The 118,768-nt window shown below is 39.0% G+C and overlaps 3 protein-coding genes, 3 non-coding genes and 1 pseudogene across 9 annotated transcripts; 3 read left to right on the top strand and 4 right to left on the bottom strand.

Moving 5' to 3' along the window:
• Nucleotides 1-16: 16 nt before the first annotated feature.
• Nucleotides 17-8,491, bottom strand: CCDC32 (coiled-coil domain containing 32). Of its 4 annotated transcripts, none has more exons than XM_029239748.1 (4): nt 8,433-8,491; nt 6,348-6,603; nt 3,479-3,635; nt 17-189 (listed from the first exon to the last, which is right to left on the bottom strand). In XM_029239748.1, the coding sequence occupies exons 2-4, from the start codon at nt 6,589-6,591 to the stop codon at nt 51-53; spliced, it is 540 nt and encodes a 179-aa protein (XP_029095581.1). In that variant the 5' UTR covers nt 6,592-6,603; nt 8,433-8,491; the 3' UTR covers nt 17-50. The 4 variants fall into 4 exon arrangements, with proteins under 4 accessions (XP_029095581.1, XP_029095582.1, XP_029095583.1 ...); XM_029239749.1 differs by having other exon boundaries at nt 8,269-8,487; XM_029239750.1 differs by having other exon boundaries at nt 6,348-6,598; nt 8,433-8,482.
• Nucleotides 8,492-12,091: 3,600 nt separating this feature from the next.
• RPUSD2 (RNA pseudouridine synthase domain containing 2) lies at nt 12,092-15,992 on the top strand. Its single transcript, XM_029238508.1, has 3 exons — nt 12,092-12,724; nt 13,993-14,289; nt 14,981-15,992. Exons 1-3 carry the CDS (start codon nt 12,098-12,100, stop codon nt 15,713-15,715), a joined length of 1,659 nt encoding a protein of 552 aa, XP_029094341.1. The 5' UTR covers nt 12,092-12,097; the 3' UTR covers nt 15,716-15,992.
• A 9,755-nt stretch (nt 15,993-25,747) lies between these two features.
• On the bottom strand, nt 25,748-25,867 carry LOC114905419. The gene has a single exon (XR_003796245.1). It is a non-coding gene; the product is annotated as a small nucleolar RNA SNORA26 (small nucleolar RNA).
• Nucleotides 25,868-28,100: 2,233 nt separating this feature from the next.
• Nucleotides 28,101-28,182, bottom strand: TRNAS-GCU. Its single transcript has one exon. It is a non-coding gene; the product is annotated as a tRNA-Ser (tRNA).
• A 367-nt stretch (nt 28,183-28,549) lies between these two features.
• On the top strand, nt 28,550-91,690 carry KNL1 (kinetochore scaffold 1). Its single transcript, XM_029239818.1, has 27 exons — nt 28,550-28,652; nt 29,278-29,282; nt 33,711-33,758; nt 34,834-34,873; nt 36,826-36,891; nt 41,036-41,097; nt 48,462-48,514; nt 49,409-49,442; nt 51,665-51,702; nt 57,758-57,810; nt 58,631-63,724; nt 66,772-66,913; nt 67,306-67,373; nt 67,761-67,859; nt 74,744-74,859; nt 76,779-76,869; nt 77,454-77,570; nt 78,641-78,728; nt 82,359-82,436; nt 82,598-82,637; nt 83,941-84,042; nt 84,496-84,596; nt 87,342-87,410; nt 88,081-88,190; nt 88,392-88,510; nt 89,218-89,340; nt 90,048-91,690. Exons 3-27 carry the CDS (start codon nt 33,724-33,726, stop codon nt 90,145-90,147), a joined length of 7,038 nt encoding a protein of 2,345 aa, XP_029095651.1. The 5' UTR covers nt 28,550-28,652; nt 29,278-29,282; nt 33,711-33,723; the 3' UTR covers nt 90,148-91,690.
• On the bottom strand, nt 52,041-52,113 carry TRNAG-ACC. Its single transcript has one exon. It is a non-coding gene; the product is annotated as a tRNA-Gly (tRNA).
• Nucleotides 91,691-91,805: 115 nt separating the features above from the next.
• Nucleotides 91,806-94,282, top strand: LOC114903866 (annotated as a pseudogene).
• Nucleotides 94,283-118,768: the final 24,486 nt, after the last annotated feature.

The following is a 118,768-nucleotide window of genomic DNA, read 5'->3' as shown; positions in this document are numbered from 1 at the left end:
TGTGTGTGTGTGTGTGTGTGTGTGTGTGTGTGTGTGTGTGTGTGTGTAATTTATTGTTCCACTGCTGCTGGCTCGTCCCCGGGCGCTGGCTTCTCGACCTGCGACTCTGGAGGAATCAGATACTGGACCTCCTCCGTACTGATGGCTACTTTATCTGGCTGGAGCCACCTCTTGAAATGTTCCAAGGTGCTAGGAAAGAGCAGGAGAAAAGGGTGGCTGCATCAGACCTCACTGATTAATTACTTAATGATTATCTCAGTTACTCAAAGACTGCCTTCCCGCCCACCACCAATTTCTTCCTATAATTGTTTTTCACTGCTAATGTGGGGAGCACAGATACTCCTCTGACAGCTGTGCATCCTGGCAGCTCCGTGGCATAATTTACCCCCTAGTGGGCACTTGGGCGACAAGCAGCACCAGGCCGCCTTCAAATGCAGAGTCTCTGAAGGCTTGATGAGAACAGCTAAAGAGCTTATGCCTCAGTCCCATCTTTTTTTCCTCAAAACTGGAGAGAAGAGAAATTGTCAAGGGGAGGAAACATTCAAATAAATACCAAATTATTAGTGAGGCAGAAACCTGAGCATCTTGAAATCTCTTATACCTGAGGTAGTCTGAGGCTTAATTATACTTACAGCACTTAGTTGTACTAAACACGACTTTTCGTGTGTTTTTGTTTGTTTAGTTCTTTCTACAGCAAGAGGCCAAGATGGAAACATCTGAGTAGCAATGTCCCCCACAAAGGAATGGCCACTATGCCAGGGGGCTCTTTTTTGTTTGGATCTGTGGGGAGGGGGAAGTGTCCCCCTCCCACTTTCCTTGAGTACCCAGGATATCTCCACCCTAAAGCTATTAGACATTCACGGTAAATTGCAAATGACTAGGAATAATATAAACCTCATTCTGTGCTCTTCAATAGCAAAAAATCGTAAGCCAAGAAATAAGGCCATAACCAGCAGATTTCAGACACCTAAAATGAGGGAATCATGTTGTGGACAGTAGGATTTCCCAGCCCATTGCTCCCTTGCCAAAAGCATGCCATAAGGAGGGTCACACATCTGGCCTTCACATACGTGAAGAACCACATAATTCCACTACAAAATGGACTGTGTTTAAAACATGAAGTTTGAAACCAAATGCACATCTACTGTTTCCTGGTGCTTGTTCTGAACACTGATAGAAAGAAGCATTCCCACAGATGTAGGCTCAGGGCAACAGGTGCCCACAGCTCAACAGGTGCCCATAGCTCAGGGGACTAAGGTGCTATGTGGGCATTTAATCTTCATCTACCATACTTTTCATAAAATTGTTTCAATTATTTCTATAAGGAAGGGAAACCCACATTATTTTAGGTATTAATAAATACACAGAAACATAAACTTGAGTCTTGGTGCTGATCTAATTTCTGAGAAGAAGAATTACTATTTGAGAATTATGCAGGAGAAAGTTGTCTTTTCTTCTCAGAACTGGAGAGGAAGGAAATATTGAAGAGGAGAGAATATAATACCAAATTATTAGTGGCTCAGAAATCTGTGCATCTTCATCTTTTGTGTTTGGGGCAGTTTAAGGCTCAATTGGGAAAAGAAAAGAGTAAAATGTATATTATTTTCTGAACCCTCAGAGGGAAGTTGACCTGACCTTAGATGCCATACTGATTTCTGAAGGATCTGGGGGCACGCTGATGCAATATTTGAGATAATGTAAGTGAAAATACTTTGCAAATTAAAAAATAAAATGTAACCATGAAGTTCTATTCACATACTGTCCATGATTTCAGCAGCAGTATCTTCATCTGATACCATGGGACTCTCAAAATCAGTGTTAATGCTATGATGTAAACTTAGGTTAAGTCATATTCCCCTAAGACCTTGTGTTAAAATTCAGGTTTTTATTTCCCTCACTGATTTTCATTTTGAATAATTTCTTACTGAATTTTAAAATTCTGTTAGGAAGAATAATATTAAGAATAGCTAACACACAGTACTGACCCTGTGCCAGGCACTGTTCTAAGTGCTTTATACATAGTAACTCATTTAATGCTCATAACAACCCTATAAGGTAAGAGGTACTACTCCTGCTTTACAGAGCAGGAAGCTGAGGCACACACAGGTTACTCACCCAGAAACATACAACCAGTAAGTGGCAGAGCTCTTATCCGCGGTGTCAAGCACCATCCTGCTCTTTGTGGCAGAATGCCCTCTCCTCCTTTCTGCATCCAGCCCATCTGCAGATACTGTTCTCCTTTGGTACAAAACCAGACCCCAGAGGGAGCTCAATGGTCTTCCAACTCCTAACGCACGTTGTCACTTCCACTCATCTGGCTCTTTTCTTATGCTGCCTCGTTTTGTTAGGTATGTCTACATATAAATTTGTCAGCTCTCCCCACCTAGTTCTGAGGACCAAAAAAAGGCTCTAAAACGTCCTTACATCTCCCCTCCATGCCTACGACATCAAGCACAGTGCCTTCATAGTAGATTAAGAAATTCATTCATCTGGTCTACACAAATTTGAGTGTCTACTCAAATTTGACAGAAATATGACAGAAACTCTGTAAGGCAGTGGAGATTGATAGGTAAGAAGACTTGGTTCCAGTTGTTGATTGATTACTACTTTCTCAAGCACAGTGTGTACTTAAAAATGAAGACAATAGTTTATTCTCAACTCTGCTCAACCTGTGATCAAGATGTAGGTGGGGGGGCTTCCCTGGTGGCACAGTGGTTAAGAATCCGCCTGCCAACGCAGGGTACACGGGTTCAAGCCCTGGTCTGGGAAGATCCCACATGCCGCGGAGCAACTAAGCTCATGAGCCACAACTACTGAGCCTGCGCTCTAGAGCATGCGAGCCACAACTACTGAGCCCATGTGCCACAACTACTGAAGCCTGCGCACCTAGAGCCTGTGCTCTGCAACAAGAGAAGCCACCGCAATGAGAGTCCGCGCACGGCAACAAAGAGTAGCCCCTGCTCGCCACAACTAGATAAAGCCTGCACGCAGCAACGAAGACCCAACGCAGCCAAAAAAAAAAAAAAGATGTAGGTGGGGAATTTGCTTTTTGGCAAAAATACTCATTCCCCGGGCTTCCCTGGTGGCACAGTGGTTGAGAGTCCGCCTGCCGATTCAGGGGACACGGGTTCGTGCCCCGGTCTGGGAGGATCCCACGTGCCGTGGAGTGGCTGGGCCCATGAGCCATGGCCACTGAGCCTGCGCATCCGGAGCCTGTGCTCCGCAACGGGAGAGGCCACAACAGAGAGAGGCCCGCATACCGCAAAAAAAAAAAAAAAAAAAAACTCATTCCCAAAAATCTGCCACTGGACTAAGCAAATAAAGCAACCTTACAAAGGATGATTTTAGCTCAGAAAAGCTGATGTTGATATCAACTTATATCTGGACTCAGATGTCGCTCTCCCTGACTTCTTTAGAGGAGGAGAAATGCTTTCAGTGAAATAGACCGTCACCTGGAGCTGGACTGAGAATAAATTACCTCTCATCAGAATCAAGTCCATCCACAAAGAATTCTGATGCTAACTTCTCCTGGAGGAACCGATCCCAGCATTCCTTCTTTGCTTGGGCCAGGGTTCGAAGCATGTCCTTGGAAGTCACTTCCTGATGTAAACCTTTGATTCTTCTCAGTTTCTTCTCTAAAGAGAGAGGAAGTTGAACTTAACAAGGAAAGTGAGTATGAAACAAAACTAATCTAAAATTCAAAATGCCAGACTTCCCTCGAGGTCCAGTGGTTGAGACTCTGCGCTTCCACTGCAGGGGGCACGGGTTCAATCCCTGGTTGGGGAACCAGGATTCCACATGCCACACAGTGCGGCCAGACAAAACAAAACAAAGCAAAAATGCAAAATGTCAACTTAAAAATTCTCTCACTGATGAGTACAAGCACACTCCCTGAAAAAGAGCTCATTTTTTTAAGGAGGACAAACGTACATTTTTCTTTTTCCATCCCAATGCCTTCTCTCTGCATTGTACCAAATAACTGTTTAATTGTTTAACCCCAGAAAAGGGGTTTATAGGTTCTCATAAATAAATTGATGGCATGGTTTGTCTGAAATCATAGAAGCCCAGCAGGTATCTCTCTAAGAAATGCTTGTTTTCCCTGGCTTGACATGTGTATACTATTTTCTTTTTTCAACTCCTGAAAATAGACTCTCGGAGGAGTAAATGGCTTTTTTTGTTACAGTGTCATAAAGTGGTTTCCAAACCTCATGAGAAAGAATTAGATAACATGAAGAGAGATTCGTTGGTTCATTAGACACAAAAATTGACTTGATGAGAACTCAATAATAAGAGACCTTTAAGATCTCTATGTGTGATTAAGTTCTTGATTAAAGAAAAGGAATCTCCCAATGTTTTTTTTGAAGGTTGTTCTGCTTGTGGCCTGGATGTTGGAGCCTAACAAAAACAAACATCTTGTAATCCCTGTGAGAGTGATCCATTATGGCTTCCTGGTGATACATGTTTAGTTACTCTTCTTTGCATTTTAAGAATAACTGATGAACAGATAGCCCCTTTAAAAGAATACAAGTAAGGGTATCACCATTTGCCTTCTGCCTTAATTTAGTCTTGCCTCCAACTATAATAAATAGGTAAATGATGACTTTTTGGAGGGGAGGGGTGGACATCAAGCCCACCAATAGAAACTTTATGATTTGCAATCTTGTTTTCATTTCTAAACAAGCCGCATCAGCTGGAACCCACTGATCAAAACAAACACCTTTTGTTGCTACAAGCTACCACCAAAAGCTCACCCATGTAAAAAAAAAAAAAATCTACAGTTGATAAATGTTAAATATTTGAGGAGTTTTTTTCTCCTGGAGGATGGGTAAAGGATTATGTATATCTCAGGTTGAACTGGCTAAAAGTTTTGAATTGTTGCTCTTAGTGGATTCTCTGATATAAGTTTATTTGGCAATAAAAACAATCTTTATGTTGTCAGGCCTTGATTGTCAAGGTGGGAGGTAGTCTTTTGGGCTGGAAAAGGTCTTCCCCTTTCTGAGGGTGCTGAGTCCCTGATCAGATGTGATCAGGCAGAAACAGGTGCCTTGCATCCTCCAAACCCGCTTGCCATTATCTTCCAGACTCTGCCAAAGGCAACAGGAATCCCTCTTATTTTCTTCAGGGGAGGACATTTTAATCATCTTAACTAACTTAACTAAAATCTTAACTGATTTTAGAAAAGATCCGTGGAGTTTTAACTTTCTGAACCAGTCTTCACCAGTCAAAAACATCACTGAATCCATGAAAGTTTCTTATATGCCCTGGGCACAGAGCACCAACAAGCCAAAGGATCTGGTTCTTCAGCTTCCTAAGACTGTGGCTTCTTCTCCTATCATCATTAAACAGATATTCTGACTACAACAGAATTGGTAACCTCCTCGGCCACTGGTGCAAGTATTACTATACTATCTCTGGTGGCTTCCCAACAAATTTCATATTACACCCTCATCTTTCTCATTAGCCATCATTCCACCTGTGTTTTTCTCATATTTTTTTCCTCCAGTACATCATTAACCAAATTCCTTCTATTTTTCCAAGAAATTTCTTAGCAATCATGTAAACTCTATTCTGACTCTTCTTTCTGTCCTTCCTCAAATGCTTCTTCTTCCTGAATTGCCTTTCCTTCCTCAAATAATTATCCTCAGGTTTGGTTTTGTGACATATTGATGCATCTCATGGATGTCTAATAATAAAGGTTAACACAATTCTGAAGATTGGCAATCACTGCCCAAGACTGATATTTGTCTTTCCCCTAGCACGGGACAATCTGAATCTCTTTCCTGTGTTAGGAGTCTCTCTAAATACTTAAGGAAGGCCACAGGACAGGGCAGTGAAGATGTGTTCAGGAAATATTTAAAAACTAAAATGGCTAACAAGAGGCAGAATGAATTTTATGTCAGTATACTCCCATCCCAACCATCAATCTATTAAATCTATTTCTCAAACTGTAGCATCATAAATCCACATGTAGCTCTGGGACCATGGCCTTCTTCTTTCAGGATGCATAAGGTATGACACTTTGGGGTTATCTGAATACATGGGCCACCAAGAGTGAACAAGAGTGTCCTACAGAATGCCAATAAATAAAGCAGAAGTGAGATGAAACAGTCAGAGGCAGGAGATGACAAAGACTGTTAAGGGATGTACAAGGAAAAGAGGGCTCCTTCCCAACAACCAACCTGAAACACCCCCTAGAATTACATCTGACAGATAAATGTGGTAAGGACAAAAAAACAAAAAAACAGAGAATAGAAAACCAGGTTTGATGTAACAGAACTTCAACATGCTTCCTGAAAACCACCAGCTTCTGATTAAAAAATAAAAAAAAAAAAAGCCATCTAACTTACCTAGAGATGCTAAATACACTTCTGAATCCTGCAGGGGAGCCCAAGGCTTTACAGCTGGCTGCACAGCAAAGTCTGGGGCCTCCCTCTGGCCTGTGCCTGCAGAGTAAGAATCCATAAAGGAGTCTGAGAAAGCATTGCTGGCACTATCCTCTTGGTCAGGATGTGGCAGACAGGAACAGATTTCAGCCCAAAGATCCGGGCCAGATCTTGTAGTTGTAGAGTCAACGTTCTCAAACATTTTCATTTGGAATCTGAGCTGAAAAAACAGAAGCACAAGTGAATAAGGACTGACTTAGGAAGGAAGGTAATAGCCTTTTATCAAGTTTCTCTTAACAAAATTTAAAATGTCTTCTATTACATTCCTATGTTATAGAGAAAAAGATGACAAAAGGGTAATTAGGTTCCTCTTCTGGCTCTGCACTCAGGTTGCTTTCATAATGAAGTTTGTCTTTTAAAATGGAATTTCTTTTTTTATTAATTAATTAATTAATTAGTTTTTGGCTGTGTTGGGTCTTCGTTGCTGCACGTGGGCTTTCTCTAGTTGCGGCAAGTGGGGGCTATGCTTCGTTGCAGTGTGCGGGCTTCTCATTGCAGTGGCTTCTCTTGTTGTGGAGCACGGGCTCTGGGCGTGTGGGCTTCAGTGGTTGTGACACGTGGGCTCAGTAGTTGTGGCTGGTGGGCTCTAGAGCACAGGCTCAGTAGTTGTGGCGCACAGGCTTAGTTGCTCCGCAGCATGTGGGATCTTCCTGGACCTGGGCTCGAACCTGTGTCCCCTGCATTGGCAGGCAGATTCTTAACCTCTGCGCCACCAGGGAAGTCCCTTAGAATGGAATTTCTATAAGCCAGACACAAAAGGACAAATATTGAATGATTCCACTTATATGAGGTCTATGCAGTCAAACTCATAGAGACAGAAAATAGAATGGTGGTTGGAGGCGGAGATGGTAATGGGAGTTACTGTTTAATGGGTACAGAGTTTCAGTTTGGGAAGTTCTAGAAATAGATGGTCGTAATGGTTGTACAATAATGTGAATGCCACTTAACAGTACATCTATAAATGGTTAAAATGGTAAAATTTATGTTATGGATGTTTTAACACATATACGCACACACACACAGAGGAATTTCTAGGACATTTCCAGTGAGGACAACCATTCTGCACTTTTCTCCAAAGATCTCCAAAATGCAACCACTCTGTCCTCAGCCAATTAAATTCTGTTTTCAATAGGATGCAGACTAAAGGCCCTGCACAGTTCCATATACAGTACACCAGGATAATAAAAATGCTGCTTGGTGAAAACTGTCGGAGAGTACTGTCATATGCAAGACTCATGTGCTCATTACATGGTGACGCTGGGCTATACGGCTCATGTTCTTATTTTAATAGAAAAATGGAAAGATAGACATTGTCATCATTTTACAGATGAAAAAACTGAGGATAATATGGGTAACTTGTCAAAAGCACATTACTGATACAGAGTGAATCCCTGATTGGAAACCAGACCTGTGACGCTCCAAAAGCCATGTTTTTACCCATTATCACTCTGCCTGTTTGGGACTCTATACTGAAAGTAGCCTGAGCAGAGCTAAGTGGTAAGGACTACCCACAAAGCCTGGGGGCTTTCGTAACTATCTAGTCTAATAGGATGAATTGACACCTTCTTACAGGAGGGACCTTTGAGATTAGGTAGGCTGCCTGGGAAAAGGTCTGAATAATTCCAGGAGAGAGCGCCCAGCCAGCGCAATGGCCCGGAAGTAAAAGGGCCAGATATGTGACGGAGTCCCTGTATGAACTGATGCCAAGGGTCACAATGAGGCTCCACCCCTATCCCGAAGTCGTTTGAACCCACCCACACCAAAACTTTGCTAGCATCAGAGCCCTGGTCCCCTGGTCCCCCGGTCCCCCGCAGGAAGTCCATACCAGCGCGGAAAACCCTGGTGTCCAGATCTCGGGCCTCAGTCGCTCAGGCCTCAAGGACTGGCTAGGAGGGACGACTCAGGCCCCGAGGCACCTCTGTGGTATCTCGGAATGCGGACGGAGCCGGGGATACAAAACGCTGGGCACCCCCGCGCCTCTCCACCTACCGCAACCTCCTGCCCCGCAGCCCGCAAACGCTCAGCTCAGTTCAGTCGCTGGCAGCCTGGGAGAAATAGGGAGGCGGAGTTTCCAGGTGACGGATCCCTGGAGTCCTCCAACCACCTCCCAAACTGGCGATGTTCTGTGCGTCAATTGGTCGAGTGGAGCTCAGCAGGGTAAGGAAGCGAGAAGCAGAGTGCTAGGAAACGATGGGCGGGACTGTTGTTGCCTGGAAACGGTGGAGAACACGCCCTGGGCCCCAGTCTTCCCAAGGGCCAGGTAGATTTGGCTCACACCAGTGCGTTACAGCCGCGCGGACGGCGCCTTCCACGTGGTTCCTGCTCAGATAGGGAAGCCCAGTTTCCAAGGCCTTGACTTTTCTTGGTTACCTGAGCAAGTTAATCTCCTCGGCAGTTCTCTGGGCTGCTGTTTGTCCCCTCAAATTTCAGCACTTCGATACGCAAATTAGAGGACTTTTGCTCCTCGAATGGGGTTGGAAGCGATTACTTTCCTTACTCTCACAGGAGATCCAGGTCCCGCTCACCAAGTTATGTAGCTTTCCCACATTCATTTAGTCAATAGACATCAAGCTCATGCTGTGTTCGAGGCATTGTGTTAAGCGGGAATTCAAGACAGGTAAGACTTGGTATGGGTCCCAGCCTTAAAGCTTAGGAGGAAGCGCCATGGAGACAGACAAGTTTACAAATAACATCAAAGAGTTATAGAGGATATGATGGAAGTGTGGCCAGAGTACATAAAGGAGAGAGTGGTCATGGGAAATGTGTGTCAGAAACTCTTTTTTTTTTTTTTTTAAAGGAGATGACCTTTGATATCCTTCAGGGGTTATCCGTTCGCTGAGATGCAACCCTCCCAACCTGATCCCCAATTTCCAGGGCAGGTTACTGTCTCCCAAAAGACACATGTGAAGAAAGACATCAGCCAACCATCTGTAGAAGTAGCTTGGCTGAGGGTATAATCTCTAGATGTGTCCAAAGCCAATCAATGTGGCTATGGTGGTAATAACTACCACCATGTGAAAGGGAACTACAATGTACTCTGTTACATTTATAACCATTCTTAGAATATGCAAACAGAAGGAAGTGGAAAGCAAGAAGGTTAGAAAACAAAGGAGCAAATAATAGGCAAGATTTTGGCAGTGCTTATTCACAGAGAATATATGAGGATGGGCGGATCAACAGAGTCCTCCAACTGCCACCCGACCTGGTGACACGAATCTGGTAGCATCTGATTCATAGAAAGGATCACTGTCATAGATTTATGGGTGCTTCATTGAGCTGCTACATGGCCTTTCAACTCACTTATGAAGTTTTCTCTAATTTTCTGCTCACCAAAAAAACCTCTTGATTTCATATTTGGCCTCTTACATATCTTGATACCAGGATGAGGGTGCCTTTAACAGTAGGCACAAACAGTGGCTGGTATAAAATTGAATACACCTTTTAACTTAAAATTACAGTTGTAAATTAAAAAATGGTCACCCTTAGCGATTCATCTGTGTCCTTTGAGTTTAATTAGTGTGTGCACTGAATAAATCCAAACCAGATCCTGGACTTGCAAAGCTGAAACCATAAGCCCTGGTGATCTCCCCCTCCCCAAGGACTGTTCACACTGGGAAGCCACATGAGGGCAGTCAGCATCCCTCTATCTTAGTCTCTGCTTTAACCACAATGTGATTAGCACAAATATGTTTTATATTTGTTTCCTCAACCAGCCTAGGCCTTCACTGAGGTCAGGAACCATGTCTTTCTTACCTCTGTATCTCTAGAGCCAAGTGATGCTTGGCAAATGTTCAAAACTTGTTTGGTGTCTGAATGTTTAAATTAGAACCCTCATGGTCAAAGACCACACTGAATTGGAGCTAGACCTTGTGATTCACTCTTCAGTCCCTTCTCCAAGTTGCAACCAGGGTAATCTTTTTGAAATGGAGATTAGATCATGTCACACACACACACACACACACACACACACACACACACACACACACACCCCAGAAACTCTTTCCCATTGCTCTCAAATTAAAGACTTAAACCCTTATCACAGTAAGTTAGGTGGAGTTCTTAGTTCAAACTATAGAGCTCATTCTAGCCAGTTTAAGCAGTAAAAGGAATTAATTAAAGCTGCTCTGTACAATAAAATTTCTGTGATGATAGAAATGTTCTGTATTTGAGCTGTCCAATAAGGTATCCACTAGCTTCATGTGATTATTGAGCACTTGAGATGCAGTTTCTGTAACTGAAGAACTGAATTAAATTTTTTTTCATTTTAATTAATTTAAATAGCCACAGGTGGCTAATGGCTATTCTATTGTACACCACAGTATTAAAGGATATTAAATAGTTCACAGAATCTCAAGATGGACCAAAGAGTCAGACTTGGGGTCTATACCCACTGAGTAAACCTCAGTGTCCAAACCTCACTGAGGGACTTCTCAGGGAGCACCCCAATGCCATTGAACATAGACACTGCAGCTGGGCACTGGACACAAGAACTTCCCCCACTCTTAGTCCCCCAAATCAGATACCTCCAATGCTATCTTGTCAGACATGTATTCCACACTGTGCCTGCTTCCTCTGCTATATGCCTCTGAACCAAAGGTTCTGCCTGATCAAAGGAGCCCAGGTGATGGATGCCCAAGTTGCAAGGGAGGCTGGGAAGGCCAGTTTCTGAATTCCACCTCTTGGAGGCAGTACTTAATGTGGGAAATTCCCCACACAAGAGTGTTGAGAAGATGCTGGATGTCCAAAGGGTACGACAAAAATCTACTTTGTGTGGTCTATAAGAGTCCTTTTCAAACTTTAATATGCAGACAGATGATCTGAGGATCTTGTTAAAATGCAGATTCTCACTCAGCTGATCTGGAGGGAAGGAGGAAAAAGATTCTGCGGTTCCAGCAGATGTTGCCCATGTTGCTAATCCACAGACCACATTTTGAGTATTTTAAAAAAAAAACAACGTTTCTGAAATATAATTCACATTCCATACAATTCACCCTTTTGTCATGTGGCTGGTTCTCAGAGGCCTTGGCTTCTCTTGATTTGGATGTTTCTGAGCCTGTTCTCCGGCTCTCTTGTGAATCCTATGAGGCACTAATATCCTTTCAATAATTCCGTCTCTTATGAAGTTAACAGAAGTTGGTTTCAGTACTTTGCATTTAAGAACTCTGACAAATACATCTTCTGATCCACTTGGAGTTTTAATCTCAGGACACGAGCATATGGGAGGCAAAAGGGAGATCTCTAGTCCTTCTCATGCTGTTAGGGAGAAGGACAAGTGTAAAAACATTGCTTCTGAGATGTGTGTGCTTAATTACATATATAACAGCTTTATTGAGTTATATAAGTCACAAAATATAATACCCTTTAAAGTATACAACACAGTGCTTCTTGGATATTCAGAGTTTAGCAATCCTCATTTTGTTTTGTTTTGTTTTAAAATAACTTTCAAGAGTCTTTCCAGACTCAAGGGACGTCGAGCATATCTACATGGAATCTACACTTAATGAATCATTCTCACAGCCTCTCAACTCAACTCATTCTGCTTACTCCTTCACTCCTATTCTTAACGCAGTCCCGCCTCGGCACTAGGCCTCACTGATTGGTTGGTGCCGACTGACGTCATCAGAGCGCGACATGGCCGCCGCGGCTGGGTGGTCATGTGGCTGGGCGGCCGCGTGTGGCTCCAGGTTTTTGGGCAAGTGTGCTTCAACCTCCGGCGCCTCACCTTTGCCAGGACTTGGGGTGGCCGTAGGGGCCCCATGGCGGAAACACTTTCGACCAGGGCCGAGGCAGCTAGCGGACTGGGAGCTCCGGCTCAGCAAAATGGAGAAGCGGGTGGCGACGCGAGGGGTGAGCAGCCCCCAGGGCGCCCGGAGCCAGCGGGCCCAGGAGTGGAGCCGGCCCCGGGGGACGCGACGCAGGCCGCAGGGAGCGGGGAGCAGGCCGCGACTGCAGCTCCGGGCCCCGGCAAGCGGAAGAAGCGGCGGGGAGCAACCGGGGAGCGCGTCGTGCCGCCCCCGAAGAAGCGGCGGACAGGCGTTAGCTTCGGCGATGAACACTTTGCCGAGACCAGCTACTACTTTGAGGGCGGCCTGCGCAAGGTGCGGCCCTATTACTTTGACTTCCGAACTTACTGCAAAGGCCGCTGGGTGGGCCACAGCTTGCTGCACGTCTTCAGCACCGAGTTCCGAGCCCAGCCTCTTGCCTACTACGAAGCCGCGGTCAGGGCAGGGCGCCTGCACCTCAACGAGGAACCAGTACAGGACCTCAGCGTTGTGCTCAAGGTGGAGTCCTCATGGGGCCTGCCCAAAAGGGGGCAGGGTTTTATTTCATAGTTACTAGGGCATAGGTACTGGAGTAAAATCGGGGTAATTCTGAAGCGTTCTGATTTTCACTTGGAACACTCTTTTAGCGCCCCATCTCCGCAGGTAGACAGCCTGTATGCTTAAGAACTCAGCCCACTTATCCCCTCCATCAAGGCGTCTTCGGTGTTTCCAAGGGACAGAAGTTGTAATTCTCATAGCTCCTTTTACGCACTGTCTTGTGGCACTGGTGCTTATGACTTTCTACCTTGCGTTGTAGATCTCTATACAAATAACAATAACCGAGACTATCATTTATATCTCCTGACTGTGTGCTGGGCACAGAGTTAAGCATTAGGTACTTTAACATTTAATTCTAATGACAAACTTGTGGAGTAGATACTGCCACCTGATTTTACCTGTGAGGAAGCTGAGAAAACTAAGGTAAACCTCACAGAGGTAAGGTAACAGTGCCACTTCCAACGCCTGTGTTCTTATAACTTCTGCTTAAATTATTTATCACAGAGCCTGATAAGATAGAATTGTGAAATGACAGAGATTGAGACTAGAATTGTCTAGCCCAGTGCTTTGACTCTTTAAAATTCCATCACAGCTGAGGTACCAGACACCCTTGTTATTAACACTGCCTCACCATAGTTGTGAGGGGATGCAAGGCATTTGGAGAGTGAGTGGTTTGAATCCCCTCTCCCATCCCAATTTTGAGAAGCAGAGGTCTGGACTGACCCTCACATTTTACAGATGAAGAAACTGAGGCCTGGAGAAGTTAAGTGACTTTCCTAAGAGCATACAGTAGGCCTGTAGCAAATCCAGCTGTAGAGCCCAAATCTCTGGACTTAGAGCTTGGTGTTTGTTCAAGGTCACAATAAGTGATGATTTATGGAGGTTTTTTTCCTTTATTTTAGAAAAATTTACTTTTCGAATATAACTTTGTGGTAGAGAAAATACGAATAAGCAGAATAACAACAACAAAAATCCATACTCTTACCACCCAGGGATATCACCGTTAACATTTTGTGTATATCCTATGAGTTTTTCAATGTCTGCTATCTACCTGTATGTCTGTGTTTTTGCAAAGTGAGACTACACTATGCACACTGCTTTTTCTGTTTAAGGATGTACTGTGACCATTCTTCCATGTCAGTAAGGAAGAGGGGAGGAAGCTGTGTGTGCTGCTGACTGATTATAGGTGGCTGGACCCTGGGCTGACTGGTTGCCTATGTCATTGGCAGGACAATGACTTCTTACGGAACACAGTGCACAGGCATGAGCCACCAGTTACAGCAGAACCCGTCCGCCTGCTAGCAGAGAACGAAGATGTGGTGGTTGTAGACAAGCCTTCTTCCATTCCTGTCCACCCCTGTGGCCGCTTCCGACACAACACGGTCATCTTCATCCTGGGCAAGGAGCATCAACTCAAGGAGCTACACCCATTGCATCGGCTTGACCGTCTTACCTCTGGGGTCCTTATGTTTGCCAAGACAGCAGCCGTCTCGGAGAGAATTCATGAACAGGTTCGGGACCGGCAGGTGAGCTAAGCTTTTGCCTCCTGCAGGCCACCTTCTGACCTCATGAATGCTCTGTGTTGAAAGGGTGTCACTGAGTTCTAGATCTGAAGTGAGCCTTCATGTTTATCTGGTCATGCCGCCTATCTTCAGGAAGGTCAACACCTAAAGTGCCAGAGACAGGTTATTATCTCTCATGTTTCAAAAGATCTTTAGAGATGGCATATACTGCCTCTCAGTAATATGCTGTTTTGAAGATTTAAAGTGCTGACAGGCTGAGCAAGGTTTTTAAGACTGTGGTGAGAATCTACTTGGTGGGAAGAATTCTGGATGGCGTTGGAAGATGCTTGGGTAGAAGAGTTAAATGGTGGTGTTTGTGGTCTTGAGACTTGTAATTCTGGATCTCATTGTAATGTATTTATTGTTTACTGTATACCAAGCTCCAGTACCAAGTACGTTAGAGCCCAGCTGACTGAATCCGTATAACAGCCCTGTTGGGGTAAATGCTTTTCTAATCAGACATTTTCCAGACAAGTTAATGGGATTTAAAGAGGCTAAGTAAGTAATGTGCCTAGGATTGTGCAACTGGCAAATGGTGGAGCTGGGGTTTGAATCCTCTTCTGTCTGACACAGGTCCATTGTCATCACTGCAGAGGGTTTGGGCTTCAGGCATTTAGGCTTTGTGCTGACTTTCTCCCTCTCCCCTCCTGTGTAGCTGGAGAAGGAGTACGTGTGCCGGGTGGAGGGGGAGTTCCCTGCCGAGGAAGTAACCTGCAAGGAACCCATCTTGGTGGTGTCCTACAAGGTAGGGGTATGCCGTGTAGATCCTCGGGGCAAGCCCTGTGAGACAGTGTTCCAGAGACTGAGCTACAATGGCCACTCCAGTGTGGTACGGTGCCGGCCACTCACAGGCCGCACCCACCAGATCCGAGTCCACCTCCAGTTCCTGGGTCACCCCATCCTCAATGACCCCATCTACAACTCAATCGCCTGGGGCCCCTCCCGAGGCCGAGGTGGCCACATTCCAAAGACAGATGAGGAACTACTGCGGGACCTTGTGGCAGAGCACCAGGCCAAACAGAGTCTGGATGTGCTAGATCTCTGTGAGGGTGACCTGTCTCCAGGACTCCCAGACTCTACAGCCCCTTCCTCAGAGCTGGGCAAAGACTGCCTAGGAGAGTTGGCTGCATCTGCCCAGAAGATGGATGGAGCAGTTGAGGCAGGCCCTCAGGATCTGGACACAGTGCCCTTGGCATCAGGGAAGGCAACGGAAATCGATGTCGTGGATCAAGAGACAGACCCACTCTGTGCAGAGTGCCGGCTAGTGCGACAGGACCCCTTGCCCCAGGACCTTGTGATGTTCCTGCATGCCCTGTGCTATAAAGGGCCAGGCTTCGAGTACTTTTCACCAATGCCTGCCTGGGCACAGGATGACTGGCAAGAGGACTGAGGGCTGTGGCCAGTGGAGGGATTACTTCTCGGACTGGAACGGGGATGGGCCATGAAGTAGGAGTTGACCACATGGGGTGGTACTCAGACTTTCTCAGGGGTGAGGTTGGGCTCTTAAAGGACCTGCTCATACTTGCTACCTCCTTCCTTCTCCCTCCAGCTAGAGTTTGGGGACTTTTTGGTTTGTAAAATAGATCTCTTTTTCTAATACCTTGTGTGTCTGGTTTTCTTACTAGTCTTTTTGGTTTTTTAATTGAGGTAAAGTTCACATAACACAATTACCATTCTAAGATATACAGTTTAGTGGTGTTTCATACATTCACAGTGATGTGCAGCCATAACCTCTTAATTAGTTCCAAAACATTTTCATCACCCAAAAGGAAACCCATACTCTTTAAATAGGTAATCCCCATTTCCTCTTCCTCCTAGCCCCTGATTCCATTAGTCAACCTTCTGTCTCTATGGATTTGCCTATTCTGGACAATTTTTACAAATGGAATCACATAATATGTGACCTTTTGTGTCTGTCATCTTTTGTTTAGCATAGTGTTTTCAGGGTTCATCCCATTTTGTTTTTTTGGCCACGCCATGTGACGTGTGGGATCCTAGTTCCCTGACCAGGGATCAAACCCGCGTCCCCGGCATTTGAAGCACGGAGTCAACCATTGGACCGCCAGGGAAGTTCCCTGAGTTCATCCAATTTATAGCACGCATCAGTACTTCATTCCTGTCTATGGCTGAATAATGTTCCATTGCATGGTTATAAACCACATTTTGTATATCCATTCATCAGTTGACGGACATTGGGTTGTTTCCACCTTTTGGCAGTTGTGAATAGTGCTGCTATGAACATTTGTATACAAGTTTTTGTTTGAATACATGTTTTCTGTTCTTTCAAGTACATACCAAGGAGTGGAATTGCTGGGTCATATGGTAATTCTGTGTTTAATTTTGGGGGAAACCACCAAACTTTCCCACAGCAGCTGAACCATTTTACATTTCCACGGGCAATGCACAAGGGTTCCAGTTTCTCTCCATTCTCACCAACACTTGTTATTTTCCATTGTTTTGATTGTAGTCATTATAGTGGGATTGAAGTATTATCTCATTGTGGTGTTTTTTTTTGTTTGTTTGTTTGTTTTTTTTTTTGCGCTACGCGGGCCTCTCACTGTTGTGGCCTCTCCTGTTGCGGAGCACAGGCTCTGGACGCGCAGGCTCAGCGGCCGTGGGTCACGAGCCCAGCCGCTCCGCAGCATGTGAGATCTTCCCAGACCGGGACACGAACCCGTGTCCCTTGCATTGGCAGGCGGACTCTCAACCACTGCACAACCAGGGAAGCCCTCTCATTGTGGTTTTGATTTGCATTTCCCTTGTAACTAATAATGTTAAACATCTTTTCATGTGCTTGTTGGACATTTGTGTATCTTCTTTGCAGAAATGTCTATTCAAATCTTTTGCCCATTTTTAATTCAGATTGGCTTGTTGTTTTTGAGTTATAAGAGTTTTTATGTATTCTGGATACAAGACCCTTAAAAGATACATGATTTGCAAATATTTTCTCCCATTCTGTAGGTTGTCTTTTTGCTTTATTGGCAGTGTCCTGTGATTCACAAAACTTTTATTTGTTTATTATTTATTATGGTAAGAACACTTAACATGAGATCTACACCTTAACAAATTTCAATGTGTACAATACGATATTGTTAACTGTAGGCATGGTGTGGTACAGCATCTGTGGAATTTAAGTATCTTGCGTAACTGAAACTTTATACTTGTTGAATAGCAGTTCCCCATGTCCCCCTGCCCCCAATCTCTGGCATCATCATTCTACTCTCTACTTCTATGTGTTTAACTATTTTAGATATCAGGAAAGAAAAACTCATTTTCCTTTACTCACAGAATACTCTACTTCAAGTATGTGGTGGTTTCCCCACATCAAGCAATTCTCTTACACAAGCTGGGTGTCCTACACTGTAACTCATCTCTGACACCATCTACCTGGAGATAGGGTCAGATGCCACAAGTTAAGGACTTGGTCCCCCAAGACTTGCCCCAACTTCAAATGCCAATGGCAAGTCCAGATTGTTACCTGTGCTTCTGACCAGCTGTGAATCAAAGGTTCCCACAACCGCCTCTTCAGGTTCAACCATTTATTAGAATGGCTCACAGAACTCAGGAAAGCAGTTTCCTTACTCAATTACTGGTTTATTACAAGGGATTTTAAAGGACAGGAAAAACAAGCAAGATGAAGAGATACACAGGGCGACGTCTGGAAGGGTTCTGAGCACAGGAGCTTCTGACACTAGAGCTCAGGTGTGCCACTCTCCAGCATGTGGATGCCTTCTTGCTCACCAACTCGGAAGCTCTCTGAACCTTGTCATTAGAGATTTTTAGGGAGGTTTCATTACCAAGGCATGACTGATTATATCATTGGCCGTTGGTTATTAAGTCAAACTCTAGCCTTTCTTTTCCAGAGGTTGGAGTTTGGTGTTGGTGCTGGAAGTTCCAGGGTTGGTTCCTCTGGCAACCAGCTCCCATCCTTAAGGGTTTTCCAAAAGTCACTGCATTAACATAAACCTTTTTTTGGCCGTGTGACAGGGCATGCAGGATCTTAGTTCCCCGACTGGGGATCCAACCCGTGTCTCCTGCAGTGGGAGTGAGGAAGGGGCATATTTTGGGGTGACATTTTGGTTTCCCTCAGCTGGATCATATGGTATTTCTGCTTTTAATTTTTTGAGGGCCCTCCATAGCGGTTGCACCATTCTACAATTCTATCAATGCACAAGGGTTCCAATTCTTTACATCCTCTCCAACACTTGTTACTTTGGTTTTTTGATAGTAGCCATTTTCATCACCCAAAAGGAAACCCATACTCTAAATAGGCCATACAAATGGCCAACAAGCATATGAAAAGATGCTCAACATCAGGACAATGCAAATCAAAACTATCAAAGATATTACCTCACACTCATTAGGATGGCACATACTGAACAGTAGTGTGGGTGGAGAAACACATTGAGTTTATATGCTTTTAGTGGTTCATACTGGTTGTTAACCACCTACTATATGCCAGACATTATTTAGTGCTGGGATACAGAAATGAATGACTAGGCTCTGCCCTGATAGAGCACATATGTTTAAGTGTGCAAAATACAAAGGGAACAGTGGACATATGGCATAATTCAGTCTGGAAGTGCCAGCACAGATTTCCCAGAGGAAGAGGCGTTTAACAATGAGTTAGAATTTGCCCAGTAGAGACATGAGAAGGATTCCAGGTAGAGGGGAAATGTAAGAGAAGGCAGGCCTATTCCAGAGCTAGAGAAGATGGAGGCGGCACCCAAGGAGAAATGTTTTGGGGACTTTTGGCCCTCTGGTCTCAGTGTATGATTCACTGTCACTGACTATGGAAGTCTTTGCATGGCTTGTATTTCAACAGGGCGCTCTGAACTACAAAGCATAGAAACAGCCAGGGTAAGACAAGATTCACATCGATCTGAGTAACTGCCCAGCTTTGTGAAAACTCTCTCTCTTTAACCTCTTATGAGCCAACCAATTCCTCTCATCACTGAGACCCTCCTTAACTCAGGAGCTCTGGTTTCTTAGGACTGGCAAAAATCAGATGCCTGGTAAAACTCATTCATTCAGCAGACATTTGAGTACCAACTGTGTATTAATTTTATACCAGACTCTGTTTATATAATGGTGAATAAGATAGATATGGTCCCTGCTGTTATGGAGTACACAGTCTGCAGTGTACAACATGATGTGGGGAAGACCAGTAAACAGTTAACATACAGGGAGGTCAATGTTCTGTGTGATGGGAGGAGAAAGGGGGCAGAGGCTATCTCCATACCTAGTCTGTTGTCTTCCAGGGTTCTGAATGGGAACATTAACCTTTGCCCATTTTCTTTCCCTCTCTAGTCCTGTTTGTCTTATTTGCATTCTTTTAGTCAGCTTCAGCGGTTCTTGAAGTAAGGATACATGGATGGGCTTGATAGGGTCCCTGGATCTCTTGAAATTGTATGCAAAATTTTCTGTATGCATATATTTTTCTGAGGAGTCTATGTATTTCAACAAATCCTTCAAATCTGCATTGTCTAATACTAGCCATGTGTGGTGATTTAAATTAATTAAGACTAAATAAAATTTAATATGCAATTATTCACTTGCACTAGCCACATTTCCAATGTCCAATTCACTTGGTCTATTGCACAGCACATGTGGAGAGCACTTCTATCATCACACGAAGTTCTGTTGAGCAGCATTACTTCAGTCTCTATTGAAAACAAAAATCCCTGACTACCATGACTCCACTAGTCTGCAGACACTTAAGAAACAGGGGTTTTGTGTGTGTGTGTACGTGCACATGCATGTGTACTTCCACCTTCCACATGCTAGTCAAGTAATTGGTCTCTGTGTCAGTCAGTTACTGTGCTAGGTGCTAGAACAGTTGTACAGAATCTGTGAAAAAGTTATTGCCCTTAAGGAGCTCAGGTTGAATCCAGTTGATCTTTCCTCTAGTTAACAGTTGGCTGGACTTGAATGTATTTTTTTCCCCTTGTAAAATGTTACCCTTTTTGTTTATTTATTTTTAATTTATTTGTTTTTGGCTGCATTGGGTCTTCATTGTTGCGCATGGGCTTTCTCTAGCTGTGGCGAGCAGGGACTACTCTCATTGCGGTGCGCGGGCTTCTCATGGCAGTGGCTTCTCTTGTTGCAGAGCACAGGCTCTAGGCACGCGGGCTTCAGTAGTTGTAGCACATGGTCTCAGTAGTTGTGGCTTGTGGGCTCTAGGGCCCAGGGCCAGCAGTTGTGGTGCATGGGCTTAGTTGCTCCGTGGCATGTGGGATCTTCCCGGACCAGGGCTCGAACCCATGTCCCCTGCATTGGCAGGTGGATTCTTAACCAGTGCACCATCAGCGAAGCCCATGGTACCCTTTTTAAAAATTTAATTTTTATTATAGCCCCCCTCTCCTTACCCCTACTCTGGAGGTAACTACTATTAATAATTAAATGGTCTTTTTATGGACTGTTTTCTCTTCATAGATACATAAATCTATCTGTATTTTAAAATAAAAATGGGATCATGCCTTACAAATTTTTCTGCAAGTTGCTTTTCTCTAGGACTTTTAAAAAGTAATAGCTGCCTTGTGTTCCATTGTGTGACTACACCGTACTTTAATCCATCCCCTATTGTTGAAATTTTAGGTATTTGCAGTTTTTCATTATTACAATCTATAGTGAACATCCTTATATCCTTTCACACTTGTACACAGTGCTTCTGTAGAACAAATTTTTAGTATAATTGCGGAGTCGATAGCTTTAAATACTGATTGATAGGTAATACCATACTACCCTCCAAAAAGATTAAACCAATTTACATTCCCATCTGTAAGTAGTGTGAGAGGTAGAGGCAAAGGCAGCTGAATGTAGTGACTGAAACGGCTGGTTAGGCAACTGCATTTTCAAGTTTGGCTTTAGTTCCAGCTGTGTGTTGTAATCATGGGTTTCCCAGAAGGTCTGTATCTCTCAATGGATGACCTAGGTTTGCTTGGGTTAGTCTTGCTCCCAAAGGCTTAGTTTAGAGAAAATGGACTCATTTCAAAGCCTCTTTAGGCTTTGGATCACTGGTCCTCAGGGCTGAGGATTTTCTAGAGCACAGAATTACTGAAAACATATTATTGAATTATTGAAAATGGAAGCAGAGTAGCTTAATGAATGTGACCAGGTTTGGGATGGATAAGTTTATTGGAGTCAGAGGTATCAACACCGAGGCACTCATTCTGCTTAGAACACTGCTTTGCACATGGCAAACAATATTGTCTATGATTATGACTATTGCTTTCCTCCCCTCCAAACCCTCTGTGTACCCTCCTTTTCCTTTCATTTGAAGCTTGTCCATGTTTTCAAAACTGTAACATTTTTATCAGCCATTAACCACATCAAAACAGTTAAGAATTGCCTACTAAAGTTGACCAGTGATTCCACTTGTAACTATACACCTAGAGGAAACACTTGTATATGTACCCCAGAAGGCATGTATAAAAACATCCACAGCAGCATTCTTTTTTATTTTTAAATACATTTTATTTATTTATTTGTTTTTCGCTGCCTTGGGTCTTCGTTGCTGCGTGCGGGCTTTCCTAGTTGCGGCGAGCGGGGGCTACTCTTTGTTGTGGTGCGCGGGCTTCTCAGTGCGGTGGCTTCTCTTGTGGTGGAGCACGGGCTCTAGGCACGCAGGCTCAGTAGTTGTGGCGCACGGGCTTAGTTGCTCAGCGGCACGTGGGATCTTCCCGGGCCAAGGCTTGAGCCCGTGTGACCTGCATTGGCAGGTGGATTCTTAACCACTGCGCCACCAGGGAAGCCCCAGGTCAGCAGATATTTTGTTGCTCTTCTTACCTGTATTTTTGTTGAAATTCTTTCCCCTTTCTTTCCTCCCCTTCCCTTCCTTCCTTCTTTCCTTCTTCATCTTTTTCGCTTCCTCCCTCCCTCCCTTCCTTCCTTTGCCAGAAATTCTTTCTGTTAGCAAAGCAAAGAATGACTTGGTTGTGATATACTATATGCAGTTTCACAGTCAGATATGATATTCTATGAATGGGACTTTAAAGGTCAGAAGTACCCTCCGCCCTTCACTATCACTTACTTTAGAAATAATATCCTTTGCAGCTCACTGCTGAGCAGCCTAGCACGTGAACAGGAGCACAAGCTCTGGGGCCAGGCTGCCTGTTCAAATCCTGGCCCTTCCACTTATCATAGCTTTGAGCAGATTACCAATTTCTCTGTGGTTCACTTTCCTCAGGTTTAAAATGAGGGTTTTATATATATAAATGAGGGTTTTATATATATATATATATATATATATATATATATATAGCAGCATTCTTATAATAGCAAAAAACTGGAGACAACTGAAGTATCTGTCCATAAGACAATGGATAGATAATTATATATTCAGATAATTGTATAATAAGCAGCAGTAAAAATGAATGAATTATATGGATAAAACAGTGTTGAGTGAAAGAAGTCACAGATGAATGATTCCATTTATATAAAATTCAAAAACAGACAAGACAAATATATATTCCTAAAATGTTATATATATGTATGTATGTATATGTATATATGTATATTTGGTAAAGAAAAGTAAAAGGATGAATAACACAAAATTCAGTGAAGTAGTTTTCTCTTTGGTGGGAGGATGCGAGCAGGGAGGGGCACACAGGAAGCTTCAAAGGTCCTAGTAATATTCCATTTCTTTAGCTGGGTTGTATATAAATTGTACTGGTTTTATGCTTTTAAACTATACATACACAATATATTACATGTATGTATTATATCATTGTATGTATAATACCTTTCAAGGTAAAAAAAAATTTTTTAATCGTTAAAAGATCTCTCTCTTTCTTTTTTTAATCTTTGGTTATCTCTGAAATAGTGATTCTCCTGGTCACCCACTGCACAACTCCCAAGGTCTATTTGACCTCCATGCAGCTGGTGGGTACCACTCCCAAGTGCCTCGGCCATGGGTCGCTTTCACCAGCGATGGAAAAAGAGCACCATATGTCTGGAATTTTGGAGACAGTAATGATAAGCAATATATAATAATTTGCAAAAGTGACTGACCACTTTAATATGCCTTAGCAGATTCAAATAATGCTTCTTTATCATAACAGAGCTGAGAGATCTAAAAGCAGTTTAGAGTTTTGGTATTCTAGATTTGGCATACTTTCAGACACAAAGAGAGCCCTGTGCATTGCATTTCCTAACACTTTATTAATGTGACATCTAGACACAAAATTCTTGAAAATACTTCATTAATTCAAGTAAACAATAAATGATACAATTTTTCTGGTTCTTTTTTCTTGTAAACTTTCCAACATTTGAACTGGAGTAAGAATAGCTTTATATTTCATCCTAAATGCTAAATTGTCCAGAATCAGAATTGAGGCAAAATTATAAGGATTAAGAATTTTACAAGCAAAGGAATGTTAAAGATTGCCAGAAAATCACCAGAAGCTAGAAAAGAGATGTGGAACAGATTCACTCTCACAGCCCTCAGATGGAACCAACCCTATTGACACCTTGATCTCAGACTTCCAGTCCTCAGAGCTATGAGATAATTTCTGTTGTTTAAGCCAAAAGAAAAATAAAATTAAGTCCTACATCATGGGCTAAAATAAAGGTTGCCTCTGTTACTTGCTGGGTTATACCAAAAAATGATTACTGATAGTCACTGAAAGGAGAGTTGATTTTAAGTGATCCTTGTAGTGAGTACATAGAAACTACTGTCAAGGAGCTATTTCAGTTTTCTGAAAGCAAAATTTTATTTTAGGTGTCAAGTTTCTATATTATTCAAGTATTTAAAAATCAGAATTTAAAATCTATATCTGTATTAGCTATCAACAGAAAGTTGATCATTGAGATGACTTGGAATTGTTACTGGTCTGTTGTTATCACTCAGTACGCTGTCATAGTTCAGAACAAATATAGCCTTCATTTGTCCGTCGTAACTTTCTAAGCATTAACTGAAGGCATCTGATCTAGAATTGATAAATGTAAATTAAAAGATTCAGGTAAAAATACTTAAGAAAGTCAGAATCTTTGAGAAAGCCACAGGGGAAAAAAGTGCTTAGAGTCAATGACCTTTTATTTAGCCCAAAGAGAAATATGAAAAACTTACTACTCCATAGTACCAAAATCAGAAAAGAAATTATTGCTTCTAACTCCATGGAATCATCAGTCATGTCCTCAGGTCCTTCATCCATTAATTTCACCTACTGAAGTTGGGTTTGACCCAGTTTTACTTCATTCTGGAGATTTCAAATGAATATTTGAAATTTGAAATCTGGGGCATTGCTCATCCTCACTGTGATGAGGAGAGGTGTATGTAAGTGGTTCTTGCTTGCTATCTATCCATAGCTATCTTTGCAGAAGATACAAAGCATGGGATATAAGCAAGTGTTATTCCCCCTTTCCCCTGGTCTATTGGCATTTATTCACTTTGTCTTCCTGAAGAAGTTTACTATAAACTAGATTTCAATTTTTGCTCTATCGATCTTCAATATCGATCTACTAAACAAAACTAAATATTGTTTAGTTTTCAGCTTAGTAGGCATTCCCAGAAGTTGTTATGGCAACATGGATGTTTTCATATGATAGCATGCAGCTGAGGGAATAATTTGAGGAAAAAATAAGTTTTGAGTTGATGTTGCAGACTCAGAGAAGAATGCCTGGATTCATTCTTGAACTTCTCCAGGTCTTGTCACAACTGTCTTCCCAGAGATGATTCCCAGTGGGACCATACTTCCTAATGGTAAGGAACAGAATGAATTCACTTCTGATATTGCCTGCCTCTCAAAACCAATCTTTGTTAAGTCTTGCAGCCCTGGGTCTGAGTTTCTCTTGTAAGAGTTAAGAAACAAACTGGAGGCACACCAAAAAAAAAAAAAAAAATCCTGGATTTCACTTCTTCCTTCAGAGATTTGTCCATGAGGGCTGCTGACACATAAGGATCTGCCCAGGCAGCAGACCATCACCAAGTAAACACTGGACAGTTCTTCCCAGAGCACCTCATTCTCCAGAGAGAATGGGTCTTCTTGAAGCTGGACTCAGAGAATGAAGATCCATTCCCTGGCACCGAAGTAACAGGAGAGCTGGAATATCTTGGTAATGCATCTGGCTGTGCAATGGTTCTTTTTCTCCTGGTCTTCCAGAGGTGAGAGGTCCTGCAATAGTTCAGGATAGGACTTGTGAAGAACCCTGGTGTTGATGGAGAATGATTTCCTTGAGCTGTGGTTTGTTGACAAATTTGGGGGAGTAATGGGGATATTTCAAAACGTATGAGCCATTCAGGCAGAACTATCTTGTCCAAGTCTTCAGTTGCAGCTTCTCCAGTAGATGGCGCCTCTAACACTTTACTGCCTTCCTTCATTACATTGATAAATTTTTCTCCATTACTACTAATCCAAGTCCCCACACCCCTGGCCTCAGGCTTTTAAATAAACTGGCATGTTGTTAATCCTTTTTTTTTCCCAGCTGTGACTCCAGACAGGATTCAAGAGGAGTTTTACAATCTTTTCTCTGGGTTTTAAAGAGACTTACTTTACCCTTCTGTGTTAGCCTGAATCCTTTTGATTCTCTCAGAAACAGGTAAAATAAGCACAGTTCTTATACATGAAGAGATCAAAGAAATGCAAAAACTGGGACTGTCATAACAAGACTTACTGTAAGCATGAGCTTTGTCCAGAGAGAGCAAGGCCTAGTTGAGAGGAAGGTTAAGATCAATGTCTTGAGGGCACTTCAGAAAAATCTCTCAGGGGCTCTTAACCTTTTTTGTGACATAGATCTTTGGTAGTCTGGTAAAGCCTATGGGTCCCTTCTCAGAATATTGTTTTTAAATGAATAAAATTAAGTTTGTTGTAATAGACAGTCAACCAGTTAAGTTGGAATACAGCTATCAAAATAGTTCAGAAATCTGTGATATAATACCAAGTGAAGCAGAAACAGAAAGACAAATACCATATGATATCACTTACATGTGGAATCTAATGTAACATATATGTGGAATCTATGACACGAATGAACTTATCTACGAAACAGAAGCAGACTCACAGACATAGAGAGAATAGAGTTGTGGTTGCTAAGGGGGAAGAGGGGTGGGGAGGGATGGATTGGAAGGTTGGGATTAGCAGATGCAAACTATTATATATAGAATGGATAAACAACAAGGTCCTATTGTATAGCACAGGGAACTATATTCAATATCCTCTGATAAACCATGATGGAAAAGAATTTGAAAAAGAATGTATATATACATATAACTGAATCACTTTACAGCAGAAATTAACACAACATTGTAAATCAACTATACTTTAATAAAATAAATTTTAAAATTAAAAAAATCTGTGATCTAATAGTATAATGCATGTACTTTCTTATGAATGCATAAATTTACAAGATCTAATGGCAGGTCCAACAACTACCATTATCTTGAAGTAGTAGTAATGAGCATAAAGCAGTAACAGTAATGTGATATAACATTATCTGTTATTTCTACTGGTGACAAAAATCACGGGTAAGGTTAATATTACTGTAGTTTGCTGCTTATCTTTATTGAAGGAAGTGCTTTCAATTAGAGATGAATGAAAATAAAGCTGCAGTTTTTTCCCCAACGAAGTAACCAATTGAATTCCATCCATGGACCCCTTGGGAGTGTGTAGAATCCCGGTAGAAACACCTCCTAGCAGCAGAGTGGTGAATGGATTACAGAGCAAGGCTGAAGGCAGGTACTGGGGTGACCCTCAGTCCTCAGCCCAGGCAGGTATCAACATTCCCAAGGGATTTGGATTGACAAGGAGGAGCCACTGGAGCCTGAATTCCACCCTGAGGGCTAAGAACTTTGCTGAAGACACCTGCCCGGTGCCAGGTTCTGGGATACCGTACACTGCAGAGAGAATGTGTAAACCATCACCGCAAGGGATTGATGAGCACTTTTTACTAATTTCCAGCACCACATAGGATGATGTTAAGAGCCACCAGAGTTCGACAGACTTGGGTTACAATGCCTTTTCTGCAATTACAGAAGCTGTATAACCTTGGGCAAGTTTATCTTTCAGTGTCCTCATTTATAAAATGGAGTAATAAAAATGTTTATCGTGATCACAGGGTTATGGTTAATTAAAGTGCTGTAATTCATTGTGTTGCCTGTAGATAAATACTGGATAAATGAAGGTTGTTAAATGTGAGTTGAATGAATCTGCCCGATGACCTTTCAAGAGGGGAATCTATTTCTACTCCCTGTTTTTCCCTCTTTGCTTAAATCCAAGAGAGGAATTAAGACCTTCTCCTTTGGGAAGGTAGACGTTCAGTCTCTGGCTTCTAGATACTACCAAGTTTCCACGTGTTGTCAACATCTTTTTAATGTCGAATACTTTTCTTGAACACCTGCAGCCTGCTGGGGGCTGGAAGAGAATCCTCAACACTGTCTCGCGGTAGCTTTTGAAGTGAAAACCCTGGGGTAAGAATCCACAGTAACTGAAGTTCCTCAATCAGGAGCTGGGTTAATTAATATTGACCAGACCACAACTGGAACATATGGGAACAGTAATAATCGTGGAATTCTATGCACTGTTGTTTACTTCATTAAAAAGACATTAAATCCATTTTATAATTAAACTCCGAATCCCAGGAAATGTCTCTTTCCCAACTTTTTCTTTATCTGCGAGGTCACAATGCTCCCGAACCCTTCTTTCAAAGATTCAAACAGGAGGTTAATTGTGCTAGAGTAAATTGACTAGTAAATCATTCCTGGAACAAATATTCAACTGTTTCCATTCCGCAAGCAAATTTACGTTTATCTGTTCAAAACAGAAGCAAAAACAGTTCCTCGACGAGGATGGGATTCGAACCCACGCGTGCAGAGCACAATGGATTAGCAGTCCATCGCCTTAACCACTCGGCCACCTCGTCCCCGAAACCTCCTCCTTCCTGCTAGCTATAGGGAGCAAAACTAGGGGGATGTGACGCAATGTGATAGAAGCCGCCATTTTGTACGGAAGCAAAGCTCCTATCCTTTTGATAGCAAGAAATCAAAAGAAGATGGCCGCTCCCATACTGTGGGGGATCTACAATGGGAATGGACAAAGGAAAATTCGGTAGAAAATGAGATAACCTTGAAAGAAATAAAATCGGCATACAGGTTGCAAAGGAAGTTTGATTAAAGGAGTCTTAGGAAGGCTCTGGAGCCTAAGGGGCGGGGCCCACGCGTTGAGCGGTTTTGCGCATGCGCTCCAACTAGGCGGTTAGATTTGAATGCTTCACTGAGGCCGTCTGGGTGTTGTGAGGTGACGTCGAGGGGTGGCGGTGAGGTTCCTCCCTGAGAAGCGTGCGGACGCCAAACAAGTCTGAGGAGAATTTCTCAAGCAGTTGGGCCGCGGCGGGTAACTTTCGGCCTGGGCTTCGCGCGGAGGGATTTAGGTTTTGTCTGAGCGGTCTGAAGGCCCCGCGGTGGGAGGTGGGGGACACTCCTACAGCCAAACTGCCTCGGAGCTCGCTGGGCTTAGGTACAGACGCTTCTCCGCGGGCGCGGCGCTCTTTTTTTCCTCACCTCGGCCTGCACATGTGCCGCCTCCCTCCTCCCTAGCAGTCTCCGTCCACACCTGGGCCCCACGGCGAGGGGGACCCGGCTCGCTGGCCCGCGGCGTCCCGGCCCGCGGCGCCCCGCCCCGCCATCTTCTGTCAAGGTTCCGGTACTCTTCCTCGCACCCCAGTTTCTTTTCCTTGGGGAACTCGCGGCTGTTCGCACTTCTCACTCAATCTTTTCTTAGCTATAAATGAAATGACAGCAATAAGTGATTTTAAACTCTCGGCTTATGGTTTATTTACAATGTCTGATCGAGTGTTAGCAGCACTGAGCAGATTTTGGGTTTCCGGCGGATGTAATAACATAAATAAAGCCAATATTAGTACACCACAAATAAGTTTTTAAAAAGTCTTCCTCTGTCCATTATTAGGCCAGAGTTAAGGAGTCTTTTCTTGCTGTTTATCTCAATACTGGAGTTTAAGAAAAAGTTCTTAAAAAAATACATTGCCGATTGGAATTTTGAAGATAGGTTTATAGAGAGATGACAGAGAAGACCAAAGCAGAACTTACTCTAGGTATTAAGATTGAAGTTTTCGGTTTAGTTGAATAAGTCGAATTCCTCAGATTTGTATTGGGTTCTTTGTTGTCTTGTGCCAGGGCTGGGAGCGGATGATTGAGCCCCTCATCTAGAGTTTACAGTCCAGAACGGGAAAGAATTAATATACACAGACAACTACAAAACAGGACAATGTAAAGGATCATAGGACATTCTAAAGGAATATGGGAGCACAGAAAAGGTTATCTGATGCTTTTTGGCAATGGAGACTAAAGGAGGCTTCTTGGAGAAAGTGGTATTTGAGGTGGAACTTGAAGGGAAGAATGATTTATAGAGATGAGGAGTTAATGTAAGATTTTGCTAATTAAAGTTTGGGTTCAAAGCAGTATAATTCTTTTTGACTATGTGAATGGCTAGGAATGTTTACAAGATTGACAAATAGATGTAAACTGAGTAAAAGTATTTGGAGTGGTAGTATTAATGATGTGTTTGATGCTAAGTAAGAGATGGTAGAAGACACTCTAGATATTGTTAGTAGGACAGTGCTGGCCAATAAAACTTTCATTGTTAATGGTAATGTTTTATTTCTGCACTAACACGGTACTCATTAGTCCCATGTGATGAACACCTGCAATGTGTCTATTGTAACAAGAACTATATTGTAAATTTTATTTCATTTTAATTAATTTAAATTTTAATTAATTTAAATTTAAATGATATAGACTCTAGACCTGTTCTGTATTGGACAGCACAGATCTAGAATCTATATCATTGGACACTATGAAATATATTAATTCTAGATAGTGGTGAAGTAAATGAAGGAGTGGACAAATAGCTAGATAGTAGATTTTCAGGTTTTGCAGGCTCCATGGTCTACATGATCTCTGTCACATTTCTTCTTTCTATGCTATTTTTTTGTTCTCTGTAACTGATTTAAAATGTAAAAAACTACTGTTAAAGGCCCATTTGGCCCAGCAGCTGTAGTTTGTGGACCTCTGGATTATTTAGACTAGTAGTTCCCAAATTTTCTTGGCTCATTGTGCCCCTAGGACAAAAGAAATACCTAACAGTTCTATCAATATTTATTAAGTGCTTAGGTCCAAACAATTTTAGAAGTTGTTGTTAAGTGATTCTACCTGCTTAGTAGCCATCTGAAAAAAATAATATACATAAATTGAAGTAAAAGATAATATTTTAATTTTATTCATAAATACAATTATTTACTAATTGGATATGTGTGCCTGTTGAATATTGCACACCTTTTAGATTTTGGAATCAGATTGGATACTGCCACCCTCATTTCCAGTACCACATTGATCAAAAGTACTTGCTTTATATCACAGGAACTGCCAAAAATCCAGCTTTGCGATAATATGTTATCAAAACTAATGTAATGTAAATGGGTACTATTTTGAGCTAGCAGTGATGTATAGATGTTGAGAATTGTTGTTTCTCTCAAAAGTTCAAAATATCCCAGAACACCTTTGTGAGTAAGCTGTAGCACCCCTACCTGTGTGCCAAGTGCACAGTTCTGGAACCAATCAGTAATCAATTAATGTGACAGTGATCAAAAGTTCAACCATAATAGCATTTTACACGTGAAGCTTAATGTGAGAACCTGGAGTCTCCTGTTTCTGTTGGAGGTGGAACTTACAGATATGTACTGAATAGAATATTTTTAAAAGAGGACATCAATAAGCTTTGAATCTTATTACTTAATCAAGTGCCAGCTGGTCTGCAGGCTAAACAAGAATGATGCACGATGACTGTTTCAAACAATGAAGATGTTTAGGTGATCCTGATTTGATAGTATTTACTTTTTTTTTTTTTGCGGTACGCGGGCCTCTCACTGTTGTGGCCTCTCCCATTGCGGAGCACAGGCTCCGGATGCGCAGGCTCAGCGGCCATGGCTTACGGGCCTAGCCGCTCTGCGGCATGTGGGATCTTCCCGGACCGGGGCACGAACCTGCATCCCCTGCATCGGCAGGCGGACTCTCAACCACTGCGCCACCAGGGAAGCCCGTATTTACTATTTTTAATCTGTGAATTTTTAATATATCACTGAATTTGAAAATATTTCCAAAAGAAGAAAAAAATGCAAGACATAGATCATGAAGCCCCCAAAATAATATTTTTAATTTAAAAATTTAAGCTATTACATACTATCCTCTTTCCCAAAAGCAACCACCTTCACTACTTTAAGTTAGTTATTTTGTATCGAAAGAAAGCTCTATTGGGACTTCCCTGGTGGCACAGTGGTTAAGAATCCACCTGCCAATGCAGTGGACATGGGTTCGAGCCCTAGTCTGGGAAGATCACATATGCTGCGGAGCAACTAAGCCCATGTGCCACAACTAATGAGCCTGCGCTCTAGAGCCCTCGAGCCACAACTACTGAGCCCGAGCACCACAACTACTAAAGCCCCTGCACCCTAGAGCCTGCATGCTGCAACTACTGAAGCCCGCACACCTAGAGCCCGTGCTCCGCAACAAGAGAAGCCACCGCAATGAGAAGTCCACACACTGCAACAAAGAGTAGCTCCCGTTCGCCACAACTAGAGAAAGCCCATGAGCAGCAGTGAAGACCCAAAGCAACCAAAAAAAAAAAAACCTCTCTTATCTGCAACCACCTCCACCTGCATCCGGAGCCTGTGCTCCGCAACGGGAGAGGCCACAGCAGTGAGAGGCCTGTGTACCGCAAAAAAATAAATAAATAAAATTAAATTAAATAAAAAATAAAAATATTATTTTAAGTAGATACAGGTGTTATCTGTGAACAGGAGGTAAGTGAAACCAGAAGAATGGATAAACAGACTGAGAAAGTGATGGAGGACAAAAGGAGAGGGTCAGAGATCAAATCCTAGAAGATACCCATCACCTTATATCTATATTAACAGCTAATTAAATAAATCAATACTGAAAAATAAGCAGACTTTCACTTCAGGTTCAAGTTCATTATGAAGTATTCTTTAATTTGACTTGTTATATATGATGAAAGCATGTAAAATAAGATATCTTTTAAGTACCTGTTTTTTTGTTGTTTTGGTTTTTTACTTATTGCTAAAAGTGTAAGAACATTGATTCTGACAGTTTGTGTATGTGGTATTTTATTTTTTTCTAGGTAAGTATTTTAGTCTTTTTATCTATCTATCCATCTATTTATTTATTTTTGGCTGCCCTGGGTCTTTGTTGCGGTGCGCTGGCTTCACGTTGTAGTAGATTCTCTTGTTGCGGAGCACGGGCTCTAGGCGCGTGGGCTCCAGTAGTTGTGGCACGTGGGCTCAGTAGTTGTGGCTCGCGGGCTCTAGAGTGCAGGCTCAGTAGTTGTGGCGCACGCTTAGTTGCTCTGTGGCATGTGGGATCTTCCCGGACCAGGACTCACACCCATGTCTCCTGCCTTGGCAGGCGGATTCTTAACCACTGTGCCACCAGGGAAGTCCATATGTATGTGGTATTAATTTAGTATTTAGTAGAAATGCTCATATTGTTGAGTCAGAATCTCTAGCTATTCTGTTTTTTGAAATCTGCAATGGAATTTTTTCTTACCCAGGGATAAAGTTCTAAGGTTAAAATGCATAAAGTGAAAATATAGGTATGGATAGGTAGGAGATAAGACCAGTTAAAGAAACTTCAGGTTATGCTTCTTATTGCACACTCTTTCCAAGACAGATACTCATTGAGTGAAATTGTAAACATAATCAACTACGCTGTTTAAAATGTTTTTTCCCCCAATTATTTATTTATTTATTTTGGCTGCCCCAGCTCTTTGTTGCAGCATGCAGACTTAGTTGCAGAAGGATAAGGGATCTAGTTCCCCAACCAGAGATCGAACCTGGGCCCCCTGCCTTGGGAGTGCAGAGTCTTACCCACTGGACCACCAGGGAAGCCCCTAAAATGTTATTTTTATGCCTTAAATTTTTTTTGCTCGAGTACTTAAAGTTAAATTTTCATAAGATAAATATGCATTTATGCAAATCCACTTTATGCAAATATCAGTATTTTGATAGCTGATTGACCATATTTTGAGATTGAATTATTATATAATCCATAAACTCATATAAACTAGGACAGACTTTTATTTGAACCGTTAAAGTCCATATCATTCCAATCAGAGTTAGTCACTGATTTCCTCTTGAATATGAGAATTTTCTAGGATTGGTCATTATTAGAGAATAGTTTAAAATCCTCAAAATTTCTCATGTTTCATAGCCCCATAGTGAAGTTTTTACTTTTTTTGGCTCTCCCACAGAAAGTAATCCTGAAATTACAACTCTGCTCTGCTCTTAATCTCTTCACAGATTACAACTTCTCTTCCTTTTTTCTCACCTTTTCTCATATTGTGTATTTGTTACAGAAACAGTTTTTCTTCGAAAATGGATGGGATGTCTTCAGAGGCTAATGAAGAAAAGTAAGTTTGGGAAATGCAGCTAAAAATGTTCAGCTCTTTATCAGGGAAAGATACTTTTCCAATTAGTAAGACATGTTTATAACTTCTGAAATGTTTTCCCAGTCTGTTCCAGGGAAAAGAAGTAAATGTTACAAGGTCACAGCACTCCCTGCCATATCTTTATATAAACTCATCTAGAGTCAAAACTGAGAGGGACTTTAGAGACCACTTCCTATCTCTTCAATTTAAGGATGAGAAAATTGAGGCCCGAAGAAATGAAATGATTTGTCTAAAGTTGGCATCACAAACTAGTGGCAGTTTACAGCCTACAGGCATATATATATATGACAAAGAAAAAATTGTCGAAACAATAAACAATGTTTTTTAATTTTTGAATTAATTGCCAAAATTTCAAGATTTCATACAATAATTAGATTTTCAGCTTTTCCTGAAAAATCAAGTGGTGCAACACTGGGCTCATATTCTTGCTTGGCAACAACCAACCTGAGCAGAGTACATAATAGCTGTGATGATCAAACCAGGCAGGAAGGAAACCAGACTAAGTTGTCTGTTTGGCTACCACAGCCAGTTGAATATTCAAAACCTGCTCTAAAAATCACACTGTAGTAAAACCAGAACTAGAGTCTCTTGATTCATGGTCCATCTATCTCTTTTTTTTTTTTTTTGGCTGCACTGCAGCTTGCAGGATCTTAGTTCCCTGACCAGGGATTGAACCACGGCTATAGCAGTGAAAGCACTGAGTCCTAACCACTGGACCGCCAGAGAATTCCCTTTCTTTTTTTTTTTTTTCTTTTGGTCCATTTATCTTATAATTATGCTTATATAAATCAATATGGTAAATTATGTTTTACTGATTGTTTTTCAAGAGATATTCTTATGGTATACCATATGTATTTTAAAACACTGACTTTCTAAATACTGAATTTAAGTCTTATAATATAAATTTTATTAAGTGAAAGTGACGCCAAGTGTTAAGTGATGACCAATTTAAAAGCACGTAAGGGATGTTGTAATGATGGGTGTTAGAAATTCAGTTTTTTACCGCTATGTATGTAAATTTTTTTTCCTCTTTCAGTGACAATGTAGAGAGACCTGTTAGAAGACGACATTCCTCAGTAAGAAACACTTATTTGAGCTAATAATTGTTACCTTTTATTGAATAATGTCTACATACCACAGTAATTTTGAATGACATCACCATCCCAACCCCCCTGGCTTCTATTGCTCTCTGGATAAAGACTCAAATATTTAACCTGGGCTTCCCTGGTGGCACAGTGGTTGAGAGTCCACCTGCCGATGCAGGGGCACAGGTTCGTGCCTTGGTCTGGGAAGATCCCACATGCTGTGGAGCGGCTGGGCCCGTGAGCCATGGCCGCTGAGCCTGCGCATCCGGAGCCTGTGCTCTGCAACAGGAGAGGCCACAACAGTGAGAGGCCCGCATACCACAAAAAAAAAAAAAAAAATTTAACCTGATTACACAATTCTGTAAATATACTAAAATTCCTATTTTATGGGTTTCTTGGTAATTTAATACATTCTGTGCTGTGTAAATTATACTTTAATAAAGCTGTTTAAAAAATATATTTAAATGTATACAAAGCTGTAGCAAGACACACAATAATCCAACTCAAACCGATTTAAGCACAAAATTGATTGGGTTATGAAATTGAAAAAATCCAGAGATAGGGATGATGTTAGGCACAATTTAACCAATCAGGTGTTCCAACAGTAGCACCAGAGGTTGTAGGGTACTTTCACTGTAAGCATCTTTGCCACAAACACTTTTGCCACATAACTAATTGGCAGCAGTGCAGTTTAGCTGTAAAGGTTAAATAACTAATTGATAGTTTGATTTCATTTCTTCATTGATGCAGTACTCTCATTTTTATATTACATAAATCTGAGATACGCCAAGGTCTCCAAGGCAGAGTTGAACCCATTTCTCCCACAGAATTTTGGAACATCTCTCAGCAGACATATGGCATTATGCCAAGAACAAACAACAGTGTGGAAGGGTTTTATAATGCAATACAAAGCTCAGTTACAAATATGTATCCTAGTATTTGGAAACTGATAATTTGTCTTAATGAATAAAGAAATTTTAAAGAAAATGAAAAAGCGTGATGCCAAATGAAGGGAACGAATCAATAAACTAAAAAATGTATAAAATACTATGAGCAAAAGACAGAAGGCAAGTGCTTAGGTACAACCCACAAAATAAAATCAGTTATTTGCTCAGTATTGCCACACATTTTAAATGTATTCAAGTATTTCATATCTTGCAATAAAGTCTTTAACTTTCTTATTCATTTTTCATGTTTCATTATGTCCTCTTTAATGTCCCTCTTTTATCTTTTATAGCAAAATTGCCTTACGGCCAGTTAGTTATGCAGCAAAAATGTTTGCAGCAAAGATGTCTGTGACAAATATGCTTATGGTGAAAGTACTGGACATGATCACCAGTACTAGGATTTCATTTTTTTTACTCTGATCCCTTTCTCTGGGTAATCTCCATTATCAGAACGGGCTCTCCCTCTGTGATTACTACAGTACATCTAGCTCTCCCAACTTCCAGGTTCAAGTCCTACATGAAAAATAGTGTCTATTTCCTCAGGATAAAACACAAAGGAAACAGAATACTCAGGATTGAATCATGTTGGCTTGATTGTCTTGACCGTATCTTGATATGGGTCAAGTCCTCATTACCAAACCGGTCACTATTGACAAAAGAATATCATGTGCAGATTGTTCTCAGCCAGGGCTACCTGTTGAACCTAGAGTCGGAGTAGAGCTTTACTGAGACCACATGGGATGAGAGTAGGCAAAATAATTGGGGAATGTGGGCAAGGAGAAGGGAATAGATGCCGAATATTTAAAGCAGCCACAAAGTATACCACTGAGCAATATGAGTTTGAGGAGTTTTAGAGGTTTTTACAGGAATTTTAGCATCTCTACCTTTCTGCTCATGGTATAACTTGAAGTGATTATTAATAGACATTGCAGATTTTCTTGAATAATTCTGTTCTAGATTTTGAAATGCAGATTTTCTTGAATAATTCTGTTCTAGATTTTGAAACCCCCAAGGAGTCCTCTTCAGGACCTCAGAGGTGGGAATGGGAATGAAACTGTTCAGGTAAGTCTCTGGTACAAATGCTTTATAGATGACTATTTTCAGTGATTTTTTTTTTTTTTTTCTTTTGCGGCACGTGGGCCTCTCACTGTTGTGGCCTCTCCCGTTGCGGAGCACAGGCTCCGGATGCGCAGGCTCAGCGGCCATGGCTCACAGGCCCAGCCGCTCCGCGGCATGTGGGATATTCCCAGACCGGGGCACGAACCCATGTCCCCTGCATTGGTAGGCAGACTCTCAACCACTGCACCACCACGGAAGCCCTCAGTGATATATATATATATATTTTTTTTGTCAGTGATATTTTTAATAGTTAGAAACTTTATTAGCTATATGAAGGGAGAATGTCATAAATGATTCTCAACTGAATATGTACAAGTAAGCATCCCATGGCCTTAAGGTTAAAATTCAAACACTTGAGCAAGCTGGCACTCTTGATTTTTAACCCCTATTTGCTTTTCCAGACTTCTTTCTTGCCACTCTTATACATGTATCTCACCATTCAGAACTGTTTACCATTCCCCAAACAGACATGAACTGTCAAGCCTGCAGGTATTTACATGTGATGTTACCTCTGTCTAGATGGCTAGTCCCTCATTCTTCATTTATCTGCCAATATTTTATTAAAAATTTTTTTTTCAAACACTGAAAAGTAGAAAGAATTTTAGGGTGAATGTTCATATAGTCATTACCTAGATTCTATAATTAATATTTTATCATACTTGGTTTATCATATATTTTTAGTCCTCTATTTTTAAGATTTATTAATTAATTTTGGCTGCGTTGGGTCTTCGTTGCTGCACATGGGCTTTCTCTAGGTGCGGCGAGCGGGGGCTACTCCTCGTTGCGGTGTGCAGACTTCTCATTGCGGTGGCTTCTTTTGTTGTGGAGCATGGGCTCTAGGCACATGGGCTTCAGTAGTTGTGGCTCACAGGCTTAGTTGTTCCGTGGCATGTGGAATCTTTCTGGACCAGGGCTCGAACCTGTGTCCTCTGCATTGGCAGGCGGATTCTTAACCACTGCGCCACCAGGGAAGCCCTGTAGTCCTGTTTCTCTGGTAATTCCTATTTGTTTTCAAGACTCAGTTTTGGTATCATTTCTCTCAGAAAATCATCCCTTAACACCTTCTATTGTAATTGTTTACTAATGTCCATTCTAAATTGAGAACTCTCTGAGGTCAGGACTTCGTTATGTGTTTTTTAATATATTATGCCTGGTATATAGTTCATTTTTAGTACATTTTGTTGATGGATGAAATGCATATAGTTTTGGAGACCATATAATTCTGAGTGCTTACACTACTTCTGCCTCTCTTATCTTTCTATTTCTCAAATACATCAAGCCTTTCCCTGCCTCAGGGCCTTTGCACATGCTCTGCCTAGAATGTTTTCCCTCTGCCCAACTCTTCATCTGACTACTAACTAATCCTTCAGGTCTCAACTTAAATGTACTTCCTCAAAGAAATCTTCCATGATTATCAGGCTAAATTATTTTTTTATATACAGTTTTTATTCACACCACTCATTACACTTTGAATTTTATATTTTTGTGGATTTTTTGTTTTAATCTGTTTCACCATTAATCTGCATTAGAGTAAGGACTGTATTGTTTCCTTTACCAGCCTTTTTCCATCACTCAGCACGGGATTTGGTATGTGTGGGTTTTTTTAATTTAATGAATGTTTGAATGAGTAAATTACAGATTCATAGACTCATAGAGCTTTAAAAACAACAGGACCTCAATACTAATCTTGAATCTAGTTCCTTCATTATATAGATGAGAAATATGAGGTCCAGAGATGTTAAATGTTTTGTCTAGGCCCACACAGTTAGTGGCAAACTTCAAACTGGAGCTCTAATCTCCTAATTTCTAACTCAGTGCTCTTTCCAATATACCACACAAATTTCAGGGGTTTTTAGTAAGAAATATAGTAGTATTTACTATGTCCATAATATTGTCATTATTAAGCTCAAAGCTGCCTGTAGTGTCTGCCAAAGATCTTAACAGAGAGGATGATTCTTTGTTTTAACAAAACTTGTCCTCAGTTATCCAGAATTAGCACAGTTAAAATTCTCTATGTATTTCATTTGTTTTTGTCTTTTGCTTTTTGTGTTCGGTATCTACGTGAGTAAAAATGTTTGCCGTTGTTAAGGAAGATGAGGGAAAATAAAAGTAGTATATTATAATGAAAAGATGCTCAGCATCACTAATCATTAGGGAAATGCAAATCAAAACCACAGTAAGATATCAACTCATACCCATTAGGATGACTACTATTAAAAACAGAAAACAAACAGAAAATAGAAAGTGTTGGCTAGGATGTGGAGTAATTGGAACCCTTGTGCACTGTTGGTGGGAATGTAAATGGTGCAGCTGCTGTAAAAAACAGTGGTTCCTCCAAAAATTAAAATAGAATTACCATATGATCCAGCAATTCCACTTCTGGGTGTATACCCAAAAGAATTGAAAGCAGGGTCTTGAAGATATATATACCACTGTTCATAGCAGTGATATTCACAGTAGCCAAAAGGTGGAAGCAACCCAGAGTCCTTTGATAGATGAATGGATAAACAAAATGTGGCGTCTATGGAATATTATTCAGCCTTAAATAAAGAAGGAAGATGCAAGAGGGAGGAGATATGGGGATATATGTGTATGTATAGCTGATTCACTTTGTTGTAAAGCAGAAACTAACACATCATTGTAAAGCAATTATACTCCAATAAAGATGTTAAAAAAAAAAGGAAATTCTGATATATACTGCAACATGGATGAACCTTGAGGACATTATGTTAAGTGAAATAAACCAGTCACAAAAAGACAAATACTTTATAAATTACACTTATGAAGTACCTACAATAGTCATATTCATAGAGACAGAACGTAAAATTGTGGTTGTGGGGAGGTTGGTGGGGAAAAGGAGGAATTGTTTAATGGATATACAATTTCAGTTTTGCAACATGAAAAGATTTCTGGAGATTGGTTGCACGACCATATAGAGGTACTTAACACTACTGAAGTGTACACTTAAAAACAGTTAAGGACTTCCCTGGTGGCGCAGTGGTTGGGAATCCGCCTGCCAATGCAGGGGACGCCAGTTCGAGCGCTGGTCCAGGAAGATCTCACATGCCGCAGAGCAGCTAAGTCCGTGAGCCACAACTACTGAAGCCCGCACGTCTAGAGCCCATGTTCCACAACAAGAGAAGCCACCGCAATGAGAAGCCCGTGCACCGCAATGAGATAAATAAATTAATTTAAAAATCAGTTAAGATGCTTCAGTATGTTATGCTAAGTAAAATAGTCACAGAAGGAAAAATACTACATGATTCCACTTATATGAGGTGTCTAAAATAGTCAAACTCATGGAAGCAGAGAAGAGAACAGTGGTTGCCAGGGACAGAGAGGAGGGGGAAATGGGGAGTTGCTAATCAACGGTATAAAGTTTCAGTTATGCAAAATGAATGAATTCTAGAGATCCACTGTACAACACTATTGCTATAGTTAACAGTATTGTATCGTACACTTAAAAATCTGTTAAAAGGGTAGATTAATTGTTCTTACCACAACAAAATTTAAAAAAATTTTTTTTAATTTTATTTTTTTGTACAGCAGGTTCTTATTAGTTATCCATTTTATACATATTAATATATATATGTCAATCCTAATCTCCCAATTCATCACACCACCCCCCCAAAATCAAAATTCTTAAAAGTGGCTAAGATGGTAAATTTTATGTGAATTGTATTTTACCGCAATTAAAAAAAATTTTTTAATCTTGAAAATAGTATAGTAAGGTTACCATAATAGGCAACATATCACTTGTTTTGTTCCCAGTCTTTCTTCTACTTAATTGCAAAATAACCATTCATTTAAAGGAGAGAGAAAAGGTAAGGGATAGTAATCACCTTCCTTAAAAATGTTGTTTTTGTCACTGTGCTTATTTTCACATTGAAAATCATATTCATGTTAAGCGCTTCTATACTGGAATTTTTTGGAGAATCAGATTAGTTATGAAAATTAATGATATCACATTAATTCAGAATAAGAACTGGTCTCTGTCTATCATAATCTTGGAGACCTAATTCACAGTGGTTTCATTAAAAATCATACCATATAAAAAAAAATCATACCATATATTCTCTGCCCTTAGGAATCCAATGCTTTGAGAAATAAGAAAAACTCTCGTCGAGTCAGCTTTGCAGATACTATAAAGTAAGTTGAAAAGAAAAATAATTAAAATGTTACAGGTAATACTTTTTGTGTGTCACACCAAATGTGTTGGTACTAACTGATTTGGATAATTTGTGTTTCAATTAGAGAAGCTTTAGAAAATTGTTATTTAAAAGGCTGTTATGCTTAAAAGAGAAACATTGAAAGCATCCCCTTCACAGTCCAGAACAAAACAACTATGTCTTACGGCTGCTATTTAACATTGTATTGGAGGTGCTAACCAACAAAAAAAAACTAGAGAAACAAAATGGAGTTACAAAAATTGGAAAGATGGGGATAAATCTGTCACCTTTGCAGATTAAATAATTGAATATTAGGAAAATCCAAGAATATCAATTGAAATACCTCTGTAAACAGGAAGTAGCAGGATACAAAATTAATATTTAGAAATTAATATATTTCCTATATAAAAATAATAACCAGATAGAATGTAAATGTCCTTTTTCCATTATATTATATTTAGTTGCTGTAAATTTAATAATAAAAGAATATAAACTGTACAGGGATTTCCCTGGTGGTCCAGTGGTTAGGACTCCGCACTTCCACTGCAGGGGACACAAGTTCGATCCCTGGTCGGGGAACTAAGATCCCAGATGCCCTGTGGCATGGCCAAAAAAAGGGGAAAAAAAAGAATTGTGCAAATGAAGACAAGTTTCTGAATAAAAAGATTTAACATCATAAAGATATCACTTCTCCCTAAGTTATTAATTTAATGTAATTCTTATATGTAATGTTTTTATGATTATTTTCTTGATGCTGAGCAGTATATTTGTATTTCCTCATTGATTGAAGAGTTGTTTAATTGAGAATTTTAACATTCATATCTAGGTGGTAAAGACATCTTGTGGTCATTAATTTTCAGTTATATTGTAGTGAGAGAATGCTAATTGGTATTATTTTGATTTTTATTGAAATTTTCTGTGTGGTCTTGTATATGATCAGTTTCTGTGAATGATCCATCCACTTGAACAGAAGATACATTTTGTATTTTAGGGTGTAGAATTTGATATATATCAAATATATCCATTTTATGCATGTTATTTGGGTCTTCTGTAATTTTATATAATTTTAGTCACTTTAATCTGCATGAATTATGAGAGAGGTAAATTAGTCTGTAACTGACAGTGCATCCTACTCTTTCCAGTAGTTCTTCTTTATGAATGTTTATTCTATGTTTATTGGTGCATAGTCATCACTGTTATATCTTCATTTGGGATTGCACTTTCTAGCATTATGAAATATTCATCCTTGCTTTATTGCTTTTTGACCCAAATTCTACCTAGACTGATGTTAAATTTTCTGCCTTTGTTATATTTTTGTTTTCATTTTTGTGGTATATCTTTGTGTAATGTTTGACCATGTATGAGCAATGGTAAAGTTAGTCTATTTCCTCTCTCCCAACCCAATTTTACTTAATAATATACTTTTGTACTATTAAATATGCTTAAACTTCAAATAAAACTTCATTGTATTATATGATATCCTTTGGCATTTATAATGGATGAAGTTATTGGCCTACTTCTTCCTCTCATTTTCTCCCCCCATTCCCTACCCATCTTTTTTTAAAATTTTATTTATTTATTTATTACTTATTTTGGCCACGCTGGGTCTTCGTTGCAGCGTGTGGGCTTCTCTTGTTGTGGTATGCGGGCTCTAGAGTGCATGGGCTCAGTAGTTGCGACGTGTGGCTCTCGTTGGGGCATGCGGGCTTAGTTGCAGTATGTGGGATCTTAGTTCCCTGACCAGGAATCGAACGTGGTCCCCCTGCATTGGGAGCACGAAGTCTTAACCACTGGACTACCAGGGAAGTTCTTCCCTCACCCCACCTTTTTTTTAAGTTGTATTATATCTCTTTCTCCCTTTCTCTCACTCTCTTATCTCTCTATCTCTCTCTCTGGGTATTTGACATTAGGTCATCTGTCACATTTGTGTCTTAGTTGTATTCTATATATTTAAATGTTCACATCAGTTCTATTACTATAGTTGCCCTAATTATCTCTTGGTTGGCCAAAGCTTTTTCTCTTATGTTTTCCCAAGAAAGGCTCATTGAAGCCATACTCCCCGAGTTCTTGGGCGCTCAGACTGTTAGTCATAGCCTTTATACTTGAAGATTTAGCTGGATATAAAATCTTAAGTTCACATTTTCTTTTTTTCACTTTGAATATGTTTTGTTTTGTTTTTGTTTTTGTTTTTTATCAAACACCAAAGTCACTGAGGGTTTTTTTTTGTTTTTGTTTGTTATACAGCAGTTCTTATTAGTTATCTATTTTATACGTATTAGTGTATGTATGTCAATCCCAGTCTCGCAGTTCATCCCACCACCACCCCACATTTTCTTTAAGGAACTTGTTAATGTGATTCTGTTATCTTCTGGCATTGAATGTTTCTATAAACAAGTCAGAGGAGAGCATGATTTTTCCCCCTCATAAACAACTAGATCTTTTTGACAGGCTACCTAACAGATTTTTTTTTCCTTTATCTTTGAAGTTTATTGACTTTACTTGGATACATCTTTATTTTGACTGTTTTGGGTCTTGAATCTTGAATTAACCTTTAAATATCTTTTTCTATTTCATTATTTAAATTTCGTTAGGGACTCCATAATTTAGAAACACAAATTATGTTTAGATTCTTTGCTTTTCTTCTGTATTATTTTCTCTCTTAAGTCCTTTTATTTTCTTTTACTTTGTTCAGTTAAAATTTTTTTCTATGTCCTTTACCATATTTTCCAAGATACTTACTTACCCTTATGTCTCTTCCAGTTTTGCCTTCATTCTGTGATGATTATATTTTTTCTTCTGCTTCTTTCATGAGTTTCATCTATTTGTGTGTCATTTCCTGTTTTCTTACCATCTTTTCCTTGAGTTCTTGTATTTCTGCTTTCATTTCTGTCTTTGATAGAGATGATTGATTTGTTATGTTTTTTAAGTCCATAAAAAACTGTATGCATACAATTTTCATTTTCTCTGGGACAACATTTTTCTGAGTGTTTTTCTTAAGTTATGTTATACTTTGCTTTCTTTTAATCTTATGGTGTCCTTATAGATTGTATACTTTTTACTCATCATTGAATGGGTTGGGTTTTCCTGAACCACCTATTTTCAAGACATTTCTGTGGAGGGAGAGGGGGTGTAATGGTGTTCCAGGGTACCTGTCTTTTTGTAAACAGGCTCTCCTTTTAGTTATCATAAAGATAGCTTGTCTACTTCGTATCACCTTCTTCAAATTTTATTTTCTGTATAATTCAGATTTCTTTAACTTGGCCTATTGTGAGGTGAGCTCCTAGATCAATTTAACCTTGAATTTAAACATTTTAGGATGAGGCTTGATTGTTTCTTGTCCAGAAATCTTCCTAGGAAAGTCCTGGGCTTTGAGCTGCATTGTTTCCCATTCCTCATTTGTTCCTCTCTCTCCTCCGAATTCTTTATCTTAACAAACCTTTAGGATCAGACAGATTAAAGAAATTCAATTCTGTATTTGCCATATAAAACATAATTTTGCATTAGGATAAGTTTATAGTTGCCCAGGATTTCAGTTGTGGGGCTATTGGGAACATGTTTTCTTCTTTTCCTTAGAGGAGTAGTAAGTAAATGTTGGTAAGGGGTGAAGAAGGGGGTTCCCACTTAGCTGCAGACTATGTGACATCTTTCTGTTACTGAGTAGTTCCAAACAGTAGGTACCTTCTGAAATATAAATTCATTGTTGTCAATTGATAGTAATTTTAATTGTTTTATACTTCTTTTCTATCCATCTTTTATCCACAAATGAATAAACATCTTCCTGGATAAACATGAGTTGTCAATATTTCATATGTATTGAATTCTGGGAGTGGGGGGTGGGAAAGACATAGTAAGATTTGGTATTATCAGGGAAGACTAGCTATTGCCTGCCAGTAGACTTCCCTAGGTGGTATATTCCTTGGTGACGTTGTTACTGTCTTCCTAGATCTTGCCCTTGGCTTTGCAGACTCCGTATTGTTTTTTTCTGTACCAAAAATGGGCCTATCTCTTAGAGATGGACTTCTACTAAACAGATTCACTAGAGATTTGTGTATAAATAAGAATGCTACTACTAAATATATCATGAGAACCAAATCAAATGAATCAGAACCCTTATTTGAGTAGATCAATACATTCCTTATAGGCATTCTACCTAAGAAAGTAAATTATAATGTAAATATGGCTTGCTGATCATGGAATCTGAACTGTTAGTTATTTGAATGGTTCAGAATGTTTAATGGCACCAGGCTAATGAATCCATGTCCACAGTAGGTACATACACACCGTTGCAAGCCTTGAATGATTCTGTCTGTATACTCCCAGTATACTCCTTGAATAGGTGTGACCAAGGTTTGATTTAACAACTCATTTTCTTCCCTTTGTTTCAGACTGACTTTTCCTTCACGTGCTGTTTTTTTGTTTTTTTGATTTTTTTGGCTGCGCCACTTGGCTTGTGGATCTTAGCTCCCTGACCAGGGATTGAACCCAGGCTACTTGGTGAAAGCACTGAGTCCTAACCACTGGACTGTTAGGGAATTTCCTTACATGTTTTCTTTAGGAATATTAATGTTAATGTAAAAATAACTATTTTAAATTTTCTGTTAAGCATTTGATTGTTCCTTGTGCTGTGTTAGATATTTTTGTGTAAATTACCTTTTATCTTTTGAGTTACTTCCTTGGGATTATAGTCCCCAAAGTAGAATTGCCGGACTTAAAAGAAGCAATGGTTACATAGTCATTATTACATTTTTGTTATTGGTTTTAGTACCTCTAGTAATGTACCTTCTTTTTCCTAAGGCACTGTAAAGATTAGATTTTAGCATTTAATTTTAGCTGATTTTATTGTTATCTTAGTTATTTTAATTTGTACTTTATTTTTCATTACTATTTTTTCTATATTTTGTTCATTTATGCTTTTTTTTCTTCCCATTTTGAAACATTTCATTTTTTATTTCCTTGTCTACCCAGATGATATTGAAGAAAATATTTTAAAGTTTTTGTTTGGTTAAACCCTTTAAATTTTGTGTTATTAAAGCATGTGTCTTTCTTGGTTCATAAATCATTTTTGCAACAGATTGTACCTTTGAAAGCTTTCCTTGTGTCACAGATACTATATAGGTTGAAAAAAAAAATGAGAGAGCAAGGAACAACCATAATTAAGATAAATATCCAGAAAGATAAATATGGAGGAAAGAATTATTTTGCCCTTTCAGTTAGGTGTCTCCATATGTTTGCTAAATATGTTTTATTAATTATATACATTTACAACTTACTCTTTGTCTACCTAATATGTGGTGTTCTAAAATTTGGATCTTAAGGCATCTAAATATATTTCTGCATTTTCTTCTTTGTATTTCTTTCATTTTTTTCCTCTGACTTCTTTTTTTTACATGTAATTTGGTTTATTCATTGTTAGTTTTCATTGATAACTTTCCTCCTACTGTATGATAGCAACCTTGTTTAGTTCTAATACTTTATTGCTATGAAACTTAGTTAATGTGTTGGATGACTTCATAATTATCTTTTCTGTTGTTTGTCCACAGATAATTTTTAGCTGTGAAAATTTTTAATTTGTAACTTACAGGTTGTAGATTGAGTTTAAAATTTTAAAAAATTTAGTCAATAGCCATTTTTTAATAGGGTAGCTCAGCCAATTTACATTTGTTAAAATCAGTACACCTATTCTCCCTGTATTGTTGGTTAAATTTAACTTTATTGTTGCAGATTTTTGTTTTGCATTTAAACAAGAATGGATATTGGATTTTATAAATGTTTTTGACCATCTATTAAAATAACTAGAGTTTTTCCCAGTTTAATCTTTAATATGATAAAACAAATTTTGGGGTGTTGAGTTATCTTAGCATTCCTGGGATAAATCCAGTTCAGTCATAAAATATTCTTTTATTGGGTGGGCCAAAAGGTTCATTCCGTTTTTTCTGTAAGGTGGCTCTAGTAGCACTTAGTGTCTTTAACTTCATTCGAAACAATTTTGTTAGATTGTATGTGACAGCTGTTATATCAGCATGCATTTTAAAAAAGACTTATCAAAATTGGTGAATTTTTGTATAGCCATTTTAATATTGAAGTTGGAAGAAAAAAAGCAACATTTTCGTCATATTATGCTTTATTTCAAGAAGGTAGAAAAGCAAGTGAAACGCAAAAAAAGATTTGTGCAATGTATGGAGACGGTGCTGTGATCGATCGAACGTGTCAAAAGTGGTTTGCGAAGTTTCATGCTAGAGATTTCTCACTGGATGATGCTCCATGGTCAGGTAGACCAGTTGAAGTTGATAGCAATCAAATCGAAACAATAATTGAGAGCAGTCAGCGTTATACCATGAGGGAGATAGCCGACATACTCAAAATATCCAAATCAAGTGTTGAGAATCATTTGCACCAGCTTGGTTATGTGAATAGCTTTGATGTTTGGGTTCCACATAAGTTAAGCAAAAAAACCTTTCTTGACCATATTTCTGCATGCGATTCTCTACTGAAACATAATGAAAATGTTCCATTTTTAAAACAAATTGTGATCGGCAATGAAAAGTGGATACTGTACAATAATGTGGAACGGAAGAGATCTTGGGCAAGTGAAATGAACCACCACCAACCACACCAAAGATGTTGATGTTCTGTATATGGTGGGATTGGAAAGGAGTCCTCTATTATGAGCTTCTTCCAGAAAACCAAATGATTCATTCCAACAAGTACTGCTCCCAATTAGACCAACTGAAAGCAGCACTCGACGAAAAGAGTCCAGAATTAGTGAACAGAAAACGCATAATCTTCCATCAGGGTAACACAAGACTGCATGTTTCTTTCATGACTGGGCAAAAACTGTCAAAACTTGTATGGGAAGTTCTGATTCATCCGCCGTATTCACCAGACATTGCACCTTTGGATTTCCATTCATTTTGGTCTTTACAACATTCTCTTAATGGAAAAAATTTCAATCCCCTGGAAGACTGTAAAAGGCACCTGGAACAGTACTTTGCTCAAAAAGATCCATCTTTTGGGAAGATGGAATTATGAAGTTGCCTGAAAAATGGCAGAAGGTAGTGGAACAAAAAAGGGTAAATACGTTGTTCAATAAAGTCCTTGGTGAAAATGAAAAATGTATCTTTTATTTTTACTTAAAAAACCGAAGGCACTTTTTGGCCTACCCAATAAAACATTGCCAGGGAATTCCATGGCAGTCCAGTGGTTAGGACTCTGTGCTTCCACTGGAGGGGGCACAGGTTCTATCCTTGGTCAGGGAACTAAGATCCTACAAGCCACACTATTTAAAAAAAAAAAAAAAAAAAAAAAAACTTGCAGATTTTCAGTAATCTTTATTTTGTTTTCTAGAGTATTCCAGACAGACCCTCATATGAAAATAGTGAAAAAGTCAGAAATTTCAGGTAAATTTGTTACTGCAATCCCTGCTAAATCTGTTGTCTATATAATTATGCTGTGGTTATCTAACCAGATAATTGGTATAACTTAGTATCCATCTTATTGCTCAAAAAGTGTAACTTGTAGAGTCATGTACCAAAATGTTCATTGCAGCTCTATTTACAATAGCCTGGAGATGGAAACAACCTAAGTGTCCATCATCGGATGAATGGATAAAGAAGATGTGGCACATATACACAATGGAATATTACTCAGCCATAAAAAGAAATGAAATTGAGCTATTTGTAATGAGGTGGATAGACCTAGAGTCTGTCATACAGAGTGAAGTAAGTCAGAAGGAGAAAGACAAATACCGTATGCTAACACACATATATGGAATTTAAGGGAAAAAATGTCATGAAGAACCTAGGGGTTAGACAGGAATAAAGACACAGACCTACTAGAGAATGGGCTTGAGGATATGGGAAGGGGGAAGGGTAAGCTGTGACAAAGCGAGAGAGAGGCATGGACATATATACACTACCAAATGTAAGGTAGATAGCTAGTGGGAAGCAGCCGCATAGCCAGGGAGATCAGGGAGATCAGCTTGGTGCTTTGTGACCGCCTGGAGGGGTGGGATAGGGAGGGTGGGAAGGAGGGAGATGCAAGAGGGAAGAGATATGGGAACATATGTATATGTATAACTGATTCACTTTGTTATAAAGCAGAAACTAACACACCATTGTAAAGCAATTATACTCCAATAAAGATGTAAAAAAAAAAAAAAAGTGTAACTTGAGCCATGGGGGGCAGAATGAAAGGTACATCGTTAGTATTTTTTTTATTGTTAATGTCCTTATGCAATTTTTCTAATGCTTAATCAGTGTATTGAAAAACTTTAATCTTTTCTCTATTTATAGAAACAGAAGCAGGAGGAAATGTCCTATTTATGCAGTAAGTAAAAAAATGTGATGTAAATTATACTTTAAAACTTGTTTATTCCTATTAAATGAAGTGTTTTTAAAGTTAAAATTCTTTTTGTTTTTTATTTCCATTCCCTTTTGTGGAATACTTAGGATTAATTCAGAAAACAAATTCTTTGCATAATTTAATATACTGCTATAGTTGATAAGTATGTGCATTGTACACCTTATCCTATTAAGAGGGATGAAACGTTCTACTTTCATATATAAATCCTCAAATACATGAGCTAGTACAAAACAATAAATACCAAGTCCTCAGATTTTTTTCATTAAACTAGTTTTTCTTATTATAACATTAATACAAAAATTAAATAGCAGTAGGCTTGAACAAATGAAAACATGCTTATCTTAATCATAAGAGAAATACAAACTTAGACTATATTGAGACATAATTTTTCATCTAATCAGTTAAGAATATAGGTAAAAAGTCTCATTGCTAGTGGGTATATATTGCAGAAGGCAATTGGCAATATCATTCAAAATTTTAAATGCACATGCTCTTTGGCTCAGAGATTTCATCTCTGAATTTATCTTACCAATACACTTGTAAATGTGTGAAATGATGATATAAAGTTATTCACTGTAACATTTATTTTAATAGTAAAAGATGTAAAAGATCCTAAATGTCCATCAGTAAGGGACTGGTTAAATAAATTACAGTTTTTCCATGTAATTGACTAGTGTTGAGCTGGAAAAAAAAAAAAGATTCTCGTTATATATTGACACAGAAAAATCTCTAGGCCATATTACTTAGGCTCCTCACAGATAACCACTGTTGATAATTTTGGATGTCCTTGCAGAAATTTTATATGTATATCCAAGTGCATGGTTTATCTTTAGCTTTTTTTTTTTTTAGACAAGACAAAAATGGGATCACTCAATGTCTTTGGCACTTTCCATGTTGTTACATGTAGATCTACCTCAGTCTATTATAATCTGTTGTATGTCTGCACCAACATTTAGTCAGCTCCCCATTGATGGACATTTGGGTTAACTTTTTTTTGGCCACGCCCTGGGATCTTAGTTCCCCAGCCAGGGATTGAACCCGGGTCCCCTGCAGTGGAAGCGCGGAGTCCTAACCGCTGGACTGCCAGGGAATTCCCTGGGTTGTTTCCTTTGACTTACCTTTTTTTTTTTAAAGCTAAATTTCTAGAAAATGAGTTGCTTTACAGGTCATTCGTTTTTTCGTTGTTTTTTTTTAAATTTATTTTAATTTTGGCTGCGTTGGGTCTCCGTTGCTACGCTCAGGCTTTCTCTATTTGCGGGGAGCCGGGGCTACTCTTCATTGCAGTGCAGGCTTCTCACTGCAGTGGCTTCTCTTGTGGCAGAGCACTGGCTCTAGGCGTGTGGGCTTCAGTAGTTGTGGCACGTGGGCTCAGTAGTTGTGGCTCCGGGGCTCTAGAGCGCAGGCTCAGCAGTTGTGGCTCACAGGCTTAGCTGCTGTGAGGAATATGGGATCTTCCTGGACCAGGGCTTAAACCCGTGTCCCCTGTGTTGGGCAGGAGGATTCTTAATCACTGCACCACCAGGGAAGCCCCTACAGGTCATTCTTTAAAAAAAAAAATAGGGAATTCCCTGGCGGTCCAGCTGTTAGGACTCCATGCTTCCACTGCAGGGGACCCGGGTTCAATCCCTGGTCAGGGAATTAAGATCCCGCAAGCCTCGTGGCACGGCCAAAAAAAAAAAATTATTTTTAATAAAAAATTAGAAAAAGCAAGCAGCATGTATTAAACATATTTTATAGTGTTCTTGAAATTTAGATATCTGAAAAAATTTAATGGTAAGGTCCTTTAATTGCCTTGTAATTTTTTCTGCCAGTATTAGATGTCTTTTTTTTTTTTTTTTAAATTTATTTTTTGCGGTACGCGGTCCTCTCACTGTTGTGGCCTCTCCCGCTGCGGAGCACAGGCTCTGGACGCGCAGGCCCAGCGGCCATGGCTCACGGGCCCAGCCGCTCCGCGGCATGTGGGATCTTCCCGGACCGGGGCACGAACCCGTGTCCCCTGCATCAGCAGGCGGGCGCTCAACCACTGCGCCACCAGGGAAGCCCAGATGAGTCTTTTTTTAAAGATGTCTTTGGAGTTTTCTGCCAGTCACCCTGCGAAAACCTATTGCCTACCCTACTCTTTCAACTGTTGTGATTCTTGGTAATTGTCCAGAGTATAGATTTTTAAATTACTTTATAATTTTTAGGAATAAGAATCCAGAAGATAACTACTGTGAGATAACTGGTGAGCATGATCAGAGTACTTTTCTTATCATACGTTTTTCTCTTTATCTAGATTCCTTGAAAAGTAGTATGTAAGAGAACCATGAACAAAAAATGTAGAGAAAGTGTTCTTCTTTACACAAAATCTTTAATTTAAAATTTCACAAACTTACTAATATTTCTTTCAAACCTGCTGTTCCTGTTGTTCTCTGCCTTGAACTCCCACTCACTGTCATTCACTCAAGTCAGGAATTGAGTCATGTTTTACCTTTTCCTCCTTTCCCCATATCCATTTGGCCCTATTCTCTTTGATTTTTTTTTTTTTCTTTTTTTCTGGCTGTGCAGCTTGCGGTATCCTAGTTCCCAGACCAGGGATCGAACCTGGACCTCCTGCAGTGGTAGCGAGGAGTCCTAACCACTGGACCACCAGGGAATTCCTCAGGCCCTATTCTCTTTCAATTCTGTCTCCAAAATATCTGTCCCATCTGTTAGTTATTCTCTGTTCCTTCTGCCTGTATTTGAATTCAAGCCCTCGCTGTTCTTTCTTGAGCTATTGTATTTAGTTTCTTATCCTTCTAGTCCATTCTACATATTTCTAAATCTTATCATATTACCTCCCAGCTTACAATTGTTCAGTGACACTATTTTGCGTACCGGATAAAACCCACACTCTTTAGCATAAACTTGGAAAACCTTTTATAATTTTTTTCTCCAAGTTTATCTCCAGCCCTTTATAGGCATCCTGTGCTCTAGCCCATGAATAACTACTTGCAGTTTCCCATGTGGACTTTTTTCCTGCCTGTATCCATTTGTAAATGCTATTTCCTCTGCCTAAAGTGATCTTCCTAATACAGTTTGTCTAACAGTCTTCTCATCTTTCACTTAACTTAGCTTTTCACTTAGCTTAACTTTAGTGCTTTCAAAGTAGCCAGTCCACAAACTGTTATAGTCCTTGACAGAAAAGGAACTTGCAATAGAATGTAAACCAACTATGGCAGTAAGCTACTGTTTAGTTAGCGGCATTTTTTTCTTAGCAAAGCTCTACTGATGAAAGGAATTTTACATCAGCTGCAAGCTCCTTATCTCAAAATGAATTAATTAATTGATAATAAGCAGTTCACCATCTGGCAACATACGTTAAGTAATACTGGCTTAAATCAAGCCTTCACTGACAAAACCAAGGAGTTAGTCACTCTGTTTTGTGCTCTTACAACACCCCTTTTATTTCTTAGTCTATTGTAGGGTTTTTTTAATATAAATTTATTTATTTTTATTTTTGGCTGCGTTGGGCCTTTGTTGCTGCACATAGGCTTTCTCTAGTTGCTGCAAGTGGGGGTTACTCTTCGTTGTGGTGCACAGGCTTCTCATTGCGGTGGCTTCTCTTGTTGTGGAGCACGGGCTCTAGGGCGTGTGGGCTCAGTAGTTGTGACTTGCGGGCTCTAGAGTGCAGGCTCAGTAGTTGTGGCGCATGGGCTTAGTTGCTCCACGGCCTGTGGGATCTTCCCAGACCAGGGCTCAAACCCCTGTCCCTTGCATTGGCAGGCAGATTCGTAACCACTGTGCCACCAGGGAAGTCCCTATTGTAGAATTTATCATGCTGTATTTTAGGTATTTACTTTTGGCTCTCTTATTAAACTAGGAACTCTTTTGAGTCCAGAAATTTTGTCTTGTTCTTTGTGCTTTAGTATATGGTTGAGTTCTGGGGCACATAATAGGTTCTGAAACAATATTTGTTAAGTAAATGACAAGAATGGAAGCTGGATATGTAAATAAAGCTTTAATATAAAGCCCATAATTACTTCATCATATTCAGTCGAGGTTGCCATAAACTCTTTGAAATATTCTAAATATTTACCTTTAAACTTAAGAATTTTTAAATGTATTTCCTGTTTCATTATAGCATCTTCAGTCCCTTCCTATTTCCAACATCCAGTTTGTTACCTAAACCTTTATATTTCAGTTCTAGAATGTCTTTTTTTCTTTTTTCAACTTCCACTCTTTTTATTTATTTTTTTACACAGCAGTTCTTATTAGTCATCCATTTTATACATATTAGTGTATATATATCAATCCCATTCTCCCAATTTATCATACCACCACCCCCACCACCACTTTCCCCCCTTGGTGTCCATACGTTTGTTCTCTACATCCGTGTCTCTATTTCTTCCCTGCAAACCGGTTCATCTGTACCATTTTTATAGGTTCCACATGGATGCGTTAATACACGATACTTGTTTTTCTCTTTCTGACTTACTTCACTCTGTATGACAGTCTCTAGATCCATCCACGTCTCTACAAATGACCCAATTTCGTTCCTTTTTATGGCTAAGTAATATTCCATTGTATATGTGTACCACATCTTGAGGTGGGCTTGTATTGCTATAAACTTCCCTCTTAGAACAGGTTTTGCTGCATCCCATAGGTTTTGGATCATCATGTTTTCATTGTCATTTGTCTCTAGGTATTTTTTGATTTCCTCTTTGATTTCTTCAGTGATCTCTTGGTTATTTAGTAACATATTGTTTAGTCTCCATGTGCTTATGTTTTTTACATTTTTTTCCCTGTAATCGATTTCTAATCTCATAGCATTGTGGTCGGAAAAGATGCTTGATATGATTTCAATTTTCTTAAATTTACTGAGGCTTGATTTGTGACCCAAGATGTGATCTATCCTGGAGAATGTTCCGTGTGCACTTGAGAAGAAAGTGTAATCTGCTGTTTTTGGATGGAATGTCCTAAAGATATCAATTAAATCTATCTGGTCTATTGTGGCATTTAAAGCTTGTGTTTCCTTATTAATTTTCATTTTGGATGATCTGTCCATTGGTGTAAGTGAGGTGTTAAAGTCCCCCACTATTATTGTGTTACTGTCGATTTCCTCTTTTATAGCTGTTAGCAGTTGCCTTATGTATTGAGGTGCTCCTATGTTGGGTGCATATATATTTATAATTGTTATATCTTCTTCTTGGATTGATCCCTTGATCATTATGTAGTGTCCTTCCTTGTCTCTTGTAACATTCTTTATTTTAAAGTCTATTTTATCTGATATGCGTATTTCTACTCCAGCTTTCTTTTGATTTCCATTTGCATGGAATATCTTTTTCCATCCCCTCACTTGCAGTCTGTATGTGTCCCTAGGTCTGAAGTGGGTCACTTGTAGACAGCATATATATGGGTGTTGTTTTTGTATCCATTCAGCAAGCCTGTGTCTTTCGGTTGTAGCATTTAATCCATTCACGTTTAAGGTAATTATCAATGTTTATGTTCCTGTTACCATTTTCTTAATTGTTATGGGTTTGTTTTTGTAGGTCCTTTTCTTCTCTTGTGTTTCCCACTTAGAGAAGTTCCTTTAGCATTTGCTGTAATGCTGGTTTGGTGGTGCTGAATTCTCTTAGCTTTTGCTTGTCTGTAAAACTTTTGATTTCTCTATCGAATCTGAATGAGATCCTTGCCGGGTAGAGTAATCTTGATTGTAGGTTCTTCCCTTTCTTCACTTTAAATATATCATGCCACTCCCTTCTGGCTTGTAGAGTTTCTTCTGAGAAATCAGCTGTTAACCTTATGGGAGTTCCCTTGTATGTTATTTGTTGTTTTTCCCTTGCTGCTTTCAATAATTTTTCTTTGCCTTTAATTTTTGCCAATTTGATTACTGTGTGTCTCAGCTTGTTTCTCCTTGGGTTTATCCTGTATGGGACTCGCTGCGCTTCCTGGACTTGGGTGGCTATTTCCTTTCCCACGTTAGGGAAGTTTTCGACTATAATCTCTTCAAATATTTTCTTGCATCCTTCCTCTCTCTCTTCTCCTTCTGGGACCCCTATAATGTGAATGTTGTTACATTTACTGTTGTCCCAGAGGTCTCTTAGGCTGTCTTCATTTCTTTTCATTCTTTTTTCTTTATTCTGTTCTGCAGCAGTGAATTCCACCATTCTGTCTTCCAGGACACTTCTCTGTTTTTCTGCCTCAGTTATTCTGCTATTGATTCCTTCTAGTGTAGTTTTCATTTCAGTTATTGTATTGTTCATCTCTGTTTGTTTGTTCTTTAATTCTTCTAAATCTTTGTTAAACATTTCTTGCATCTTCTCAATCTTTGCCTCCATTCTTTTCCCGAGGTCCTGGATCATCTTCACTATCATTATTCTGAATTCTTTTTCTGGAAGGTTGCCTATCTCCACTTCATTTAGTTGTTTTTCTGGGGTTTTATCTTGTTCCTTCATCTAGTACATAGCCCTCTGCCTTTTCATCTTGTCTATCTTTCTGTGAATGTGGTTTTGTCCCACAGGCTGCAGGATTGTAGTTCTCCTTGCTTCTGCTGTCTGCCCTCTGGTGGATGAGGCTATCTAAGAGGCTTGTGGAAGTTTCCTGATGGGAGGGACTGGTGGTGGGTAGAGCTGGGTGTTGCTCTGGTGGGCAGAGCCCAGTAAAACTTTAATCCGCTTGTCTGCTGATGGGTGGGGCTGGGTTCCCTCCCTGTTGGTTGTTTGGCCTGAAGCGACCCAACACTGGAGCCTACCCGGCTCTTTGGTGGGGCTAATGGTGCACTCTGGGAGGCATCACGCCAAGGAGTACTTCCCAGAACTTCTGCTGCAAGTGTCCTTGTCCTCATGGTGAGCCACAGCCACCCCCTGCCTCTGCAGGAGACCCTCCAACACTAGCAGGTAGGTCTGGTTCAGTCTCCTATGGGGTCACTGCTCCTTCCCCTGGGTCCCGATGCTATACTACTTTGTGTGTGCCCTCCAAGAGTGGAGTCTCTGTTTCCCCCAGTCCTGTCGAAGTCCTGCAATCAAATCCCGCTAACCTTCAAAGTCTGATTCTCTAGGAATTCCTCCTCCCATTTGCCAGAGCCCCGGGTTGGGAAACCTGACATTGGGCTCAGAACCTTCACTCCAGTGGGTGAACTTCTGTGGTATAAGTGTTCTCCAGTTTGTGAGTCACCCACCCAGAAGTTATGGGATTTGATTGTATTGTGATTGCAGCCCTCCTACCGTCTCATTGTGGCTTCTCCTTTGTCTTTGGATGTGGGGTATCTTTTTTGGTGAGTTCCACTGTCTTCCTGTCAATGATTGTCCAGCAGCTAGTTGTGATTCTGGTGCTCTCGCAAGAGGGAGTGAGCGCACGTTCTTCTACTCCGCCATCTTGAACCAATCTCTAGTTCTAGAATGTCTTGAGTCTAATCCCTTATTTCCATTCTTATTGTCTCTTGCCCTAAGACAAACTCTCAACATGTTGTATCTGAACTTTTAGAGTAGCTTCCTCATTGGTTTATCTTCTCTTGAATCTTCTTTCTTCTCCTTCTCTTGAATTATTTTTATAAAATGCACGTCTCATCCTGGAAACATTTAGACTCCTTAACATAGAATAAAAGATGCCTCAGAATCTTACCCTAATATCTTGGTCTTTTTTTGTTTTTTTTTAATTGGAGTATAGTTGTTTTACAATATTGTCTTAGTTTCTGCTGTACAGCAAGGTGAATCAGCCACACGTATGTATATATCCCCTCTTCCTTGGATTTCCTTCCCATTTAGGTCACCACAGAGCATTGAGTAGAGTTCCCTGTGCTATACAGTCTATTCTCATTAGTTATCTGTTTTATACGTAGTAGTGTTTGTATGTCAATCCCCATCTCCCAATCCATCCCACCCTTCCTTCCCCCCTTGGTATCCATACATTTGTTTTCTGTGTCTGTCTGCTTTGCAAATAAGTTCATCTATGCTATTAACATTTTGGTCTTATCAGTTGGTACTCTTTACTATGTAACTTCTACTATCCAGGAAATAAAAATGGAGAAGTGAAGGAGGAAAAAAAGTAGTCCACACTTTCCACTTTTAGAATCCCACCTTCTAAAAATCTCTACCACATTCGAAAAGTATTTTAATCACACAGAGAATACAGTAATCACTGAACTCTCCGTCTCTAAAATGGGAAAATTTTAAAGTCTCAGTGAAATTTAGGAAGGACTTAGTAACTGAAAAAACTTTAGTAAATACTTGTAGCTGATGAAATTCCTAAGAAAAGGGAAGTCAGGCTCTTGGTGATATATATTTTTGTCATTGACTGTAGTTTTTCTTTTTACTTAATAGGGATGAATACATTGCTTTGTGCTCCCATTCAGACCCAGATGCCCCAGAAAGAGGTATGAGTTCATGCAAGTGCCTTCATATTTTAATCTTATTTGATAGTTACAACTTTTAAAACACAAAAAATTTCATGTTAGTGACATGATTTAGGGATTACTTACCAAAATGGGCCAACATAGACTGGAAAAACTACGTACCTTTCCAGTTAACTAAGTATAGTTAAATCACTGCCAGTTTAAATAATAGGGAAATATGTTAATTATATAAGGACTTCTCAACTTTAATGGGCATGTGAATCATCTCAGGATTTTATTAAAATATAGATTCTTATCCAGCAGATCTGCGGTAGGTCCTGAAATTCTATACTTCTAACAGTCTCCTAGGTGATACTAATGCACTGGTCCACAGACCATACTTTGAGCAATAAAGAGTTAGACCATGTCCTCACAAGTAAAACCACTGCATTCAAGGACAGCTCAACCACCCAAGAGTATAGAGTGTACTATAAATTAGCCATCGTGCACTTATTCCTTCCAAGTCTTAGAATGAGAATGACCTATCTAATATAACAATTAGAATTTACATTATAGTTACATTTGCTATTGTCAGTCTTTTCATTTTTTACTCAGTCTAGTGGGTGAATAATTAACTTTTAATTTGTTCAGAAACACTAAAAGTATTCACAGACTTCAGAAAAAAATTTAAATAACAAATTCTGTGCTGCACACCACACCATTGATTCAAACAAACCAATGTAACATGAAACCATCATCTAGGATTGTTTATATAATACTCCTTCTATATAGTACATGTTATAAAATACCTTTTTAGAAGTTTGCATTTGATTTGATCTCTTATATTTTCCTTTCTTTGTAGATTTCAATTACAGAATACAACCATGAAAGGAAACATGCAAATGACCAGACAGTCATCTTTTCAGATGAAAACCAGATGGACCTGACAGCAAGTCATACTGTGATGATTACCAAAGGCCTTTTAGATTGTACCAAAAGTGAAAAATCCACCAAGATAGATACCACATCATTTCTGGCTAACTTAAAGCTCCACATTGAGGATTCAAGAATGAAGAAAGAATTAAATTTTTCTGGGGATCAAAGCACTTTTTCAGAAAAGAAAATAAATTTCAATGACTTCGTAAAAAGATTGAAAACAGGAAAATCGAATGCTTCTCCTTTTATAGGACCTGATAAAGAAAATTCTGAGATGCCTATTCATTACAAAGAATCAAATAGGGCCTCTTCTATGCATCAAATGCATGTATCTCTTAGTGTAGATGCAAATAGCAGTAATATGACTAGGCTCTTTAGAGAACAAGACGATGGGATGAATTTTACCCAATGTCATACAGCCAATATTCAGACTTTGGTTCCCACATCCAGTGAGCCCAGCTTAAGGGAATTTAAAGGTGATGATATTACAATTTATGGCAATGACTTTATGGACCTGACAATTAACCACACTATACAGAAGTTACCTTCAGCAGATAATCCGTCTGAAATAGAAAATCAAACTCAGAATGTAATGATGGATGTTTCAACAGGTCATGGAGCTAAAGCACTAGGACAGAAGACAGTCTTTAAGAATAAACCAAATGATGCTTTTCAAGACCCTTCCTTAAACCCTGAAGGTGACATACATATTACCAGCAGTCATATTACAGGGACAGAAATTCAGACAGTCACACAGACTTCCAACCAGGACGTCAGAACATTGGCCATGATCCCAGAATCTAAACGTTCCAGTCCAGCTATTCAAGATTATAAGACATTTTTCTATTCTAGTTGTAATGATGCCATGGAACTGACCAAGTGTTTCTCAAGTATGAGAGAGGAGAAGAATTTGCTAAAGCATGACAGGAGTTATTCTAAAATGTATCCCAATCCAGATGCCATCTCTCTTCTCAGAGAGAATACGATTTATTCGGGAGAAGAAAGCATGGACATTACCAAGAGTCACACAGTTGCAATAGATAATCAATTTTTTAAACAAGTTCAGACAAATGTACAAATAGCAGCTGCACCAGTATCTGAAAAAGAAATGATGATCCAAAATCACATAATCATGTCAGAGGATGGGGAAATGAATATAAATTATAGCTCAGTTCCTCATGTATCTAAGGAAAGATTACAGCAGAGCCTGGAAAATCCTTTATTTACTTCATTGACTGACAAAAGGACTGAAATCTTCACAGATGAAAATATGGATTTGACTAAAAGTCACATAGCTAATGTAGGAAGTCAGTTTCCTCTTGCATCTTACAGTCTGGCATCTGAGAATACCAGTAAATCTCACTCTCACGGCATAAGCCCTTCAGATGAATGGGAAGAAATGACTAAAGGTCATATTGAACCATCCCGACAACCAAACATAATATCTAAAAACATCCCAACTGACACATGGGACAAAGGAAAAGATCAAGTTTTGAATATTTCACCCTATCTTGATAAAGATTCTCCTCAGCCACCTGATATTAACCAGAACATAGCAACAAGCCATAATATAGTATACTCTGGTGGAGATCTTGATAAACAAGTAACACTGAGAAATAATAGAAATACAATTTCTTGTGAGCAATCTTTGTTTCCTACTACAAAGCCATTGTTTTCATCAGAAGGACAGTCTGCCATGAGAAATCATAATACTGCTGTTAATAGTCAAACAGTGAAACCTGTACCAGACCAGAATTCTAAACTGCCTGAGCCACTGAGGAAAAGTTTAGGCAGTCCCACGCCTGACTGTTTTCATGAGAAGATAATTATTTGTTCAGAGAAGGAGCAAAATATGGACCTAACCAAGAGTCATACTGTTGTCATTGGATTTGGTCCTTCTGAAGTACTAGAACTAGGTAAGACTAATTTAGAAAACACTAACAACCAGCTAACAACAGTAAACAGACAGAAAGCTGTAAAAGTTGAAAAATGTAATGAAAGTCCGATAGAAAAAACTGGAGTATTTATTTCTAATGATATCATGGGTGTGTTGAAGGACAAAACTGGAATTCTGAATGAAAAGCAAGATGTCAAAATTTGTGAAAGGAAAAGTCTTGGCAGACTAAAAATTGATAAGACTGTTGTATTTTCAGAGGGAGATGAGAATGATATGGATATCACCAAGAGTTACACAGTGGAAATAAATCATAGACCTTTACTAGATGAACATGATTCCCATTTGGTGCCTTTGGCAGGAACTTCTAAAACTGTTTTGTATACATGTGGGCAGGATGACATGGAGGTCACCAGAAGTCACACAACTGCTATAGAATGTAAAACTATCTCACCAGATAAAATAACTACTAGGCCTGTGGACAAAACTGTAATGTTTATAGATAATCATGATGAACTAGAGATGACAAAGTCCCATACTGTTTTCATTGACTACCAAGCAAAGGAGAAAACTATGCTTCCAGACAGCTCTAACTTTGAACTATCCAAAAGAAAAAGCCTAGAAAAATCAAAAGTGACACCTAATCCTGCTAAGGAGGGTGTTTTCTTTCCGGACAATGGTGAAAGTGATCATTCAGTAGCAAAAGTCAGCCAGCTAACATTACCGGGGGAATGGTCTAATAGTGATCCTTTAGAGAAAGCTGAAGCATTTTTAGCTGCTGATAACATGGAAGTGTCTAAATCAACCATTTGGAAAAATGACAAAAATGTACAAAAGCCTGGATTTCTGAATGAATCTCTATCAGGCAAAAGTCAGAGAAGGAAGAGCCTTAGACTCAAAAATGACAAGACCATTGCATTTTCAAAGAATGACAGAAATGGTGTGGATGTCGTCCAGAGTTGTACAGTGGAAATAAATAACAAAGGTGTCCTGGAAGATAGAGAGGACTCCCATTGGGTGCCTTTGGAAGGAACTTCTAATACTGTTTTATATACATGTGGCCAGGATGATATGGAGATTACCAGAAGTCATACAACTGCCTTAGAATATAAACCTCTCTCACCAGATAAAAGAACCACTGGGCCTATGGACAAAACTGTTATGTTTGTAGATAATCACAGTGATCTGGAAGTTACTAAGTCCCACACTGTTTTCATTGATTGTCAAGCCATGGAGAAAATACTTCAAGAGTACCCTAAATTTGGAATAGCAAAAGGAAAAACCTTGGGTGTTTCTTTTCCTAAGGATGGTAGCTCTGTTCAAGAAATCACTAAAGAACAAGCACTGGCTGTAGAAAACAAAACTGTTCTTCACACTGAGCAAAAGCATCATGTGATACCCTTTGTTCCTACTAATACATTGTCTGGGGGTCAAGGTGAGACAGAAGTCAAATTCCATAGCACTGCTGTGGATGAAGAGGTCATGAAAGTTGTAGTCCAGGCCCATGTATTGGAAAAAGCCAAAATTGAAAGCTGTCACTTAAATAGTACAGATAGAAGAAATGTGGGTTTTACAGGCAGTTCTGCAGCTGCTGTTTGTGGATCCGGTGATAATTATTCCTGTTTACCTAATGTTTCCTTTTTTGATAATTTGGAGGAGAATGGCATGCCTTTATGTGATAAAAATGATGTAAAAGCCAGTCATTGCCCAGTGCAAAATGAGCTTCCTTATGCAAACAATTTAGCTAGTGAATATTATTTGAAATCTGAGGGACTGCCTCTTTCTGCTCCTTGTTCTTTGTTAGAGAAGGAAAAAGTTGTTCAAACCAGTACCCAAGGACAGTTAGACTGTGTCCTAACAGTACTCAAAGATCAAGATCTGATTAAGGAGCCCCCAAATCTATTAGCTAATGAAACTTCAGTATATGGTGAAGATTTGGGGGAGATGACTAAACTTAACTCAAAGCGAGTATCTTGTAAGCTTCCAAAGGATCAAATGGAGGCCTTTGTTGATAATGCAGAGCATAGTTTAAAGAAGACCTTTGTTGATGATGTTTGTGTTGCTCCTCAGCATCATCTGTCAGCCCAGCAACATCCATTACCTCAACAAGGACAGAGTATTGTCAGTAAAGATGAAACAATATTGTCTAAAGTGGGAAATAAGAATTTAAATATTGTTAGAGGAAATGCCTCTGAACCCATATGTGAAAACGATTCCACAATGCTCAATAATGAGAAACAGTTTACTATGGCCTGTAAAAAAGAACTAAAGAAAAATATTCAAACAGCTAAATGTAATACAGCTATAGATTTCCACAGTAACTCAGACTTGACTAAGCAAGTTATTCAAACTCATATCAATCCTAGAGAAGCATCAGATCCTGTAATTGCATCTAATGCTGCAACTTTTAGTAGTATCAAACCACATCTGAATAATTTGAATGAAAAAACTGAAGAATTTTTAGATTTCCAACCAGTTCATATACCACCTTCTCCAGAACAATTACTTGAATTAGTAAATAAGGCACACAGTAATATGAGTATAGTGCAAGCTACAGAAATACATAATGTTAACATAGTGTCCAGCAGTGTTAAAGATGATAAGGATGAAGAAAATAAAATTTCTCATAATGGAGCTGAAACCATCTCTGTACCATTAATGACGACTATAAAAGATAAAGTGAGGAGATGTTCTTTGGGAATATTTTTGCCCAGATTGCCAAACAGGAGAAATTGTAGTGTCACTGGTATTGATGACCTGAAGCTGATTCCAGGAGACACAACTGATTTAAATAACTTAGAAACTCAGCCAGTCTCCAGTAAACATTCAGACACTGGATTTGTTGCAGCTAAACTGAACTTAAGTCCATCTCAATATATAAATGAGGAAAATCTTCCTATATATCCGGGTGAGATTAATTCCTCAGACTCTATTAGCATAGATACTGAGGAAAAGGCTTTGACTGAGACATACCAAAAAGAGATTTCACCATCTGAAAATAAACTGGAAGAAACCTGCAATAGCCAAAAAAGAACCTGGGTACAAGAAGAAGAAGATGATATTCAGGATGAGAAAAAAATCAGAAAAAGTGAAATTAGGTTTAGTGATACCGCACAAGATCAGGAGGTGAGCTCTGTCTTGAATTAAGAAATGTTCTTGATTTTTTATGAGTATTCTTGAATTTTAATTTTAGTCTCGGGTAACCAGGACTTGATTATTCCCAATTATATTTATTTATATATATATGCCTGGAGAAATATTCCTATGTAGAATCTTAAGAAATTAATTGACTAGCAGTTAGACTTAAACACAATTTGAAGTGACAAATGGTCACAAAAAATGAAATGGAAAATAGTACAAAAATATCAAAATTGTGTAATTCTAAATATTCTGTCACTTCTAGTGATTTGTCATTTTGGCTTTGCATATTAGAATCTCTAGCCAGGGTATATGTGGTTTGACAAGTCATCTTCAGTGTGAAAATATTTGGAGGGTAAAAAGCTTTTTTATTATGCAAACTGCTTAAAGAAAAGCTGGACTGAATTTTCTTGGCTAGTGAGGATATATAGAAGCTGAAAGTCCATTTCTTTCGAGGATGGGAGAATGCCTAGATCAAGCCCAGTATCTCAAAGTGAAGTAAGTGAGATTTTGTGTTTATTTAAAAGTCATAGAAGGTTCTTTATTTTGCAACATCTAGGCTTTTTGGAAGTCCTGAGGTGACAATGTATGATAAAAAGTAGAGCTAGTGAATTAACCCATTTGTAAATATCTTTGTTATAATTGATAAAAAAGCAACATCTTGGACATGGAATTGTTAAACCCTCAGCTGAGAAATGTACATCAGGACTTGTTCATTAGGTTGGCAGCAGAGGGGCAGAAGGAAGTATAAAGGTAGGGCTAAATGTGGATGTGTTCATATTTAAATTTTGATGATAACCATTGATGTATGTGTGTATCTCTTGGCTATACTATAGGAATACATTAAGTAATTCAGTGGAAACATACCTCCTTGCTAATACTTTAATAGTTTAGATCAGGTAATGAATCTTCTTAGAAGCATTATACTTTACGTACTCTGTTGCATTATGTCTCATTTTTAACTGAACATTAAGGGAATGTAGTATTTTAATCATAACTCTGCCAATATCTTTATCTAGAGGCCTGTTGCCATTTTTGTCTTTTATGAAATTTTTGTTGCCAAGAAAGGCAGGATTACATTTTTTCCTTCCAGATTGAGTTGGTTTTAGTGTATTCTTGGTTATCAAAATACTCATAGCTTTGGGACTTTGAAATGTTAAATATTCATGATGTGTGAAAAAACATGATACATAACTGTATGATCTTAATTACATAAAAATGGATGCTAAGTTTTGTAGGTACACAAACGAGACCTAGGACGACACATCAAACAGTAAACTGCTTGTGATTGTGGATGACTTTGTTTTTTCTTCCTGTGTTTTTTGGTTTCCTATTTTGCACGTGTTAACTTTTAAGAAATAAGTGTTATTTTAAAAACCTTTAAAAAAAAGGCATAGATTTTAAAAGTTGAGGGAACACTGATTTGGATAACTTGTCAGTGAAACTGAGTTTTACAGGTGGAGAAATAAACATTAGAAAGTATAATAGGTTCATAGGGGGCTTCCCTGGTGGTGCAGTGGTTAAGAATCCACCTGCCAATGCAGGAGACATGGGTTCAATCCCTGGTCCAGGAAGATCCCACATGCCACGGAGCAGCTAAGCCCGTGTGCCACAACTACTGAGCCTGCACTCTAGAGCCTGTGTGCCACAACTACTGAAGCCCGCGTGCTTAGAGCCCATGCTCTGCAACAAGAGAAGCCACGACAATGAGAAGCCCACGCACCACAACGAAGAGTAGCCCCAGCTCGCTGCAACTAGAGAAAGCCCGTGCACAGCAAAGAAGACCCAACACAGCCAAAAATAAAAAAACAAATAAATTTATGAAAAAAAAGAAAGAATCATAGGTTCATAGAAACAAAGTTTAAACTCTGTTAAGAAATACGTAAGTAAGCTTAGAAGATGATTTCATTGGTTCTTTAAGGTGAGGTCCTGAGGAAATTGTTCATCTATGAAGCTTTGAGAAAGTTGTAACAGTAATATAAAATGTATAACTGAATAGATTCTATGAAAATTAGTATTATTTTGTTTAATAAATATTTATTGGGGATCTGCTATGTCCTAGGTACTGTTTAAGTCCTGGGAATGCTTCAGTGGGATTTACAGACAAAAATCTGTTCTCATAGAGGTCACATCCTAGCACTTAGACAAGGAATATATTGCCCTTAAAAACATAAGTAGGGCTTCCCTGGTGGCGCAGTGGTTGAGAATCCGCCTGCCAATGCAGGGGACGCGGGTTCAATCCCTGGTCCAGGAAGATCCCACATGCCGCGGAGCAGCTAAGCCCGTGTGCCACAACTAGTGAGCCTGCATGCTGCAACTACTGAAGCCCACATGCCTAGAGCCCGTGCTCCGCAACAAGAGAAGCCACTGCAGTGAGAAGCCTGCGCACCGCAACAAAGAGTAGCCCCCGCTCACCGCAACTAGAGAAAGCCCACGCGCAGCAATGAAGACCCAACTCAGCCAAAAATCAATAAGTAAAATAAATAAATTTATTTTTTTAAAAAATATAAGCAAGTAGGTAGATGAAAATGGCATTTAAGGCTGTAAAGTCGAATGGTTAAAATGGTAAAAGCAGGACCATATGGCTTATTTGACTTCAATCAAAGGAGTCTTGGTCACCTGGGGAAGGAAGTACTAAAGGCTGGAAATAAATGCCTTCTCTGTACTCCAGACAGAGCCATTGTGTACAGCCGGTATTCTCTTCTGGTTTTCTGCAGTGTGGTAGCCCTGACCGTGGTGACTAGTAGTTGAAAAATTGGATAGGTCAACGTTTGGTAGCTCATATGATATGGCTGTAACCTAAATACCTCTGGGAAACATTTGCTTATATAGTGTAATGCACAAAGTTATTTCTATATATTTTTAAATAAAATTACTTTGAACTCTAAAAGCCTTATTCTAATTCTTTATTAAGGTATTTTATATGATTATAGATAAATTTTATAGAAGTATTTCTCAACATTGATCATTTAGTCATTATAAGTATACACTATCATAACATTATTCTTATGATGTTTCTTTACTGGTCATTTCAGATTTTTGATCACCGTGCTGAAGGAGCTATAGATAAAAATGCTAACAACAGTGTGTTGATAAAAAGCCTGAGCAGGACCCCATCTAGTTGCAGCAGTTCTCTGGATTCAGTCAAGGCTGATGGGACCTCTCTGGACTTCAGCAGTAAGACCTTCATGAAGGCTAAATAATAGAAGTCATCTGCTTACTTGACTAATAATAAATGTATTTCAGTTCAGGAGATATTTGAAAGTTATATAAGCTTTTTGGTAGTTGATAAGTAAAGTCATACTTAGTTTATTTTTAATTGTTATTTTAATAAATTGAGAAGTGTATATTATGAAAGTGATTTTCTTAAGAGGCTTATAATTAGTAGAGAAACATATATGGAGCCTTAAAACTGTAATACACTTTGCCCTACAAATGACTGTCTTCCCAGAAAAATCCTAGCGGATAGCTTCAAGAGCTTGAACCACACATAAACCTGAACAATAACTAAAATTAAGTTTACAATTTAATTTTGACTTATTCATCACTTGAATTTGCTTTACTTGTAGCACACCCCAGTAGTCAAATAGAATCACAGTTCCTCAGAGATACCGTTTGTGAAGAGAGCTTGAAGGAGGTATGTTAAAGTAGTTCTCATTTCTAATGCAACTAATTTCCTTATTTTGTTTTCTTTTTAATTTTTTTAAATTATGAAATGTTTCAAATATACAGGAGACTAGTTTTCTTTTTTTTTGTTAAGGATCCAACATGGCAATTAATTATGTGGAGTAGAATCACAATTGGAAGACCTACGTTTTGTTGGTTTTTTTCCCAATTTTACTGTTACTGAATAAACTTAAGAAATAATATTAGATAAAATCTGCTTATGTATAGCTTACAAATATCTGGATAGTGTTTCCACAAATATATGCAAAGCACTTTAAGCCATTTAGAAACAAAGGTGGTGGTTATAGTCAAAATGACTCACCTTGAATGGTCATGCAAACTTTTTTTTTTTCCTCAGAAACTCAAAGATGGGAGAATAACAATAAAGGAGTTCTTTATACTTATTCAGGTCCACATTCTGATACAAAAACCTCGACAGAGCAATCTCCCAACCAAAGTAAGTTCAGTTTCTTGGTAAAATAGTTATCTCAGTTAAAATATATTGTACTTGTTTACTAAACCGCATCAAAGCAAGCATTTATTAAAAAACAAAAAAAGAATCTAAGGAAGCAAATTTTCCTATAGAAGGTTTTCCTGTAGAAGGTACATTTGGGGTTAGCATAAAAATTGATTTTTTAAAAAATAATCATGAATTTTGAAAATGTGAAATTTTTTTTTTCATTTCTTGCCATCTATTTTGTTTTTTATACTTTTTCCTGAACATACGGTTTTTAAAAAACCAAAGTACAGCAGAAGTTTGTTTTTTCAGGTTTTTTTTTTGTTTTTTTTTGTTTTTTTGTCTGCATTGGGTCTTCACTGCTACGCACAGGCCTTTTCTAGTTGCGGCAAGTGGGGGTTACTCTTCGTTGCAGTGTGCGGGCTTCTCATTGTGGTGGCTTCTCTTGTTGCAGAGCACAGGCTCTAGGTGCGCAGGCTTCAGTAGTTGTGGCGCACAGGCTTAGTTGCTCTCCGGTATGTGGGATCTTCCCAGACCAGGGATCGAACCCGTGTCCCCTGCATTGGCAGGCGGATTCTTAACCACTGCACCACCGGGGAAGTCCCCAGCAGAAGTTTTTTTGTTTGTTTGTTTGTTTTGCGGTACGCAGGCCTCTCATAGAATACTTAAATAATACAGTCAACAAACTGAGTTTAAAAGATTAATAGACAAACATATCACTTACATACAAAATTACATAATATTTTTTTCACTTAAGTCTGTCGAACATTTACAAAAGTTAATTATGCCCTTGGCCACAAAGAAAATGGAAAAAAAAATGGAGATTTCGTGGACATCATCTGATCTTAATCCAATAAAATTAGAACTAATAAAAGGACAAATATCTTAGCTTCTTGGAAATTAAGAAACACATTTCTAGTTAACTCATATCAAAGAAGAAATCAAAACTATTTAGAAAGCAAAGTAAGGAGAACATTTAATGCCAAATATACGTGATATACAGCAGAAATTATACTTACCAGGGAATTAAAAGCCTGAGATATCATTGTTATAGAAAAGACTCTAAAAATAAAGGATTTTTTAACACTCACTTTAAGAAATTGGAAAATGAACAATAAAATAACATCCATAAAAAGGCAGGAAGACAGATTTAATGCAGGTAAATAGTAAAGTTATTGAAATAGAAAAAAAAATAAGTAGAAAATATAACAGATCTAAAAACTGGTACTTTGAAAAGACAATAAAATAAGAAAACTCTTAAAGAGCCTAATTAAGAAAAAGGAGAAAGCTAAAATATATATGGTTGAGAAAGAAGACATGTCCACAGATTAAAGGAGAGATTAAAAGAATTTTTTTTTAATCCACCAACTGTGATGACAAATTTTAAGACCTAGATGGTTTTTCAGAAAAACATAAATTACCAAAATTAACCCAGGAACTGGAAAACTCTAATTAACTACCACTGAAATTTTTTTTTAACAATTTACCATTAAAATTGTCACTAGGACCAGATGAGTTCTAACTTTTAAAGAATAGATCCACACATACATGAATATTTGGTTAATGACAAAGATGCCCCTGCAGAACAGTGGCCTTTTCTATAAATGGTGTTGCATCAGTTGGATATCCATAGGAAAAAAATGAACCTTGATTCAAACTTCACCCTATACATAAAAATCAGTTGTATACAACACCAAAAGTACAAGTGACAAAATTAAAATTTGGAGCTCATCAAAATTTAAAACTTGTGTGCTACAAATAATACCATCAAGAAAGGGAGGGCTTCCCTGGTGGCTCAGTGGTTGAGAGTCCGCCTGCCGATGCAGGGGACACGGGTTCGTGCCCCAGTCCAGGAAGATCCCACATGCCGCAGAGTGGCTGGGCCCGTGAGCCATGGCCGCTGAGCCTGCGCGTCCAGAGCCTGTGCTCCGCAACGGGAGAGGCCACAAAAGTGAGAGGCCCGCGTACCGCAAAAAAAAAAAAAAAAAAAAAAAAACAAAGGGAAAAGACAACCCACAGAATGGGAGAAAACATTTGCAAATCATACATCTCATAAGAGACTTGTGTCCAGAGTATATAAAGAACTCTTGAAACTCAAAAAGACAACCAAATTAAAAAATCGTCTGGGACTTCCCTGGCAGTCCAGTGGTCAGGACTTCACACTTCCAATGCAGGGGGCATATCCGATCCCTGGCTGGGGAACTAAGATCCCACATGCCCCGTGGTGTGGCCAAAAAAAAAAAAAAGCCAAGAAGCTATGGAAATGGCCAATAAACAAAATTGTGATTAAAGAAATACAAATTAAAATGAGTTACTACTTCACACCCACTAGGGTGGCTGTAGTCAAAAAGACAAAATAATAAGTATTGGCAAGGATGTGGAGAAATTGGAATTTTCATACATTGCTGATAGGCATGTAAAATGATGTAGCCACTTTGGAAAACAGTTGGGTATTTCCCCAGAAAGTTAAACATAGAGCTATTACATGATCCAGTAATTCCACTTCTAGGTATTTACCCAAGAGAATTGAATACATACATCTAAACAAAAACTTGTACATGAGCATTATTCATAATAGCCAAAAAGTGAACTGATTATGAGTTACTTAAAGCTGGGATGGGGTGGAGGAGAATGGGGAATGACAGCTAATGGGTACAGGGTTTCTTTTAGGGGAATGAAAATGCTGTAAAATTAGCTGGGGCTTGAGGTTGTACAACCCTGTGAATATATTTTTAAAATAATTTAATTGTATACTTAAGTGGGTGAATTATATGGTGTGCAAATTAAATCTCAATAAAGTTGTTTAGAAAGAAATCAATTATAGGAGGATTGTATATCTAACGTGAAAAGTAAATCAAAGATGGAAACTGGGAAGATACTCATGCATCTTTTGGGTTGCCAACCTCATTATTCTTATCACCATAGTGCCCCTTCCTAGTAGAATCTCCTTGCCTCAGCTGAAGATGGGGAGTAGAAAGGTGCCTAGGTATGCAGCCAGAGTCTTAGGAAAAGCAGAAAGAGTACCAGGGGACCAGAGAAAGCAGAGGGGAAGGGTAGGAACAGAGAGGATGCTGGCAGGGTGGAAGAGGGAGAGGATATGTAGGAAGCTAATCTTTGAGGGTATGAATGCTCCCCTTTCCTCTCAGGCCTTACAGAGGTCAGGAGGGGCAGTGTTAGGGAAATAAATCTGGGAACAAACCCATCAAGATAGTAAGAGAAATCAACTATACTTCAATAAAATAAATTTTTAAAAAAAGATGGTAAGAGAGTTCAAGCTATATCGGGAAAGAAATTTAAAAATCCCAAAGTAGAGGAAGGCCAAAGAAATGGAGTATGTATGGGCTGTGGAAAATGAGGTTCACAGCTATGGGCATCTGTTCCAGGACTTAGATGACTATGAGTCTCCTTTAGGGTAGAACTGGGGAGAGCATTTTTGAGGCAGGTGGGGAGATGTGTGGCAGCCCTCATAGACAGGTGTACAGCATCCATATGTGTGTGTGCAGTTGTAGGAGCTCAGCCGGCAGCACCGGCAAAAGGTACTATGTAGAAATATCAAATCACTATATTGTGTAACAAGAACTAATAACAGTGTTGTAGGTCAGTTATATTTCAAAAACAAACAAACAAACTTATTAAAAATGAGATCAAATTTGTGTTTACTAGAGGCAGGCAGTGAGAGGTGGGGAAATAGGATCAAGGCAGCCAAAAGGTACAAACGTCCAATTATAAGATAAATAAGTGCTAGGGATGTAAGGTACAGCATGATAAATATAATTAACACTGCTGTATGTTATCTATGAAAGTTGTTAAGAGAGCAAATCCTGAGTTCTCATTACAAGGAAAATTTTTTTCTATTTCTTTAATTTTGTATCTGTATGAGACGATGGATGTTTTTGTTTGTTTGTTTGAGATGATGGATGTTTATTAAACTTGTGATAATCATTTCATGATATATGTAAGTCAGATCATTAGCTGTAAAGCTTAAACTTATTCAGTGCTATATGTCAATTATATCTCAATAAAACTGAAAGAAAAAAAAAGGTGCTATGGTAGTGCCCCAAGACCTCCTGCATGCCCAAGGAGTGGCTCAGGCCACTTCTGGCCGCCTGGCCGGCCTGGCCGGCGGGGAGCACCCCCTCCGGCGCGCACCGTGGTGGGAGGGGCCTGAGGAGTTGGGGCCTGCAGCGGGGCCCGGCGGGGGCGGAGCCGGCGGCCACCGCCGCGGGCCAGTAAAGGAGAAGGCAGAGCGGGAGGCAAAAACACTATAACACCCTTTCAGTGCGGTTGAGGAACTACTGCAAGTACCCCCGCCAGGCCTGAAATACCCAAGAGCTGATTGTGCATAAATTGGGCACTTAATCAAAATAAGTCAAGTGAGGAGGGTGACCTGTGCATATAGTCCTGGACTCAAGGTACAGCAAATTACCCATGTATTGCATACAGCATGGGCAGTTGCATCCAGTATGTACCCATAGTGCATGAGCCTAATATCCATTGGCACTTGGCATTCCTGGTGAATCTCTGAGAATGTGGTCCCATGTTTCACTTTGTGGTTATGAAGCTTCAAGAGGAAACCTACTCTTTTTTAAAAAAAAACTTTACTATTATAGGAATTTTCAAACATATACAAAAATAGATAATAGTTTAATGAACTCCCCATGTATCCATCACCAAACTTCAAAAATTACCAACTCTTTATTCTCTACATTTTCCTACCTCCCCACCCCTGTTATTTTGAAGCAAATCCCAGGCATCATCAATTTATCTGTATTTCAGTATGTATCCCTAAAAAGATGGGAACTCTTATTTTTAAAATATCCAAATACCATAATCATATCTTAAAATGATTAATTATTAAGTCAGTATTTATATTTCCCTGATTGTCTGCATTATTTTCCAGTTTGTTAAGTTGCAACCCAGGTGAGGTCCAAACATTATAAACACTTGATATCTCTCTCTCAATTATCTTTTAAAGTATAAGGTCCCCTTCCATAACCCTCCCTTCCCCCGCTTCTCTTTCTCTCTCTTCCTCTCTCCCCCTCTCTCCCCTAACCCCCTCTTTTTATGAGGAAGCCAGATTTTTCCATACTCTGCTAAGTATGGATTTTGCCCATTGTGTATACCCAAACTTTCATTTTAACATGTTCCTCTGTCCTTTGTATTTTCTGTAAATTGGCAGAGGCCTTTTCAGATGAAGGGTTTTTTTTCAAGTTTACTTTATAGTTGTACTTTCATCAGGAGATAGTATCTGGTGATGATGTGATGATCAACCATTATTTAATGATCAACCATTATTACTAGATTATCTAGATCTAGTAATTCATTAGGAGTTGTAAAGTAGTGATATCCTAATTTTCTTCTTTTTTTTCATTTATTGTCTAAATACTTCTATAAAAAGAAATATTCCTTTATCAAGTATTTGGCTCCTATATGAAAGGCAGTCAGCCATTTTCCCAAGGAGGCCTGATTTCTTTGAGAAGAAGTATAGAGCTTTGATTTTTCTTTATAAATTTAGCCTTAAAAATATTTTTTAAGAAAGAGAGTCAACATCAGTTATAATTGCTTTTAGCACATTTTTACACTTTCTGAGCACATCTGTTAGAAAGCTTGTTACAGATAGAGAAATGAGATTAAAATCTCATTCGTTATTTCCTTTTAATTTGTCAACTGAAAGGGGAGAATGAGAGGAAACTAACATTTGTTAGATTACTTCAGCAGGCCTGAGCTTTGGTACCTTTTTTTTTTTTTAAATATTTATTTATTTTTAGTTTTGGATGTGTTGGGTCTTCGTTGCTGCATGCGGGCTTTCTCTAGTTGCGGCAAGCAGGGGCTACTCTTCGTTGCGGTGCGCGGGCTTCTCATTGCGGTGGCTTGTTGCGGAGCACGGGCTCTAGGCGCACAGGCTTCAGTAGTTGTGGCATGTGAGCTCGGTAGTTGTGGCTCGAGGGCTCTAGAGCACAGGCACAGTAGTTGTGGCACATGGGCTTAGTTGCTCCATGGCATGTGGGATCTTCCCGGACCAGGGTTCGAACCCACGTCCCCTGCATTGGAAGGTGGATTCTTAACCACTGGACCACCAGGGAAGTCCCGCTTTGGTACCTTTTTAAAAGACTTTTACTTTAATCAGAGGTTGGTCAATATTGTGCCCATTTTATAGATGAGGAAACCAAAGCTTAGAGTGGTAAAATGACTTATTCCGTGCCACACTGCCTATAAATAATGTACAGTTGTGGCGTTTTGTTTGGTTTGGTTTTTATATGTAATGAGCCAACTTGGTTTTTCCAATACTGCATTAAGGACATCAGAAAGTCATTGGATTAGAGCTGTAAGACATTTAAAAAATGTCCAAAAGACACTTAAGACATTTTAAAAATAACTAAATTTTTACTGCTTTATTTTATGTATATCAGAAAAGTTTGAGTTCAACCTGGGATACAAATAAGGAACAGGGTTAGAGAATAAAAATAGAAAAGCATAATCTTGGAAACTGGCATCTTTTTTCTTTCTTTTAAGGGAGAAGTTTTTGGTAAGTTCGAATTTTCAGGTATTGATAGTTTTTAAAACAATGCATAGCCATTTTCCTTTCTCCTCAATTTTATTGAGGTATAATTGACAAATAATGCATAGTATTTTCAAATCACTTTCAATCCTATGAGTGGAACATCCACAGTTCCTCTAAACATCTGTGAGAAATTGACTTTGAGATTAGAGACTTTATTTCAGATTCCAAGTAGTAGCTTACTAGGTATATGAATTTAACAGAGTTTTCAAATTTTTCTTTGTAGAACTTTTTCAAATAGGCACTCTGAGACTTGAAACAGTTCTTGAACATGGTTTGGTTCTCAAAATACCAGTTTTGAGAGACTGATTTTTTTTTTTTCCAGTTTACTATAAACACATCACCTACTCCAGAAGACCTGATGTTAAGTCAATATGTTTACCGACCCAAGATACAGATTTATAAAGAAGATTGTGAAGCTCTTCGCCAGAAGATTGAAGAGTATGAAAGTTTTCATTTTTTTGTGTGTTTTGTTGGATGGGTAAATAATCTGTGTGGCAAGGTTTTGATTAGAATAACACCGGCATAGGAAAAGTTGATAGCATTAATTGGCAGTGTGATATAGTATATGGGAAAGAGTTTCAGCTTTGTAGTCAGACAGATGGAAGTTCAATCCTGGCTACAACTGTAGCTGTGTAACCTTAGGTAAGTCATTTAACCTTCATTTCCACATCCATCAATTGAGGATAATAATACCTACTTAGTAGGTAGAAATGAGCAGTAGAAATAGTGAATATAGAAAGGTTACATGCCATTCTTAGCAAAGAGTACGTCCTTAATAAGCAATCATTATTAGATTATGATATCATAAATTGCAAAAGAACATCTTTAAAAGAAGATAATACCCTTTAGAGATTTATATATAGTGCCTAAAATCAAGATTGACTTTGGGTTTATAATTTTATCACATTTGCCCTTGATTTGCATTTATAAAAGAACAAGGTTTTACTCAGACTATTGTCAGTGGTTTGGTATAAGTAGATGCTGCAGACTAATTTACAAATTAGGTATATCTAGATTTTCGCAGGTAAATCAAGACTTGCGACTCAAGACAATGTTTATATCATACTTATCTAGAACTGTCAAACTAAATTTGAACCAATCTAACAAATAGAAAAGAAATGAAATAATCTTTTAAGAATCGTGTAGTTTTAAAACTTTTGGTGGTGAGCACACTGTAGTGTACATAGATGTCAAAATATAATTTACACATAAAATTTATATAATGTTATAAACCAGTTACCTCAATAAATAAAAATAATTAAAGGGAATTATGTAGTTTTAAAACTAGAAGTTTAAGATGCTGTTAAATTATAGTACTGCAGATTTGCCTGATTTCTGGCTTGTTCATTCAAGAAATATGTATCGAGCACCTACTATGTGCCAGGCACTGTACTAAGTCCTGGGGTTCATCACTGAACAAGACAAGTTTCTTATCTTAATGTTGTTTAAAAGAGTTGGGTGTCTCAGGATTTGTCTGAGAATGTTTTGTTTTGAATGAAATAGGTAGATCTTGTATACAATGAAAAGTCTGTTTAGATGTGCTCTACTGTTTGATTTTGCACCTATGTGCCTGTATATATTATCTTCTAACTCTGATAAAAATGTATTTCCTCTACTTATTAACAAGAAACTAATATATAACTTTGCTACTTTTATTAATGGTATTCTATAAAGGTGAGATAAGACCAAAGTGAATTGGAAACCTTTACTTAAAATAATAGCTACGGGGCTTCCCTGGTGTCGCAGTGGTTAAGAATCTGCCTGCCAATGCAAAGGACACGGGTTCGAGCCCAGGCCCGGGAAGATCCCACATGCCGCGGAGCAACTAAGCCCGTGTGGCACAACTGTGGAAGCCCACGTGCCACAACTACTGAAGCCTGTGCGCCTAGAGCCCGTGCTCTGCAACAAGAGAAGCCATGACAATAAGAAGCCTGCACACCGCAATGAAGAGTAGCCCCCGCTCACCACAACTAGAGAAAGCCCGCGCACAGCAACGAAGACCCAACACAGCCAAAAATAAATAAATTTATTACAAAAAAAAAATAATAGCTACAACTTCACAACAATAATGCATTCACAAGCTTAAGGATTCTCTATAAGCAATGTATTTTCATTTTGGAACAAGTTGATGCATTGAGATGAGAATTCTATTTATTGGGGAGGGAAGTGTTTTTGAATCATAACATTCTTGAACTGTTCTCCAAGTGTTGAAATAATCAGGCTGGCCGCTGTTCCTGAGTGAATTCCCCTCTTTATGTAGAAAAGAACTAGGAAAAATTAAGTATGCCTGTAGATCTGAGCTGATTCATTCTAGCTGACTTCTGAACTCCGTGCTAATTAACTTTTCTATATTTTAGGTTAAAGCTTTCTGCACTGAACCAAGATAAACTGTTCACTGATGTAAATAGGAACCTATGGGAAAAAGTGAGACACTACTCTGATGAGGAGGTACTTTTTTCTCATTTTCTGAATGGGAATCAGTATAGACATTTTGAAAAATGTTTATTGTGAAATTAGTAACTGTTACTTGATAATTAGTGATGAGTTCTTTAAAATTTACTTCTCAGATATAATATGTAAACAAGATTTTATTATACATGAATGATTATTAATATATAATCTTTTCAAACCTTAAGTGATCAATTTAATATATGAAATATATTTGAAATTTATTGAGTTCCCTCCTTGTTTGCTTTTCACTTAGATTAAGATGGGGAAGAGATTTACTTTAATTGATTAAATAATAAGCAACTCATTTTATATTTGCCCTAATTAAAGAATTTTATTAACTAAGAGCCAGTCATTTTCTAATTTGTAATATAAGTGAATTAAAAGTAGGAATCAAAATTGAAATCTTTGGTTCTGGACTTAAACTATTAAATGGTATTAAATCTGCAAATGAGAAGCCTTAGGAATCAGAGTCTAGGATGGGCAAAGCATAGCAGGTACCAGCTGAACCAGCCTTCCCAGACCATTTGCCTTCTCTAATTCATTTGTTTGAGTGCAGTGTAATCTTTGACTTTCCCTTACAGCTGAAGGCCTTTGGAATTTACCTGAACAAAATAAAATCGCGTTTTACCAAGATGACTAAAGTCTTCACTCACCAAGGAAAAGTGTCCCTGTACAGCAAGCTGGTACAGTCGGCTCAGGTAATTTGAGACAGTTAAGAGCTTAGAAAGATCTATTAAAATTACTTTATAGTTGGGGCTTCCCTGGTGGCGCAGTGGTTGAGAGTCCGCCTGCCGATGCAGGGGATGCGGGTTCGTGCCCCGGTCCAGGAAGATCCCACATGCTGCAGAGCGGCTGGGCCCGTGAGCCATGGCCGCTGAGCCTGCGCGTCCAGAGCCTGTGCTCTGCAACAGGAGAGGCCACAACAGTGAGAGGCCCGCGTACCGTAAAAAAAAAAAAAAAAAAAAATTACTTTATAGTGGTTCTGGAATATGAAGCATGTTCCTTAGGAGACATGTGAATGAGAACTGGGCAAAAACTTAAAATTGTTCATAAGAGGTGGGGTTCAATTTATTGAAAGTAGTAAATCCTGGCATCTTGAGTAATTCTAGAATATATTTACTAATATGTGCCTATGTGTCGTCTCAAATTTGTTATTCATTATACATACTGAAATAAAACAATACAGGATTCTGATCTTCCATTGCTAAGGACTGTGCTGTAGTATGATCTTCCTCATAGTCCATACTCAGCTGTGTTTGTGTGTGCATGTGTTTAAAGTAGCATTTCCCAAAATGATCATCCTTTAAGTCTTGCATAAAAAAACTTTCCATTGAAAATGTCTGGGAAATGTTACATGCAGTGTCCCCCTTTTGGAGAAGTATAATAACTAGCATATTAAAGTCTAAGGTCAGAAATATACATATATATATATATTTTTTAGTCTAAAAAGAAAAAAGTGCTATAATTCTATTTGACCAGTGTTTCCCAAATTTATTTGACCATAGAACATTTTTCATGAACTCTTTTTAAGTAATATATATTAACATCTTATATTACATGGAAATGCTAAAATAAAGTATAAAATATGAACTTATATTAATCTGTTATGTATGCTTTAAAAAATTCTTTTAAGACCAGACTTGAAGTTTTGATCTTTGTTTTAAGATTTGCCTGTTCATGAATTAGACACAGCAGTTTGAACCACTTATAATGTTATAATGTTTTGTTTGGAGTTTTAACTTGACAGTCTATGATATTGTGTGTTTAGAACGAGAGGGAGAAGCTTCAGAAAAGGATAGATGAGATGGACAACATACTTCAGAAGATTGATAACTGTCTCACTGAGGTGGAAATAGGTAAAGTATCTTGAATACTTTTCCAAAAGAAAATTTAATTGTATCTAAATGCTTCCCTACAGTACACATTGCTGGTAGCACTATGCTGAAGCCTTGTATTAGCAGCTTGAGCCATTAAATTAGAGCAAATTAAAGCTCCTTTACTGTCATTCATAATGCAATCAACAAGAAATGCCCAAGATAATAAGTCTCTTTGGGAAGCTCTTCATAACCTAGACCGTGATATTGTGTTGTTGTTGTTGTTTTAATAAATGAACTTACCTCTGTTTGAAAATTATCTATCCTTTCAGTTGGATCTCTCATGATCCCGACTTGTTAGTATTATCTTGAAACTACTTTCTCGAAGATCACAAAATTTCCCACCATCATCAAATTTGGTAGCTCTCAGTCCTTAGCCATCTAGATGTCTTTCATCATTTGACACTGCTGATTATTCTTTTCTTCCTGAAACTTTCTTCTCCCTGAACTCTATGATACTGCACTACCCTGACCCTATTCTTTTATCCTAGCTGTTCCTTTTAGCTCCTCTGTTGTCCCTTCTCTAACCCCTTGTGTAAGCATTTAGATTTTATCATCTACTCATTTCTATATTCTTTCCCCTAATGCTTTCATCTGCCTTAACAATTATGTTATATGAATAATTCCCAAATTCAGTGAAATTCATCAAGCATTTGTTGAGCACCTGCTACATGCCAGATACTGTGCTTAGCATCAGAAAAAAGATATACACAGATTTTTGCCTTTAAGTGGCTTGTAATCATTTTGGGTGAGGGCATCTTTAGCCTCTTTCTCTTGAGTTCCAGACTTAATGTTTCCAGCTTCTTGCTGAACCTCTCAGCAAAAGTGTCCTTAAGCACCTTAAACATTATGTGAAAAAATGGAATTTGTTGTCTTCCTTTTCCAAAATAAAATCTGAAAACTTCTTATCTCTATAAACAAGTTTTCTTTCTCATCTCTTAACGGCATCACCATTCATATAAATTGTAAAAGGCTCGAAATTTTATTGTCTTGTAGTCTCTCTTATCAAGTCCTGTCATATCTGCTTCTTCAGTACCCCCTGTGTTCTTTCCCATTCACATTAAGGCTGTCAGTAATTCTGACGTGCTATTTCCAGTCTTCTAACTAATCTTTCTACACTCTTAATTTTATTCTATTACACTCTTAATTTCATTCTGTCTCTTTCCTGTCCAACCTGCACATTGCTGCCAGATTAATGATTATGAAAAACAGTTTTCATTATGTTACTTATCTGAAAACTTTTCTGCCTTTCCATTTATTACAAAATAAAATCCAGACTCCTGAGCTTGACATTTAACAATCTCTACAATCATTTTCAGATATTCCTTTCTTATATGATTTTACTATTATTCCCTTACACATCCTAAATTCCAACCAAATTTTGTCATTTCTGTGCAGTGCTGCCACTTTGTCTTTGCCTAATGTATTCTCCCTCTATTTTTACCAAAGGACATGTTCTCTATCTTCCTTGAGCTACCATGGCTACTTTGTTAGTACCTCTTATATTACCTATCATATCTACTTGTAATTATGGTTACTTTTTATAGTTTATTTTCCTAAGTAAATTGGAAGCTCCATAGGGGCAAAGATCAGCTTTTATTTTTCTTCATATCCTTCAAAGTTCTTAGCACTATGCTTTGCACAAAATAAGTGCCTAGTACATGTTTTCTACATTGAATTGATAAGTATATGAATTTCATAATCTTAAACTGTACCACCCCTTTGTTTATTATCTTGCTTTTTTACTTCATGAAAAAAAATAGAAGCCATTAGGGTCAGAACTTCTAAACTTTCTGCTACCAAACAAACCAAACTTTTATATATCTATATCAATTCTTTCATCCTTCCTTTTCCCTAAGATCAGTGTTTCCACCCAAACTTTGAATTGCAGCGCCTCTTGTCTTCTCAGGAATCTTATAGCACTGATTTTCCCTTATCTATTGTATATTCAACCTCTCTGCCTCTTCCACTGGATATGTTCACCTCTCTCTTATCTTTAAAAATACCAACAACCACACTCTTTCTAGGTACCACTGGATGGCTCCCTATTTCTTTCTTCATTATTCCTTGAGCAAATTACTGAGTACCTGTTATGTGCCTTGTATAATGCTCGGTGCTAAGAGTACTATGGTGATTAAAAACAAAACTTTATGCCCTCGTGGAGCATTTTTTTTTCATTTATCAATACTTCAATTACTTTCTTTTTTTTAAATATTTATTTATTTATTTGGCTGTGTCGGGTCTTAGTTGCAGCACACAGGATCTTTGTTGCAGCATGCAGGGTCTTTCGTTGCAGCGTGTGAGCTTCTCTCTAGTTGTGGCGTGCAAGCTTAGTTGCCCCGCGGCATGTGGGATCTTAGTTCCCTGACCAGGGATCAAACCCATGTCCTCTGCGTTGGAAGGCAGATTCTTAACCACTGGACCACTGGGGAGGTCCCCCATTACCTTCTTTTAATTCAAACATTTATACACAAAGAAAGGTTTCCATGCTTTAATTTTTTAACATAATATACAGAACCACAATACTATTTCAATTGCAAATCATGGGAGATCACATTCAAATATGCTTGGATTTGACAAGTTGCTATTACAATACTGAGAAAAGATTATAAGAATTAAATAGTTTTATGGTAACTGCTATGGAAGAGTGGTTCCATGGTGCTATAAGTTCCTGAAACAGAAATCTGACCTAGTCAGGTCAGGAGAGGCTTCCCTCTGAGGAAGTGGCATTTAAGTCAAGATCTGAAGAATAAGTAGGAGTTAAAGTGAGAAGGGAGGGGAGAGCCGACTATTCAATATGAATAGCACAGGTAGAAGCCCTTCTATGGGAAAGGAATATACCAAGTACAAGGGTCTGAAATAAGGCCAATGTGGCTAGAATAGAAAGAGCAAAAGGGAACAGTCTGAGCTGAAAGTGGAGATGTCACTTTTAGGGGCCAGGCCAAGGAGGGCCTCTTAAGGAGTTTTGAGTTTTTCTAAGAACAGTGAATAGCCATTTGAAGGATATTAAGCACTGGCTGCAGTGTAGATACTGGATTTGAATAGATCAAGAGTAATTATAAGAAGTTAAGTGTAGTTATTGGACTGATATGGTTAAGAAAGGACAATAGCTTATATTAAGGGAACCTGGTGGTGGCAAAAGATAAAAGTGGATTCAGAAAATATTTTTGAGGTAAAAGTCTAAACTTGGGTTTGGATGTGGGGAGAGAGAAGGCTTTTAAGGATGCATTGAAGGTTTCAGAAACAAATTTAAAAATGTAAATTTGTGTATGTGCATCTGTATATGTGTATCTGTTCCTGCTTAGTCCATGGGGTTTCCTAACAATAACTTTAATATATGCAAATTATATATAAACAGTTTCCATCTCAGAGTGTCCCCTAAGAAGCTGCTATTGGAGATCATTGCCATATGGCTCAAAGTTCACTTGTCTGCCACTAGAAGCAAGTCTTCGTATGAAATTATTATTATAGCTCAGTGCTTTTTTGGCAAGGAAAGGTGGGGAAAGATGAATGTGAAATATTCTTAACACTTCATTTGGGGACCATCTATTCTTTTCATTTCTGGTTGTTTATTTTTGACTGAGTTATTCTAATGCATGTTGTCTACTTTAGAAACTAAGTATTTGGAGGATGAACAGAAAGACAGTCCTGTGGAAGAGTGGGATTCTGAAATGAAGTCTGCAGAGAAAGGTAACTGAATTAATTAAGGAGATAAATGGGGGGAAAAATCCCCTGTTCTGAGTTTATTTATTTAGGTAAGATTAGTGAGATAGACTTTTCAATAAAACAGATGATTTTTGTACCAATATTTTAATGTGTACATTCTGATAGATTTATTTTTCTTTTCAAAGAACTGGAACAGCTGAAAACTGAAGAAGAAAAGCTTCAAAGGTTAGTCTTCTGTTTGAGTGTTAGAAAATATGGTAAACTTCACATGGCTAAGTGACTTCCTACCTCCAGAAACTGACAAGATTGAGGGCATGAGTATTGACTAAGGCTGAGTCAGAGCTTCTACTGTACTTTGAACGTGACCTTGGAGGCCATCTTAGTCAATAGTATTTTCTAAGCATTTATTGTTTACAGAGCATTAATCCAAGGCAGTAGTTCTCAAGCTTGTAAAATATCAGGATCCTGGGCTTCCCTGGTGGCGCAGTGGTTGAGAGTCCGCCTGCCGATGCAGGGGACACGGGTTCGTGACCCAGTCCAGGAGGATCCCACATTGCCACGGAGAGGCTGGGCCCGTGAGCCGTGGCCGCTGAGCCTGCGCGTCCGGAGCCTGTGCTCCGCAAGGGGAGAAGCCACAACAGTGAGAGGCCCGCGTACTGCAAAAAAAACAAAACAAAAAAAATATCAGGATCCTATTAAAGAAAATCTAGCATTAAACTGCTTTTATATGACATTTAAGTATAAATATTTTTTTTTTTTTTGCCGTATGCAGGCCTCTTCTCACTGTTGTGGCCTCTCCCGTTGCGGAGCACAGGCTCCGGACGCGCAGGCTCAGCAGCCACGGCCCACGGGCCCAGCCGCTCCATGGTATGTGGGATCCTCCCAGACCAGGGCATGAACCCGTGTCCCCTGCATCGGCAGGCGGACTCTCAACCACTGCGCCACCAGGGAAGCCCGTGTGTTTCTTATACTCTGGATCTTATTTAACTATAAGACTGAAAGAAATCAAATACAAATAATGGCAAAACCAAAAAAATTCCAGTTGAAAATGTAAATTTGACAGGTGATAATATCAATATTTGGCTAAAAATAAATTGATGCTAGCAAAATGACTAACAAATTATAAGTTCTATTTAGCTCTAATAAACTAAACAAAACCAAATGCAGGCACTGAAATTATGTCATGTCTCAGTTTTATGTTGGGCATTCTTACGGTCTACATTATGCTTACATTTTTAACATCAAAATGAAAATTAAATTTTAATAATAATCCTAGAGAACATGTGAACCCCTAAGAATATCTTCATGGATCCCAATTTGAGCGCCATTGATTTAGGCCTTTCCTAAGTAGACCCAAACTTCTAGTTTAATGCTTATTAAAAAAAAAAAAACTAAGAATGCAAAATGGATGTCATACACCTCACTGGGGAGCCATTTAGCACATGACTTTTTGTCATAAACTTTTAATGAAGTCTGAATTCTCTAACAGTGGCCTTATTTTTCTCTAAATACCTGGTTTGATTTGCAGAAATCTGTTAGAGCTGGAGGTACAGAAAAAGCAGACCCTTGCTCAAATAGACTTTGTGCAAAAACAAACAAATAGAACTGAAGAGCTACTGAATCATTTGAGGTAAGGAAAAGTAGGTGACATTAACTTGTGTTTTATCCTGTACCTTCATGGTTGTCTAAATCCACTAGTGCAGTTGACATGTGTTTGTAATGTGTATCACTGTTTTTAACCTATAATACAATGCATTCTCAAAAAAAAGTTAATATACTCAACACTAAGCTGAAAGTATACAAGGTGGGAAAGCTATGGAATTATAATTTTAAAATATTTAATATTTTATATTGCCTAGACTTGGTTTTTCTCTGATATACAACTCAAGATTGAGTCCATTCTTATTTCTTTCAAAAGCATGAGTTTGTATATTCACAATATTGGAATTAAAATAATGATTGTCTCCCAAGACAGTAGAAAACTCCAGCAGCTGCTGATGGTACTATTCAGGTGGTATAAGAAGTTAACTCTCTTCTTTTATCTCAAAAAGTGGTTTTTTTGTCTTGTTTATTCTCTCTTCAGCTTGTCTGAATGGGATGTCATTGAGTGGAGTGATGATCAAGCTATATTCACCTTTCTTTATGACACAGTAGAACTCACCATCACCTTTGGAGAGCCAGTAGGTGAGTAGCAAGAATAAGATAATTCCCCTGCACATAAATGTACGGCTAAACTTAAAAAAGATTCATATCTCTATTTTAATACAATAATAACTATTGACATAATAAAAGCACTGCTGAAAATCTTAATTAAAAGAGGCAATCTCTTTAATTAGTGATAATAGAATTTTATTTTATTAAATAAAAAACAAAATAAAAATTCAGCTAGTGAAAGTTGCCCTTTGTCGAATTACATTAGATAGAAATTTTGCCTATCCAAAATAATGGATCAACATGCTATTCATATCTGTTTACTCTGAGTTCCTTTTTTCCATCTGTCTTTTGTGATAGAGAATTTACTCTAATGGCTGATGATTCTTGACTGGTTGTTTTTTTGTATATAAGTTAACCTAAAAAGCTAATTGGAAATTCTGTGTGTATTGGTAGGTTTATCAAAGTAGGTAGACATCACTATATGGTAACTTGACAGAGTCCTAGCTATTTTGTTAAAATCTCCTGTCAGTATCTTTAGGTCTTTTCTCTTGAAACAGATAGCTTCAGCATGGCCAACCCTGGATGATCATGGCCAAATTGAAACTTAGGATCTTTATAATCTCCCAGCCTCCAAACCCAATTCTCCTTAAAAGTTCCTGGGAATTCCCTGGCAGTCCAGTGGTTAGGACTTGGAGCTTTCACTACTATGGCCCCGGGTTTAATCCCAGGTTGAGGAACTAAGATCCCGCAAGCCACATGGTGCGGCCCCCCCAAAAAAAGTTCTTTTTCTAATGAATACCATCAACTTCTGTTCAGGTTCAAAATTAAAACTTAGGAATCACTCTATACCTCTTTCTTTATTTTTATTTATTTATTTTTGGCTGCGTTGGGTCTTCGTTGCTGCACGCGGGCTCTCCAGTTGCGGCGAGTGGGGGCTGCTCTTCGTTGTGGTGCACGGGCTTCTTATTGCATGCGGTGGCTTCTCTTGTTGCAGAGCATGGGCTCTAGGCGCGTGGGCTTCAGTAGTTGTGGCACGCAGGCTCAGTAGCTGTGGCTTGCGGGCTCTAGAGTGCAGGCTCAGTAGTTGTGGCGCATGGGCTTAGTTGCTCCGCAGCGTGTGGGATCTTCCCGGACCAGGGCTCGAACCCTTGTCCCCTGCATTGGCAGGCGGATTCTTAACCACTGCACCACCAGGGAAGTCCCTATACCTCTTTCTTCCTCACCAGGCATATCTAAATCATGAATAAGACTTACTGATTTTAATTTAATATTCATCTACTTTTTTGTGTCTCTTCTATCAATAGTCATCTCTAATCTAAATGATTACAATAACACTATAGCTGGTCATTCTGGATCTTTTCCTTCTCCTCTCCAGTTCTTTCTCCTTCCTGTAGCAATAGTGATTGTTTAAAAGTTTATCATGCACCTCCTACTCTTAGACTAATGATCAAAATACTAGTATAGCCTGTAAGGCCCTGCATGAATTGAATTTTTCCTCCTTTTCCTGCCTCATTTTACACTGTTCTCTGCACGTCGGCCACAATGGATTTCTTTCATTTCCTTAAAAGATCATGGTCTTTCACGCTCAGTCATATTCCATCCTACCTCAGGACATTCATACTGAAGTTTCTTATGCCTAGAAGCTCTTTCCCCTGTCTTAGTCCTTCTGGGCTGCCATTTAAAAAATACCATAAACTGAGTAGCTTATAAACAACTACTGGAGGCTGGAAGTTCAGTTCTGGAGGCTGGAAGTCCAAGATAAGGATGCCAGCAGAGTCAGGCAAGGGCCCTTTTCCGGGTTGCAGACTTTTCATTGTATCCTCACATGACTGAAGGCCTAGTTAGCTCTCCAGGGTCTCTGTTGTAAGAGCACTAATCCCATTCCTGAGGGCTCCACCCTCATGATCTAAGCAACTCCCAAAGGTCCCATCTCCTAATACTATCACACTGGGCATTAGGATTTCAGCCTATGAATTTCAGACCATAGCACCTCCTCTTCACTAAATAAATGTCTACTAATAGTCTTTAAGAGCTCAGCTAAATTACCACTTTCTCAGGAAAGTTTTCCCTGACTCTCCTTTACTCATTCCCTCCACTACTTGCCCTCCTGGTATGTGTTCTCATTGCTTCCTGCAGTTTTCTTAATTGAGCTTATTATAGTTTGTAGTTCTTAGTATGTTTATTAGTACAATTATCTGTGTGTCCCCCTGAGTTGTAAGCTTCTTTAGAGCATAGATTGATCATGTCTGTTTGTCTCACTGTCATATCCATGGTGCCTAATACATAGAAAATAATCAACAAAGTGAAAAGAATCAGAATTTGAGATACAGGAGATAACTCTGGTGTCTGGAAGAGCAATCAGCTCTCCTGGCTACCTAAAATTCATTACTATAATGCTTAAAGCATACATGATTTTCACTGTATTAGTACAAAGATAGTAGGTCTGGGGAGGTCATAGTCATTTTCTTTATATGGTTCCTGAAAATAATATTATCTTCACACAGAAGTTAGGGATCAAAGGAGGAGGCCCTGATAAATTACAAAAATGTTCCACACCTTAAATGTCATTTAATGGCCTGCCCAGTTAATATAGTTCAGCATTCTCAGGGGAAACTTTGCATACACAGAGAATAATATGATTCAAGGATAAACCTTCAGCTGCCTATGAAAAAAACCTTGCTACCCAGAAAGAGGAGGATTCTAAAGTACTGAGTTATATGTGGCTTTGAATCAGATAATAAAAAGAAATACTATCCTTCTGTTGGTTTTTCCTAGTTGGTCTCCGTTTCCTGGACAAGGCTTGTAGGAAGATTGTTGACCTGAATTTTCAATCTCTGTTAGATGGTAAGTTCAAAACATTTAAACCAACAAGACTTTGTTGGAAATTTACAAGTGTATATTACTCCTTGAGAACTCTTTTACATACTAAATTAAATATAAACAACAACAATAATAATAATTTGTTCTTAGAAATGTGTATTAGACCTAAAACTGCTTGGGTATTGTTCCAAATATTGGGTGGGTTTTAAAAGAAATTTTTTTAAAAAGTTATTACTAGATCTTGAACAATGGTTAATAATAGCTATTTCCATAATTTACAAATTACCATTATGAGTACTTACTCTGTATCAGGCATGTGTACTACCTACATCAACACTACTCCCCATTTTACAGTTAGGGAACTATAGCTCAAAAGAAGTAAGTATTGTGTTTAGGATCACTCAGCTAGTAAGGAAAGCCAGAATTTAAACTCAGGGTTATGTTACATTTAAGCCTATACTTTTAACTAAGTTCTATTCTATATGTGATAAAGGCTTGAGTTTATATAAGAATGTCTTATGTTCACTATATATGTTGATTTATGTGTTTGAAAATAAAATGGAGAAGATACTTAGACACCTAGTAGTTTGAAGGTATTTTTAGTTAATATTTCTAGCTTGTATTTATATATATATATAAAATATATGAATAATAAGTAATACTCTGCTTTTGATTTTTTTTTCCCCTTCCTCAGAGGATAAAGCTCCTCCTTCCTCCCTTTTAGTTCATAACCTTATTTTCCAGTACATTGAGCAACAGCAATCCTGGAAGAAGAAATGTACAACACAGCATCAGGTACCCAAGGTAAATTCCCATTGAAATATTTAAAGGAAAATTATGTTAACTGTCCCAAACAGCAGAACTGAAATTTTATATATGTAATAGTGTATCCTGAAATGATAAATATATTAAATTGTTTAACTTTGGGGGGTTCTTTATAAAAGAGCCACTAAACACTGAAATGTTTTCATACTCATTTTTTTTTTTTTTTCCTATTTTTCCCAGATGCTTCAAGAAATCTCACTGGTAGTGAGCCATTGCAAACTTCTTGGAGAGGAGATTGAGTTTTTAAAGCGATGGGGACCAAATTATAACCTAATGAACATAGCTGTGAATAATACTGAGTAAGTGTGTGTTAGTTCCCTAGGGCTGCCATAACAAAGTACGACAAACTGGGTGGCTTAAACAACAGAAATTTATTGTCTCACAGCTCTGGAGGCTGAAAGTCTAAGATTGAGGTGTCAGCAGGGTCAGTTCCTTCTGATGGCTGTGAAAGAGAATCTTTTCCATGCCTCCCTCCTGACTTCTGGTGATTTGCTGGCAGTCTTTTGGCATTCCTTAGTTGTAAATATATAATCCCAATAGCTCCTTTCATTTTCACATGACATTCTTCCTGTGTGCATGTCTGTGTCCAAATGTTCCCTCTTGATTAGGACACCAGTCATTTTGGATTAGGGGCCCCCACCCTACTCCAGGAGGACCTCATCTTAATTCATTAAATCTGCAATGACTCTGTTTACAAATCAGTTCATATTCTGATGTACTGGGGATTAGGGCTTCAACACATGAATTTTTAGGGGACACAACTCAATCTATAACAGTAAGTAATTAGTTGAAAACTTATTAAGATAATTTATTTTATTGAGTTTCATGACTAATGAAAATACAACCATAATCATATTTTGTTGCAGTTGTTTTACTCTCTGTTTGTTTGATAAGGACAAGAAATGATGTATACCAAAGTTTCTCATGCCAGTATAAAAGCAAAATGTATTTGTGTTTCATTCTATTTTTGTTTTGTATTTTTAATTGAGGATCTTGTCTTTTACAGATTGAGGCTTTTATTCTGCAGCTCAGCAGCATTTGCAAAGTTTGAGATAACTTTGTCTCTCTCAGCCCATTACCCATCTGTCCCATTACCTTTCTCTATTCAAAATCACCTTGGAAACATTGGGTGAGTAAAAGGCCAGCAGGAAAGGGCCCCCAACTACTTTTTTACCTTTGTTATATCTTTTGAAAGATCTCTCAAAGTGGTCAGAAAATGGATAGACCATAGTGAAAGCCAAATGTCAGCTCTATCTGACTTCATTTTGAAGAATTTGTACTTTTAAAGTCAGTGACCTTCATTGCTATCTCCAGTGGATGCTGGAGACAGCTGGTCTATTTTTTTATACTTGCTCCACTTTTTGAACACCCCTACCTAAACAGGAATCAAGAAGGATAAAAATCCTGCATAAGCTTAGTCCAGATCATATTTGAACAACTTTTATGGTGCAGTCATAGTGCTTTTCTCAATTAGTCTGTGGAAACAGACCTAAAAATATTTCATTTCTACTGTATATTTTGTGACTTTTTGGACACACTGCTTACAGATTGTAAAGTGACAGAGTTTAGAATATGCCCACCTCAAATCCATCAGCAAACACCAACAGATATTTATAGCTAGAGAAAGCAGCTAAGTCAAGATACCTCACAATTATATACAGAATTGGTTCTTAGGCCTTATTTTTGGAATCTCAGTTTAAACTGGACAGTCTAGTTATTTCCAGAAATACCTATTTGTGCTTCGTAGCAGACTCAGAAACTGTACTCAAAAATATGAATTCCACTGAAATTAAGACAAGTTTCCAGAAAAATTAAGTAACCTTTTGTTCTTTACAGCCAAGATAAAATTGCTGCCATTCTGTCTAAAGCGCCACTGGAAGACAACTACCTAAAGAATGTAGTCAAGCAAATTTACCAAGATCTGCTTCAGGACTGACTGCCATTTCTACCAGTAGACCCATGGGCTACAGTTGTAACAAATCAAGCACAGTACACTAAATAACAATATTATGTCAGAGTCTCCATTGCTGTTTAATCATCTTTAGGTCATAGAAGCCTAAAATTTCTTCTGATGATGTTATAGTTAATTTGTATGGTTTTTAAATTTCTACAGTCAGGAGTAATGAAAGGCCTCAAATAGCCTGCTGTCAACTTACTCACCTTTCTACCAAAGGTTTAAGTAGTAGAACACTTAGGGAAAATTCTCCTAACTAAAGTTGTGCTCTCCGCTTCAGTACAAGCCCTAAGGAGTAACTTTTAAGTATAAGAGGTGTCACCACCGACAAAAACATTAGCCATTTTCCATATATAGGGCTGTGATTTTTAGTTGCTGGCTTCTGCCTACCAGGTATTTCTGGGGTAGTCATGTCTATCTACCAACCACTCATCTTCCTTTTGCTCCATTCCAGAGATGTTATTAAGAGAAAGCAATAGCACTCAGCTATTGGAATGGTTGCCATCTTTTCTCGAAGACCTTGCCTTCTTTTAAATAGTGTCTATTAGTATTTTCCTAATATAATTTTGTAGGGAAAGTTAATTCATCTTTGGTCCAATACATATATGTAAATATATTAATATTGTTCTTGTGTTTGTGAGGTAGTAAGGAGATGTATATAGAAATACAGAAAGATGTATAGACACCCTTCTGCCTGGGCAGTTTCTATCTTTCTGAAGGATGCTTTACAGCAAGATTCTCAGTCTCCTTTTATTTAATAACCAGCTTCAAACAATATCACACCCAAAATACAGGTTTGTCAAGTTTTGGCAATAGTAATGAACTTAATATAAGTATTGGTTTCTGAAGCCATACGTTTCTCATACACAAAAATAAGCACGTCATTGATATTGAATGATCAGTATTATCTGTAAGATAGACAAATATGAAAAAACTTCACCCAATCTTTAGTCAAATCCTAATCATGATAATTTTTGTTTCTCTTATATTGAAGCCTAAACTAAAATATATTTGCATTTTTAAACTAGTTCGTCTTAATATTTTGCATTATACTTTAGGATGGGGTTTAAAGACCTATGGGTCCCACGGATGTTATCTGCCCTTTTGATTGACTTTTACTTCGGAGCTACTTTGTCAAAAGAGCAACTGGTCTTTTAAGCTTCAAAAGTCAACATAAAACTCATTTGCCATAAAAATCAAGATGTAGATGTTCCCTATTTCTGTGAACTCCTTGAAAAACTTTTAAAGTCACCAATATGGTCTATTTCTCATGAAACTTAAATTAGTTTTCTTACTGGAGTTATTTCTTTTCTGTAAAGCTAAAAAATAGAAGTTTTGTTTTATGCATTTTGGTAACCTGGAATGACCAGTTCCCAGAATGATTTGGCTTGTAATGATGGTCTCTGCTTTCTTGGGCTTGGAATACATAATTGTAATATTTACCTAGTTATTTGCTTTTGTATTTGTTCAAAGTATTGCTTATTTTTATAAAATTCTTTGGAAGTTTTTCCTCTACTGATTGGAAGCAGATTAGTTTTTGTGCTATTAAAATAAGCTTATTATATGAAATATTTTAAAAGCAGTGTCTCTTTATGAAGTTTTTTTTTTTTTAACCATGTATCCAATACATCTTTGAAGATATGCCAAAGAAAGCTCCATTTAGGAACACCCACCTATTTGAAAACTCAGATAAGATTAAAGTATGTCAGGACCTTAATCAAAGAACCAGGTACAAACCATAGTTATCCTTATGTCTCTAAAGGACAGTAAAAGAAAGCTATTTTGAAGTTCCTTAGGAAACTATCACTTCTTATGAGTTAACGGAGTGGTTCTCAAAGTATAGTCCCTAGACCAGTAGCAGCAGCCTCACCCCAAAGCTGCTGAATTAGAAACGCTGAGGGAGGGGACCAGCAATCTGGGTTGTTGGGAGTTTTTTACTTTCCTTTTTTCAAAACAACTTTATTGAAATATAATTTACATATGATTCATCATTTTTTAAATTTATTATTTTTTTTGGCTACGTTGAGTCTTCGTTGCTGTGTGCGGGCTTTCTCTAGTGGCAGCGAGCAGGAGTTACTCTTCGTTGCACTGTGCAGGCTTCTCATTGCTGCGACTTCTCTTGTTGCGGAGCACAGGCTCTAGGCACGCTGGCTTCAGTAGTTGTGGCACGCAGGTTCTAGAGCGCAGGCTCAGTAGTTGTGGTGCACAGGCTTAGTTGGTCTACAACATGTGGGATCTTCCCGGACCAGGGCTCGAACCCATGTTCCCTGTATTGGCAGGCGGACTCTTAACCACTGCACCACTGGTGAAGTCCCTGACTCATCATTTAAAGTGCCCAAATGAATGGTTTTTAATATATTCACAGATACGTGCAACCATCACAATTTTAGAACATTTTCATCACCTCAAAAAAAACCCCCACTTCTCAACAAATGGTGCTGGGAAAATTGGATATCTACATACAAAAGAATGAAGTTGGACTCTTACACCATATGCAAAAATTAACTCATAATGGATCAAAGATATAAATGTAAGAGCTAAAACTCTAAAACTTAGAAGAAAACGGGAAAAGCTTCAAAACATTGGATTCAGTAATGATTTCTTAGATACGACACCAAAAGCACAGGCAACAAAAGTAAAAATAGTTAAATAGAACTATCAAAATTTAAAACTTTTGCATCAAGGGACATAATCAACAGAGTGGAAAGGTAATGTATAGAATGGGAGAAAATATTTGCAAATAATGTATCTGATAAGGGCTTAATATCCAGAATACTCAAAGAACTTCAATAACAAAAACAAAAAAACCCGTATCACCCAATTTAAAAATAGGCAAAGGACTTAAATAGACATTTCTCCAAAGATGATACACAAATGGCCAACAAGCACATGAAAAGATGCGCATTATTTGTATTAGGGAAATGCAAATTGAAACAAAAATGCGATAACCACTCACACCCACTACAATGACTGTAATCAAAAAAAAGATGGGGACTTCCCTGGTGGTCCAGTGGTTAAGACTCAGTCCCCACTGCAAGGGGCACCGGTTCGATCACTGGTCAGGGAACTAAGATCCTGCACGCCCATGCAGTGCGGCCCCCCAAAAAGAGGGAAAAAGACAACAAGTGTTGGCAAGGATGCAGAAAAATCGGAACCCTTGTGCACTGTTGAACTGATGGAAATAAAATGATGCAGCTGCTATGGAAAACAGCACAGTAGTTACTCAAAAATTAAAAGAATTAACCATGCGATGTAGCAATTCTACTGGGTATATACCCAAAAGACGTGAAAGCAGGAACTCTAACATATTTGTACACTCACGTTCATAGCATATTCACTTATAGGCAATTTCAGTGTCTATCAGTTGATGAATGGATAAATATACATAAAATGGAATATTATTCACCCTTAAGAAGGGGAAAAAAATTCTGGCACATGCTACAACATATATGAATCTTGAGGATATTATGCAAAGTGAAATGAGCCAGTCACAAAAAGATAAATACTGCATGATTCCACTTACATGAGATGCTGAGTGTGGTCAAATTCATAGACACAAAGTGGAAGGGGGCGGGGAATGAGGAATTCTTGTTTAATATGTATAGAGTTTCACTTTTGTAGGATGAAAAAGAATTCTAGAGATTGCACAACAATGTGGATGTACTTAACACTACTGAAATGTACACTTAAAATTGGTTAAGATGTCAATTTTTGTGCATTTTACCACAATTTTTTAAAAACATCCATAGGTGTTGCTATGGAAACAGGACCTAGGAACCAGGCTTCATGGTTATTATATTCTGCCAGGAGTGTAACATGTTTTACCCAAGGGGGACAAAGACAACCGCATTCTTCTCTACGCATGCTAGAATTGTGATTACCAGCTGGAGAAGAAAAACGGGGCATCATCTACGTCAGCAAAATAACACAACTGACCCAGAACATCACTGACGTGTCCCAGGACCAGATGCTGCCTGGAACCGAGCACTACCGCTGCCAAAAGTGCCGCCACAAGGAGGCAGTGTTCTTCCAGTCACACAGAGCCAGGGCTGAGGACGCCATGAACCGGCACTACCTGTGCAGGGCCCCACACTTTGGCCACCACTGGAGTGAGTGAACCCCTTCAGCCCCACATGTATAAATACTGGGTTCCTGCGTGCAAAACAAACAAAACCCATAGCCTTTAGGTATTGCCCCCTATTTTCACATCACCCCAACCCACCTTACCCCTAAAGCAACTAGTAATCTTTTTTTTTTTAAATAGCTCTTTATTGGAGTATAATTGCTTCACAATACTGTGTTAGTTTCTGTTGTACAACAAAGTGAATCAGCCATATGCATACACATGTCTTCATATCCCCTCCCTCTTAAGCCTCCCTTCCATCCTCCCTATCCCACCCCTCTAGGTCATCGTAAAGCACCATATAATCTACTTTTTATTACTATGACTTTGCCTATTCTAGACCTTTCATATTAATGGAAGCATATAATATGTGATATTTTATGACTGGTTTCTTTAGCATAATGTTGGAAGGTTCAGTCAAGTTATGTATCAGCTTCATTCATTCCTTTTTATGACCAAATAATATTTCATTGCATGAATATACCGCATCTTATTTATATGTATTAGGGTAATGGGATTTTAGAGATTACACAAGCAACAAATATATATATACAAATTAGACTTCATCAAAATAAAAAGGTTTTGTGCATTAAAGAATATCAAAGTGAAAAGACAATCTAAAGAATGAGAAAAGATAATTATGAATCATATATCTGAGAAGGATCAAGTATCCAGAATATGTAAAGAATTCTTACAACCTAACAATAAATAGACAATTCTATTTTTTAAATGGACAAAGGACTTGAATAGACATTTCTCTAAAGATCTACAAATGGCCAAAAAGTACATGAAAAAGATGCTTGACATCATTAGTCATTAGGGGAATGAAAATTCAAACCACATTGAGATACCACCTTAAACTTACTAGGATGGGTTATATAAGTTTTTAAAAATTGAAAATAAGTGTTGGATAGTATGTGGAGAATTTGGAACATTGTGATTGTTGTAAAATAATGTAGCCACTATGAATGTAAAATGATGCAGCCAGTATGGAAAACAATTTATCGGTTTCTGAAAAGGTTAAACATAGAACTACCAAATGACTGAGCAATTCCAATCCTAGGTATATATCCGAAGGAACCGAAAGCAGGAACTCGGAAAGATATTTGTACATTAATGTTCATAGCAGCATAATTCACATTAGCCAAAAGGTGGAAACAATTCAAGTGTATATCGACAGATGAATGGGTAAACAAAATGTGGTATATACATACAATGGAATATTATTCAGCCATAAAAAGGAATAAAATTTTGATACAATAAGAATGGACCTTGAAAATACTATGCTTAGTGAAATAAGCTAGACACAAAAGGACAAATATTGTATGATTCCACTTATATGAGGTAAATACAGACCTTATTCAGTTCCACTAGTTTTTATATGCAACTCATTTGTGTGTGTGTGTGTGTAGTTTTATGCAATTTTATCCCATGTATATATAGATTTGTGTAACAACCACCACAATCAAGATACAGAACTGATTCATCACCACAGAGTTACGACTCCCTTTTGCTTCCACTTTATAGTCACAGCCACACCTGCATCCTTATCCTCTGGCAACCACTAAACTGTTTTCCGTCTCTATAATTTTGTCAATTTTAGAATGTTATATAAATGGAATTATAAGGTATGTGACCTTTTTTTTTTTTTTTTTTTGCGGTACGTGAGCTTCTCACTGTTGTGGCCTCTCCCGTTGCAGAGCACAGGCTCCGGATGCACAGGCTCAGTGGCCATGGCTCACGGGCCCAGCCGCTCTGCAGCATGTGGGATCTTCCCGGACCGGGGCTCGAACCCGTGTCCCCTGCATTGGCAGGCGGACTCCCAACCACTGCGCCACCAGGGAAGCCCGGTATGTGACCTTTTGATACTGGCTTTTTTTCACTCAGCATAATGCTCTTGAGATCTACCCAAGTTGCCATGTGTATAAATAGTCTGTTCCTTGCTATTGTAGAGGGTTATTCCTACTGTAAGGATGTATCATAGTTTGTTTAATCATTCCCCCATTGAAAAATACTGGGCTGTTTCCAGTTTCTGGCTATACTAAATGCTGCTATGAATATTCATGAACATATTTTGTATGATCATACATTTTTATTGCCTTGGGATAAATGCCCAAGAACTTGCCGGGTCATAAGACAAGTGTATATTTAGTTTTATAAGAAAGTATCATACTATTTTTCAGAGTGGGTACACCATTTTACATTCCCACCAACAATGCATGAGAGATCCAGTTTCTCTATATCCTCATCAGCATTTAGTATTATTAGCACAATTTTTACATTCGCCATTCCAACAGAGGTATAATAATATGATTGTGGTTTAAATTTGCATTTCCCTAATGGCTAACATCTTTTTGTGTGTTTATTTGACATCTGTATGTCTGAAATGTCTGTTCATGTCTTCCGCCCGTTTTCTGACAGTCTAAACAAACTGGATTGTTTTTCTTATTTGTTTTTTTTTTTACTGCTGAGTTTTGAAAGTTCTTTATGTATTATAGATACAACTCCTTTGTCAGATATGTGGGTTGCAAATGTTTTTTTCCCAGTCTAGAGCTTGTCTTTTCATCCTCTTAACAGGGTCTTTTGCAGAACAAACTTAAAATTTTGGTGAAATCCAACTAACAATTTTTATTTTATGGATTGTGTTTTTGGTGGCATATCTAAGAACTCTTCACTTAGTCCTAGTTCCTGAAGATTTTCTCCTCCATGTACTTCTAAAAGTTTTATAGCTTTATGCTTTACATTTAAATCTTTTATCCATTTTGAATTAATTTTTCTAAAAGGTTTAAATTGAGGTTCATTTTTTTCCTATGCCCATAGAATTGCTTCAGCACATTTTTAAAAAGCCTATCTTTCAGGCTTTCCTGGTGGCGCAGTGGTTAACGGGCTTAGCAACTAAGCCCGTGCACCACAACTACTGGGCCTGCGCTCTAGAGCCCGCGTGCCACAACTACTGAAGCCTGGGCACCCTAGAGCCCGTGCTCCGCAACAAGAGAAGCCACTGCAATGAGAAGCCCGTGCACCGCAACGAAAGTATACCCCACTCGCCACAACTAGAGAAAGCCGCGCACTGCAGCGAAGAACCAAAGCAGCCAAAAATAAATTAATTAAATTTTTTTAAAAGCCTATCCTTCTATTGAATTACTTTTTTCTTTTATCTTTTTTTTTTTTTTTTTTTTTTTTTTGCGATACGCGGGCCTCTCACTGTTGTGGCCTCTCCCGTTGCGGAGCACAGGCTCCAGACGCGCAGGCTCAGCGGCCATGGCTCACGGGCCCAGCCACTCCCCGGCATGTGGGATCTTCCCGGACCGGGTCACGAACCCGTGTCCCCTGCATCGGCAGGCGGACTCTCAACCACTGCACCACCAGGGAAGCCCTGAATTACTTTTTTCAATTAACTTTTTTGGTGTGCAATAGTTTTTATTGTGGTAAAATACATAATATTGATCATTTTAACCATAAGCATACAATTCAGTGATAGACATTCTAGTTGTTTCTGATGCAAATGTTTCTCTAGGCCCTAGAGTGTAGGGCACATTCTAAAGAGAGAAGTTTCTAAGTCAAAAGATATATGAATCTTAAGCTTTACTAGATAAAGCCAAATTGTTTTCACAAGTATATCAGTCTTTCCCAAACCCAGTCATGAAGATAGTCCTTTATTTTATCTTCTAAAACGTCGTCATTTTTCTATTCACAGTCATATCTTTAATAAACCTGAAGCTGGTTTTACATATGATGTGAGGTAGAAATTTATTTGTTTTTTTTTTCCATAAGTGCATACCCAATTGTCTGAGCATCATTTATTGAAAAGACCATTCTTTCCCTACTGAGAAATGACATGTGATACCTCTGTCATAAATGAAGAATCCATATATGTATGGGTTCTTTATTTTGTTCCACTGACCTATTTGTTTATAGCCAAGCCAATAAAACACTGTCTTAATTACTGTAGCTTCAAGATAAATTTTAATATCTGGAGAGGAAAGTCCTGTCATTTTATTTTTCTTCAGTATCACCTTGGCTAGTCTCAGCCTTTTGCATTTCCACATAAAATTTAGAATCAGATTGTAAAGATTCACAGGGGAAAGGGAGACTTGTTGGGATTTTTATTGATAACATTGAATCAATAGACCAATTTGAGAGAAATTGGCATATTTACAATTTTGAGTCTCCAATCCATAAATGTCTCTTCATTTATGTAGTCTTCAAGTCAAAGCCTTTTGATAAAGTTTTATAAGTTTCCCAATAGAGATTGTGTATATATTTTGTTTCTTGTTACTTTTTGATGTTATTATAAAAGATATCTTTTTCAAATGTCATTATTTTTGCTATTATATAAAATAAAATTTTTGTATGTTGATTTTTGTAATGCCACCTTTCTAAAACTCTTAATAATCCTAATAGTTTATGAAATTTCTTTTCAATTTTTTTATATACATAATCATATCATCTTTGAAACTGAGTTTTATTTCTGCCTTTACAATAATTATTCTTTTTCTTTCTTTTTCGTGCCTTAATGCACAAGATTAAACCTCCAGTACAGTGTTTATTAGAGATGGTGATAGGCAGGCACCTTCGTCTTGTTATCTCAAAGTAAAGCTTTAAAGTTTCACGATTAAGTGTGATGTTTACTGAAGGTTTTGTGATGTCACTGTTGCTGTTGATACACCCTTTATCCAGTTAAGAAAAATTCCCTTTTACTCTTAGTTTCTAAGAAATTTAACATGAGTGGATGCTAAAGTTTTATCACAGTTTATTTTATTTATCGTGATGATTCTGTGATTTACACTTTTATCCGTTAGTGTGGTGAATTCTAGGAATTCATCCATTTAATCTAGGTTTTAAAATATATTGGCATAAAATAGTTCATAATACTATTATATATGCTTATTATTTTTTCTACAATGTGAGGCTATGTTCCTTTTATTGATCCTGACTTTGGCCATTTGAACTTATTCTTTTTTTTCCTTGATCAGTTTAGCCAGGAGATTATTAGCATTTTAAAATAAAAGATCAAATTTTGGCTTTGCAGTTTTCCAGTTTACTAATCCTTGATTATATCTTTATTTTGTCTGTCCTACTATTTTTAAGTTTATTTTGCTGTTCTTTTTCCAACTTCTTGCGATGGTAGATATCTAGCTCAATTTTTAGTCTTCTTTTCTACTATGTACTTAAGTCTACATATTTCCTTTTTTTAATTATTTATTTGTTTGTTTGTTTGTTTGGCTGTACCGGGTCTTAGTTGCGGCACACGGGATCTTCGTTGCTGCTTGCGGGATCTTTGTTGTGGCATGCCGGATCTTTTAATTGCGGCATGCGAACTCTTAGTTGTGGCATGTGGGATCTAGTTCCCTGACCAGGGATCAAATCCAGGCCTCCTGCATTGGGAGCACGGAGTCTTAGCCACTGGACCACCAGGGAAGTCCGTATATATTTATTTCTAAGTAATATTTTTGTTATCACTTAGCTCTTCTACATGATGTTTTAAATATATATTATGTTTCTATATCATATTAATATATACCATATGTTTGTCTTTTTTCTTTTGTGGTCAATAAGAAAATGAGATCATTATTGTACTTCATAACAGCACTCAGTCCCAAGGTTACAGATTGGACTTGGAAAACAGATGAAATTTTGAAGGTGGGTGTTTCCACAAATGAAGAATACCTGAGGGGCAAGAGATTGATTTGCACTACTGATATATTTGCTCTTAAAATGTTCATATCTTCAGTTTCAAAGTTTATGAAAATGAACAATGAATAACGTATCAGACTGAGCCCAGGTAGGACCTATATAGCTGAGAGTAATTACACTCACAGCTGAAGAAAGTCAAGATGTTTAGACTGAAAATGGTATAAATCCCAAGTGGCACAAATATATATATATATATTTATATATATATATATTTATTTATTTATATATGTGTGTATATATATGTGTGTATATATATATATATGTATATACATATATTCCAACCCTTTTAAAATATTTCACTAGGGGGAATTCCCTGGCAGTCCAGTGGTTAAGACTCTGCACTTCCAGTGCAGGGGCATGAGTTGGATCCCTGGTCAGGGAACTGAGATGCCACATGCCATGGTGCAGCCACAGAAAAAAAAAAAAAAAAAAAATTCACTAGAAATATTTAACAAGGGCAAAAAAGTAATGAGGTAGAAAATTTTAATCACCATGGTATCATTTCCTTGGAAAGAACATCAAAATCCAGTCTGATGCTCAGATTTGCAAGTACACAAATTACCTTTACTGGAACTCAGCAAGATATTTAGACTCACACTAACCAAATTCACAAGAGATTTTTTTCATAGCAGCTATTATCCAGTGTAATATACACCATCCCAGAAGATCTTAATGGTTATTAACAAAATGTTAAGTTTATGTATCCATATACTTCAGTGTAAACTGCTGAGGAGGAAAATTTTTTTCTCTACCCTGCTGGATTTGTTAGCAAGACAGTAATAAGGAAGGGCTGGGGTTAAACTAGAGTATGTCATACCTTGCCGAAGTAGAATACCATACTAGGCAATAAGAGAAGTAACATGTGCTGGACAAGCTTAAGTTAAGAACCAGAGTGTGAATTTCAGAAACCTCTTTGTGTTCTCTTTACTGATGATTGGGAGGAAGGAGAACTATGGTCTCCTAGGTCTTCATGTGAAACAAAGAACAGGTCTCACTAATTAATGATTTTAAAAGATCAAAGAGGGCTTCCATGGTGGTGCAGTGGTTAAGAAACCCGCAGGAGACACGGGTTTGAGCCCTGGTCCCGGAAGATCCCACATGCCATGGAGCAACTAGGCCTGTGCGCCACAACTACTGAGCCTGCGCTCCAGAGCCCACGAGCCACAACTACTGAGAACACATGCCACAACTACTAAAGCCCATGCACCTAGAGCCCATGCTCCGCAACAAGAGAAGCCACCGCAATGAGAAGCCTGCGCACTGCAACGAGGAGTAGCCCCGGCTCGCCGCAATTAGAGAAAGCCCGCGCAGAGCGACAAAGACCCAATGGTGCCAAAAATAAATAATAAAATAAATAAATTTATTTAAAAAAAATCAAAGAATGCAGGAATTATTATTGGGCAAGAGAAGTAATCATAGCAGATACAATAAATCAGTCACAAAATCTCCCAGTTCCATATCAAAGGTAAAGACCAGGGCTTCCCTGGTGGTGCAGTGGTTGAGAGTCCGCCTGCTGATGCAGGGGACACGGGTTCGTGCCCTGGTCTGGGAAGATCCCACATGCCGCGGAGCAGCTGGGCCCGTGAGCCATGGCCGCTGAGCCTGCGCGTCCAGAGCCTGTGCTCCGCAACGGGAGAGGTCACAACAGTGAGAGACCCGCATACCACACACACACACAAAAAGGTAAAGACCAGCCATAAGCACATCCTTGAGCTGTTTGCAGAATCGAAACCCCCTTGAACACTCAACCACTAAACTAACTGGAGCTTAAGGATTGATTACGCTGACCTTTGCTGACTCTCTTGACTTCACTCAACTAGGTGCCTGGATTTTGTTAACCTAGAGTAAACTTTGCCTCATTTTAAGACTAAAATGTCCACCCCAAGGGCAGGGATTGCTATCATTTTTTAACAGGCAAGTATGTTTGAACATGTTGTGCTGCTCAACTAGAACTCCACCTCCACGTGAAAGATCACACTCACCCTTTCATGAATATGCATGCACCCTTAGCTTAACACTTCCCTGATCTTGCTGTGCTGGGAGACAGTGTTTTGAGAGCTATGTGCTGGGAGACAGTGTTTTGAGAGCTATCTCCCTGTCTCCTTACTTGTCACAAGTGAAAAACACCTTTGCTTTGATCAAAAGTACTTGGCGTGTTCATTGGCTATGCACCCCAAGCCACGGACCCATTGAGTCTGGTAACAATTTCTGGCGACGCTGGTGGGTCCTGATCAGGGACTAGGGTGGCCGGCCACACTGGGGTGAAGCAGTTGGTGGGGGCAACTCCTCCAGGGCTTACCTCCGCTACTGATCAGGCCGCTTGGGGTGTCTTGGTCGGTCAGAGGTCTGCTTGGTATCTACCAGCTCAGAGACTGCTCACAGGCTGATCTCTGTGGGTGGAGTGCCCACCTGAACAACTTTGTTCAGTGCCAGCAGACTTCAGAGGGTGAGTAGAATTCAGAACCGGTGCTATATTTAAGTGCAAGTGTTGGGATAATTTCACTTTTGATTAAAGCAGAATTTCAGGAACGTGCAATTGGGGTTTCAGGTGGGACAAATTAAACCTTGGGTTTCTGTAACTCTGGGAGGTTGTGTTCTTCCTGGTAAGGAACCAGAAACCTCTGTGAGTGGGAACTTCGTTCCGACTGCTCTGGGGTGTTGCATTCCTCCTGTGGGAGACTAGAGACCTCTGGGTTTAGAAGCCATGTTTTCTGTAACTTGGGGAGGTTAAGTTCATTTTTTAATAAGAAACAAGTGACCTCTGGGTTCAGGGAATGCAGACCTGGATAGGGCCCCTATCAAGTTTCTGGGACACTGGAGACTGGGCAACTTGTTGTCGCAGCTTTTTGGGGATCAACAGAAAACTTGCCACGACTTAGGAGTTCCCACCTGAGATCAGTTGGGCTGGATACTCAACCACATCAGTTTTTTTTTTTTTTGTTCTTTTTTTATTTTATTTATTTTTGGCTGCACTGTGTCTTCGTTGCTGAGTGCGGACTTTCTCTAGTTGCGGGGAGTGGGGGCTACTCTTCGTTGCGATGCGCGGGCTTCTCATTGCGGTGGCTTCTCTTGTTGGGGAGCACGGGCTCTAGGGCGCACAGGCTTTGGTAGTTGTGTCACACAGGCTCAGTAGTTGTGGCTCGCGGGTGCTAGAGCCCAGGCTTGGTAGTTGTGGCACACGGGCTTGGTTGCTCCGCGATGTGGGATCTTCCTGGACCAGGGCTCGAACCTGTGTCCCCCACATTGGAAGGCGGATTCTTAACCACTGCACCACCAGGGAAGTCCCCCACATCAGGTTTTTCCTTTCTTTTTTTTTTTTTGGTTGTGTTGGGTCTTTCTCTAGTTGATGCGTGTGGGCTTTCTTTAGTTGCGGTGAGCAGGGGCCACTCTTCATTGCGGTGCCCGGGCTTCTCATTGCAGTGGCTTCTCTTGTTGTGGAGCATGGGCTCTAGGCGTGCGGGCTTCAGTAGTTGTGGGGCGTAGGCTCAGTAGCTGTGGCTCGTAGGCTCTAGAGCGCAGGCTCAGTAGTTGTGGCGCACAGGCTTAGTTGCTCCGTGGCATGTGGGATCTTCCCTGACCAGGGATCGAACCCATGTCCCCTGCCTTGGCAGGCGGATTCTTAACCACTGCGCCACCAGGGAAGTCCCAGGTTTTTCAATCAGGAGGATGAGAGGTGGGAAACTATTTTCAGACTCAGGAGGAGCAGACTCTGATGTCTGTAAATTGTATCAGTCAGCCCCTGAGAATGGCTGCTTCCCTGTGGTACATCAGAATGGGAAACATTTCTGTTCCCGATTGTAGTCCGTTGAGATGTATTATAAGTAATTGTAAATCTTTTGGGTAACAACCCATGACAAAGAAACAGATAGTGATCTTCTGTAATGTTGTCTGGCCCCAATGCTCATTATGAAGCCAAGACAAATGACCAGAGAATGGATCTCCAAATCACAATATCATCCTATAGTTAGTTCTTTACTGCAGAAGGTTAGAAAAATGGGTCGAGATGCCACATGTACAGTGCTTTATGACCCTTTGTAAAGTGACAGCAAGCCAAAAACCAGTAAGCATTGGGAAACCGATTCTGCCAATCATAGAGGGCCTATATATCAGAGGGCCCTGTAGATTCAGGACTTCCCATGGGAAGGGCCCAACCTCTTGTACCACCCCCTTACCCAGCACCTCTTTTTTTTTTTTCCTTTGGCCACGCCACCAGGCGGCTTGTGGGATCCTATTTCCCTGACCAGGGATCGAACCCGTGCCCCCTGCAGTGGAAGCGCCAAGTCCTAACCACTGGACTGCCATGGAATTCCCTACCGGGTACCTCTTACCGGGTACCAACACCTGACCCTGTTCCGCCTTCCCTGTCAGAAGGGAAGGGAGGTGTACCACCTCCTGCAGAAGTGAAGAAGGGCCTGACCGTTCCCTCTCAAGATTTTTGCCCTCCCCTTCCTCCTGGGCCCTCTGTTTCAGGGGGAACCACCTGAAGTGGGGCTAATTATCAACCTGAGGTTTCTGTTTGCCGCCTCAGGCAGGTCCCTAATGGTGAGGGGGGCTTACAACCATCTGTGTCCCCTTCTCTACCTCAGACCTCTATAATTGGAAAGAACATACTAGAAGCCTGAGAGAGGATCCAGAGAGATTCATAGATTTAATAAGTGGAATATTTATGACTCATAACTCTAATTGGGCAGATCTTCAGTCCCTCTCAACCTCCTTAGAGCTGAGGAAGACCAGTGTCCTGTCGAAGGCTGGGGAAGAGGCAGATAAGCAACACTTAACTCAGCCAACCACCAGATCTGGAGACCAGCAGCGGAAGCAGTCCCTGCCATTGACCCTACATGGGATCCTGTGTTTCAGTGAATAGGGCCTGGCTTGAGAATTACCAGTCTCCCACTTAAGGGGATAAAGCCTTCTTGCCGGAGACCCATTCATTGGGGAAAAGTCAAATATTCAGCAAGAGGCTGAAAACCCATCAGCATTCCTAGAGAGGACTAGAAAATGTCTCCAACAGTATACAACTCTTGATCTACACACCCCTGAGAGTAACCCAGTGGTCAATACTTATTATATCTCAGAGTGCCCCCAACATACGAAGGAAGCTGCAGAAAGTAGCAATGGGCCCAAACACCCCAAACTCCCAGCTGGTAGATATTGCTTTTGGGGTGTTCAACAACCGAGATATGGCTGAGGAAGAAAAGGGGGACAAGAAGCTGAAAAGGCCAGGCACCCTCCTGGCTGTTGCTCTCCAGTTCACCTCAGGTAAGCCACGGGCATCGGATGGACCAATGTGGGTGAGTAACCCCGGCCCCCACTGAGGGACCAAAGTGGGGCCACCAGTGAAGTTGGGGCCCAATCAATGTGCTTTCTATAAGAAGGAAGGGCATTTGAAAAGGGAATGTCCTGACCATCCTCAGAGCAGGAGGGCCACAGAAATCCCAAAGCTCATGATACCCCCAGTAGAGGAAGACTGACAGGGCCTTATAAACCTGATAATATATAATCCCAACCTCCCCAAAGGAGCACCAGGTTGTCTTAGAACTAGAGGGGGAGAAAGTAGAATTTTTAATAGATACTGGAGTCACTTATTCAGTCTGGACCACCCTGAGAGGAAGACTGTCCACACTGGAGTGTACTATTAAAGAGGCATTAGGTAACTTTACTAGGAGGTTATTTTTAGAACAATTAACATGAAAATAGGACCCTCCACACTACTGGACTCCTTCCTATATGTCCCAGAGTGTCCCATCCCTCTGTTGGGATGGGACCTGCTCTCAAAGTTAAAAGCCTCTGTAAGTGTTGACCTAACGGAAAGGCATATCTCTCAGTGGGGAAAAACAGCTTTTACTAGCCCTGGGAGAGGATATAAGAAAGTCTGAGAACGTACCTGCCCATATCTTAGAGAAGGTGAACCCAGATGTGTGGTCTCAGGGTTGAGTCGGAAGAGCTAAAAACATACAGCTGATTAGGATCACCTTAAGGAATTCCGATCAATATCCTCGAGGAAAGAAAGCAGTATCCCCTTAAGCCTGAGGCAATCAAGGATGAGTTACATAGGACTGAGTGAACTGGTGAATATGGTTGTAATATTTATGTTTTTTGTCTGAAATATTACTGGCTTTTTTAATCTGTGTTTTCCAGATATAAGGAAACATTTCCACTTAAGCTAATTGTGATTGACAGCAACTTGGTAAATTATACCTATGTAAGCAGAATTGAAACACTTTTCTTTCTACCTAATCCCTCCAGAAACTGGAAACTCTTAGGTTCCCAGCAGCCTGTCAGGTGAACAAGGAAGGTCAGCTCCCAACAGGTGCAGAAATCTCAAGGTATTTTGTGACTTCAGGAAGAGCGGAATTCATCCAAATCTGTAGATATCATAGGCAGAATCTGTGGCAAGCTCTTGACGTGGCTTTTCTGGCCTTGAGAGGCCTTTTAAAGATTCAATCTGAGATCCCTTATGAAAAGTTCCAGCACAGCTAATTGAAAAGACCCTTTATGATCAGTTAGACTTATGTAAATAATCAGGCCAAGTTTATTGAAATTAGACTTATGTAGCAAACAAATTAGTCTTAATTTGGCTATACTGTTTTCCATAGTGGCTGTACCAATTTACATTCCCATTGAATGTAGGAGGGTTCCCAACTGTAAAGTTTAATTAAATTATTAAAAGTACACTCTAAGTTTGTTTCTAAAGCTTATCACAGCAATCTATCTTTAGATGAAGATCAGATGCCCTATGACCTGCAACCAGGAGATTAGGCATCTGTCTCCAATCTAGATAAAAGGATCCTTACCAGGTACCCTTAACTAGCTCATGTGCAGTGAAACTGAAGGGAACTGACTCTTGAGTTCATATTTCCCACTTAAGAAAGGCCTCTGCACTGGACTGGTCTATAGAAAGAACTGCTGACTCCAAACAACATCCACACCAGGATGACAAGAAGACAGCAACAATGGTAGGCAGCTGACCCAAGAATCTGGACTAGGCTAATTTAATCAAACTCTTTAACAAATGTTTGTAACTGCCTATTAATATTGAAAGTTATTGTTTTATTTCTAACCATACTGGGGACCCCAATGTATAGAATGGAAAGAAAATTCTCTAGTGAAGTTGTCACAGAGCCTAAGTACTCATGACATGTATCATTGCTTGCTTTAAGTCTACTGTTAAAAGCACATGTACAATGTTTGTGTAACAATTCGGTATAATTGATAAATGTATAGCCTATAAAAAGTTTTCCCATTAGCATACCTCTGAGCTTGTTCTCTGTGGTCTGATTAGTTTTCCCCCAAAGTGGATAACTAGGCAAATATCTGTATAAACAAAAAGGAGACCTAGCACTGAGTGACATGATGGACCAAGGTGAGGCAGCAACCTCACTGGCACTGAAGGACAAATATTTTGCTCTAGACAAAGATTTGCAAACAAAAGGGGAAATGATAGAAGAAATCTTCACACTGAAGTATGGGTAAGTCATTCTGGCTAATACATAATTAACCTGAACTTTATGCTGACCAGAACCGCCTGCTTTGTGAACTATCAAACATGTATCGTATAACTGCTTTGACCACTAAGGAGGGGAATCATTTGAAAATCCAAATGGAGTGGCTGTAGTTCAGGCATCCAAGGTGGAGCTGGATGGCCGTTGTGAATGTGATTTTTATTCTTTTTTTTTTTTTGCCTTGCCACATGGCATGTGGGATCTTAGTTCCCAACCAGGGATTGAACCTGTGCCCCCTGCAGTGGGAGTCTTAACCACTGGACCATCAGGGAAGTCACCCATTTTTATTCATTTTTGTTTGTTTGTTTTTTGGATGTGATTTTTAGACACATTCCTATATTGCTGTATTTTCTGAACTGTGTCAAGGACACTCACTGGTTCTCAAGGCAGTGTCTGCTGGCAGTTGCCAGCTGGAGACCATCCTTGTGGTCTCCTCTTGTAACTATTAAATTTTTTCTTATTTTGGAAATAGTAACAAATGAGACAGTTCAAGCCATAGCCTCCCAGCAGAAGACACTAGATTCTTTAGCCAGAGTAGTACTGGACAATAAAATTGCTTTAGATTAGATTTTAATAGAAAAAGGAGACATATGTGTAGTGGCCAATAGCTCCTGTTATGTGTATGTTAATAACACATCAGAAGTTAAAACCTCCTTAAATAACATTAGGCAACTGGTTACCTGGCTACAACAAGTCTCCCCAGAAGTAACAGGTACAGACTGGTTTTCAGGCTTATTCTCCTGAATTCCTCAGAGAATGAGATCTACTTTTCAAGGTTTATTAAAGTTCAGGTCGTCACTCCTCCTCCTACTTCTAACTGGGACTATTACACTAAAATGGCGGACCAAGGAACTAATATCTTCATCATACAAGACTAGGTTCCAAGACCTGGAACTTGGGAATATTTCCATCTTGGTGTCCATTCCCCAGCTGAGGCAGGACTACACCCCATTTTAGTAGGAAGTATCCAGAGTGGTTATTGCCCCATTCCCTCAAAGATTTGGGGAAAGTTAAAACAGGAGTGGAGATTGAAACTGAGTCCCCCTAAAACTGAGTTCCACTGCCAAGTTTATGATTAACCTCTCTATCCAAAACTATTCCCTTTTTTGTCGTGCCCCTGTTACCCTCAGGATTGAGGAGTATCAAAGAAATGGGGGGATTAAAACTGAGCAGGTTATGACATAGTATGAGTGTGTTTCATGTTTGGTAATTGCAATCATTGTTGCTTTTGTTGTGGTCATCCATTTACAATGCTTGGTGTCAGTCTATTTATCTCTTGTAAAAATAAAATACAGTGTGTGTGTGTGAAAAAAAATCCAAATATATATGGGTCCTGAGCAGGACCCTGTGAGGCCCTCCTATGTACAAAAGCCCCTTGAGTCCCCCATTTCTTATATGTAGAAAAAGACTAGGCCTTCTCTGAATCCCAAACAGCAGACTCAAGCAGTTACTAATTAGGGGAATGCAGAAGCACAGGAAAAGCAGTCAAGAAACAATAGTTCAGTGATAAAACAGAGTCCTAGTTCCTCCTCAAGGGATAACAATATGTTGAATATATCTGAGTTGTTATGCAGAAACTAAGGCCCCCTGCCCAGGCGGAAAATGGTGACTATGTGCTGACCACAAGTGTGTAGACCCCAGACTGATTAGAACCAGGTTGATGATTGAGATTTCTGAAACACCACCTTGTTACCTTACCACCAACCAGTCAGAAGAAAGTCTATGACCTGATCGTGCATGCTGCAACCCTTACCCCAAGTGTTGCCTTTAGAAACACTTTCCTGAGGGACTTACCTGGTGGTCCAGTGGTTAAGACTCTGCCCTCCAGTCCAGGGGGTGTGAGTTCGATCCCTAGTTGGGGAACTAAGATCCCACATGCCAAAAAAACAAAAAAACCCACACTTCCCTGTTTGGGTCTTTTGAGCATAAGTTACCCATTCTCCTTCCTTGGTGCCTTGCGATAAACACTGTTCCTTCCTTCACCACACCCCAGTGTCAGTAAATTGACTTTGCTGCACAGCAGGCAAGTGGACCCTAGTTTGGTTTGGTAACAATAGTACCTCATATAAACGGATACATACATTTTAAATTCATAGGTGTGTTAACCAAGGTTCAGCTGGGCTGTTTTCATGGGAAAACTGGATGCCTATGAGTTTACTGGCTGTGACATTGATTGAAATTCACATCTGATTGAATCTTAAGGAATCATAGCAAAACTGTATTCAGCTAAATCTTGGGGAAATATACTTGTAGAAAGGTGTTTTTTATTTACAACGCATGTCTGCTGCCCAAGGACTCTTTCCATTTTGTCAGAGTACTAGGAAATTGAATTAGTAAGGAACAAATGAGATTGCTTGATACACATCACCTATATAGTATTCTGATTTTTAAAAAATACTTAACCTGAATCTAATCGTGAGGAAGTAAATAACCAAATCCGGATTCTCTGGACAACTGGCTTTAACTCTTTAAAAGTGTCAATGTTGTTGACCTAAAACACACTGCCAGATATTTTTCCAGCAAAAGTGGGTTTATTCTGGATCAGCAGAGAATTGCAGTTCAAGATTTGCAACCATGGTGGGCCACATGCAAGTCCCCACACTATAAGGGAAGGAGAACACATTTATAGAGAGGAAAAGGAAGCTGGGAGGGCTGCAGTAAACAAGGAGTTCATGGCTTTTTGTTGGCTGAGTCCTTGCCAGGAAAGAAGAGGAGTCTTCTGCTTTTTGATGGGCTCTGCTATCAATGCAAGGTTTGAGAGCTCCCCCTTCTGGTCTCCTGACTCTACTTAACTGAGTTTTCTAATTTATTTATTTTTAATTAATATTAATAATTTATAATATCAATAATTAATAATTTATTAGTTTATTAATTTTTTAATGTCATGAAATCAAAACAAAAAGGCAGGGGAATTCTCCTAGAACACAGGAGACTAAAGAGCCTTTGGAAAGGCAATGCCTGATCCCTGATTGAATTCTGTATTTAAAAAAAAAAAATTCATAAAGGATATTTTGGGGACACTTGGAAATTTGATTATTAACTATATATTAGATAATATTCTTTTATCAATGTTAAATTTCTTGACTGTGATAATAGTATTATGTAGGAGAATGTCCTTATTAGGAAATACATGTCTGCAACTTACTTTCAAATGGCTTTTTTAAAGTATATATGTGGGCGGGACTTCCCTGGCAGTCAAGCGGTTAATACTCCCCGCTTCCACTGTAGGGGGCGCAGGTTCCATCCCTGGTCTTCGAAATAGATCCCGCATGCCGTGCGGTGTGGCCAAAAATTTTTTAAATATATGTATATGTGGGTATGTGTATATATGCATGTGAGAGGAAACAGAGAAAACAAATACAGCAACATGTGCATAGGTGTTTAAATGCACCGTTCTTTCAACATTTCTGTAGGCTTTTTTTTGGCCGCCAAGCGGCATGCGAGATCTTAATTCCCCAACCAGGGATCCAAGCCTGCCCCTGCAGTGGAAATGCAGGAGTCTTAACCACTGGACCGCCAGGGAATTCCCAGGCTTTAATTTATTTTTATTTTTATTTCTTTTTTGAAGTATGGTTGATTTACATAGCCACTGTGTTATTCATTTATTTTTATTTTTATTTTTTGGCCACACTGTGCTGCATGCAGGATCCTAGTTCTCCAGCCAGGGATTGAACCCATGTCCCCTGCATTGGGAGCTCGGAGTCTTAAACACTGGACCACCAGGAAAGTCCCTTCCCAGGCTTTAATTTTTTCAAAATGAAAAATTGCAAATGAAAAGAGGTTTGCTTGGTGGCCAAGTAACTAGAGGTAGTATAGTCCTGAGAGAGGTTTCATCCAGCCTTTAGGGAAGCCTGATGAATCGCTTTTGTTCCATAAGGAAGTATATCTTCCTGCAACTGTTTCTGATGCCAAATTTTGTTTCTTTCCTCCCTAGACTATACCAAATTCTTGCTGGTGATGTATCCCCATCCTTTAAAATTTTTCCAAAATGAAAAATTGTATTGTGTTCATTTTTAAAAATCAGACTTAAATCTGTATTATTTTTAGTTTTTGAGTGGGTAATACATTCATATGGCCCAAAATTCAAAAAGTACTGAAAGGAAAGTAAACATGTCTCTTTTAGTCTGCCCCCAGACACCCCGTTTCCCTTCTTGGAGACAACTAATGTTACCAGATTCTTGTCCATCATTTCAAAGCTATCTTGAATACAAAAGCAAACATGTATGCAAGTAGGAATGAGTGTGTAAATATATATTTCTTCTCTCCTTCTTTCTACACAAGTAGCACAGCAATACACACTGTCCTTCACTTTGCCTTTTTTACTTAACGACATATCTTGATAGGTTCAGATCAATACATAAAGAGCTTCCAACCCATATTTTTCCTTTTTATTAAATCATAATCCACTGGATGGATGTACGATATCTCTCTTGATAAACCTGTAGGTTGTTTATCACCTTTTGCTACTGCAAACTGTTTTGAAACTTTGCGTATGTGTAAGTTTATCTGCAGGATATTTTCCTAGAAATGGAGCTGTTGGGTCAAAGTCTAGTTGCATTTGTAACCTTAATAGATGTCACCAAATTGCCCTTTAAAATAGTCAAATCAATCCTACTAGCAATGAGTGCCACAAACTTGCTAATACAGTACATTCCAAACTTTTTGGTGGTATCTCAGTATGGTTTTAATTTATATTTCTCTCATTATGTATGAGGTTGAGCTTATTTATATATGCTTTAGAGAAATTTTTATGTCCTTTTCTGGGTACCGTTGATAATCTTTGCCCACTTTTCTGAGTTATCTTTCTCATTGACTTGTAGAATGTCTTCAAATATAAAAGAACTCTTTGTGATATAGGTTGCCAAATTTCCCCCCGTTTGTTGGTTTATATGACCTTATTTATGATGGGTTTTGCCATTTAGAAATTTAAAGATATATAATGATGAAATAAAATTCATATTTTAAGGCAAGACAAAAATTTAAACATAAAATTTTTCTTTGCCCTTTCGGGCCTCCTCCTTCCCCTCCAGTGTGCTTTGTGCATCTGTATTATGTATTAACCAGACCTCCCCAACAGCAGAAATACCTGCTTAACCATAAAGATCAATTTTTCTTTTTCTGGAACCAACCATATAATCCTTAGAAGAAATCATTCCTTTCTCAATCCTGTAAGGGATCATGATGAACCACTACCCACATTGTATGTGTAGATGTCTTTGGTGAACTTAATGAATAGAGATTGGTCCAGAACAGACTGGGTCAGATGACCTGGGAAGATACTGGGAGATACTAATGGAAATTCTTAGCTTAAATATTTACTTACTTTATTAATGTTACTAGCTATATTACTTGTATTCTGCCTATTTTACAAGATTATTGTTTTTTGCACTACCAAATGTGTGACTAAGCCTTCAGTAAAATAATAACGATTAGGGAACTTGAAACGACTGACCAAATATATAGGTCTATAAGAGCAATGATTGTAATAGTGTTAACTCTAGATATGGGAAGAAGCCATTTCCTGGACCATAACAGACTAGTAATACAGGCGGTCCAGAGGATTTGGGCTACTGTTAATAGGGCTGAGTCCAGTAATAGCACAATGAGTGGCCTATCAATGAAATCCTCGCCTGACCTGAGAATGAGCATTCCTAGCGCTGTGGGACGAATTGGTCATGAAATGCCTCCCATCCTTGGTCAAAATTAAGACACAAAGGGAGGGTTTTGTAAGATAAAGAATGGTGGCCAGGGACTTCCTTGGTGGTCCAATGGTTAAGAATCTGTCTTGCAATGCAGGATATGCTGGTTGGAGCCCTGGTCGGGGAACTAAGATCCCACATGCCGCAGGGCAACTAAGCCTGCGCACCACAACTAGAGAGCCCAAGTGCTGCAGCTACAGAGCCCGCACGCTCTCTGGAGCCCATGGGCCACAACTAGAGAGAAGCCTGTGCACCACAATGAAGAGCCCACGCTCCACAATGAAAGATCTTGTGTGCCACAACTAAGAACCAATGCAGCCAAAAAATAAATAAATAAATATTAAAAAAAAAAAAAAAAGAATGTTGGCCACCATCCAGTTCTATAAGATTCCAGTCGTTAGCAGTGCAGTCACTGACCTACAGTACACCCGAGAAAGGAATTCAGGGCAAAGAGCAGGACAAGGCATTTCCTGCTCTGGGAAAACTGGCAGAACTGGCCCTCAGATACATATTTTCTGAAGAAAATTTTACGAACCCAGTTTCTTGCATCTTCCCATACTTAGAAAAGCACTAACACTATTAACTAAGATATCCATTCCTTTCAAATAGCGGTAACCTTCTACCAAAATGTGTGCTTGTTTGCACATACCCCTTTGTTAAAATCACATACATACTGGCCTCCCCCTTTACTTCTTTGGAACAGTCCTCAGAGCTTCTGAAAGACTGTCTCCTGGGTTATAATCTTCAGCTTAGCTCAAAAATTTCTGTTTCTTTCTTAGACTGAATATTGATTAATTTTCCATCAACAATAGTCAAATGTTTCAATATTTTCCTTTATAGCTTTTGTAAGGCCCATGGTTTCTCTTAGAACTTTTACGGTTTGACACTTTATATCTTTGATCCATTTAGAAATTTATCCTAACATAAAGTATGAGATAAGGATCAAAATTAATTTTTTCAGATGGCTATGTGGTTATCCCAACACCATTTAATAAACCCTCTATATTTTTTCCCTCTGATTCAAAATTCCTCTTTTATCATATACTAAATTTCTCTGTATATTTGTATCTATAACTGATTGTGGTAGGCAGAACAATAGCCCCCCAAAGATGTCCACATCCTTTTTAAAAAAAAAAAATGTATTTATTTGGCTGCACCAGGTCTTCGTTGTGGCATGTGGGATCTTTTAGTTGTGGCATGCGGGATCTAGTTCCCTGTCCAGGGATTGAACCCGGGCCCACTGCATTGGGAGCATGGAATCGTAACAACTGGACCGCCAGGGAAGTCCCAAGATGTCCACATCCTAATTCCTGAAACCTGTGAATGTTACCTTACATGGCAGTAGGGACTTTGCAGATGTTTTGAAGGATCTTGACATGGGGAGAGTATCCTGGATTAGCTGGGTGGACCAGTGTAATCACAGGATCCTTATAAGAGGGAGTCAGGATGTCAGAGTCAGAGAAGGAGATGTGATGAGGGAAGCCAAGGTCAAAGTGATTGTTGGCTTTGAAGATGGAGGAAGGGGCCTCAAGGCAAAGAATGCAGGTGCCTCTAAAACCTGGAAAAAGCAAGGAAATAGACTCTCTCCTAGGACCTCCAGAAGGAACACAATTCTGCCAACACCTTGATTTTAGCCCAGTAAAACTCAGAATTTAGGATTTCTGACTTCCAGAATTGTAAGATAATACATCTTTCTTGTTTTAAGCCACTAAATTTGTGGTAATTTGTTACTAGCAGTGATAGGAAACTATGACACTGGGATAACTAGTCTGTGCCATTGACCTATCTTTTTAGCACAAGTACATTTTAATTATTGTAGTTTTATAATTTGTTTTAATAGCTGGTCAGTTCAGGCCCTTTTATTTCAGGATTTTCATGGCTCTTCTTGCTTTTTATTTTACCATATAAATGTGAGAACTAGCTTGTTCAGTTCCAAAATAAAAACCTTGTTGGTATTTTTACTGAGATCATGTTGTATTAAAATTAAAGATCAACTAATGGAGGACTGCTGTCTTTAAGATGTTGAGTCTTGGACTTCCCTGGTGTTCAGTGGTTAAGAATCCCCCTGCCAATGCAGGGGACACAGGTTCAAGCCCTGCTCCTGGATGATCCCACATGCAGTGGAACAACTAAGCCTGTGTGCCACAACTACTGAGCCTGCGCTCTAGAGTCCACGAGACACAACTACTGAGCCTGTGTGCCACAACTACTGAAGCCTGTGTGCCTAGAGCCTGTGGTCCGCAACGAGAAGCCACCGCAATGAGAGGCCCATGCACCGCAACCAAGAGTAGCCCCCACTGGCCACAATTAGAGAAAGCCCGCGCACAGCAACGAAGACCCAGTGCAGCCAAATAATTAATTAATTAATTAATTAAAAAAGAAAGATGTTGAGTCTTCTATTACAAGTAGATAGTATGCTTTTCTGTTTTGTGTCCTTCTTTAATATCTTTTTAAAATTTTTTTAGTTTTGGCTGCATTGGGTCTTTGTTGCTGTGCACAGGCTTTCTCTGGTTGAGGCGAGCAGGGGCTACTCTTCGTTGCGGTGTGCAGCCTTCTCGTTGCAGCAGCTTCTTTTGTTGCGGAGCACAGGCTCTAGGTGCGCAGGCTTCAGTAGTTGTGGCACGTGGGCTCAGTAGTTGTGGCACACGAGCTCTAGAGTACAGGCTCAGTAGTTGTGGCGCACGGGCTTAGTTTCTCCGCGGCATGTGGGATCTTCCCTGGCCAGGGCTTGAACCTGTGTCCCCTGCATTAGCAGGCAGATTCTTAACCACTGCGCCACCAAGGAAGGCCTTTCTTTAATATCTTAAAGTTTCCTTTGATGTACACTTTTCTCATTAAGTTTATTCCAAGATATTTTATATTTTTGTTACAATTTAAAACTATCATCATAAAGTCAAAACAAATTTGTACAAAAAGTTCAAACCATGCACAAAAGAATGCAGAGGAAGACAAAGTCATCCAAAAATCTTACTAGAGAGCATCCTTCCACATACTAGTTTCTCTTAGCCATAAAGAAGGGCAGTGTCTGTTGGGTAGGCAACCCACAGTGATTGCCACAAATCCCATTGGGATTTCTATCAGGAATTCACTGATTTGGGAGAATTTTCAACTTTATAACATTGAGCTCTTCTGTGAACATAGTTTTAGAGATCTCTCCATGCAGGTCCTGAACATTTCTTAAAGTTTATTCCTAGACATTTATGGGTTTTGTTGCTACTTTGAATGGGATCTTTTTTCCATTACATTATCTAGTTATTGTTAGCACTTAATAAAGCTCTGATCTTTTTATATTTCGTAATTAGCTACACTAATGTACTCTCTTATTGTCCCTTAAACTATCCAGGCATATAATCATATCTGTAAATCTTTTCCAAGATATGCATCTTTTATTATTTGTTTTTTATCTTTTATTATTTCATTCTTTTGTTATTGCACTTAGTAGCACTTTTTGCACAATACTAAGTAATAGTGGCAATAGATAATTTTGTTCTTGATTTTAATGAAAGTGTTTCTAACATTTCATTAGCAAAGAGATGATGGCAGCTTGTCTGGGATATCTGTATCTATATATTACTGATCGTGTTAAGCAAATATCTAATTCCTTTTTTACCGTTTTTTCCCCTTAATCAGGAATTTATGTTGAATTTTATTGGATATGTAGGGGAGCAAAACTTGGCACACCAAAATGTCTCTTTGGTTTGTGGGTTGTTTCAAGTTGAAAACAATCAAGGCCCAATCAAGGTCAGGAAATAACTTTGACCTTCCCCCTAATTGCCTAAAACAAGTCCACTCTGTGTTCCATTGTCTCTGCATGGCCAAACAAACATTTATTTGCCAAACGTTTGCTTTTCCATCTGCTTGTGAATTGCCTTCCTCTCTTTTGAAGTCCTAAACCACTACCCTCAACATCCTCTTTTGTCCTTACTAAAGACAGTATTTAAGGTGAGGGTTTCTGCTGTTTTGAGGAGTAACTCAGGTTTCCTGGGTCACTCCCAGCTATACATGTTATTAAAATTTTGTTTGATTTTCTTGTCTTACGTCAATTTAATTCTTAGATCAGCCAGAAGAACTTAGGAGGGTAGAGGAAAATTTCTTCCTCCCTGACAGATGCTTTTCCAATATGATGAAATTAACCATTTGGTTTTTCTCCTTGACCTATTAATATAGCCAATTATAACTGACTTCCTAATATTGAATCGTCCTTGCACTACTCAAATAGATCACTTGGATGTGACATGGGGTTTCCCTTTCTGGATTTCCCTTTCTGTACTCCAGGGTGACTACACTGATGAGATCACTTTTTCTTGAGACGAATTATCAAATTTCTGCTGATTAAGTTTTGGTCTTATTAGAAGTTGCCTCCTTGAGCTTTCAGATAGGTCACTTACATTGTAACTTAGGATATATTCAAAACTTTTCAATTACATATTTATAAATATTCTCATGGATTGCTAATTTAACTGTTATCAAGAAATCTATTTTGTCTCATTTCCAACTTCGTAGTGGGTTGCCTTGGATGAAAAGACATATTTGTTTAAGCAGAAAAAAAATGGGAGATCACTGGAACATAGGGGTATCTCACGGACCTCAAGAGCATTAAGTGCTGCTGGGCCCCTGAGAAACTGGAAAGATCTGGAAAGCAGTCAGAATTCAAAACTGTTTTTTTCTGTATGACTCTCTCCCACTTTCTTAGTCTCTAAACTTCTTAATCTTTCTGCAGATGGGGTTTCTCTGGTTTGACATCCACACAGCCAAAGGAATTCCATTTTCATGAAAGGTCGAAGTCATGTATCTTCACTCAGCCAAGAGGGGCTATGGGTTTGCAGGTGCTCTCAGGAGGAAAGTATGTGAAGAATAGGAGGTGAAGGTGCGTATTTCTGGTATGGAAGGCAGTTCACTATTATCCCCAGGTATCATCTATAACCACTAAGGTTGATTCTACCGCCAGAATGCTTCCTGAATCTGTTCTCTCTGTCACTGCTCTAGCTCAGGCCTTCCTCTCTTGCCTGAAATATTGCAAGAGCTTCCTAACAGTTTTTGTAGTCTTTACTCTCACTCTCCTGAAATCTATCCTTCAATGCCACAAGGTAACAGTGTGAGGATTAAACAAAAACTTTATGAATTTTAAAGCACTCCACAAATATAAAGTGTTGGGGAACAAAAAACAGGTCTAAGCACATGACTCATCAGGTTAAAAACTTTCAGTGATTTCCCCATTACCTAAAGAATAAAGGCCAAAGCTCTATAATGGTCTTAAGCCTCTTCATAGCCTGAAATAAACGTAATTTAACAGTCTCAGCACCTGTTACTACACTTCTCCTGCCTCATCAGACAACAGTATTCCTTGACCACACTGTTAATTTCCATACCCATGCTGCTCTATCCGCTTATAATGTTTTCATCTCCTCTTCTTCGCCCAGGAAACCCTACCCAACCTTTAAAACCGTAATCAACTTTTAACCACGGTAAGATTTACATTCTCAAAATCAATGTCTCCTTCCTCTGGAGTCCTGCAAATCTCCAATAAAGTACCACAGCTTTACTAATATTTCAGTCCTTTCTTCCTCGCCTCCATTATTAGC

This window comes from Monodon monoceros, unplaced genomic scaffold (genome assembly GCF_005190385.1).
Source record: "Monodon monoceros isolate NGI ecotype Baffin Bay Population unplaced genomic scaffold, NGI_Narwhal_1 Super_Scaffold_21, whole genome shotgun sequence".
NCBI lineage: Eukaryota > Metazoa > Chordata > Mammalia > Artiodactyla > Monodontidae > Monodon > Monodon monoceros.
The sequence above is the reverse complement of the archived record's forward strand: the minus strand, read 5'-3'. Positions and strand labels throughout refer to the sequence as shown.

Bases quoted from the DNA above. Each gene is read 5' to 3' on its own strand.
- CCDC32 (XM_029239748.1), bottom strand. From the start codon at position 6,591: ATGAAAATGTTTGAGAACGTTGACTCTACAACTACAAGATCTGGCCCG. The intron at 3,636-6,347 runs GTAAGTTAGATG...CTCTCTCTTTAG, and splicing joins AGTGTATTTAGCATCTCTAG to AGAAGAAACTGAGAAGAATC. The intron at 190-3,478 runs GTAATTTATTCT...GCTCTTTCCTAG, and splicing joins GGACTTGATTCTGATGAGAG to CACCTTGGAACATTTCAAGA.
- RPUSD2 (XM_029238508.1), top strand. From the start codon at position 12,098: ATGTGGCTGGGCGGCCGCGTGTGGCTCCAGGTTTTTGGGCAAGTGTGC. The intron at 12,725-13,992 runs GTGGAGTCCTCA...TGTCATTGGCAG, and splicing joins ACCTCAGCGTTGTGCTCAAG to GACAATGACTTCTTACGGAA. The intron at 14,290-14,980 runs GTGAGCTAAGCT...CCTCCTGTGTAG, and splicing joins AACAGGTTCGGGACCGGCAG to CTGGAGAAGGAGTACGTGTG.
- KNL1 (XM_029239818.1), top strand. From the start codon at position 33,724: ATGGATGGGATGTCTTCAGAGGCTAATGAAGAAAA. The intron at 51,703-57,757 runs GTGAGCATGATC...TTTACTTAATAG, and splicing joins TAACTACTGTGAGATAACTG to GGATGAATACATTGCTTTGT. The intron at 74,860-76,778 runs GTATGAAAGTTT...TCTATATTTTAG, and splicing joins CTTCGCCAGAAGATTGAAGA to GTTAAAGCTTTCTGCACTGA.